Raw genomic sequence first — 140,496 nt, 5'->3', positions numbered from 1 at the left:
GATTCTGAAAATAAAAAATAAATCAAGTAAGAAATCTTCTATTTTACCTAGTTAAAAAAATATTAGCATTTCACTTATTTCTAAGTGAGATGGTGACAGGAACTGGAAAACCAAAATCTAACAGAACTATATTGACTTACATCAGAGTAAGCATGGTATGTTTTAATTGTTTTTACTTTATTTATTATTGGCTAGAGACAGAAAGAAATTGATAGGCGAGGGGAGATAGAAAGGGACAGAGACACATGCAACTTTATCACTTGTAAAGCTTTCTTTTTACAAGTGGTTTAACAGCGGCTTGAACCTGGATCCTTGCACATTGCAGTGTGTGCACTTAAGCAGGTGAACCAATGCCTTATATTTTAAATTAAAAGATCTGCAAAAATCACTATATTACCAAGATAGCAGAAAACAGGTATGTGCCTCATGCCTTCAAAACTCCTAGATAAGTAGTTACTTCCCTTTGAGATCTTTTCTATTCCAACTACATATATTTTTCAAAATTCCATGCCTGAATCTATTTGAATTTCAAAAGTCAGGAAAAGCACACCCTCTTCTCTCCCCTCAACTCTGTTTCCTCTATCTCTGAAATATTGACTACCACCATCATACTTCTCAACTTAGATTCCACTCAGAAATTCAAGTTGGGAGGTAGACATAATTGGATGTTCTTTCTGGTTAGGATGGTCTTTTACTTCATAATGAAATTAAGAAAAAAATATCTAAGAGAAAAGCAATAAGAAATATAAAAAGATAAGAGATGTATGGTATAGATCTCAATAGACCATTTATAAAAACTTTGAGAGGCCAAGTAAATAAGTGAATTTACCTGGAAATTGATTTTTTTTTTAGTGCTGTGATATGATTCTATGACCACCATACAGTTACCCTGTGGTATCAATATATGAAAAATGTAACAATATATTAATTTATAACAACTAATAAAATGGTATATAATTATCAAGAAATAATTAAAATCAAGTCTAAAAATAAGTATATAGCTGTACTAGCATTTGTAAAATGTATTTGATTTCTACCTTCAGGCTACACAGTAGATTCCAGTAAAGTTTCTTTGGGGGCCAGGTAGTGGTGCACCTGGCTCAGAGCACACATGACAATGTACAGGTATCTGAGTTTTAACCCCCACCCATCCCCATTTGCAGGGAGGAAGCTTCTCAAGTAGTGAAGCAGTGCTGCAGGTGTCTTTCTTCCTCCCTATCACCCTCCTTTCTCAATTTTTCTCTATCAAATAAATAAAATAAAGCAACAAAAACACTTATTTTTTAAAAAAGTTTTCTTTGGTTTTTAAACTATAGGTATGTTGATTGTTAGAAAGAACTTAGTTATCGAGTTGCATGTGAGATGAGTTGTTCATACAGACAGCTTAAATTTATAAAACTATATCTCAGTGGGGTACTATTCAGCAATCAAGAATGATGAAGTTACCTTCTTCACCTCATTTTAGATGGAGCTTGAAGAACTCATGTTAAGTAAAATAAACTGGAAAAAGAAGGATGAATATGGGATGCTCACACTCATGGGCTCAACTTGAGAAATGGGAACATAAAGTGAAAACACAAAGTAGAACTTGAACTGAGTTTGATACATTGCTCAAAGGAAATGACTTTGAGGAAGATGGTGGTAGCAGGGTCTTTCAAGTCCTGGCGCATGATGGTGGACAGGGTCCTAGACTGGGGGTGAGTATGCTTGGCACATACTTCTCATGGTGAAATGAATATTTTTACCCATGTGTCAACAATTGTATTTACTATAAGTCATTAACCCTTCAATTAAAAAAATCTGCATCTAAAAGGCTAATTGCATGATTTTCTTGTTTCACGTTAACATTTGATTAATTCAACTACGATTCACTATCAGATCTGGAGTCAGTGAGTTAAGTAAATGGTCTGTCAAAGAAGTAGTGTACTGTCAGCAGAAGAATATAGTGTCATCGCTGTCAAAGGTGAGAAGGTGAGAGTCTCTTCACTTAATAGTGCTGCTGTTGTTTTTAGCTGAGGTTTAGAAAGTAGTTATGTTTCACTTGCTTTTTTTTTTTTTGTCTAGAACCTCAGTGACTTCTAATCTTTACGCCTTTCTGGGAAAAACATATGTGACCCAATACCCTGAAATGTAAAGCGATATAAGCTTTTTTGAAGTATATATGATTTTTTTTTATCCTAGTCTCTGATTTAGTGTCTGGCTTTTAGTGTCACTGAGTATCAACAAAACAAGTGACACAAGTCAGAGGGAAGGAATAATGTGAGCTAATTTTCAAAGATTAAAAGTCTATACGGATGATATTTTGATTTAATGACCATTTTCAGTTACTATCTCAGTAACTATGTCCAAATTGTTTAAATTCTACAGAGGCTTCAGTTGCCAGGAAGTTGAAAATAAAAGGATGTTATCACATAGCGTTATCATTCACAAAGTTTAAAGATAGCTACAATTTTCAATTTTATATGTGAATGAGACCCAGAGATTTATTCTTATATGTAGGTTCTCATGTTTGAGATTCGGGGCTCTATCCATTGTGCAGCCTCCCAGGCCACAGATGGCTAAAAATAGATACTCTTCCTACTGAGAGGTCTGTGTCTTCTTTTCTCTAATCTCAGTGGATCCTGGAGCTACTTGGCAGGAGTAATAAGGCAGAAGCACCCTATTTGCCTTAATTTAAACATACGTCTTTTGGAATGCTTGTTCCTGGGGCAAGTTAGTTGCCCTATAAGAAATCTAATTTCTCAGATGAGCATTCCATTAAGAACGCTGAGACCACACTTAGAAATCATCTCTGATAGCCACTGTGGCTGTGGTCCCCCTAGTCCAGTCATTAGGTCTGTGAGTGAGAAAACATTGCTATGACTCCATGACTGCTACTGTTTCATTCTTGGCTTAAAAGACTGAGCAGGAACCACTCAGATCAGCCAACAAAGAAGTGGGAAAATAAACTATTTTACCCCACTGACATTTGAAATTAAAATTTAAGAAAAACAGATAACTAGGATAGCCACCAATATTTATTATGGACTTAACTATGTGCCAGGTATCCTGCGAAACATATTCACATGTATCAGTTTATTTAGGCTTTAAAGCCACACCTGAGACAAGGAATACTTTATTGAGTAATTGAAAAATCTGAGCAGCAGTGAGACTATGTTTCTAAAGTCACACACCACTGAGGGAAATGTAAATCTGGATTGCCCTGGATTAGCATCAAACTCTATATTCCTTTATATAGATATATCTCAATTTGTAGACTCCCAATCATAACAGTGTGTTTTTGTCAAACAACTTTTCAACATCCATTAAACAAATTCAGCTTCATCATGTCAGATAGTAAAAAACATATAAAACATGAAGACACTAATAAGAAATAATAAATTTAAAAGGAAAGTGAAGACTGTTGGTACAAGTTTATATTTATGCCATATATGATGTGAAAATATGCTTATTATTCAATTGCTTAGTGGTATTAGGCATTCTTCTTGTCTTAAAGAAGAGAAGAAAAGACAACTGACTTTTTAATAAGAACCACTTGTTTTTAATCTCTCATACACACAATAATACCAACACACATTCTGCAGTATTGAGCTTTAACATTGAAAAGGAAGTATCACTTGAAGTGATACAAGATCACTTGAAGGCTACGCTTGAAGTGCAGTTAGGGATATTTCAAGAGAAAGACAACTTAATAAAAGGGGATACAAAAACTCACGTTTAAAATTAAGTATAGCTACAGAGAGGTGTCTCAGCTGTAGAGCATAAAACTTGCACACATCATTCTGATTTACATCTATAGCACTACAGATGCTGGTGCTCTGGCCCCTTTCCATCTGTCTGTCTACCTACCTACTTACCTATCTGTCATCTATTTATCTCTCATCTATCATCATTTCTTTTCCTTCAATAAAAATAAATACAACTTGAGGGCTGGGTGGTAACACATCTGGTTAAACACACATATTACCATGTGCAAGTATCCAGATACCAGTCCCTGCTTCCTACCTGCAGCAGGGAAACTTCACAGGCATTGAAGTCGGTCTGTCTGCATGTGTCTTTTTTTTTTTCTCCCTCCTTATCTCCCTCACCCCTCTCAATTTCTCTCTGTTCTATCAAGTAAACCAGAAAGGAAAAAAAAATGCTGCCTAAAGCAATGGGTTCATAGTGCTCCCACTGAGCCCCAGCAATAACTAGGACGAGAAAGAGCAAAAGACAGCTTAAAAATTACAGTGCAGTTTGCTATTATATTTTCTTTAGATCTCAGAAAGTTTCTGTCATTACTGTTTTTATTTTCCCAGTTTCTTTTTAAAATATGTTGTTTATTTATTTGAAGGAGACAGAGAGAAATCAAGAAAGGAAGAGATAGAAAGAGGGACATCATTCACTAAACTTCTTCCTCTGCAAGTGGAGACTATGGGATTGAATCTGAGTCCTTGCACATGGTAATGTGTGCATTCAAGCTGGTCTGCCACCCTTGTTTCTCCAACTTCTTTTTTTTTCTTTCTTTTTCTTTTTTAATGCCGCCAGGGTTATCACTGGGGCTTAGTGCCAGCACTAGGAATCCATTGCTTCCGTTGATACTTTTCTTTCCTTCCTTCCATCCTTCCTTCCTCCCTCCCTTCCTTCCTTCCTTCCTTCCTTCCTTCCTTCCTTCCTTCCTTTCCTTCCTTCTTCCCTCCCTCCCTCCTTTCCTTCCTTCCTTCCTTCCTTCTTTCTTTCTTTCTTTCTTTCTTTCTTTCTTTCTTTCTTTCTTTCTCATTTTTATTGGGGAGATAGAGCGAGGTAGAGAAAGATACCTGCAGATCTGCTTCACCACTAGTGAAGCAGACCCCCTGTAGGTGGAGAGCTCTGGCTCAAAACCAGGTCCTTGTGCTTGGTAATACGTGGGCTTAACCTGGTGCGCAGCTGCTGGGCTCCAGCATCTTTTATTTTTATTTTTTTGTAAATTATTTCATTTAATCATATTCATGGCTGATTTTTTAAAAATTATTGTAGAGGGCCAGGCACTAGCATAGTGGGTTAAGCACACATGGTGCATAAGGAACCCAGCTTGAGTTCCCCACTCCCCACCAGCAGTTGAGTCTCTTCTCCAGTGGTGAAACAGGTCTGCAGGTGGTCTATCTTTCTCTCCCCCTCTGTCTTCCACTCCTGTCTTGATTTCTCTCTGTCCCATCCAACAACAACAGCAATGGCAACAAGAACAACAATTATAGCAACAAAATGGGAAAAAGTAGCCTCCAGGAGCAGTGGATATGTGGTGTAGGCACCCCAGTGATAACCTTGGAGGCAAAAAAAGAAAAAAAAAAAAGGAATTGCAGAACTTCTTTTAAAATACTCTATATAAGGTTGGCTTCAGCTCTGTGCCTACCCCACTGAATTAAAATACCTACCAATCTTTGATTTTTCATTTATGTCCTTGATATCAACTTTTGTTATGTTCCCTTAAGGAAAGAACTTGGTACATAAGAGGAATAGCAATCTACTTATATACTATTATTAAAATAATGTTTTCATAGAAAATAAATGGTGTTGCGGCTGGCAAACTACTTCATCTGTGCGGGTGACTGATTCACTATGCATGTGAATCAGCGGCTATGCTACACAGGAATACTTCACTATGCTTCACTATGGTGCCCTCCTCCCTTGTTAACTGAAAAAATTGGCCCAGAGCTGTGAGGTTTCCATGATGACCAAAATTAATAAAATAATAATAATAATAATAATGCAATGTTAATATTCTATTTCTAAAACCATGGCAAATTCTATCCTGCAATTATTTTTTAAGTATTTATTTATTTATTCCTTTTTGTTGCCCTTGTTGTTTTATTGTTGTAGTTATTATTTGTTGTTGATGATGTCATCGTTGTTGGATAGGACAGAGAGAAATCGAGACAGGAGGGGAAGACAGAGAGGGGGAGAGAAAGATGGACACCTGCAGACCTGCTTCACTGCTTGTGAAGCGACCCCCCTGCAGGTGGGGAGCCAAGGGCTCGAACCTGGATCCTTACTCCAGGCCTTGTACTTCGTGCCATGTGCGCTTAATCCATTACACTACCACCCGACTCCCTATCCTTTAAATTATTAAGCCATTTATTTTTAAAGTAAATTGAATTGTTTGAATGAGACATGTTTTGTAAGTCAGAATACAGTCAAATGAACACAAATTTATTTGAGCACTTAAATGGCAAATGAAAATTCTTAGCAGGTATAAAAACGAATTTTTAGCTATAATATGAATTTGAAGATTACCTGTCTTATTCCCTAATTTTTTTTTCTTACCAAGTGGTTGGTAAAGGAAAGAAAACTCACAACAGTGAGGTTGTATTGCTTAACAAAAAAATACAACCTTAGAAAACCTTTAAATATATGTACATATATAAACATATATGAATCACCATATAATTATTTATTTAATATCATACTTACAGTTATAGAGTCACTGTAGTATCTGTAGTAGAAAGCATTCAAATAATTGTTTTCACAATGGTACACACTTTTAAGATGGAATTCTATGAATCTGTTTTATCTACTTCTTTTAGAAAAAGCTATTATAAAAATACAGTGTTTACATTCCCTATTTACATTCCCACCAACTGTACAGAACTCACTTATTTTTTATCTCCTTAACAACACTTGTTATCTTTTTATAATTGCCATTCTATGTGGGGTGATGTTTCATTGTGGTTTTGATTTGCATTTCACTAATGATAAGTGGTTATGAACAATTTTCATGTGCCTGTTGGCTACCTTTGTGCATTTTCATAATATATTTATTTAGCACTCATGGAAATTTTACTGTTAAGCTGTATAAGCTATTGTTATATTTTAGATATTAATCTCTTTTGTACATTTTATTATAAAAACAAAATAACAAATAAATTAAAGCAAAGTCATAGATGCTAACAGCATAAACGTACGAACGGTATTGGAAGGATGAGTAGATGGGTAAAGGAAAACAACGTTATGATGGTGGTTTGTAATGAGAATTTTAGTGATAGTAAGATAGTATATAAAATGTTGAAGTATGGGGTCGGGCGGTAGTTTAGTGGGTTCAGCTCACATGGCGACAAGTGTAAGAACAAGAGTAAGGATTCTGGTTTGAGGCTCCAACTCCCCACCTGCAAGGGGGTCGCTTCACAAGCAGTGAAGCCGGTCTGCAGGTGTCTATCTTTCTCTCCCTCTCTCTGTCTTCCCCTCCTCTCTTGATTTCTCTCTATCCTTTCCAACAACAATGACAGTAATAACAACAATGATGATAAATAACAAGGGCCACAAAAATAGCCTCCAGGAGCAGTGGAATAAAAATAATAGTAAAAAAATGTTAAAGTATAAAGTATATCTGAATATTATCAAAGTTACCTCAATTAAACAAATTCATAAATATATTACAATATGTAAATGAAACAGAAGGCACTGTTGATGTATTGTCTTCTTTGGTAATCAATTAAATTTAAATTATGCAAAAATATCTAAACCTACAAATTTCCAAGCACTATGCTAGATTCTCTATATATTATGATATTTTAATATTGTTTAACTTACAAGATAAAACTGAAATTTATGATCAATAAGTGTAACTTCTTACCATTTACCTAAATATAGCCACTTTGCAAATAAAAATTCAAATATGTTAACAAGTAATTATAGTATTACATGAAAAATACAACAAAAAAGATGTGTAAAATGCCAAGAATTGATTCTACCAAGGAGAACATGACATGGAAAGGTTTTGTACAGAACATACTAAGAGGGGCAAGGCTGTGGAGCACAGGGTTAAGTGCACGTAATAGGAAGTGCAAGGACCCGAGCAAGAATCCCACTTTGAGCCCCCAGCTCTAAAGCTGGGGTTTGCTTCACTAGCCATGAAGCAGGTGTTCAGGTGTCTATCTCTCTCCCTCTCTATCCCCCTTCCTCCCTCACTTTCTGTCTTATCTAATATATATATATATATATATAGAGAGAGAGAGAGAGAGAGAGAGAGAGAGGGAGAGAGAAAAGAGAGAGAGAGGGGGTGGGGGAGATGGGGAGAGGGAGAGGGAGGGAGGGAGTGAGGGAGAGAGAAAGAGAGAGAGAGAGAAATTCAGGAAAAAATATTTAACAAAAAAGGCACCAAAATTTGATCATGTAGAATGTCTTCAGAGAAATTTTTATAGTCCTAGATGGCTAAATCATATAACACACGAAGTATAGAATATAGTAAGAGAAGAAAATAAATGTAAAATCAGGATTGTGTTGGATCGTGAGTGAATGCCATGGTAGAAAAATTCATTTTTTATCCTAAAGTCAGTAGAGAACCAATAGAAACTCTCAGGTGAGTTGAAAATAGGTTACCATTTAAAAAGAAATGCAAAAAGTAATTGTGTAATAGAAAGTGGATTACATACAATTCAGCCTTTCGCCCAGGAAGATCTACCTGCGAACAAGCCCTGGCCCTCTCAACTTACATTGAAAATGGATTCCAGAAGAATTTAAAGACGGGTGCTGTCTTTGTTGATCTCACAGCAGCCTATGACACGGTCTGGCACCGTGGTCTCCTAGTCAAGATCTCAAGATGCCTGCCTCCATGGGTGGCCAACACTATATCGTTTCTTCTCCAAAACAGAAGATTCCGGGTGCATCTGGGTGACAAGTCTAGCAGATGGAGACTTGTCTCAAGTGGCCTCCCCCAGGGCTCTGTTCTGGCTCCTATGCTATTTAATATTTACATCAATGACCTCCCAGAAACTTCTTCAAGGAAGTTCATCTACGCCGATGACATCTGCTGGGCAACTCAGGCATCCAAGTTCGACATCCTCGAGGAAACACTCACGAAAGACATGTCTCTGATATCTGATTACTGTAAAAAAATGGTGACTAATCCCTAGCACTGCAAAAACGGTATCATCTGTTTTCCATCTACACCATGCCTCGGCCTCGCGTGAGCTTAATGTGCAGCTTGGCGATACGAGAATCCGGCATGAAGCCCAGCCAGTCTATCTTGCCGTTACTCTCGATCGCACCCTGTCATTTCACGAACATCTCATAAAAATTGCAGCAAAGGTGGGCGCGAGGAATAACATCATTGCAAGACTGGCCAGCTCCTCATGGGGCGCGAGCGCTTCCACACTACGATCATCATCTCTGGCATTATGCTATTCCACTGCAGAATACTGTGCCCCAGGATGGTTCCGTAGCCCCCATGTCCACTTGGTCGATTCCAAATTATATTCCTCCATGAGGATAATTTCTGGAACCATCCGTTCCATCCCGGTTCCATGGCTGCCAGTTCTTAGCAATATCGCCCCGCCAGATATTCGTCAGGATGCGGCATCATCTAAAGTTCATTTCCCACGTCTACGCTCGACCGAACCTGCCAATATACGCGGATATCTTCGCCCACCCTGTCCAATGCTTGACGTCTCGTCACCCAATCTGGTCCCCTATGCCTACACTGAACTTCTCTGTTCGTCTCTTGGAAACAGAGTTGGCAGTCAGCTGAGGTAAAGAACAAACACCTCATCACAGACCCCTGCAAGCGTCAACCCGGCTTTGACCTAGCACGTTATGATTGGGCCCTCCTCAATCGCTATAGAACAGGCCATGGCCGGTGCGCCGCTATGTGCCATCGCTGGGGAGCCAGAGACGACCCGAATTGCCCCTGCGGCTACAGACAGACTATGACCCACATAGTCAACGACTGCCACCTCTCCAGATTCAAAGGAGGTCTTGAAACTTTACATCAGGCTCAACCTGAGGCTGTTGACTGGCTACAGAAGAAGGGCAAACGCTAGAAGAAGAAGCCTTTGTAATGAATACCAGTATTTTAGATCTGCTCTTTGTGGGATGAATTTGAATAATTCAGTTAGCACAACTCTACGAGGCAGTTTCAATTCTGTGTATGGTTTATTCTTAGTGTGGCCAGGAGGTATTATTCTATTCACAAAGCAACCTTTTCCAAAAATAAAGAGTAATAGCTTTTCCCTTCACGGTTGCTTTTCTGTTCAAAGCAACATTAAACCTAGTCTAACATGAATGATGAGTATATTGTTCTAATTTATGGTGGAATATTATATACTATGTGATATATTGGTTATGAACTTGAAAATCTACAAATCTAGAATGAGGTCTTTGCCCTTTCAAATTTATACGCAGGGAAAAAAAGGGGATTTCTGTTCACTTTTTTCTGTGCCTCAGATTGAAACACTGTGAACTACTCAGGAAGGAATTTATTTCCATACTACATGATGTTAACATTAAAGAAACAGTAGGAGTTCTGAAAAAAAATAGGCAAAAACATAAAACTGAAATCACGGATGAAATGAAAATGCAACAGAATGTTAAAGTAGCATGCCAGTTGATGTAGTTCTCTCTGTTAAGAGTACAAATAATCAATCTGTTTGGTGTTCAGCTGATAAGAGCACATGAGTCATTTTGATAATATCACTCAATAAGTAGACATATGGTTCTTACTTAATAAATGACTCCACTGATTAGCATTTATCTTAATTCTAATGATTCATATTCATGAATCTGTTTGCCTAGAATACTGAGCTGATGAATGTTACCCTGAAGAGCTTTCAAATGCGAACATACCAACCAGTGTCAAATGGATGACATTATTTTACATTTCCAGAACAAAATGAGAGTGATTGTGTCCAAGAGCTCACATGATAGAAGTATATTTGACATCAAGAAACCGTACTAGAATGTAATAGAATTTCATGTAATTTTTCATGTGAGAAAGATTAATTTTCAGAATGCGCAGATGATGATATGCAGATAAGAAAGCATTGTAAACAAGTTTATAATTACTGAACCCCCCCAGCATTTATTTTCATAGCCAATAGACCAGCACTGAGCTTCTGATTCTAATTAGTAAGGCAGAAAATTAACCTTTGACTATTATACTCCAAAAATGATCTATGTAGAAATTATTCATAGAATATTCAAACAAAATTAATATAATTCAAAGACTTGATATGACCCAGTTTTAAAGTCATAATATCCTTTGTGTTTCATTAAGTTCTTTTTTCTACCTCTCTATTTATGCTTGTTTAAGAAGAGTTTTATTTGTTTCATTCTAATTTTCACTTTCTTCTACATTAGATATATTTCTCTGTTGCAATTACTGAAAATAAGAGGCAGACATTTTTAGACTAGTATTCAGAAATTATCCAGGAAAAAATAAATTTTTTATTGAGAAATGCCAGGTGGGCCCCTATAACTTTTTTCATCCATGTTATTCACAGAGAAGTTTCCCATCCTTGAAAATTTCAGTCTAGATAATGGTATTATTAGTCAAACAGAAAAATACAGTTAAGTGAAAACAAAGCATATATTCACATAGGGACAGGACTTTAAAACTGAAATGCCAATACATTTCAAAACTCTGACCAGTTTAAAGGAAAGATACTTTTAAAGACTGAAAAATCTTAAAATAAAAACCATAGTTCAAAGACATCTATTATTTAAATGCAAATAGAAAATGCATTAAATAGATACAATGTTTATGTTAATGATTCCAAAGTGTAGTTACAATACATTTATCTTAAAATCTCTGACAAACATAGAAATTTAAATCCCTGCTGTTTTAAATGCCCATCCTTCAAATGGAGAATTGAGACCTGAATTACATCATGATGTGTTGCTCAGGTACACATTTATTAGTAGAAGCAAGGGGAATTTATGACCCTGAGTAATAAGCTTAGCTTTGAGAAACAAGGGGAGCTTTCTTAAAGAGACAATATTATGTAAATTATTTCCTGATCAATTATTTTAAAAAGTTAGACCAACATTTAATGCTCTTTTTTCAAAACAAAATTGGTTATGAACTTGAAAATCTACAAATTCTACATGTTCTTCATGACAATACACCACGATAAGAGACACAGAATAAAATAATCGATTTAGTGAAAGTAAAATGTGACTACTATAAACTCAAGAAACTGTACTTTGTAATCAAATTCTTTTCATAAAATTAAAACAGCTACATAGCTCATTAAAATTTTAATTGTTTAAAATATCACACATTATCATTTGTTATTTTGGCTGAGGATAAATAATAACTCTCAAAGGATAGCAAATTTAGTTTTCATGTACAAAGAAGTAAACATTACTATTATTATTATTTATTATTTGGGAAGTTAGTGGTTAATAGTATAGTCTTTGAAACAGGCACAACCTCTTATCTCCCCCTGATAGTCTAAGAGAGATTTGCTCCCCCAATCTAGGGCCCCTTCCCCATCATATACCAGGACCTTCTATCTCTTCTCTTTATTTTCACAATAAGGATACAACTAAGCAATTTGGAATTATTCAGAGGGTATGTGGGTAAACTTTATTTTGCTCGTGTAACATTCCAAACAGAATATTTTACTTCTTTAATTCTCAACATATTTAACATTAAATTATAAAGAAGTTTTATCAATAAGGATAAAGCACTGTAAATCTTAACCTCTTATTTACTGTGGTCATCCAGTGTTTTTTCTTTTACATGAAGACAAGATTTTGTCTTCCTCATTATGGAATAAAAGCCATTATTCAGTATGGCATAAAACTTGGAGCTGAAACATGTAGAGTGAAATCTGATACGGGAACTTGAGAAGGGAAACACTGAATAAGCTGTTCTTCTGTATCACTTGCTGGGACCTGCCTTGTATATTATAGAGGTCCTTTAATATTTTTTCTTTTTTTTGCCTCCATGGTTATTGCTGGGGTTCAGTGCCTGCACCATGAATCCACTGCTCCTGGGGGCCATCCCCCCCCCCTTTTGTTACCCTTGTTGTGGTAGCCTTGTTGTGGTCATTATTGTTGTTGATGTCGTTTGGTGTTGGATAGAACAGAGAGAACTCGAGAGGAGGGGAAGACAGAGAGGGGGAGAGAAAGATAGACACCTGCAGACCTGCTTCACCGCTTGTGAAACGACTCCCCAGGAGCAGGGGCTCGAAACAGGAGCCTTACTTCGGTCCTTGTGCTTTGCGCCACGTATGTTTAACCGGCTGAGCTACCGCCTGAGCCCTGATTTTGCTTCATTTTACAGAGAATTCCTTAAAAGCATAGAAACTTAAACTCATCTAATTTCAATAATTTGTACATATCATGAAAAAAAAACCCTCAAACTTGCTATAGGCCTGAGTAAACATCATTGAAAATGACAGTAAGCATGTTCCATTATATCAGTAAACATTTGCAAAAATGGAATGAAGACTACCACTTGTAAAATACAAGGAACTGAAAAAAGTGTATGTTAGTTAAAGGTCTACCTCAATAATAATTTATTTTCTACTGTTACGGTTTATTTTCCTTCCCTCAGTGGGAAGTATTTACTATAGACTGTGTTGTTACAGCTTTAATCCTGATTTAAAACATAATTCCAGTGCCACTTGACAGATAAGAAATGAAAAAAAATAATGCATCTATGGTTGTCAGTAAAAGATGCCAATAAGTTACACTGGGAAAATGCTGCTCTAACAGAAATAAAGATGACAGACCAATGATCACTTTAACATGGTAACATGAAAGTTGTAAATGCAATTAAAGTATTTATAATAGGTATTCTAAGAAATACCTACAAAAATTAATTTAAAAATTGGAGAAGACAGAAAAATCACGTTTCATCACAAATAACTAACAACAAATTACAGCAAGTAGCTTTCAAGTGGGAGCCATTTACACTAATAGCAGAAAAAAAGTTCATTGGAACATTTAGGATAGAATCTAGATGTCCTGACACTGAAACTGCTGCAAGCATGGACAGGGAAAAAAAAAGGGGGGGGGTACTTGTATGTTTGAAGAGAATTACAGTTTTATATTCTCAAATGGTAAAATATGTGGCTATAGAAAAGCACTGAATAACTCTTGGTAGATTACATTTGACATTTGAGTAAAAGCCTACTAGTAATAGACTACTGCAATAGGGATGGGAATGAATTGGAATGATAATTATCACAGCATTGACAACACAGTGCACATAAACCTGAGAGACTTTAGCACTATGAACGACACAGACCATCTCAAATGTCACAAAATAGAGAAGGAATATGGTTTGGTAAAGAAGATAAAACAGATCTAGGGAGGTGGGTTCCAAACCTGAAATTTAACTAATTGTTGTGGGCTGATCTGATTCATTCTTCCACCACTTCCTACACTGGTTCAGTAAATAGCTGACTTGGTTCAGTGATTAATAGCAAAAAACCAGGCAGGAACAAAGGCTAAAAAGGCAGATGCAATGAAAAAAACTGATGAAGTTCCCATCAAAGAAAAAGGACAATCTTACTTATAGGTAGAACTTGAGAAAAAAGGACAGAAAGGGGAAACACAAAGTGAAAGGAGGACTGAGTAGGATATATTATACCAAAACAAAAGATTCTGAGAAATGAGAAGCCCTAGAGCATGGTGGCAGAAAAGGACCTAAATTGGGCAGGAGAATGTTCTGCATACACCTATCACAAAATGAGAAATTTTACCCACAGGTAAATAACTGTACTATAAATTATTAACCACCTAATAAAGTCATAAAAGGTAATTATTTTTCAGCAAATCAAGGAAAGGTATATATAAATACATCCCTGTAGTCTCAATTAAATTTGAAACATATTCTTGTTAATGGAGATTACCAAATAGAATAAACAAATCTAAAAAGCTACAGGTTGAGAAATGTTGCCAATACATTTAATGTACAAGTGATTATAATGAAGATTAAACATTGCTATGGCAGCAACAGATATCTTATAATTAGCATTCCAAATGTGCTTAATAAGAAAAAAATTCTCAAATAAAATTTGAAATCTGGAATAAGATTATAAGATTTCCCAAATTTCTTATTTTCAGTAAGCATGATCTAAATTTCAGCATCTTCAGGTTTGCCCTAGTATTACCTTGATATTAATTTTTTGAAATTATTGTTCAATAATACTTTTAGATGGAAATTTGGCTCATACATTCATAAAATTAAATATTTTAGTCAATTTACTTTTCCATACAAGTATATCTGTACAATATCTAGGATATTTATGACATTCACAACATATGGTTGATAAAATTTTAAATTTTTTAAGAAAAACCTTCAATATCCACCTCAGATTTTTAAGTCATATAAAATTTTTATAAATGGAATAGAGTTCTTGTATATTGAAATGAAAGTCAAAGTCTAATAATAAAGATAAAGGATAAAATAAGTAATAAAGATAAAAGAAATATGAAAAATTTTCAACTCGGGCCTTTGAGATCCTGGTGTATTGTGGTAAAAGAATCTAAATGGGACTGAGACAGACACCTAGCATGGGGAGATGAGAAACTGTACCCATTTCTCAACAACTGTGCTGTAAACCATTAACACCCTCCCCATAAAATCATTTTTTAAAAGAATTCCAAATGTGTCTATTATCTCTAGATTCATATCACTTCAATTGAAAAGTCATACAGATGTCAAACCAAAAGCATAGTGTGTTCATTGTTATCACCCTGCACAATTTTCAATAAATTGCCACTAAATTAGGATCAAATTCAATCTCTTTACTACTTGGCTCAGAACTCTACTCCAGCACCAGCAAATTTTTCTTATGTCAATAAATCTCACTTTGTGCTTTCACTCTATTTTTCCACTACATAGGAACTTTCATATGTCAGAGAAATTTAAATAAAAACAGACAACATTAAGATACCACCTCACCCATGTGAGAATGGCATACATCAAAAAATGACAGCAGCGACAAATGCTGGAAAGGAACCCCCCTGCTCTGCTTGTGGGAATGTAAATTGGTCCAGCCCCTGTGGACCAGGAGAATGTTCACAAGGCTAGAAATGGAAAGGCTAGAACCTTCCATATGACTCAATAATTCCTCTCCTAGAAATATATCCTAAGGACTCCACTACACCCAACCAAAAAATATGTGTACACCTATGTTCATAGCAGCACAGTTAGTAACAGCCAAAACCTGGAAACAACCCAGGTGCCAAAAAACAGATGAATGACTGAGAAAGCTCTAATATTTATATATAATGGAATACTACTCAACTATTAAGAATAATGAACCCACCTTCTCTGACCCATCTTGGATGGAACTAGAAGAAATTATGTTAAGTGAGATAAGTCAGAAAGAGAAAGATAATTATGCAATGATCCCACCTCTAAACAGAAGTTGAGAAAGAAGAACAGAAAGGGAAACTCAAAGCAGAATCTGACTGAGTTTGAAGTAGTGCACCAAAGCAAAAACAAAAACAAAAACAAAAAATCTGGAGGGGAGGGTGGGTGGGTGGGTAGATTTTTCAGCTTCACTGTAGAAAGACATAGGAGGAGGTAGGGACACAGGGACACAGACCTTGGTGGTGGGAATGGTGTTAATATACACTCCAATAAGGGAGCTGGGCAGTGGTGCATCGGTTAAGCGCACACCTCCTCCTCTCTCCATTTCTCTCTCTCCTATCCAACAACAACGACAGCAATATCAACAACGATAAACAACAAGGGCAACAAAAGGGGGAAATTTTAAAATTAAAAAAAACTTTAAAGAAGTGCCTCTTGAGGGGACCCAGCAGCAATGCACCTACTTAAGCACACAGCACCAAGCTCAAGAATCCTGGTCAGAGCCCCTGGCTCCCCACCTGCGGGGGGGGAGGGGAGGTCGCTTAGTAAGCGGTGAAGCAGGTCTGCAGGTGTCTTTCCCTTTGTCTTCCTCTCTGCTCTCAATTTCTCTCTATCTTATCTACCACCAACAGCAGCAACACAACAACAGTAGGGGAAAAAAATGGTCACTAGGAGCAGTGGAAGTGCAGGCACCCAGCAATAACCCTAGAAGGAAAAAAAAAAATTCTCTTGAAGTACAAAATCTTTCTTCACAGCTCAACTGGGGTAAAAATGTGTTTTTGTTATATTTTTTTGTAGGAGTAAAAACTAGAACTCTAAGCTATTCTGCAAAATTCAGTTCATTATTGTCTCTGTGAAATTACTCCTGCCATCTTCTGCTACACATCAACAAAATTACAAAATGATATACTCATCCTCTTTTCACTGTCTATATCATTATTATTCTTAGATACAGAACTTCAAAAAACATCTTAATATATGTCTTATATTATATTATATATCTTATATGTCTTATGCTACCTAAAACTTCACTATTTTATTCGTTAATTTTTGTATGAGTTTATATTTTTAAAAATTTCATCAAATTATTAATTTTCTTGATTGTTGAAGTTTTTGTGCCTCCTTATATTTTTTTGTCCAAGTGAGTGTTTACACAAATCACATTATTCTCAGCCTTACTCTACACTGTGAAAGCATTTCTTTCTTTCTTTTTTTTTGCCTCCAGGGTTATTGCCGGGGCTCTGTGCCTGCACCAGGAATACACTGCTCCTGGAGGCCATTTTTTCCCTATTGTTACCCTGGTTGTTTTTTTTTTAACATTGTTGTGGTTATTGTTATCATTGTTATTGATGCCGTTGTTGTTGGATAGGACAGAGAGAAATGGAGGAGGGGAAGACAGAGAGGGGGAAAGAAAGACAGACACCTGCAGACCTGCTTCACTGCCTGTGAAGCAACTCCCCTGCAGGTGGGGAGCCAGGGGCTGAAACCAGCCAGGAACCTTAAGCTGGTCCCTGCTCTTTGCGCCACATGCACTTAACCCACTGTGGTACCGCCCGACCCCTTGTGAAAGCACTTCTTATACTTCATAGCTACTTGTCACACATTTTTCATCATTACCAAACTGTGAACATCTATAAGAAGTAGAAAAATTTCATAAATGTGTATATCTAAAAATAAGCACAGTGCCTAATGTTGGGCAAGGGCCTACTTAATATAGATGGATGTAACAAAAAAGGAACTTAAATTCAGTAGTCTTTAAGTAAAAATATTTCCCATGGGGAGCAATATGCCTAATAAATCTAAAGAATTATTATTTTTAAGGTAAGGAAATCCTAGTTAGAGGAAAGTCACAAGCTTAAGCAATTTAGCAGAGCAAAAAAAAAATCAGTCTTTTCCATCAATATTCATTTATGACACTATATGTTGAGTGTAGTTATTGCAAAAATGGTAGTATGTAGTCTACAATGAGAAACAGAACATCAAGTATGAAAAAAAATACGTTATTTAATCCTCTTTCCATCTTACAAATGACCAATTTAGAAAAGGAAGTGAAATCACAAGAGTAAAAAATTGCAATCAGATGCTCTTCCTGGGCTTTTCCCACTGGGTCTTAGTAAGTCTAGAAGAGGAGACTACTGGAAGATAGTGGGATAAACAGTGGGGACTTTTTTTTAAGGCCAGGCAGAACTAACCACAATTTTTATGTACTGATTGAAATATGGTCCCTGCTAGTGTGAGAGGATTAAAGAATGATAGTGGACAAGAACCTAAATTGGGGGTGAGAGTTTTTCCAAACACCAGTCACAAGGATATAAGAAATTGTATCCACATGTCAACAAATGCACTATAATTCACTAGCCACCTTGCAAAGAAGAGAAAAAATCAAAATAAAACAAAAAAATACCAAATGACCTTTAAAGTTAATTCCAGCCCCATTATTGACTTGCCATCAACTTCTTAGTGGCTTGTTTCCATCTATAACAGAGATTGGCTCTCATAGTCTAACTCAAGATTTTAATGGTTCAACTTCAAATTTGTGTTACTCAAAGTACTATGTATAAGTAAAAAGGTGATTCATTTGTATATTTACATAATAATTATATAAATGTTATTTTATGTAGCCAAGTTTTGACGAAATTGGAAATAATCATATAGCACATAGAGGTCCATTAGAGCTAATAAAAACTAGGATATAGATATTGGTACTAAATGAAACAGTTCTGAATTTCATCTTTAAAAACGTAGAGAGCTGAGGAGATAGATCAATGTGTTAGAGCATCAGTGTGTTCAGCCTGAAGCCCAGATGTCTCAGGTTTAGTCACTGAAACAGCATAAATCAGAACTGAGCTGTAATCTGATCTCTTTCTTATATAAATCAATAAATGCCTTTAAAACATATAGATACAGAAATGTACTATTCTAAGTCAGAACTATTCGTCACAAATTGCCATGGATTCTAGGCTCTAATTGTTCTTGTGAGATTTTCATGATGGTGAGAAATAACTGGTCCATCATAAAAGCATTTCATTTAATGTACCTCTGAGTTTCTTGGAAAAGACAAAAATGATGATCAGGGACCAGGCAGTGGTGCACCTGATTGAGCACATATGTTGCAATGCTCAAGGACCTGGGTTCAAGTTCCTGACGCCCCACTTGTGGGGGAAAAGCTTCAGGAGCAGTGAAGCAGTACTTCAGGTGTCTGTCTCTCTATCTCTCCCTCCCCTTCTTCTTTCCATTCCTCTCTGTCTCTAGTCAACAAATAAATAAATTAAATATTTGTTTAAAAAATGTCAAAAAATCACCTTGAACTAATTTGATGAGATTCAGTTAGGAAAAACAAAGCATGCATTACTGTTAACATTATGGGGCAATGGAATAGCTTATAGCACTAATGATTAAAATGTCTAGTGAATTTACTCTTCGAATTAACAATTAAAAATCCTCAATTAGTAGTCTGGGATGTGTTGCAGTGGACAAAGCACTGGACTCTCGAGCATGAGGTCTTGAGTTTAGTCCTCAGCAGCACTTGTACCAGAGTGATGTTTGGTTTTCTCTTTCTCTCCTCCTATCTTTCGCACTAATAAATAAATAAAATCTTTTAAAAAATCCTCTATTAGTGGTCTATTTTCTCCAACCACCTGAATTATTTTTAAATCTTCTTTTTATATATAGGAAAAAAACTCTGAGTTTACCTGCATATCAAGTCTACAAATCTAGATTTATTTTTATCCCTTAAAAGCTATAAAATTTATAGAAAAAAACTGTTTTCAAGTCAATGACATATATCCTGAGAACAGACCAATAGTAAGGAGTATGATCCTCACAAAATAATTAAATTTATTTCATTGGAATTATAAATGCTAGGAGCTTACATCCACAATTGCAAGGAATTCCCCAATACTGGAAATCTACTTACATCTATAAAATAATGTATGATGAGTTGTTGAGTAGAAGTACTCTTTATTAGATATATACATATATACAAATGTTACTGGACCTCATGTTACTGGCATCAATTTGTAAATGAGGTTTGGGCTGGATGGTTTTCATTGCATCTTTCAGCCTTACAATTGTTGATGTGTCTAGGAAATGCTTATAGAGATGCCAAGAAAGAATTCTCAGATGTGACTTGCAATTAATACTTGGCATATGTAAAGTTTACAGGTCTCATATGAAGCCATTCCAAAGTAATTCAGTAACTGAAAAAACTCAATCAATATAATTCAGTTTAATCAATATAATTCAGAGAGAGAGAGAGAGAGAGAGAGAGAGATACAGAGGTTCTCTTTGCAAGGTACTGCTCCAAACATCAAAATTTATAATTCACAGAACCTACTTTAGAAAAAAGAGAAACAAAGAAGGAAAATCTACTATTAACATAACACCAACAAAACCCAGATTTCACAGTGTAAGACAGGTGTAAGAAACCCAATCAAGTTCTTAAGCCTTCCTAATTAAAAAAAAAAAATCAGTCTGAACGTGGCAATACTGATAAACTGCTTAACAGAGTTAATGACATCCTACCCTGTGGAAAGAATGTTTTAATTATGCCACTCTTTTAAATTTAAAACACTCATCTTAGTTATTAAGTTTTACAGAAACTGTTCAAAAAATAAACACAAAACAGTCCAATGATGGAGACAAACTCCTCCAATGGTTAGCATTTTACCAACTAATACAGATCTATATTGGGGAACATATCTGAAATACCTCAAATTTCATTTCACTTCTTTTCCTTTCCTATCCTTTCTTTTGTTTTCTCTATTTTATTTTATTTTATTATTTTATTTTTTTTTACCAGAGCACTACTCATCTCTGGTTTATGTGGTTCAGGAGTTCAGGGGATTGAATCTGAGACTTTGAAGCCTCAGGCATGAGAATCTCCTTGCATAACCATTATGCTATCTGTCCCCACCTTCATATTGCATTTCTAACTCTGAAGACTCTGTAACTCTGATCAAATTTGAGAAATACAATCAGGTCTTAAAATTCTCAGATTGCTATTTCATGGTATACAATGCTTTTTTCACTAAGAGGACAATTTGTACCACATTTTCATTATATTATAAAATTGATAGCTGAATTTGTACTAACAGTTTATTACCCAAAATCAACTATAAGAAATATATAACTGTTCACAAAATATTTCATAAATATGAGAACTCAATGTTTTTAGTATGTTGCCAGATTTTCAATGTAGTTCTTCCGTTGAACGATGTAATATCCTCTGCTAGTTTATGATTCATTAGCATTTGCTGATTGTTCTACTATATATTTAAGTAATGTTGTAGATAAAGATGAAGAGCTTTCCTAGAGAGATACTATGTAGCATAGCGCCTGGAACATGGTAGTAACTAACCTATAATACATAACCAAATGAACTTCTATCAAAAATAATTTATACAGTGAATTAAACTTTGGCTAAGAGCACTAATTTTCAAGTCAGTGGTCAAGTCTTGTTTGACTAGCATATGACAGTAATAACATTTCCCCTGATCACTTTCTTTAATTTATGCAGCAGAAGTTTCTATCTATTGGTCAGTATTTGATTTTTTTTCAATTAAAATGTTTCCTTTGACAAGAAAAATTATTTTCTTATAGGTTCTGAGGGGATCTCCAAAAGTCATTGCATATGATATCCAATAAATAAGTCTGATTATGGGTAGTGCCACAGGGAAATTTAGGATAGCGAGTTGGTATTCAAAGTACATCTTAAAAATGTTGTGATCTGTTCTCAAATTTTAATGTGTAAGTATGCAGCACATATCTATAATAGCCCTATTTCTTGTGTCCAATTTTTCAGGATGGTCTGTATTCCATCTAATTTGAATGCTGAATTGATTCTATTTAAATCATCTTTCTGAAATGAAAGATAGCTCACTTTCTTTCACTGAGCAATTAATTACCTCACTCAATAACTGTCTTGAATTTTCAAAATGGAAAAAAAAATCACAGGATATTTATTTTAGTAAAGAATAATTGATTATCTTTAAAAACTTAAATGTAAAAACATTCTGCATCAACTCCACCTTTTAGGAAACTACTATAGCAACAAAATTACATTAGACTTTCTGATTTCTCCATAGTGTCCTTAGATAAATAAACAACCCAGTAGACCATGTTGAATGCCCCGAAAGTTACTGGAAATAGAATGCGGGCATATTTATCTATTTTACTTGTGCCAGATCCAGAAGGTGGTGGAACAGGGGGAGGAATAGTTGCTGACAACTTCCCAGAAGCCCCTACAGTATTAATTGTGGTCTTAATTCGATCCAGTCTTGATCCAAATGTACGGTGGGTAGATGCAGGTCCAACCGATGCTTGTTGGGGCATATGCCCAGTTACACTGGGAGTAGAAGGAGGAGCAGCTGGAAGTGCTCTTGCAGCAGATATAGTTTCATCTGCATTTGCACGACTGAATGGGTTTGGACTGCACGCTAGGTAAGACTGTGTTGTGGTTCCAGAAGACCCTTGAATGACCATGGACGTTTTGCTTGAATGATTTCCCATCTCCGTTTTGTTGCCAACATCAGATTCTGAGTGAACCAAGGCATTTGTTCTTTTTCTCATGTTTGCATTCACATTCATATTCTGTAAAAGCATATTAAAATGAGGTTGATTAAGGAATTCATGTAGATTTAAAATAGCAAAATTTAAAGGGATCAAATGATTAAGAGTAGTCATTTTCATAAAATAAATATTTATTAATATATTGTAGCCAGTCAATGTACTATAAAAGCTTAATAGTACTTAAGTAAGAGAGAATATATATTTAAAACTAAATAAAAATATTTTATTTCAAATATTATCCACTCTGATAAATAATTGTAATTTAAATCAATAGAAAGAAGTTTAATCTTCCAGGACTACAAAGTAATATTATGCTTTACTTTAAGAGCTTATGATGACAACTGAATAGCTTTGTTCATTATTGAGATGCAGTTCCTATTCAGTGAGAGTTAAGTTTAGAAACATCAAGAATCATATCAATTCATCCACACTAACACTGACAATAACCATCCATACTGCCTGGTAGTGGCACACTGGGTGAAGGATTGAATAACATGCACACTCATTTACATGGTAGAATAAAAACATGACACACAACATAAAATATAATTGGAGATCAAATTCTGGGGGCTGGATGTGGCACATCGGATTAAGTGTATATAGAAGCTTAATGACCTACATAAGGATCCCAGTTCAAGTGCCAAGCTCCCCACCTGCTGGGGGAGGGTTGTCTACCTTTCTCTCTCCCTCTTTATCTTCCATTCCTCTCTTAATTTCTGTCTTATCAAAAGAAAAAATTCATATCCAGCATAATTCAGAATATACTTAGAGGGGAAAGAGAGAGAGAAAAGGGCTAATTGGTCAAACAAAAGAAAAACATAAATTTTCAAATATAATCTGGCACTTGAATGTTGCTTTCTCCCACTAAAAGTTAATTTGCCTATAGTTATTAGAAATTTATACTTTTTCAAAGACTAATCCTAAGAACTGAAGACTTCCACTTCAAGTCAAAATAGGAATAAGGGGAGTCGTGCGGTAGCACAGCGGATTAAGCGCATGTGGCACAAAGCACAAGGACCAGCTTAAGGATTCTGGTTCAAACCCCCAGCTCCCCACCTGCAGGGGAGTCGCTTCACAGGTGAAGCAGGTCTACAGGACTCTTTCTTTCTCTCCTCCTCTCTGTCTTCCCCTCCTCTCTCCATTTCTCTCTGTCCTATCTAACAATGACAACATCAATAACAACAATAAAAACAAGGGCAACAAAAGGAAAAATAAATATTTAAACAATAGGTATAAGAAAAACTAACTTTACTCTAGTGCATGAAGTGAAAAAAATTATTTGACAAAATATGTGAAAACTTTTTTTTTCTAAGACTCATCTATTTAATGGGATATAAATCAAAACCACAACACCATTTTAGCCATATGCAAATCCTGATAGAGCTCAGGTTTGAAAAAGGAAACATTCTATCCAGAGTCAACATAGAATTTTTTAAGACAGTGGGAATTAGACAACACTGAAAGAAAATGAACAAACCTGATAGAGTTTCCATGATGGGGTACAGGAAAGAAACGTCCACTAAAAGTCTTAATATAAAATCATTAGGCCTAAGTATTTCTCTAGTTCTGCCTAGTCAATTTTTAAAAAGCTGAAGCTAATCAAAGTAACTTAACAGTGACCAAGAGAAAAAAGAATGAAATTATTTCTCTAAACATTGTGTTCTTTCTCCTCGAGTCACACTTTTGGAACTTTGTGGAATTCCAACTGTCAATTATGTTCTGCATGATTGACTGAATTAATGAAATAACACAGGTTTTTTTCCTCCTTCTCTATATTTATGGCCCTTGTGATTGGATTTCCAACTACACCCCAAAGGAAATAGAATTCATTTCCCTATATGCTTCCTTATGACTTTCTTTGACCAACAGTGAGCAGTAATAATGTGTTCTTTTAAGTCTTAACCAAAGAGACCTTGTTTTCTTGTACACTCTCTCTCAAGATACCACCAACACCACAAGAGCAATCTTGGGATGTCCTACTGGAAAGATTCTTTTCAGCAGACCTAGTCATGCTAGTGAAGCTACTATAGACTACACAATGTTAAGTGATCACTATATATATGAATTCTCAAAGAAGAGAAAATTAACTGTCCGGTCAAATCTTGTGAAGAATGTTAATAAACTTCAGAGCAAAATTAATTGCTTATAGTATGCTACTGATGCTTTGTACTTGTGTGTTAAACAGCATTATTGTTGCATTAGATAAGATACAGAGATCAATTAAACCAAAGGTCCAAATAGCAAATGTTGGCAAACCTCTTGTGATAAATTCCGCAAATATTCTAGGCTAATTGTAAGATTGGTCTGCTCAGAATTCATAAAGGACCATTAGGAGGTATTGTTGCCAAATCTCTCTCTCTCTCTCTCTCTCTCTCTCTCTCACACACACACACACACACACACACTCACAAGAAAACAGGATATTTTCCCCTTTAAAATTCAATTCTTTTAAAATGACAAAACTTGGAGACATTTTAGTAGTTAACTTAATTCAATTTCTCATCTCACAACAGAGGAAAATAAAAACAGAAAATTGATTACTAACTAGAAGACATATAGTTAATAAGTGTTCTGCCAACATGTCTCAATGCACAAATGTATAAAAGATATTAAAGAGGTTATTAAGCTGCACCTATTTAAGTCAGTTGAATACTGGCAATAGTTAATGACTATATTGTTTAAAATATATCCAAGACTTGGGGGCTGAGTGGTAGCACACTGGATTAAGAGCACATAGTGCGAAGTGCAAAGACCAGTGCAAGGATCCCAGTTCCAACCCCGCCTCCCCACCAGCAGAAGGGTTGCTTCGCAAGTGGCCAAGCAAGTCTGCAAGGTCTGCAGGTGTCTATCTTTCTCTCCTCCTCTGTCTTCCCCTCCCCTCTCAATTTCTCTCTGTCCTATCCAACAACAGCAGCAACAGCAACAACAATGGGAAGAAAGATAGCTGCCAGTAGCAGTGGACTCATAGTGTAGTCACCAAGGCTTAACATAACCTTGGAAACAGAAGGAAAAAAAAAAAAATCCAAGACTCTAAAGTCAGAGAAGAGCATGTCCTTTCAATGTAATTGTGGGTTATATTTTTAACAAGTTAATACAAAGATTATTAACTTTCCAAGGATTTTACTTGAGTTTTATTTTGTTATTTAATACTACATGAAGGACTAAACAATATGAAAATATATTCCAACATGAAAATTCCTGACAGAAAAGGTTACCAAAGTTATATTTATGGTACTCTTTGGATATTAACAATTCTGTGCCTTACCTAATACTTCTATTCAAGCATTTCTTTTAATATAAAGAATTTTGAGAGGGTCAGTGGTGGTGCACCCAGCTGAGCACCTGTTACCTACAATGTCTAAGGTACCAGATCTAACATCCTAGTCCCCACTGTAAGCAGAAATCTTCTAAAGTGATGAAGTAGTGTTGCCCTCTTTCTCTCTCCCTCTCTAATTTCCTCTTCCCTCTTAATTCCTCTCTCTGTATTAAATGAATTAATAAACAAATATAATATTAATAAACAAATACAATATTACAGAAGAACTTTGAACTAGTTTTATTATTTAATTGATCCCCTGACACATTAATTGAGCAAACCTTTGAGATATGCCCATTTGATGTTTGGAAGAGCTGTGCTTTTGATTATTTAAAGTTGTATTCTAAAATCTACTTTCAAACTAGTTAAAATATTATAGAAATATTAGCACTGACTTAAAGACCATGTTTTCATAAAAGGTCAAAGAGATAGGGTCAGTCAATGAAGCAAGACTTTATGAAAATGGAAAAGTATAAAGAATGTCCTCAAAGATTACCACCTGTAAACAAAGTGAAAACCTTTTTACTCTCAGTTTTAAAATATGAACACACTTTGAAGGTGGAGAGACAATCTTATTAACCATTGCTACATAGGTTAATTCACTATGCAAATACACAAAATTGGTATTAATTTATATTTTTTAATGTTATTGAAATGGTACAGTTCAGAATCAAGATTATTTTTCAAATTAAAGTCTACTAGTATTAAGAGAATATTACTAATGGGAGGTTGGGAATACAAGTCCCTTCAGTGAAATAAGATGGTGGTTTGGTTGACGGTGAAATGTATTAATACCAATTTTAGGGGACTTTGGACATCTACTCTTTTAACAGTAAAAATTCGGTGAATAAACATTTCATTTTTTCATAAAATGATATTAGAATTGGGGAAATAGAAGTTTACCAGTCTCACCTCCAGTCTAATATTCTTCTGTGTATGGAGAAGCTTTTTAGAATGCTGAAGATATTTCTTAAGCTGAACAAATTATCTTGACTCAATTTGAAGTCTGACTATGAATGACAAAAATATCCCACTGGCTGCAAACACTAGAAAAGGCCAGAGACTGGCTCACTTAATGATGACCCTTTTGGTCACTATGAGGCCATCCCATCACCTGAGACCCTAGTCAGAGAATCCTTGGATTCCCCAATAGATATGAAGGGCCTAGATTTCTAAGAGTTCCCTCTTTGCATCATCACTGGTCACTTCCATCAGAAACATCACCATGGGTCTCTCCAGGATCTTACCATCACAATAAAGTAGAAATGGTAAGGAGTGCCTTACTCTCCAAAAAGAGGCTAGATCATTCTACCCTGCTGCTTGAGGAAGACTGGTCCTGAAATGAATGCAGCCTAGAATGTTCCCATATGTGACCATGGACTGAGAGCTCAGACTCACAGGGACTTGGATATGCAGGTTCCTGTACTAAATATGAATATATGTAGGCCCTGGGTTAGATTGATGTGATAAAGTTAATTTTAATTACATATTTTCTTTAAGTCTGGGAGATACTCTCTGATCTTATTTTTGTTTGAGATTTTATTTATTTATTAATGAGAAAGATAGGAGGAGAGAGAAAGAACCAGACATCACTCTGGCACATTTGCTGCCGGGGATCGAACTCAGGACCTCATGCTTGAGGGTCCAAAGCTTTTTCACTGAGCCACCTCTTGGACCACACTACTCTCTGTTCTAATCCAACTTTCTAGTCCTACTCTCAACTCTCAACTATCTTCCTAGATAATATTTTAGCCCATTTCTATGTTATCTATCAAGTTAAATTGAAAATTACTAGTCATGAATCCCTAGGAACATAGGTAAAATAGTCTTCCAAGCTTCTTTCCACCCTAAGATCCCTCTTCTCAAATCTGCTGTATTCCTACTACTTGATCCTCTTTTTAGGTCATTTTTACTGCCTTTACGCCACCAAGTTGCAGATGCTACTATGATTCCATCTTGAACTCCCTGGGAAGATGACCTCACCAGTATGTCTTGGAACCTCACCTCTCCAGAGCCCTACCCCACTAGGGAAAGATAGGCTGGGAGTATGGATTGACCTGTCAACATCCATGTCCAGCAAAGAAGTAATTACAGAAATCAGAACTCCCACCTTTGCATCACAAAAAAGATTGTTGGTCCATACTCCCATATGGGAGAGAAATATTAGAGAAAGATCATTAGAGAGTTTTGTATCCCAATTCCATCAAGTCCCTGAAAGAAGAGAGGAAAAAAAGAAAGAACAATTGGAAGTAGTAATAGGAATAGGTGTGACTTAGGAAGAGAAGCCAGGACCATTGAAAAGAAATGGATGGATACAGACACACACACACACACACACACACACACACACACACACACACACACACACACACACACACAAACCCCTACACATACATATATAGAGAGAGTTATAGAAGTAATAGTCAACCTATAAATGTGATCTTGGGAGAACTACTGCAGTTTCCAATAAAGAGAATGGAGACATGGAATGCTGGTGGTGGGAAGGTGGAGAATTATACCCCAGTTGTCTTATAATTTTGTAAATCGGGAATCTGGCAGTAGTGCAGCAGGTTAAGCACACATGGCGCAAAGTATAAGGACCAGCTTAAGGATACTGGTTCAAGCCCTCGGGTCCTCACCTGCAGGGGAGTCACTTCACAAGCAGTGAAGCAGGTCTGCAGGTGTCTATCTGTCTCTCCTCCTCTGTCTTTTCCTCCTCTATTTCTCTCTGTCCTATCCAACAACAATGACATCAATAACAACAGCAATAATAACTACAACAATAAAACAAGGGAAACAAAAGGGAATAGATAAATATTAAAAAATCTTTAAAAATAATAATTTTGTAAACTAAGATTAAGTAACTAAGAAAATAAATACATAACAAAAGGAACTATATACCATGAAAAAAAATCCCAGTGCTGCATATCTGAGAACTTACAAAAAGAAAAAGCAAAACTAAACTAAACAAATCTGAAGACTAAATCTTTGGTCTCTGTTAAGCAACCAAATAACTCAAGCTAATGCCTCAAGATTTACTAAGTGAAAAGTACTTGTCATTTTCCATGTTGCCAAGCCAGGAAAGAACTAAGAAACCTACTGACGTACATGGCACAAAATTCACTAAGAATACTTTACACACACAACCTTCAAGATTTGGACCAACTAGCGTGTCAATCAGAGTGATGGTATGCTTCATACAGTGTGTAGAGACTTATGTGGCCCCATCAGTATTCAGCAGGCACACAGTGGTTACAAACTAGAAAAGCACCTAAGCTTCATTTGAATTTTGAAAAATTATTTGGTCTGAAATCATTTTCTCATTAGTCACAATAGCCCAAAGCAAGGAAATGGATAGAATAAAGATGGAGGTGGCAGATTCAAACATTACCAACAAATTAAAGCAACAGGCAAACGGGAGCAGATCCAAGCAATTCATCAATCACGACTGTGATATGACACAATTTCTAAAGAAATATTATCAACTGCAAGAAAAAAATTTCATCTCAACTTATATTACTCTTGCAGCAATGAGATAGAGTAAGACAAGGTTTGCAGAATGCAACTACATTCATATTGCTTGCTGTAGAAGCTAACAAAGTTTAATAAAATGTAATTTAACCCTTCTAAATTAAAAACAAACAAGGCTAATATTGAACAGGTTTCTAGAATATCAATGAGTCACTGAAAAAAAATCCAATAATACAAAGACATTTATTCAAGACCATTTGACAGTGCTTTGGGGGTTTGCTACATATCTTATTTAACAGGAAGATAATCAGCAAATACAGTAGAGAGACTGAAACTAAACAACTAATAATTTACTGTAGACCAGCAAAACCATTTTTAGGAAGCTCTACTATAGCCAAAAAAGAAAAAATATCCCCTCCAAATAAGAATGCTAACTATATCATAAAGAGTTTTCGGGGCACTCTGTCATACACTGAAAAAAAAAACTGTGGAATGAAAATGCTTAATTTCCTACTTATTGTTTTTCACTTTCTCTCAGCATTTAATTCAATATTTGCATTTTAATAAGCTGTAGAAATACCACTTCCAATATAACTATGATAAGGTACTCTATTTTGTATATCTATATCTATATATATATACTATATGTATATATATATATACTCTATTTTGTATATCTCTATTTTGTAGTTAGGAGAAAATAGAAAAAAAAATCTTACAGAATTATTTTGTTTGCTTTTGCCTTTGCACATAAGTAAGTTGTGAGCTTAAAATATTAGGATTACTTGAAGAAATAGTTTTGTCATTTGTCTTCCTTCATACTGACTCCTATAGCTTATTTTTGTTTATCAACACTTTGTTTATTTAACATATTGTTCTAATGAAGGAAATCTATTGTCAGGAATTTATAACTATAAAATTTCCCAGCTTGATCAAATCAATTTGATCAGAATGCTACCTAGAATTACCCCAGAAACTGGATTCACCAGTGTTACCAGCATAGATTAGAGGGTAAAAGACAATTCCACTCATGTTATCCAAATGCAAACATTAAACTAGAAGAGTCTTTTCTTGCATATTGATGAAAAACAGCACTGTACAGGAGCAAATCCCCAGTCCCCACCCATAGGCGGGAAGCTGCACAAGTGCTGAGGCAGTGCTGCAAGTCTCCCTGTCTCCCTTCTCTCTCTCTTCCTCTCTACCTCCCTTCCCCTCTCAATTTCTCTCTGTCATATCAAGTAAATACACAAATATTTTTTAAAAAAAGAAAAAAAACAGCATTGCAGTTATTATCAGTGTGTATAAGAACAACCGGGGGTATGTTAAAAATTCAGTTTCTGGTTCTATTACCTATGGTCAGGGACCAGAAATTGGGAAATACAGTCTGGATGGTTAGAATCCTAGGCCCCTAAATGGGAGAGGCCTGGATTCTATATTGAATTTGCTATTCAGTACTACTGAGAATATTTGGTAATATATTTAACCTTTGATATCTACAAATCCTTGTTAAAACATGGCACTTTCTTAGCGATAAGTAAATACTACATGTATGGCATTTAATGTGATGGCCAAGTGTATATCCTGTAATATATGTGTGAGAAAGATATAAAGAAGCTTGTAGAGGATAAAAACAGCCATAGCAACAACAGTGGTTGGTTACTGAGTCTTCTGACCTAATACTCAGCTTACATGCTTTTTTTTTTTTTTTTTTTTTGTCTCCAGGGTTATCGCTGCACCAGGAATCCATTGCTCCTGAGGCTATTTTTTCCCTTTTGTTGCCCTTGTTGTTTATCATTGTTATTGTTATTGATGTCATTGTTATTGGATAGAACAGAGAGAAATCTAGAGAGATGGGGAAGACAGAAAGGAGGAGGAAAGACACCTGCAGACCTGGCTCACCACTTGTGAAGTGACTCCCTCTGTAGGTGGGCTGTGCTTTGCGCCATGTGTACTTTGCCCGCTATGCTACTAGGTCCCCCCAGCTAACAGGCTTTTAACTAACTAGCTGTTGTAACCATATATCATGATCCTATAGTAACAGGCATTTCATTGGCCAGAAAAGATGTCAGTTAGTAAAACAAGGAGAAAAGAAGGGATGTCATGCATTATTATGTCATGACATGGATTTATCTACTGGAGTTTTCCTACTATCAGGTCTAGAAATTGATAATCAGGGAAAAAGTGAAGACTGGTGGAACTGCTTAATCCAACCTAAAGGATTATACTCACACCTCATTATGCAATGAAAAATATTCTGATAGGCTCACAATTAGAACTTAAGCAGCCAACTTTCATTGGATCACTTTCTAGATATAGTGGGATATTAATGGTAGTTTTAAGTATATTTGTCTGGCACTATGATATCAGTTCTTCTTTTATCCCTTATTTTTCAATTACATTAACCAAAAGGATTTTGTTCCACATGTAAATTGGTAGAAGGGAAGTGTCAAATTAGGGCTCCAGGCTGGGGAGAGCTGATAATAGCAATGTCAAAGAATTTTTTTTAATGAAACACTAAAAAACTATGGTTGTGACTGTAGTAAGAGCTGTGCCCCTTCAAAATCCATAGGCTGATATACATGTGGTGTATATCTCTCATGTGGTGGCATTGGAGGTAATACTTTTAAGCTAATGACTAGGGATACATGACGCCATAGGAGAGAACCTAATCAGATAGAACTGGTGCTTATAAAATGGAAGGAGAGACGCTAAGAACTGTATGTCATATGAGGACACACCAAAAAGGCTTAAAGACAGGAAGATTACTATCCAAAAACCAAACTTTACTGGGGCCTTAATCTTAAATGTCCTAGCTGCCAGAATTATGAGAATATATATATATATATATATATATATATATATATATATATTGTTTAACATATCATGTTGTTATCCATGTTATTTTGTTATGGAAGAATGGAAGATAACACAATATAAAATAACCATCTAATGTCAATAAAATTAAATATAAGACACAGATCTCAGTGCTTTTAAATCAAGAATAGCTAACCTTTGTGTAGGGGAAAAAAGAAAAACTAAATAAATTTGCAACCTTCTCATTTTTGATATTTTCTTTATATCTAGCTTATCCTTATAACACTAAATTGTAGTTAGAGAAACAGATTCCCTGATAAATAGATGTTTTGGATAAGAAATAAGCATTTCTTTCATAATAATATTTTAAAATTTTTATTCTATGAAGATTATTTTGATATCCACCAGGGGGCATTATTTTCCTAAACTGTCCCAGCTGACTAGATATAACATTCCCCCAGGGTACCTCCCTAATTTCTTCCAATTTTTCTTAAAAATTTCTTCCAAATCAGAGGCATTATGTTAACTTGGGCCTATATTTAACCTTCTAGACTGGACTTAGCTCAGATCCTTTTTTAACTTTGCAATATTTTCCCTAAATATTTTGTTTCCCCTCATATTATGACTATAGGTATTAGTATCTCTACTGTGTGTACATGTTTGCGTTTGTGTACATGGTTAGGATACCTAAAAACTTCTAATGAATGTCTAATAAGACATTGCAAAATAAATCTTAACAGGTTTATTGATTTCTAATTTAGATGACCAGATGAGAGTACATGTCCTATGATTGTTGGGAAAGCTTCTTTGTGTAAGTATCATAAACTGAAAATATTAGGGACAAGTAAGGCATAGTCAGATAAGAAAGAAACTATGGGGAAAAAGAATAAAATGCTTGATGGTAGTGGGAGAAAATGATTTTCACAGGTTTCTTTTTGTGACATTAAGGTAAGGAAGGCTAGTTAAGTTCCTTTCTCAATTGAAAGGAGATTCTTTTAGGATGTGCTGAAATCTCCCTCTTCCTATTTTCATTTTTGTTTGCAACAGACAATCAAGGCCATGTTTTACATTTAGCTGCTTCTCTTAACAAAATTAATGTCTGGTGCTAGCATTTGCCAGAGAAGTCTTAAATATCCATCTTCAGCTTACAAAGTACTGAAAACATGGTTAGGTCTATGTGCCATGCTAAATGGGTTTCACAAATAGCCACACATACTTCCTGTAACCAAACAGGAAGCAATCTCAATACACACACACACACACACACACACACACACACACACACACACACACACATTTATTTGCACTGAGAGCAGGGAAGCCTGGTAAAGCTAGGTATTTAGACAGTTTGAAATGAGTTAGTCAGGCTAGGCACTAGCATACCTGGCAGAGCATATTATGTTACCATGCACAAGGACCCAGTTTCAAGCCCTCAGTCCCCACTGTATGGGGGAGCTTCATGTGCAATGAAGCAACATTACAAGTGCCTGTTTTGTTCTCCCTCTCTCAACCTATCTTTCTCCTCTCAAATTTTCTCTGTTATTATCAACAAAAGAATGGGAAAAATCGTCCTCTTGGAGCAGTGGATTCATAGTGCAGGTACAGAGCTCCAATGATAAGCAAAGTAGCAAATTTAAAAAGATGTGCTTGTGTCATGATTTAAATGCTAAGTCCAAATTTTAGCCAGTCTACAAGATGACCTATAACAGTATATAAATAATGCTTCTGATATTGAAAGAAAACAGGAAAAAAATGCCTAAGACATATGCACAGTAGCCCCAGAGAGTTAACTGACCTCTATAAATAACTTGGATTTTAAGATTTGATTTACATATACATTGCTTCTGTTATAAATAGCACATTTTAATGTTAGACCCCATGTTTTATCTCACAAAACATCTTTGTATGGTTTATATTATCCGTCCTTTTCCATATATATGAAGAATCTTCCAGAAATCTTACAGATCATTTTGTTCTCATTCTCCCTACTTCCTTGGCACTTGGCTATCCTGATGTGCTTATAAATATTACTTTATTTGTTAAGTGTTCAGGTCCAACTAAACATTTATGAAAAGGTCAATAATTAAAAGATTTGTTTTGTAGAGTTTTTTATTTGTTTGATTTTTGATTTATTTTTTTATTATATGAGAGACCAGAGCTCCAATCTAGCAAATACACTGCTTGGAATGAAATTTGCAGCTTCATATGCAAGTCCTAAATTCTATCTATCTTTTGAGTTACTCCCCCATATTAGAAAATTTTATTTTAACAACAAATGCAATCTATTGAACCCAGTTTTTTTAAATTAAAGAAACCATCTTCTCAAGGTGTTTGAAAAACAAATCAACATCACCAGTCAAACCCTGTGTTTTCTACATCATAAAATTATCTTACTATGTTTTGTGAGAGGGAAACCATGCTGCAGTCTTCTCCCACAAACTTCCCTTTAAGGTTAGATACAGCAATTATAACAAATGATTTAAATGTTGTTATTCAAATATATGGTAAAGGCAAAAATATTTTCCCTCTTAGTGCCTAGGACACTGAAAAGTAGAAAAAAATTAATAATAACTGCTAAAAGATATCAATGCAAGCTCTGTAGGAGCCTTTTCACATTACTAGTCTTATCAACTAGGAAAAACAACAAAAAATCGGGGCTAGGGAGACTGCATAATGGTTAAGCAAAAAACTCTCAAGACTTTGGCTCTGAAGTCCCACTTTCAATTCCCAGCACCATCATAAGCCAGAGCTGAGCAGTGCTGTGGTCTTTCTGTATCTCTCATTAAAATAAATAAAAGTTATTTTTTTAAAAAAATCACCTGAAAATTCAACAAAATACAACAAGGATTTCTTCAGAAACTCACTAAACCACCAGTGAGTACAGACTGTGGCCAGTGAGTGGAAAATGGGTGAGGAAGAGATTCTTAGAACTCAAGAAGCCATACTTGGTGAGTGCTGGCTACCAACAGGATGTGAAACAGCTAAACCCTTTACTAGGGGTTGGAGAAGGCCAACCATAGCATTCCTATTGCTAATGGAGCTCATCTCTCACACATCAGTGTCTATCAATCCAATGCTTGGCAAAACCTAAATGTAGTGAGTGTATAAGGGAGAGTTTTGAGGTTCAAGCCCAAGTTGTATAACCAAAAAGTCTCTCTTTTTTCCCCTTATCTCTTATCTGTCTTATCTTATCACTCTTGTATTTTATTTCTCCCCTCATTTGCTTTATTTTTATTTATCTGTTTGTTTTGCTAGAGCACTTTTCAGCTCTGACTGATGATGGTGCTGCAAGGGATTGAGCCTGGGACTTTGGGGCTTCAGGCATGATAGTCTCTTTGCATAACTACTGTGCTATCTAACCCTCCACCCTGTTGTATCTCTTAATAACATAATAAGTGAGTGATTAAGCTAAAAGTACCAAGTTAGAGTTAAAAATCCCTCTGATTGACTCAGACTCCCATAACCCACAGGGAAGGTAAATCACAGACAAATCACCAGCAGCATAACAAAGGATTAAGAGCAACTGTGCTTCACCTCAGAGATTGAGATAAAACGAAAACAACTGTTAAAATTCACTGTGAACACATGGGTACATAAGCAAAGAGCAGTCATTAATACACCTAGTGTGGCTTTTTAGTCTTAAAAATCAATCCTTTTCCCTAGACTTTATGAATGAAAAGACAGTCCTAAAATTAGTCCTAAAAAAGTAAAGCATATGCCGAGTTATCCTATCAACATATCCATGCCAAACCTACTCCATCTACAGTAAAACTATATATTAAGTCAGCAGAACAAATTGACTTTACCAGTCAGTGGCTCTTACACAGTCAAGCAGACAACTTCCCAAAATAACTACAGTCACTTGGTTTTTCTCCAGGAAATAATTCTGACTTGTCCTGAGAAGTAAGTGTCATGCTATCAGCTATAGTTCCCAATAAGGCATTATCAAAGCTATTCAACATTTAACAAGGCCCTCATGCTGAAACAGCTGCTCATCCAAAGTGAAAATTTTCAAACTTCCTTTGAACCTAGCTAATCTTACTGGAGCTAGAAAATAAGGTATTAGACTATTTTGCATGTGCTACCACTTTATGACAAGAAAGCCAATTTTGCACTTCAGTAAAGGCAGATTGCAAATTTAGCATGAATTGAACCAGTAGCTGAGTTGCAATTTATGGCAATTGGCTCATCAGCATATTAATGTAGACCATCAAGATAACCACTTCAGCCAAGCAGGCCAAGACCAGAGGACCCAAATATATATTAGGCAGCAAGGGAAATGTGCATTTTATAAACATCTACAAATCCAAAAAAGAAACCTGCCAAATACATAACATTCATTATCATCTTAAATGACAGTAGTATTTAAAAAATAAAGTCAAGACTGGGGAGATAGCATAATAGTTCTGCAAAAAGACTTTCATACCTGAGGCACCAAAGGTCCCAGGTTCAATTCCCAGCACCACCATAAGCCTGAGCTGAGCAAAGCTCTGGTAAGAAAATAAAATAAATAAAACCTTAAAAAAAAAAAAAGACCCAAAATCAGAACTAGAAGATCTGAAGTGAGGAAGATTCAGGTTTTGAACTCTGTTAAATATGTGTGACCTTAGGGAAATTATTTAGCCACTCTGTGCTTCAGATTTCTTCTGGGTGAATAAGGATGGGTGTGATAATTACCTCTTCAAGTTACTGAAGGGGTAGTTTCTATAAAGTGCTTAAAACACTGCCTTGAAACTAGGATTGGGGAAAAAAAGCAAACATAGGCTTTCATGTAAGAGGTCCCACATTTGATCCCAGGCACCACTAACAGTCAGAGCTCAGAAGTATTCTGGATAAAAACCAAAATGAAATAACAACTAGTGAATGATCAATACATGTTACATAACATATTTTATCCTTTCATAGTCTAAAACAGGCAGATAGATTCTGTGAGGTATATTACTACAGAAGATGTCTTTACTGAGATATTTACTATATTTTAACAGAACTAATGCAAGCACTAGAAATATTCATCCCTACATTTTGAATTATCTTTAATATATCTTCTTTCCTATTCCTAAGTGGAGATAATTCACTCCATTATCTGGAGCAATGCTACAAAGAGGCTAAAATCCAACTTGCTCCAATCTGTCAGTTGTAGGAAAACATATTTAGAGCCATTTCATAGCTTTCATTTTGAACTGAAGAGATGCATAAAATCAAGAACCCTGAGGATATTCTAATTAATTGTACTAGTGATTTTAAAATTGTCTGCTTTTTCAACTTACAACACATATTTCTCTCTGATAGGGCAGCAAATGAAAGATCAGTTCCCATCAAACCTGTCCAAATCTTTGATTCTTTCCAATTATTTACTTGTTACACTTCTTTGTCACTGTGAAGCGACTCCCCTGCAGGTGGGGAGCCGGGGCCTCGAACTGAAGTCCTTACGCTGGTCCTTGCGCTTTGCGCCACACACGCTTAACCTGCTGCGCTACTACCTGGCCCCGGCCTTCCTTATCTTAATCTTAAAGTGTTACCTCTCCCTAGGACGCAACTCTGTTCTCTAAATCTTCTGGTTAATAAGCCTATTTAAGTAATGGCTTGAAATTGATCATTACTTCAATATCATAAAATCAATATTTACTGTTTATTATTATTATTATTATTATTATTATTATCATTTCCAGGGTTATTGCTGGGGCTTGTGCCTGCACTAAGAATCCACCGCTCCCAGTAGCCATCTTTTAAATTTATTTTTCCCCTAATTTTTACTGGATAGGAACGAGAGGATGGGAATATAAAGGGAGAAAACGATAGACATCTGAAGACCTGCTTCACCACTGTGAAGCTGATCCCCCGCAGGTGGTCAACAGGGCTTGATCATGGATTCTTGCACTTCATAATATGTGTAATACTGCCCACACCCCTACTGTTCAGTATTTTTCTCAAATTTCTAAGCTCATATGTCTAGCACATCACCATCTAGATATATTACAGGAATAGCAGATTTTTAATTTATCATTTCTTCTATCCATCTATTCACTCAGTGAATTAATAATTATTCATTGAATGCCTATTTATCAGGCACTATTTTTTTGACAGAAAATTTTCGGGGGAGACCAAAATTCCAATATATAAGGTATTTCTACTCTAGTCCCTGTCCAAAGTCTAGACTATATACAAAGTATTCATTTATGTACTTAGATCAAATCAATATATTCACAGAAATACATCCTTCCTCTTTTACAAACTAACACACTATCCAAGTCAAGACTGTCCTTATCTCCTCCAGGTTTATTACTTTCCTCCAACTTCCTCAACATTTCCCAATATTTTTACTCTGGGGACTGAGAAATAGCATGATGATTATGCAACAGACATCATGCCTGAAGCTCTAAGGTCCCAGATTCCATCCTCTGCAGCACCATAAACCAAAGCTGAGAACTTTTCTGTTTAGATTTTTTTTTCAAAAGTATGGTTGGAACAAGAAATCAGTATGTCTATTCTTCTCCATAGCCATTGTAAAGGCATTTAATATTTCTCACATGGTTACTGAATAGGATATTAATCTTCTCATCCTTATGAACATTACCTCTCTCTACTCTCCTCTAAAGTAATACTTTGAATTGAAAAATCTCATCATATCTCTTCCTTGCTTGAATTTTTCCAGTTGACACTCTGTTGGCTGAAAGTAATTATACAGCATAGCATTCTTCATTATATGGGCCCTATCTCCTATTCTAGCTAGTCTCATATCTATCTCAATCTCTCGGTTTCTCTCTCTCTCTTTTCACATACATTCCTTGAAACTGTTATAGGTGGTTGATTGTAGCATATATGGTATTGGTACCTAGTCCACATTCATTTAATTTCCCTGGAAGTTACTCTAGGCAGGCCTTAATCACTCTATGGGATGCTTTATTTACAGAGGCTAGACTAATATGCAAAAGAATTTTTGACCAGTCTTGCAAGAAAACTAACACCCCTGAAGAAACCTAATATCTGATTGGTAGCTAAGAGGCCTGAGTTCCTTGCCACCCCCTGGCAGAAGTTCTGGGTTATATTCTAATCTCGAACATAATGAGCAAACAGTGAAAATCTGCTCATTGATCATATTTTATTCTATCTCACAGTGCTTCTTAGGATACATTCAAAAATAAATTGCTTGCATAGACACACACACAAAATTCTTATGACAGCATCTTCTTTGGAATCTTCATAGGTTATCTTTGTTTAGCTCTACAAGCATGAGTTATATGGTCTGGTATATTCTCTTTTTATTGTCTTTTCTCCACCTTTCCCCCCCCTCTTTAAATGTTTCTAAAATAGTAACTTAGCCTTCCTCTAAGATAATTACTCTGACATCCCTATGTGAGTCCCCCCACCACCACCACCACCACAAAGACTCCAGTGTGGCAGCTTTGTATCTGAAAATGCATCTTATGCTTGCTTCCAGTTTAGCATTTATCATGCAGCTGGAGTGTCCCCCTGAACTAAGAGTTCTTCTAGAGTCTGAACACTTTTACTTTTTTTCCACTTCCCACTGACTAGTGTGATAATAAGCACTAAAAGTTTCCATGAAGAATCACTCTAATGAATAAATAATAAACAAATGATGAGTAAACCATATTGGAATAAATCAACAACAAAATCACTCCCTCCTGTATACTAAAAACATTTAAAATGAGTTTTTGCACAAATGTGTCTCAGAAGGTATATAGTTGGCAAAGGTATATAACCAAAAGCAGAGCATTTAAATCCACTTGAAAACCAGAAGACAGTCATCTATTCTACCCAGATTATGCTTCCTGGGCCGCTACAGTAGCTAATGGACTGGTTAATGAGTCAATTCTGGAATATCAACTGATAACCAGAATTAAATGTCTTTTCTATCCCAATTTATACATTGGCCTACTTAAAGTATGATTGAATGATCGCTACTGAACAGAGTAGCCCCCAGGAATTGTTCCCCTCCTGGATCAACCTCATCTCCTACTTGTCCTCTGCTGTTGAACTGGAAAAGCAGAAGGCCCAGGGGTACTAGTTTGCTCTCCAGGAGCAAGCGATAAGACATGTGAGCCTCTCCTTCCTCAAACTTTTTTGGAACACGTAGCCAGTGATTGAAATAGCTTGTCTAACAAGGACTGGATTTTTCCTCTCAATCATAATTCTAAAGCTATCAGTTATTGAAAAGCTGATTTTTTTCAAAGCACATACTAGAACAGCTTTTCTGTACAGCTGCAATGCTATTTAAATCTTCCATGAATATATGCACAAGCCCAAGAAAATTCTAAGCTGAAATACTGCTCTTAGAGAAGGCATAGTAAAATAAGGAGACTACGAGGGAAATCCAGGAAGTAAGAATCTGTTCATTTGAAGATTTTGAAATTATAAAATCAGATATTTGGCTGCTACTCCTGTAAACTGGGAGAACACCTTAATTACTATTTGGAAGGTCAGCTTAAGAAAGTTTTCTCTTTTTTTTTGTCATACTTGTCAGTGGATGCAAATGCACTACTGCATCACAGTCACTCTGTAGTAAACTTAAGAAATGTGGAGAAATGTCTCAACTTCTGCTGTGAATAGAATGAAAGTTAGCTGCAGAATGAGCAGTAAATGTGATCAATTACCTGGAGACTCTTAATAAATGAGTGGAGGTAATGACATCCTCAGAAGGAGTTGACTAGTGAAACCAAATTTCTGCTCCACTGTAAATCTTGTCTCCAGCGCTATCATGAAAGGACTCCCAGTAGCTCACTGGGGATCCTGGCAACACGGATTTCATGCTTTACCCTCATGTAACCAACCATGTCATTCTCCTGCCTTGATCAAGCAGTTGCACTGTAACTGATAAGACTATTTTTCAGCACATTTTTTTAATGTGGATACTTCTTAAGATTACCCCAAAATGGAAACGTTTAGTAATCCTATCAACTATATTAAAATCTGAGTTTCCTTAATGTAAGACATTCAATTTCATCAAATCACCTGCTTAATGAACTTATACCATCATGAGTCACTGTTAGAAATAGTTGCATTCATTCAGTTTGAGACTGCTGTCATTGTTATGGCATCACTACTCTGGGCCATATTATTTTCAGAAAAAGAGAGAACAAGTGAGCAAGAGAGAAGAGAGAGAGGAAGAGAGAGCACAACACCAGAGTTTACACCTGTGCACTGTATTCATCTCTTGTACGACAAATTAGGCACCCTCCAAAGTGAGCTATCTCACCAGCCTCTGTTGGAAATTTTTAAAGTAAATAATCTGACTAAAGCTATGAAAGATCTCTTCAATCACAGGCCAAAGAAATGGCCAGATGGAAATTATTATGGATCCCTGCAAGTACAGCATAGCCCTGGATTCACTTCTACTATCTCTTTGCTTCCTATATAATAAAACTTCAGGATGGTACCAAATGAATGCTTACTAAATTACTGATTCACTTCAAACAAGGCAGTGATACATTATTCCATTGATATAACAGGATGATTCAGAGAAAAGGACAATTCAGCTTCAGTACATAGTATAGATCCAGGAATAACTTGGGCACTTAATACAGTTTACAATATAAAAATAAATAATGTACATATGGTGAGATTCTGATACTTAGGCAAGTCTTACCAAATACATGCATATGATTCCACAGAAATGCCTTGAATTATCATTTGACCACAAAGCATGAATACAAACATTCACAAGGTCAAATAAAACTCGGATCTAAGGGGACCAAGTAGTAGTTCACCTGTTTAAATGCACATAGTGCGAACTGAAAGGACACGCTCAAGGATCCTAGTTCGAGGCCCATCACAAGCATGCAGAGGGGTCACTTCTCAAAGGGTGAAGCAGGTCTGCAGCTGTCTATCTTTCTCTCCCCCTCTCTGTCTTCCCCCTCCTCTTTCAGTTTCTCTCTGTCCTATCCAACAACAAAAATTTTGGTTGTAATCCACATTCAAAAGTATTGTGGAGTTAATAAATGAGAGTTTAATGCCCATTTGAGTCCTAGTTACACTATGGAAGCCTTCTGGTCCCTCAGTTTCTAAATACTTCTCCAGCATACTAAAATCAGAACTCTCCTTGTTGTTCTTGCCTTTGTTTCCATAGGAAACAGTGACTTCCAGGCATCCAAGATGACACAACATAGATTGCCAAATTGCATGCCACCCTGCAGTTGCCAAGGAGATAATGTATGTCATTCCTACAAATAACACGTTTCTCATGCCTGCATTTCCTTTATCTAGTTTTTTAAGATAGGTTTTGTCCGAACTGAATTCAGATAATGTTCACTGTGAACTGATGGAAACATTCCTTTTTAAAAAATGTGTTTACCCAGTTCTCCAAGGCACTTGATCACATCACACACAGTGTCTGTGGAAGGTCTGAGCATATTTTATGCCGATTTTGGAACTAGTGATTCAGCAGTTTTCACCAAGGGGAAAAAAAGGATGCATCCTGAATTCTGTCTGCTGTGTTCTAAGTAAAGGTCCAATTAAATCTACACCTGGCACTAACATATCCCAGTTTAAAATGGCCTGGCACAAAAGCAGCTGCTCTCTATTGAATTCACAAGGGGAAAGGGGGAAGGAAAGGAGTGGGTAAGCAAATAAGGGGAACATGAATGGGTAGGTGGAAGGGAGGGAGGAAGGAAGAAGAAGGGAAAAATAGAAGGACACTTATATACTGAGCATTTACAGTATTTTTTTCAGATTAAACTTCTATAGTTTAGCAAAGAGAATTAGAGAAATTTAAGATCTTGCCAGACATCATCCCGCAGGCAAGAGGTGGAATCAATTTAATTCAGCAATGTCTAACCTTAAGGTAAGTTTTCCCACGACGAGCCTTCAGCTCCCCCCCCTCCATCCTCCACTGCTGACACTATGGTCTATTTACATAATCATTGTTTTGCCTGAAAGATCCCCACCCATTGATCTATCTTCTTTCTACCTCAAGACCTGCCCTGCCTGCAGGGTACATTAATCCTGCCAGTTAAAACCCTAGCAACGGTTGCTATGGAAGCTTTCTACCTTCCCGCTCTTTCCTTTTCTCCAACCCCTTTCCGACCCATTTCCTTTTCTGACTTGCCACTTCCAGCATTGTCTCTAATCAATAAAGACACACTGCGTCCCGCTCCACCATGATTTCCTGATCTCTCTCCCGCGTTGCTAAGCAAGCAGCAGCCCAGGCTGGCTCTGGTCGAGTTCTCTCTAACCCAGAGAGCATATGCCCAGGAGCATACACCCTCACGCTAGCCCGGCATTCCCAGTTGTGTAAGACTGTATAACAAATTCCATAAAACAACACTGACCATTTTGACATCATCTTTCAAGACCTTGGCCACAGACTGAACTCAACTGAGCAGCTCTTCCTCAACTTGTCTCATGTGGTTTCAGTTACCCAGAGTGAGTGGAACTAAGGTCACCTGGAATGCATCCTCACTCACATACTTGGCAGTTGACACTGGGTGTTTCAAAGACACTGGTTGTAGTCTTTCTATGTATCCTGAAATTTTTTTATTGATGATGACTGGATTCAAAAAAGGACTACTAAGTAGGCAGACACTACTACTGGAGTCCCAGGCCCAGCCAGAGCTATCTCACATTATAAGAAACACTACATGAGACGATCAGCAGGAGAAAGGGCTTTCTTGCAATCATCTTGAAAAATGTTTTCTATCAAACATGTTCTTTTTTTTTCCAATATCCAATAATAAATCTAACAGTCTGTGGTCCGGGTGGTGATACAGTGGATAAAGCATTGGACTCTCAGACATGAGGTCCTAACTTCAATTCCTGGCAGCACATGTACCAGATTGATGACTGGTTTCTTTCTTGTCTTTCTAATAAATAAATAAAATCTTTAGAGATTTAGGTTTCACAGCTAAGTAGAGGTTTTGGGGAGGGAGCAGTGATATTTATCAATCTAAAACATCTTTTTTTTTTTTTGGAGAGACCAAGAAAAAATTAAATGAAAGGATGAAAGGGGGAAACATAAATGGAGCAAGAGAGAGACATCTGCAGCACTACTTCACCACTTGTGAAGCTACACCCCACCACACCCCCATAAATCAGGGCTGGAGACTTGAAGTCAGATCCTAGTGCATGTGAGCTCAACGAGGCCCCATTGATTTCAGAATATGTACAAAGCAACTTTTAATGCCAACCATTATAACTGTGTAAAAAAGTAAACTCTGAAATTAAACTTCAGGATGGTTTTTCCCGTTAATTTTTTTTCTGTTTGCCCAACGAAATTCCTTTTCACTTATGCCTTGTCAATTTTCAAAACATTTAAATACTATGAAAATTATGAGCACTAAAATTGTATTGTGGAATATCCACATGTAAGTTTCCACTATATATTACTAAAGATGTTCTTACCTAATTGACCTCTTGATTCTTTTAGTGCTTGAATAAATGTCAGTCTCCTACATGAATTATAGGTGTTCACACTCAGTATGAAGCAAAAATATGTGGAAATATTAGCACTAAATTAATGATGGTTTCAGGAGATAATACAGGCTACTTGGAGCTTTGTTCCTGACATCTTAAACTATCGCCTATCATTGACATGTCAGGAGATTTCTGACTAACGTCTTCATCTTTTCAGTGCTCTTTAAAATTATTCTCATAGTGAAATTAACTAGTTATAGACCGTGAACACAACTAATTAATGGGGCACAACCATAAGACCTGCATTTAATATTTATATAATTGTAATATTTTATTTACCTATTTATTTATTGGATGGGGACAGAGAGAAATCAAGAAATAACATAGAGGTAAAGATATAGAGAAAGAGAGAGAGAGAGAGAGAGAGATGTAAAGTTTCACCACTTGTGAAGTTTTTCCCCTGCAGGTGGAGACTTTGGTTTGAACAAGGGTCCTTGCACATTGTAACATGCATGCTTAACCATTTGCAACACCCCAATTTGCCTTTGAACCATTTATATTATATATATATATATGTATATATATATATATATTTATATGCTATCCATTATATATCTGCTGAACTGTTATCATAAATAAGGAAAGTTTCAGCCAGAAAACAGGATATTAATGACATGAAGAAAAAATGCCATGGAATAAACACAATAATCAGATTGGAAGAGCATTTAGTCTGGAAAAAAAACATTTCAGTCTTCTAGAAAAAAGAAACAAATTCCATTTCATTGCTTGCAGTGTTGAGAATGTATGATTGTACTCACTTTACTGTGCAGGCAGATTGGACTGAAATAAACATATAATGTTCATATTCAATGTAACTATTACTGAGATAATCTCTTCTACAATAAATTGGTCTGTACAACACAGTGCTAAAACAAGTCCCTCAAACAGAGTACCATAACCTCCAAAACAGGAGTGTTCTAAATAGACTGACAATTGAATTTATACTTCTCTCTGCTCAGTACAAGTTGAGTATCTATTTTCATTCAGCACAACACCTAGGATGAGACTTTAGTATAGCCTCAGCTGCTGTAGTGCTTTAAAAAAAGTCTTAAAAATTTAAGTGCCTCTGGGGGTTGGGCTGAAGTGCAGTGGGTTGAGAGCACGTGGCACAAAGTGTAGGGACCAGCATAATGATCCCGGTTCAAGCCCCTGGCTCTCCACCTGCAGGGGAGTCACTTCACAGGCGTTGAAGCAGGTCTGTAGGTGTCTGTCTTTCTCTCCCCCTCTGTCTTCCCCTCCTCTCTCCATTTTCTCTCTGTCCTATCCAACAACGAACGACATCAACAATAACTATAAACACAACAAGCTACAACAACAAGGGCAACAAAAGGAGGAAAAGATGGCCTCCAGGAGCAGTGGATTCATGGTGTAGGCACTGAGCCCCAGCAATAACCTTGAAGGCAAAAAAAGAAAAAAATTAAAGTGCTTCTATAATATACAAGGCAGGTCCCAGCAAGTGATACAGAAGAACAGCTTATTCAGTGTTTCCCTTCTCAAGTTCCCGTATCAGATTTCACTCTACATGTTTCAGCTCCAAGTTTTATGCCATACTGAATAATGGCTTTTATTCCATAATGTGGAAGACAATCTGATAACAAAATCCCTGAGTTTAACTAGCATCTACCTTAAATCACAGAACACTTGTTCTGTAGCTTGTACAAACATTGCAACAAAATGAAGATGTGAGCTCCTTTTCAGTTCTGTTTTCTTTTATTTTGTGTATCTTGGAACCTAGAAACTTCATAATGTTGTGATATCTAACGCATTCTGTAGCTAGTTGCACTCAATGGCTACAAAATGACTGGATAGTAGCCAAGAAGTTAATTACAGTGATACTACTCTTAAATTGTCTCATGAGACTCTGATATTCCCGACGGACTGTAATTTTAGTCTATAACCTAATATAGTATGCCTATTACAGTCATATATATCTAGAATGCAATTTGAAAACATTAAACTTAGGTACTTGGGCAAGTTTTAAATGCTAAAAAAAAAAGGGTGCTATTTACATTTACTTCGTGATTAGAGTGACTACCTAATCTGAGCATACTGATATACTTTTGTCTATTTTCTACAGAGAAAATAAGCAGATTTTCCAATTTACTAGGAATTTAAGTATACATAAAATGTCTTTTACATTTTAAAAAATAACACCTTTCCATATTTTACCTGAAGGTTATTTCAACACGTTTTAAAGTATCTTTAGTAATTAATTTGCTAAATTAATTTGGCTGTGGTACAAGAAATATTACCCATTGCAAATGTGCAAGAACAGATGTCTTACAGGAATTCTGAATGATGAATACAATTCATAAATAAACACTGTGGGGGGAATAAGGAAAAAAGAACTGAATTTTCGAAATGTACTAGAGGATATATTCATTTTTAATTAAAAAACAAACAGGATTCACCATGTGAAATCTCATTCTACTTTTATGAATTGCTCAGGGATACTAATATAACATTCTGTCAGCAGATCACATCCCTATTGACCATAGTCTATTTCTGTCGTGAAATGTATTCTTTTTTCTGTAGAAAATAGGTAACCTCCTTGGTGCCATTTTTAGAATAGCCCATTGGCAAACAATAAACAGAAATCATGTTAATATTTTTTTAAGGATCAGCTAAGGCTTTAGCAAAGTGGATTTCTTGCTTGCAGAAGCAGCTATAATGAGCAGAGCATAGGGGAGAGTGCCTGTTGAAGCTCCACCTATACAAGCCCCAACTTCAAGTCAAAAAGAAATAACAAACTAACAAATCGGTCCTACCATGAGCATTGGGATGTTCACAAAGAACATGTTTACAAAAGCCCCAGGCACAGAGTCTGCATATCCATGGTACACACAGTGGGCAACAACTTAAATTTTTTTGTGAGAAGGCATAAACAGACTAAAAAAAAAAAAATTAGAAGTGAGGGGCCTGGAGGTAGCTTTGGGTTTACAAAGTACAAAGTACAAGGACCAGCCTGAGGATCCTGGTTGGAGCTCCAGCTTCCCACCCCTGCAGGGGGAAGGGGCGCCTCACAAGCTGTGAAAGTAGATTTGCAGGTGTCTCCCGACTCTCTATCTTCCCCTCTTATCCCAATTTCTCTCTGTCCTATCCAGTAACAGCAATAACAACAACAACAATGGGGAAAAAAGATAGCTGCCAGGAGCAGTGGATTCCTGGTGCAAGAACTGAACCCCAGCAATAACTCTGGAGTAAAAAATAAATAAATAAATAAAAATTTAAAAATATAAAAAATCAGAGGTGAATCATTACAATCATTGGGATAATTTTTGATAACCTCTTTTGTTATCAAAAAGAAGTAAATTATAACAAGACAAATATAAGTCAATATAAGATTCATTTACACCGTAAAAGATCATCTTTCATTTTTATTTAATTTCCTAATTGGGGAATTAATGTTTTACATTCGACAGTAAATACAATATTTTGTACATGCATAACATTTCCCACTTTTCCATATAACAATACAACCCCCACTAGCTCCTCTGTCATCCTTTTTGGACCTCTATTATCCCCCACACCCACCCCAGAGTCTTTTACTTTGGTGCAATACGCCAATTCCAGTTCAGGTTCTACTTGTGTTTTCTCTTCTGATCTTGTTTTTCAGCTTCTGCCAGAGAGTGAGATCATCCCATATTCATACTTCTGTTTCTGACCTATTTCACTTAACATGAATTTTTCAAGGTCCATCCAAGATAGAACATATGTGTATACAGATCTTTTTGCATGGGTGTGTTGGATATATCCCCAGTAAATGAACTGCAGGATCATAGGGTAGGTCCATTTCTATCTAGCCTTCTGAGAGTCCTCTAGACTGTTCTCCACAGAGGTTAAGATCAACTGACATTACCACCAGTAGTGCAGGGGAGTTCCTTTGACCCCACAACCACTCCAGCGTTTGCTGCTGTTACCTTTTCTGATGTATGCCATTCTCACAGGAGTGAAGTGGTTATCTCATGGTTGTCTTAATTTGCATTTCTCTAACAATCAAAGACATGGAACATTTTTTCATGTGTTTCTTGGCCTTTTGGATCTCTTCTGTGGTGAATATTCTGTCCAAGTCTTCTCCCTATTTTTTGGATGGGGTTATTTGTTTTCTTATGGTTGAGTTTAGCAAGCTCTAAATATTTTGGTTTTAAACTCTCGTCTGCTGTATGGCATGTAAAGATTTTCTCCCATTCGGTGAGGTGTCTCTTGGATTGAGTAGTGGTTTCTTTTGCTGTGCAGCTTTTTAATGTGATGTCATCCCATAGGTTTATGCCTGCCTTCATCTTCTTTTTAATTGGATTCATTTCATTGAAGATGTCTTTAAAATTTATGTGGAAAAGAGTTCTGCCAATATTTTCCTCTAAGTATCTGATAGTTTCTAGTCTAACATACAAGTCCTTGGTCCACTTGGAATTTACATTTGTATTTGGTGAAATATAGTGGTTCAGTTTCATTCATCTGTATGTTTCAACCTATTTTTTCCAACATCAGTTGTTGAAGAGACACTGCTTTCCCCATTTAATAGTCTGGCCACCCTTGTCAAAAATTAGATGTCCATAGGTGTGGGGGCTTATTTCTGGGCTGTCTATTGTATTCCAGGTGTTAGTGTGTCTGTTCATGTTCTAATACCAAGCAGTTTTGATCACAATGGCCCTATAATATAATTTGAGATCTGGGAGTGTGATGCCTCCAGTTCTGTTCTTTCTCCTCATGATTGTTTTGGCATTCCTAGGTCTTTTCTGGTTCCAGATAAACATTTGTAGCATTTGTTCTATTCTTCTAAAAATGGATTTGGGATCTTGATGGGGATAGCAATAAATTTGTATATGACTCTAGATATTATACTCATTTTAATTATGTTAATTTTTCCAACCCATGAACATCAAATATCTTTCTACTTTTTTGTCTTTTTCAATTTCTTTGAGTAATGACTCATAATTTTCAGTGTACTAATGACTCATAATTTTCAGTGTACTAATGACTCATAATTTTCAGTGTACAAGTCTTTCACTTCTTTGGTTAGGTTTATTCCTAGATATTTTATTGTTTTTGTTGCTATAGTAAAAGGAATTGATTTCTGGGTTTCAAGTTTTTCTACCTTAGTGTTTGCATAGAGGAATTCCACTGACTTTTGAATGTTAATTTTGTAGCCTGACACCTTACTGTATTTCCTGATGATTTCCAAAAGCTTCTTGCTGGATACCTTAGGTGTTTCCATGTATAATATCATGTTGTCTGCAAATAGGGAGAGTTTGACTTCTTCTCTTCCAATATGTATCCTTTTAATTCCTTGTTACTGCCTGATTATTATGGCAATAACCTTAAACACTATGTTGAATAATAATAGTGATAGTGGGCAGCCCTGTCTAGTACCTGATCTGAGAGGAAATGCTTCCAGTGTTTCACCATTAAGTATGATGTTGGCTGTAGGTTTGCTATATATAGACTCCACTATCTTCAAGATTTTCTATCTATTCCCATTTTCTGTAGTGTTTTGATCATAAAGGGATGTTGTATTTTGTCAAAGGCTTTCTCTGCATCTATTGATATGATAATGTGGTTTTTGGTCTTGCTTTTGTTGATGTGGTAAATCACGTTGACTGATTTATATATATTAAACCAACCTTGCATCCCTGGGATAAACTTCTCTTGGTCATGATGAATAATCTTTTGAATATACAGCTGTATCCGGTTGGCTAGAATTTTGTTCAATATTTTAGCATCTATGTTCATCATATTGGTCTATAGTTTGGTTGTGTCCCTGTCGGCTTTCAGTATCAAAGTAATGTTGGCTTCTTAGAAAGAAGGGAGTATTCCAGTGTCTTCAATCTTCTGGAAGACTTTTAAAAGTAGAGGTATTAGTTCTTTGAAGGTTTTGTAGAATTCATTTGTAATACCATCTGGTCCAGGACTTTTATTTTTGGGAAGGTTTTTGATAACTGTTAACAATTTCATTAGCTGTGATGGGCCTGTTCATGTTATCTAGTTCCTCTTTACTTAATTTTGGAAGTTCATCTGTATCTAGGAAATTGCCCATTTCTTCCAAGTTCTCTAGTTTGGTGGCATATAGTTGTTCATAGAAGCCTCGCATGATATGTTGGATTTCTGCGGTGTCTGTTGTGACAGATACCTCTTTCATTTATGATCCGATTTATTTGGGTCTTCTCCATTTTTGTTTTGTGAGTCTGAATAAAATTTTTGTCGGTTTTGTTCACTCTTTCAAAGAACCAACATTTACTTTCGTTGATGTTTTGTATGGTTTTCTTATTTTCAATGTTATTTATTTCTGCCCTAACTTTAGTTATTTCTGTCTTTCTGGTTGCTTTAGGGTTCCTTTGTTCTTCTTCTTTTAGGTCTTAAGATGTACAATCAAGCTCTTATGGGTTTTCCTCTGTGGGTGACTCTTTTTCTCTTGCAGTCTTCAGGATCCTTTCTTTATCCTTATTCCTTTCCATCCTAAATATGATCTATCTTGGTGTCTTTATGTCTGGGTTAATTCTGTTTGGGACTATCTGGGCTTCTTGAACCTTTAAGTCTTTAATGTTGTCTAGAATAGAGAAGTTCTCAGCTATTATGTCCTGCAGAATGCTTTCTTCCTCTCCCTCTCTTTCTTCCTCTAGTAAGCGAATTACGCATATATTATTTCTTTTAAAGTCTTCCCATAGGTCTCTGATGTTGTTTTCACAATATCTTAATCTCTTTTTGGGATCTCTTACTTCTTTTTTAGTTGTCTCTAATTCATCCTAATCTTGCTAATTCTGTCTTCAGCCTCATTGATTCTATTCTCTCTCCCCTCTACTGTTTTCTAGAGTTCATCTATTTTGCTACCCTGTTCTGATACTGTTTTAGCTTGTTCAGCTAATTGTGTTCTTAGCTCGGTTATTTCAGCTTTCAGCTCTCTGAGAGATAAATCTTGAGATAATTAGTGTTTTCTTCCAGAGTCTCACTTGTTGTTTCTGTATTTCTGATGACAATTCTTTCAAACTCTTTACTCACTCCTGTGATTATTTCCTTAACTTGTGTTTGGATGTTGACCTCATTACTTTGTGCTTCACCCTTTGGGGGGCTTTTAGCTGGATTCTTGTCCTGGTTCATTTCACCGATATTTCTTCTTGTTGGTTTAACCATTTTATATAGTATGTTATAAGGTCCCTCTCTCAGGACTTTTCAAATTACTGATCACTCTTGGCTGGATTAACTTGTGTCTAAGTAAGATAATTAAAGGGTTCACAGTTGGTGGAAATTGACAGTTGTTTCAATATCATTTTAGTCCCTGAGTTGCAGCTCAGTGTCTTAAAAGCCTCTTTTGTTCTTTTTCTTCCCTGTATGTTATAGGAACCTGAGGGCTTTTAAACTATAAGTAGGCTTCTTAGCTTAAGCACTGACTCCTGACCAAGAGATAAAGCAGGGTGGGGCAGAGATAATCCAGTGGTTATGCAAAGAGACTCTCACAGCCCCACTAGGCCACTAAGGCATAGTTTTCTGTCCGCTGGTGTTAGCACATGGCCTCCCCCCCCCTCCCCTGCTGCTGCAGATTCTGAAGCAGTAGCAATGGAGACTCACAGTTGCATTTGGTGGGTCTCAGGGGAGTCCTCTCCTCCCTTCAGTCTTTTTGTTGGTGAAACAGACTGGAGGTGTTGTCTCAACAGGTAAACTGCCAGACTGTTACCAGCCACTTAATCTCTCCTCAGATTGCTCTCTGTCCAAGAGCCATACATGTTTGTACTCACTGGTGATTTGGTGGGTTCCTGAAGTCATTCTAGTCCTGTATTGTTGTGGTCACAGGTTCTCTCTAGTTGACCTGGGAGAGGAGAGGTAATACAGCTGCTGCTGCTCCATAGCCCTGCCTCCGGAAGTCTGGCGATCATCCATTTTTCATTTTTTTAAGCATCGTGTTTGACTAGCAAAAGCAGTGTATATACATGGTTCAACTTCCTAAAACCTTTATTTTCTCAAAATTTGTGACAGTTTCACTTCCTTGTTTTCATTAGAGAGTGAGATCAAGAACAAGAGATAGTGTAAGTCACTGTTTTACCATCCCTTGAGTTCTGATGTGTTTATTTTTGCTATTCTCTAAAGGTTATGGAACTGAATTCGGGACCTGAGGAATGCAAAAGCAGGTGCTCTGTGACTAAAGCACCTCCCAATCCCTAAACAAAATCAAAGGCCTAGCCATGCTGCCCACTTATGACCAGGTGCCATATATTTTTAAGTTAAGGATCTATTCTATATAACTATGAAGTTATTAGAAGATTGTTCTGTTCCTGCTTACTTTTTCAGAGAAGTAGCTTCTGCAGCAAACCTTCTTTCCCACCTCTTAAGCATAATGACCTCATCATATCTATTCCATTCAAACTGGCTCTAGGATTCTATTTGTTAAGTTTTTTGTTTACTCTATAGACAGCTAGAGAAAATGTTCTTATGTTCAAGGTAGAGCCTGAATAGCAGAGTTCAGTATGACTTTAACCTCTCATTTAGCAATTCATCTATATTAAGAAGAAAAGCTTAGCCAAACAACAAAAATAAGAATGAATGGCAATAACCAAAGGCAACAGTTATTTTATATAAAAAAGTTACAAAGAAAACAAGTGTTGCAGAGTCATGAAAAGAGTTTCACCTATTCTCTTCACGTATTCAAAAGCTTTGTGGATCTCAAAAACCAACCAAACAAATGAAACAAAACAAAACAAAAAAAACACCAGAATGATTTTCTCGGAGTTTTCTCTATTGATATTGCTATCAATAGTACTTTTCTTTCCCGTTATTGTTATAACTATTGATATGTTGCAAAGAATGCATTACATTCATCCATTCAGTTAACAAATACTATAAATATTTAAGATAATGGTATTTATAGTAATAACTTAACCCATGTTTTTGCTACTTCCCTTCATTTGCTCATCATCAACAAAATTCATCTTGATGTTATCCTATCAATCCCCCCAATTCCATGTTTTTTCTCCAAGTGGGAAACCACTGGCTTCTGGGGAGGACAGGCTTTGAACTTGAAGCCGTCTACCTGCCTGCCTCAGAGTCCATGGGCAGAGCCACTGTACCAGCTCAGCAGTCTTAATTCCACATTTTTATTACATCTCTTAGTCCCTACTTTTTCCTCTGCAACTTCATTTATAGTATCCTTTGGTCTCTATTATTTGCTCATCATTAGTATTTATATCAGTCTACTGTCTCCTGACATTGTGTGACTTCACATTTGCAAAATTATTTCTCTAATGGATGCAGTCCAGTGTATAATGTGTTGCACTCTCAAGTATTAGGTCCTGAGTTCAAATTCCAGCATTGCATGCACCAGTGATCCTGAGATTCTTTCCCTTTTTCTCATTAATAAATAAATAAACCTTGGGGGTACGTCTGGAGTTGTGGCCATGAAGTAGCAGCTGTTTCACACTGCAAGCTTGATTAACTGCTTAAAGCAATGAAAAAAAATCATCTGAAAACTTATCAAATTACAGTTGAGATTTCCTAAGGAACTAACATAGCCAAAGGTGTGTGTAGTAGCATGTGGCCAGTGGATGGAAACCGGGTAAGGAAGAGATCCTCTGGACAAGGGAAGCTGTTCTTAGGAGTAGCACCATCTTGGTAGCTATGTATTGGAGCAAATTTTCTATGGCAGGAAGAGGGAATTTATGGATGCTTAAGCTGATACTGAACTGTCCACAGTATTCACCAATGTTTAAAGGAAAGACCTGGATGAAAACTAAAGCTGTGTGATTTTCTCAGGTCTTAGCAACCAGCTAAGAAAATAAATCCTGGCCAAGTTTCCAGGAACATGGCCAAGGAGTAGCAGCTTCCTCACATACCTCCCCTGATCAACTGAATTAAAAAAAAAATTAACTGAAAACTGGCCAAATAAAATTTTTAATTTTTTAAAACTTTGTTTATTTTACTTGATAGAGAGAAATTGAGGGAAAGGGGGGAGACTGAGAGGGATATAAACACCTGCAGCACTGCTTCACCACTTGGGAAGCTTCCCCCTACAGGTGGGTACCACGGGCTTGAACCTGATCTTTGTGCATGATAATACCTGCACTTAATCAAGTGTGTCACTACCCAGCCTCACAACTGAGATTTCTTAATAAAGTCAATTAGCCAAAAGCAGATACAGGTGCATGTGGTCAGTGGCTGGCAAAGTGCTGAGGAAGAGATCTTCAAGACTTAAGGAGTCATAATTGATGGCAGCAAAAAATAAATTCTTTATCAGCTGATGCTCTGTCTGTATTCAAACAGTATGATTTTTTTTTACTGTCTGGGTGAGCAGAATGTAATCAGAATAACTAAATCTCAGAGTGTGAGCAGAAAATGAACTATTATTGCTCTCGGGCCAGGTGGTGGCACAACTGATGGAGCACACATGTTACAATGGCCCCAGCCCCCACCCACAAGAAGAAAGCTTTGCAACTGGTAAAGCAGTGTTGCAAGTGTCTCTCTTGTCTCTCTCTGTCTTTCTGTCCCCCTTGATTTCTTTACCCTCTTGATTTCTGGCTACTCTATCCAATAAATAAAGATAAAAACAATTTTTTAAAAAGAAATACCATTGCTCTAATCTAGTCCTACTAACGTAAGCACATGTTAAAGAGTATAGGTGAGCTGGTGTTAGCTGACATTAGTTACCAAAAGTGGATGACTTTTATCTAAGTATCTAAGTAGTGACATAGATTTTTTTCCCCCGTGTGGTGCCAGAGATGTAACCCAGGGACTGATGTACGCACATTAAGCTACCTCCCCAGTAAATTTTTAGGTATATTTATATATGGATATATTTCTCCTTATCCCTCCTCCTCCTCCCCCTCCTCCTCCCTCTTCTTCTTTTTAACTTTATTGAGGGGTTAAGGGGTGGTTGCAGTACATTTGTTGACACATGGGTATAATTTCTCCTCTCCCCATGGTAGGTGTCTGCAAAATATTCTCAGTCTCAGCTTGGATTGTTTTCTACAGCATGCAAGTGGACCTCAATGCAAATGCTCAACAACAGATGACTGGCTAAGTAAGATATATATATATATATATATATATATATATATATATATATATATATATATATGTATATATGTATGTATGTATGTATTTTTCATGAGATGGAGAAAAGAGACAACAAAGCACTAGTGGATCATTGCTGGGGCTCAACCAGTAACCTGACTTCTTAATCAAGTACAAATTTCTCTTAACTTTGTCATAAAACAGATAAAGAGCTGAAACCTGAATACTGGATTGTGCAGTAAAAACCACATTGGAAAGCTGAGAGTAGAGACAAATCCCTTAAAGTTTGCCTATTTTCTCTCAGGGAACAACAGCCTCACACTCCAAAAGCATTCAAAACATTCATCAAGTAAGGTTCCTTTTCTTCTACCTTAAAGTTATATGCATAAATACCATGACAACCCATTTCAGCTCTTATTATATAAATTAGAGATGAGGTATGTAGAATCAGTAGCACAATAGTTAGGACATAGTAAATATTCAATAAAGAGATCATGATGATTATGACATGCTACCCTGTACATGTATTGATATAGTACAATATAGATGTGCTTCAAATCTTCTTTGTCATTTTTACAAACAGAGAAAATAAAAAGCATAAAAGGACATTGAGGTGGCACACCTGGTAGAGAGGACATGTTACTATACTCAAGGACCCAGGTGCAAGTCCCTCGTCCCCAGCATGGGGGCGGTGGGCTTCACAAGTGACAAAGCAGTGCAGCAGGTGTGTCTCTCTTTCTCCCTCTCTATCCCCTTCTCCTCTCTCAATTTCTCATTAGTTCTATCTAAAATTAAAAAATAAATATTTTAAAAAACATTGTAAGTTTACAAACTAAGTTACTCCACCTTTGAACATGCACCTTCCTAATGAAACATTAAAATTATTGCATTTCCCTTTCCAGATGAGGAAACAGCTTACTTTTTTAATTATGACACTGAAGTTGGCATTTTTCTTCCATGTAATGTTATTAACAATAACTACAAAAATAGGAAATATATTATTTTAAGTTACTAAACTCGGTTGCTTTTCCTCCCTTTTCCATTTCAATGATATCCCTTGAATTGTCACTTTTTGAATTTAAAGACTATTGTAAGTCTAATTTTCTGTTATAATTAATCACTAACCTCTCTTTACCTCTCCTTCATAGTATTTTTCACTTTATCATCTATTTACTTGAAATTAATTGTTGATTTCCATCCTCTTTATTACCCTTATAAGAAGAGTAGAATATTCCCAACACACTGACACTTAACAGGTATTCCATAAGTACATCCATGAATGTAATGTTTCAGAATATGTTAGGGTACACAGATTGGTGTTTCGGCAGACATCTCTAGGAATCAGGAATCTGTGCTTAAGTTTCCACTCATATATGTATGCTTGAATCATACTAAAACCAAGATTCAGACTATATCCCTACATAGTTCATAAAAATGTTCATAAGAATGACATCTATCTCTCACTAGACTAGATTTTTTTTATTGTGAAGATTAGCGGTTTACAGTGAATGCAGTTGTTGGCACATGTGTACAATTTCTCAATATTCTGCAAAACATTCTCACCCCCAGCCTAGACCCTCCTCCACCACCATGCACCTGGAACTGGTAGCCCCTTCCTTCACCTCCAGATCCCTTTGTTTTGGTGCAATACACCAAACCAAGTCCAAGTTATACTTTGTGTTTCCTCTTTCTGTTCTTATTTCTCCACTTGTATCTATGAGTGAGATCACCCCTTATTCATCCTTCTCTTTCTGGCTTACCTCATTTAACATGATCCCTTCAAGTTTCATCCAGATGAAGGGAAGAAGGTGAATACTTGACTAAATTTTAATTTCTTTGACTTCGTGCCTTGTACTGTGACTGACACATAGAAATTGTTTGGTAAACACTTGTTAACTGAGCAGATGAGATGTTCTCTCATGCATTAGCAGCACGACTTTTCTCATGAATCAGTTCATGACATATAAAAATATTTTTAAATGCCTGGAGATTAACACAAGTCTGATATTCTTAACACTGAAATCATACAGCTTAATTGTGCAATTAAACAATTACTCACTGTCTAAAGAGCATTACTAGCTGCAGAACATTTTGTACTGGAAAAGTAAGGGTTTGGAGAGATACAATTTATATAAGATTTGAAGAATGTCATTAAACTGCTGTCACAAACACACCTAAATGTCAAGTGAACTGACAGTACTGTTTCATGTCCTTTTTCAAAGTGCCAAGAAAATAGGTTTTAAACTAAGTTAGAAATGTAAGAAGTAAGGACAAATGTAAAAAAAAAAAAAAAGATTCTTTGCATGTTAGCTTAAACTATTTAAAGAGCAGAATTTCTAAGAAGAGTTTTCAGAAGCATTTTTTCTGTTTTCAGAAATAAGAGGAGAATCTGAAACTGACCTAGTTTGTACACACTGTGTTACAGTAATGGAAAACATACAGTGAAACTTGGACCGAGTATGTATTGCACCAAAGCAAAGGACTCTGGAGAAGGAGAACAAGGGACAGAATGGAAGGGCTCTGGGATCCTGGTCCATGATGGTAGAAAAGGACATATGTCGGGGGAGAGTGAATTACAACCTGTCATGGGGAGATGAGAGATTGTACCTACTTTTCAATAACTGCATGTAAACAACACCCTCAATAAAATGGGGGACAAATGGGCTTTCATGCTGCCAATCAACTGAAAATTACTGATTTCACTCAGTCACTGAGATCTGTCTAAAAATATGAACCAAAATGGCATGAGGGTAATACTGTTTTCCTCATAATACACAGCCACCCTTGTAGATTTACTGAGGCTTTCTGTTTTTTCTTTTGTTTTAAAAGTCCTCCTCTCAATCCTCTGTTGCTTCCCCCTAGTTCAATTCAACTCTGTAATGAAACAGACTGTCCTAGATGTTCACAATGATCCAATTTTCCACTCACTGCTTAACACTGAGCTGACATTCACATTTATTCCCTGTGAGAAAGAATATACAAAAGAATACTTTCAAAAATCATTGATAAATGCATTGTTTTTTAAGAGCCTCTACTTTCCCTTGGGCCAGGTGGTGGCACACCTGGTTGAGTGCACATGTTACAATATGCAAGGACACAGGTTCAAGTCCCTGGTCCCCACCTGCAGAAGGAAAGTTTCATGAGTGGTGAAACAGGGCTGCAGGTGTGTCTCTCTCCCTCTCTCTCCCCCATCCCTCTCAATGTCTGACTGTCTTCTACCCAATAAATAAATAAAGATAATAAAAAAATTAAAAAGAACGAAAAATAAAGAGCCTCGACTTTCTCCTATTATCCATTTTCTACAGTTGGTCATTATAACCCATCAACAAGCAACTATAACTACTAAATACTGTTATGTGCTGAATAGGGCAAAAAGAGTGAAGCAAGCTATAATCAATGATGTGAAGGTTCAAATTATTGGTGAGATAAATAAAGCAATCATATATAAAATAACTTTTGTAAAATACTTCAGGAAGTTACATATGATGCATACATATTGAAGATTTTTATAAAGTAAGGGATAATCACAGCCATTATTTATTGGGTATTAAACATCAAATTGTGAACCTCACTTGAAATAGATTCTATTATTATCCTCACTTTGTAGATGTGGATGCTTGAGATCATGCCCTTGAGATTCTTGAACTTAGAATAAGTTCCATATGGGAAACAGGCTAAAGTTTGACTTTGAAAAATGGAGTGCATCAAAACAATTCTCACGAACACACTTGAATTATTGAATAATGGTGTACTTTGAATTATTTATATATCCTTCCTCAGTAACTCTAAATAGCAAATATTTTTTAAATTTTATTAATATTCTTGTAAAAATCTATGAAAAAATTAAAATTTAAGTGTCATAATGTCACAGATTGTGAATACTAGTTACAGCAAAATGGAAACACAGAAGTTAGGTAGATGGGCATGTATACAGTAAAGAAGCATGCACTTGTATCTGGAAAAAGTTATTATTGTGCAAAATGGGAAAGTATTCACTATGGAAATTCGCAACTATCTGAATTTGAACAAAGCAGTTTATTCTTTTTTTAAAGTTTTTATTTATTTTATTTTCCCTTTTGTTGCCCTGATTTTTTATTTTTGTTGTAGTTATTATTGTTGTTGTTATTGATGTCGTCGTTGTTGGATAGGACAGAGAGAAATGGAGAGAGTAGGGGAAGACAGAGAGGGGGAGAGAAAGATAGACACCTACAGACCTGCTTCACTGCTTGTGAGGTGTCTCCCTGTAGGTAGGGAGCCGGGGCTCGAACCAGGATCCTTATGCTGGTCCTTGCGTTTGGTGCCACGTGCGCTTAACCCACTGTGCTACTGCCCGACTCCCCAAAGCAATTTATTCTTAACTGTGCTTTATTGCTCTTCCCTGTCCTAGGGAATGATGCCACTACCATCAAGCTCTTTCACTTCCATTCATCATTAAGGTTTATTAGTACAGCTCTACCACTTTCCAGACAGATGATCTTGAGAATTTGATTTGATCCCTATTTGATATGATTCCTATCTGTAGGAATCGCTGACAAAATGTGGATAATAATAGAACATACTTTAGAGATATTCAGAGCTAAATTATGTATACCAGGTCTAAACATTCTTATTTCTTGTTTACAAAAAGCACTGAACAAATTTTGCTCCTCATATAATATAAATATGAGCAAAAACTATTTGGGACTGATACCTATACCCATTTATAGACCTATCATATCAAATGCCAACTGTTAATAAAGATAACATGAATTAAATATAAAACTGAGTTTAAGGGGAGTCGGGCGGTAGCGCAGTGGGTTAAGCGCAGGTGGCGCAAAGCGCAAGGGGCGTAAGGATCCGGGTTCCAGCACCCGGCTCCCCACCTGCAGGGGAGTCGCTTCACAGGCGGTGAAGCAGGTCTGCAGGTGTCTATCTTTCTCTCCCCCCTCTGTCTTCCCCTCCTCTCTCCATTTCTCTCTGTCCTATCCAATAACAACCACATCAATAACAACAACAATAATAACTACTACAACAACAACAAAAAAAGACAACAAGGGCAACAAAAGGGAAAATAAATAAATAAAATTTAAAAAACTGACTTTAAATAAATAAACTCATCCATTAATATAATTGGATTAATTTAAATACTGGGTTTTCCTGCATTTTTAAAATATTTTTATTTATTATTGAATATAGAAACTGAGAGGGGAGGGTTAGATAGAGAGAGAGAGACACTGCAGCCCTGCTTCACCACTTGAGAAGCTTGCCCTCTGCAGGTGGGGACCAGGGGCTTGAACCCAGGTCTTTGCACATTGTACTGTGAGTGCTTAAAAAGGTGTGACACTGCCTAGCCTTTTACCTGCATTTTCTAGCTGTGTGGTCATTAATGCAACACTTAATTTCAACCATACTTTCTTCATTACACAATACATATTAAAATTTCACATAGTACCTGCAACTAGGAGTTCCAGTAGCATTAATAATGCACATTATTGGAACTTTTCACATGATATACCATCCATGCATTATTGCATATCTGCTGAACTCACCAAGGAATACAGAATATATTTTCAAGGAATTTAAGAAAGTAATCATTATTTTAGTGGGGGGTTAATGGCTTACAGTACAGTTGTTGACACAAGGGTAAAATTGTTCATCTTGCCATGATAGATTTCTGCAAAACACACTCACCCCAACTTGGGTCCTCTCACATCATCATGCATTAGAACCCCAAAGGCCCCATGCCCACCCCTCAGCCCTCTCCCTACCCTTCCTCTCCAGAAATCTTCCTATTAAGAAAACATCCCTTTTATTTTACTATTACTGATTTTCCAAACCTAGTAATTCAAATCAGTGAAATAGATTAGCACTATAAGAAGTTGCGAAGAATAGAACCACAGAAACAGAGCTCAATTTGAATATCAGAGTACAAGGTCAAAGGCAGTTATCAGTCATATGGAGCCAAACAACAGTTGCTTTGCCACCAGAGATGCCCAAGAAATGTTCAAACTATCCATAGTTGTTCTTGCATTATGCCAATGTCCTTTCTTCCTTGTATCATGAATATTCTATCTACCATAAGCTTTTTAATTCCCAAAGAATAGAAATAGTTACCATCAACCTCTGCCAGGCTATTAACAGTTCATAGGTCACAAGTGGTGACAGTGAATCAAGCCACTAGTGAGTTTACCCAGAGGGCTACTGAAATTACTAAATGTCATGTATATTCTGAAGGCAATTCCAAATGAGGGCTTTAAGCATATTTTAAAAGACAGGGTCAGATGAATTAAGTTAATGGCCTTACAAGTTGGAACACATATTTGAATAAGCAAAAATCAGTTGTCTGATTGGAATCTCTATTGGAACTTCAAACCTTGTAAGATTTTCAAATGTTTCTTTTTAGTAACATTTTATAATTTTATTCTTAACATATTCTTTACCCATCTTGACTTTCCCTATTCATCTTCCCTCCCTCTAATTTCCCTCTTAATTTTCAGGTATTATTAGTTTTCATACTTAAATAATACTGAATCTATTCAACTACAACTGACAGGCCATAGTCAACTGCATTCTGAATGGAATTCAGAATCAGAATGAGTGGCCCAACCCATAGCTCACCGTCTTTAGAACACAAATAATATACAAATAAACTGCTATGGAAATCACAAAAATTTTGGCACACATTGTAGAAGACACAAGACATAAGCCGCATATTTTATGGATTTATTAGTTTTTAAAATATTTACTTATTCACTTTTGTGTTGCCCTTTTTGTCTTATAGTTGTAGTTATTATTGTTATTGATGTCATCATTGTTGGATAGGACAGAGAGAAATGGAGAGAGGAGGGGAAGACAGAAGGGGAGAGAAAGATAGACACCTGCAGACCTGTTTCACCGCCTGTGAAGCTACTCTCCTGCAGGTGGGAAGCCGGGGCTCTAACCGGTATGGTTACACGGGTCCTTGTGCTTCCAACTCCCAAATGGATTTATTTTAAAGTCCTTTAAACTACACTTGCTTTAAATACTACAATTCTCCACACAAACAATCTTCTGATCTTTTTTTTTTTTTTTTTTTTTTTTTTGCCTACAGGATTATCGCTCTTGCCAGCACTATTAATCCATTGCTTCTGGATGCCATTTTATTGGATAGGACAGAGAAAAATTGAGAGACATGAGGAAGATACAAAGGGGGAGAGAAAAACAGATACCTGCAGACCTTCTTCACCACTTGTAAAGCTACCCCCCTCCCCCCTCTTCTGCAGGTAAGGCAGGGGCTCAAACCAGGTTCCTTGAGTTGGTCCTTGCACTTTGTACTATGTGCGCTACCGCACTACCACCTGGCCCCCAGTAGGTTTCATCTCAATAGGCTATTTATACACATTATGTGGCCCCTGGTGCCCAGGAAGACTTAGTAAATCAGTATGCTCAAACAAATATTAATAGGGATGGCAACTGTAGTCAAGAGATGTTTCAAAGACAAATTATTGGTTATATTTCCAATATTGGAAATTATGCAGAAAAGTTTTATTATTTGAACTTTGAAGTATCTGTAATATTTCATTATAATACTACTTCACTGAGTATCATCACTTCTCAGAAATGAAAATAGAATTACAACAGCATAGTATAAACAAATAAAATAATATACTCAAATACACTTACATACACAGAATACTTGGACTTGAACAATTCTGGATTAAAGAAAGTTAATATCTACTTGGACAAATCAGTATATTTTATAATTTCAACACTGTTGTAAATTCTAAGTTGAAATATATTATTTTGAAAGTGTTTAACTACTGCCATGACAGCTCATATGGAAGAGTGCCTGTTTTGTTATCTATGTGACCAAGCTTCAAGTCTAGGTCCCACCACAGTGAGGGAAGCTTTGGTACTGTGGTATTTTCTCTTCTCTCTCTCTCTCTGAAAAAGTCAGCTTGGGATAGTAAACCCCCAATGACAACAACAACAACAACAACAAATTCAAGTCTTAACAACAACAAATTCAAGCCTTATAAAAATAAGCAGCAACAGAATTATAGAATACTTAGCTAGTGATTATGATAGCATAGATAAAAAATTATGAGTTATGGGAAAGTACATATGGAAATGAAATTTTATTGAAATAATAGAAACTAATCAATGTGTAGCAGCGAAAATAAATTACTAAGACAAGCTTAAGAAGTTAAAACAAGAGTGACAAAAATTTTAATCAGCAGGAAGATGGAATTAAAATAAATCCAGAATCAATCACTGGAAAATACAAACAATAAAATTAAATAAATCCAAGACTTGATGTCATTGGAAAGAAGTATCAAGTAAAATTCTTGAGAATTTTAGAAATAAGAAATAGGGAGAGGGAGGGGGAGGGGGAAAGGGAGAGGGAGACCTAGAGGGAGAGGGAGAGGGAAAACCAGGCACCAGGATGGTGATTAGATAATCCCAGCCAAGGTGAACACTGAACCTAAGTTATTCTACTGCCATTTTCTCTCGAGAACTTCCCTGACCACCATAGTCTACAATGAATCCCCTCTGTCTCATTAGACTGGTACTCCTTTCTCCTTTTGGTGCTAAGCCACTCTAAGAGTGCTTTCACCAGCACCTCACCACCTTCTTTAAAATATGCCACTGTATGGCCTCATCCTACACCCTCAAATATATGATGGAGAGAGAAGGGTATTTGTTGGAGGGCTTTTTGTAGAAAATTCATACCCAAGCCAAAAATAGGGTCTGATTCACAGTTTGTGTCAAATTTACATTCTTTGAATATCTGGTTAAATGAATGAATGAGTATAGGAAAGAGTTAACACCTACAACAAGGGAATCAAGTTGATAATTTGCTTTGGCACATACAGATAAAAGGAATTTTAGATTCATATTTGGAGAAAACAACTATAATAAGATTATGTATAAGTGACCACAAACACACTTGCTCTGATTTGAGAAAGAAGCTAATTAGAGGGATGGAGGGAAGATGGGGAGAAGGGGGGGGAGAGGGTGGGAGGAGAGAGGGAGAATCAAAGGTAGAAGAAAAAGAGGAGAGTTGACTGTTTATTATTTTCATGAAGATTTTGCTGGTTTTGTACAGTTTAAGTCTGTACTCCCTCCATGAGGGAGCAGTCACTTCTTAATTTTCTTTTTTTCATAATTGAAGGGTCATTTATGTACCCAATGTAAATCACAGCAGCTCTTATGAGGTTTTCTTTTCTCTTTTTTATAATATTTATTTACTTATCCCCTTTTGGTGCCCTTATTATTTTATTGTTGTAGTTATTATTGTTGTTATTGATGTCATTGTTGTTGGATAGGACAGAGAGATATGGAGAAAGGAGGGGAAGACAGAGAGGGGGAGAGAAAGATAGACACCTGCAGACCTGCTTAACCACTTGTGAAGTGACTCCTTTGCTGGTGAGGAGCCAGGGGCTCGAACCAGGATCCTTAGTCTGGTCCTTGAGCTTTGTGCCACCTGCACTTAACCTGCTGCGCTATCACCCTACTCCCTGAGGTTTTCTATGTACTTCATACATGCTCCTTTTAGTACAAGAATTCTTAATGTACAACAACTGCAACTATTTGTGCAGTTGTCCTAATACAGGTCACAGGTCTCATCAATTCCATACAGCAGTCCTAATATTGTGTCACATTAAGAAGTGCTGCTTTACATTGTTCAATAAACTCCATTGAAAAATCTTTCCATTTCACTGAACAATGCATCAAACTGTTTCCCCCTTAATAAAATATATTAGATTTTGCCTGTCAAAAGTGTTTTAATTCTGAAAAGAAATTTCAAACAGCCCACTCCATATCTATCTAGTTCACCCAGAGCTGTTTAATATTAAGACATTAATCACACTTTTAGGACTTAAATTAATAATTATCCTTGTATAGTTTTCCTGGATTTTAAACAACTTACAATTTATCATTGAGATTTTCAATTTCTATAGTTTTTCCCCCCATGGAATGCAAATTTGACCAGAAAACTGAAATCTTATGCTAAATGAGGTTAAATAAAATACCTGCAAAGTTGTTTCCGGATGCTTTTCTCTCAATACTGGAGCAGCTGGAAGTTCCTGGAGGGCCTTTGCTGTCTTCCTTTTGGCTTTTTCCATTTGAACATTGGTAAAATAGTTGACAGCAGCAAACTCAATAAGGGCCGAAAATACAAAAGCAAAGCAGACGGCTATAAACCAATCCATGGCAGTTGCATAGGACACTTTGGGCAAAGAATGTCGGGCACTGATGCTCAGAGTCGTCATGGTGAGGACTGTGGTAATACCTTAAAAGCAGAAGAGCAAAGAGACAAAAATACCTTACCATTATTTCAAAACAAAACCAAATAAATACATAAAAGGTTTAGGAATTTTGTGGGGGAGAGAACTTTGCAAGCTCAAGTTAAAACATTATCTTTGATGGAAGATTCAAATCCTAGTGAAACTAGTGAATGCTAATGAAGTGAAAGATAGACATAGCTTAAGTTCTGGCTCTTTTGAGCACTGGAAAAATGTGATTTGGTTTACATTAGGAAAACTAGCTTTCAGTTGATATTTACATATTGGGTTTTCTTTAAGAGGATATGTATGTAAGGCATATATGAACATATATCATATATTAGATTCACATTAGTATCTGAATGACATAGTTGAGAAACTCATTGCATATATCTAACAGAAAGTACAACTCATATAGTCCTATTCTGAATTGGGTATAGAAGGCTTTTAGCACTAACAAATTGATAAATGGAATATCCAATTTTAGAAGATAGGGATGGCCCACTATGACTTAGGATCACTAGTAGAGAAACCACAAAAGCATAAATACTTAAAAGCTGTAGCTGAAAATTATCTATTGAATGTAAACAAATGTAATAGTTCTGAAGGAGTCAAATTAATATAAAAGAATATAATATGTACCTATGAAAACAAATTCCTAGAACAAATTGACTCTAGGAAGGGAAACCCAAAGTAAGACTTGGACTGGGTTTGTTGTACTGCACCAAAGCAAGGACTCTTGAGAAAATGGGGAGGGGAGTCTTGGATGAACGGTTTGAAGTTCTGGTACATGATGGCAGACTTAAATTAGTTGTGAGAGTGTTTTGCAGACATCTACAATGGGGAGTTGAGAAATTGTATCCATGTGTCAACCACTGTATGGTAATCCATTATACCCCAGTAAAAAAAAAAAATAGTTTTAAAACTTTATTGGGAGGTTACTGGATCAAAGTACAGTTGTTGACACATGGGTATAATTTCTCATCTTCCTGGGATAGGAGCTGTCTGAAAAATACTGTCACCCCAACTCAGGTCCTTGTTCAATAGTAATCTATCAGTTTATGGTCTGCAGGAAAATAGTTGCATCAAGAATAGAACTATTTCTCTTTAGTCAATAGCTATCTGAAGTATCTCGTATCTCCTTTTCTCAATTTTGGCAGAAAATTTCCGCTTGCCATCGGAATTACAGAAAATGCATTATTTAAATGTGCTAATACATACATAGTTTTCCCTTTCTGCATCTATGTCATTTTACTGAACCTATGTTATCTAATGAAGTTTTGGCATTCTCTGATAGATTACCATAGCCATTTAAACTTATTTTAAATAACATCTGTGTTAGCTCCAGCAGTTTAACACACTCGGGTGTTAGAAGATGATGAGAAGGAAGACAATAGAAAGATAGAGGCATCTAAACTCTTATACTCCAGTCCATATCAGTAACTACCTAAAAGCCAAATAATACATATTTAGTTAAAGAGCTAAATGAACACAATGCAGTTATAAAGGAATATTCCTCTAGGATTATCCCTGGGGCTCATTGCCTGTACTACAAAGCCACTGGTCCTGGCAGTCGTTTTTTTTTTTTTTTCCATATTTGTTATAGTTGTTGTTGGATAGGGAAAAGATAAATTAAGGGAGAAGGGGAAGACAGAGAGGGGGAGAGAAAGACAGACACTTGCAGACATGCTTCACTGCTTGCAAAGCCACCCCGCTGCAGGTGGGCAGCCAGGGGCCTGAACCAGGATCCCTGCTCCAGTCCTTGCACTTTGCACTATGTGCTTTTAACCCAGTGCCAGTGCCTGCCCCCCTGGGAATATTATGTCTTAGGGAGAAATATTTATCTCCACAACTTAGCATTTCATTATATTCTGTGATAAACGTAAATTAACTATTCCTTAATTGTTATGTAGCTGTAAGTGCTGTTTACACAACTTATTAAATGTAGCTTCCCAGAGGTCTAATACTGCTTCAGGACTGACCACATTTTACACATTTAGTGTCAAGCACATGATAAATGTAGAGGAAATGAAATTCACTTTTTCCACTCCTCTCTAATCCATTTTTCTCCAGTTCCTTCTGAATTGTAAATGCTCCAAACATGAAACATTAGAGCAACTGTAAGCATATAAATGCTGATCTCCTGAAAAAAAAAATCTGATAAACTATACAGAAAAGGAAATGTTAGGATTTGGCTATATCCTCTTTTAAAAATGTGTTATATTTTAAGAATTTTATTTATCTAAAATAGATAAGACTTTTAGGCCTCTAGTTTGAATCTTGGAAATATGATATCATTTCCATGCTTGCTATGAAATGTATGAATAAAGTCTAAGTTAATTTTTTAAATAAGTTACAAAGTTTGAAGATAAGTCAAGCTTCCTTCTCATTTAGAGTAATTTGACTTGAATGGCCATTAAGAACTCAAAAACATTCTATAGCTTTATTAGCTATCTAAACAGCATGCTCTCTAAATAATCACAGAAATTATACTGAAAGCACTTGGGAATAAAATGTGATAAAATAAAATATTCAGTCTGAATAAGAATATTACTTGGAACTCAGAGTATGGGTAAGTAAGAATGGAAAAAGTTCTCTACAGCCCATAATGTGATAATTGGAAAAAAAATTCAACCACACTCAAAATATAATAAACTTAGGGTAAGCGAGGTGGTGGTGCACCTGGTTGAGTACACAAGGATCTGGGTTCAAGTCCTCCATCCCCACCTGCAGAGGGAAAGCTTCACAAATAGTGAAGAAAGACTGCAGGTGTCTCTCTATTTTGCCCTGCCTCTTAATTTCTGGATGTCTCCATCCAATAAATAAAGATACTAGAAAAAATAAAAGTTATAATAAATAAATAAAGTGTTTTCCATGTTGCTTTAAACACTTTTTTTAATAGAGCAATTTCTCCTGAGGAGCAGAAGTAGTGGTCTTCATCTTCTGCTATCATGTGAAGAAAGTACTCTTATTAATGCAATTATTTGGTTATGAATCAGAAAACATTTTCCAATTATTTAAGAGGATGGCACTTCTGTTAAGGATATTGAAGGTGTTAAATGATGTTATGACCACCAATGTTGAAAAATGATGGTTATATGGTCACTTTTCATTCCTTTCTGTATTGTTTTGAGTCAATTTAATTTTAAAGTTTGTATATTAGTCTTTCTGATATTATGGTTTATGGTTGTTATGGTTATGACCATGAAAAAAATGAGGAAAGCCAGTTTCAAAAACAATAGGCTAAGTTTGAATTTGCTATTATCCTTTTAGACATTAAAGAGTTCATTTTTCATGCTGTTCAAAATAAAAGAAAAAACTAACATGACAAAGATGTCATGGTAATATCTAGTTTTAGATAGAGCATTTGGTTGAAAAAAATACCCAAAATAGCATACAGAAGCCAAAGTTTCAGAGAAGATCCCTGTTTCCTCTTATCTAGAAGACTGTACAACTATCCTAAATTACTTGGTATATATTTTGACCAAAGCTTCAATGCTTTGGTCTCACTTTGTCTCTAAATATAATAATATTTATTATTATTATACTGTTATTAAACCATGTGTCTTAAACTTCATACAATTTAGAATGCAACAACAGGAACTAAATATTTGAAAAAAATATATATATAATATTAATGTGTTAACAAACCAAGCACATAATGCCTTCCAGTTGAATGCATTATACCATCTACATTTTGTTCCTTTTCTTTAAAAGGCAGTTATTCTAAGGCTTTCATATCCATTAAGTCATGACTCTTATTTATTTATTTATTTATTTCCTCCAGGGTTATTGCTGGGTTCGGTGCCTGCACCATGAATCCACCGCTCCTGGAGGCCATTTTTCCCCCCTTTGTTGCCCTTGTTGTTGTAGCCTCGTTGTGGTTATTATTACTACCATTGTTGATGTTGTTCGTTGTTGGATAGGACAGAGAGAAATGGAGAGAGCAGGGGAAGACAGAGAGGGGGAGAGAAAGATAGACACCTGCAGACCTACTTCACTGCCTGTAAAGCGACTCCCCTGCAGGTGGGGAGCCGGGCGCTGTAACCGGGATGCTTATGCTGGTCCTTGAGCTTTGCGCCACGTGCACTTAACCCACTGCACCACCGCCCGACCCCGACTCTTATTTATTTTATTTTAAGCTCCTAAATACATTATTTTGACACTTAGACATGATTTTAATTCAATTACATACACAGCATTATACTAGGAACACCAAAATATCACTAAAAGTGATAATACATCCAAATTTACACTTAGTCTTCACCTGCCTGGTGAAATCTGAGGAGTCCCCCAAAGGGATTCATGAATAGTCTTCATGAATAGTCTTCATGAATAGTCCCCCCAAAGGGATTCATGAATAGTCTTCACCTGCCTGAGGAAATGGAGTCCCCCAAAGGGATTCATGAATACAGCACATTCTGTCTCTCTCTCTTTTTTTTATTCCAGGGTTATCACTAGGGTTCGGTGCCCACACTATGAATCCACTGCTCTTAAGGCCATTTTGTTGCCCTTCTTGTTGTTGGATAGGACACAGAGAAATAGAAAGAAGAGGGGAAAACATATAGGGGGAGAGAAAGACACCTGAAGACCTGTTTCACCGCTTTTAAAGCAGCACCCCTGAAGGTGGGGAGCCAGGGGCTAGAACCTGGATCCTGACTCTGGTCCTTGTGCTTCTTGCCCTATGCACTTAACCTGCCACGCTAATGCCCAGCCCCCAATGTAGCATAATCTCTTGTCTCATTAGTTTACATCAGATAGGTAAAAATGAAGGACTATATATATTTTTTATTCAGTACAGCCTGATGTATTATTACTTAATATATTCTTCAAAATGCATACAAGATATTTCCATATACTATTAAAATATAATATGGACAAAAATACTTGAGAAATGAAATGCAATTACCAAATACAGTCCTAGCTGGAACTGATTCCTTATTTATCCAGAATGAAACTTGAGACAGAATCACTGTCATAATACATGGAATGTATGTCTGAATCATAAAATAACCCATCTTCCGTCTGAGATGGAAGTAAACCGTCATGACAATATATTCACCTACAAATAAAACATGAGGGGAATGCAGAATTATATCTTCAGGCAATTATTCAGTGTCTTCATGATCATATTTCAAATGAACAAACAGTTTTCCAGGAAAAGAAATTCTGTTTTGCACAGCAACACAAATATTTAGAAATATGTAGTTCCTAATCCACAGGGAAATATTGAGCTTCATTTTCACAGAAAAAACAATTTTGTTCTATGTGGTGATGAAAAAATTTAATATATTGGGCTATAACTATTTTTAATACCTGCAATAATTTCTATTTTAAACATCTAAAGCTGAAAAAGCCTTTACTCTTCATTACTTGCATATTTTAGAACATAATGAAGACCTATCCTTTTTGGAAAATCACTAAAAAATGAAAATACAAGAATATTTATATATATAATTAAATTTTAAACACAAAACTAATATATATATATATATAACATACACATATAATATACAGCTTGGTTTCAGAAAGAATTGAAATAAATATACATTTGCACATATATAGGAACTATCCTGCTGCCTTATTTTGAACAAAGAAGTGTATTTCTTTATGTCCTATGGAGGAAGAAAAAGGGGAAATTGCATAATAATTATGCAAACAGGCTGTAGCACAGTGGGTTAAGCGCACGTGGTGCAAAGCACAAGGACCAGCATTAAGGATCCCGGTTCGAGCCCCCACCTCCCTACCTGCACCCCCATCTCCCCACCTGCAAGGGAGTCCCTTCACAGGCCAAGAAGCAGGTCTGCAGGTGTCTATCTTTCTCTCCCCCTCTGTCTTCCCCTCTTCTCTCCATCTCTCTCTGTCCTATCCAACAACGACATCAATAACAACAACAATAAAAAAAATACAAGGGCAACAAAAGGGAAAATAAATAAATAAATATTAAAAAATAATTATGCAAACAGCATTCATGCTTGAGGCTCTGAGCTCCCAGGTTCAATCTTTAGCACCACCATAAGGCAAAGTAGAGCAGTGCTCAGGTTAAATAATAATAATTTAGTAATAATAATAAATAATAATTTAATAATAATAAAAGTTACTATATTATTACATAATATATATTATATAATTTGTTATTATGTATCATAGTCATATACAACATATATAATCATACATAATATATCTGAATTCAAGCATATTTTTTGCTACATGAAAAGAACATAATATTAAGGAGGACAGGTAATGGTGCACCTGGTTGAAAGCACAGGTTACAGTGTGCTAGGACCAGGGTTCAAGCCTCCACACCCTACCTATAGCGGGAAACTTCTCAAGTACTGCAGTCAAGTACTGCAAGTGTCTCTCGGAGTCGCTCCCTCTTTATCTCCCCACCCTTCTCAAATTCTCTGTCCTATCAAATTAAAGATAAATGAATGAGTGAGTGAATGAATGAATGAATGAATGAATAAATAAATAAATAAATAAATAAAGGAAAAATGGCCTTTACAAGCTGTGGATTCCGGGGCTGGGTGGTAGCACAGCAGGTTAAGCCCACATGGCAGCAAAGCTCAGGGCGGTGAAAGGATCCTGGTTGGAGCTCCCAGCTCCCCACCTGCAGGAGGTTGCTTCCAAAGCGGTGAAGCAGGTCTGCAGGTGTCTATATTTCTCTCCCCCTCTCTGTCTTCCCATCCCCTTTCAATTTCTCTCTGTCCTATCCAAGAACAACAACAGCTATGACAACAATAACAAATACAACAAGCGCGGCAACAAAATGGGAAAAATGACCTCCAGGAGCAGTGGCTTCATAGTGGAGACACCAAATCCCAGTGATAACCCTGGAGGTAAAATAAATATATTAACAAATAATAAAAGTTAAAAAAAGAAACTGTGGATTCATCATGCAGACACTGAGCCCCACCGAAAACCCTGGTTGCAGGAGAAAAAAAAATTAAAAAAAGAGAATATTGCTAAGGATCTGTGTTCTCGCCCTCAGTGCCCACCTGTGTGGGAGAAGCTTCATGAGTAGTGAAGCAGTGTTTCAGATGTCTGTTTTTCCCTCACTAACCCTCTTACATCTTGATTTCTGTCTCTATCCAACAAATAAATAAAAATAAGTTTACTCAATATAATAAAATAATAATATTTTTAAAAAAATACTAACTAGGAAGCAATAGCCTTTATTTTCAAACTATGAAATCCAAGATTCAGAAGTCAAAATCTTCCAAAATGTGTCTTCAATCTCGTGTATAACTTGGAAAGATAATGCTTTCAAAGCTCTCTTTTTGAAAATATGCTTATGAAAATAATATTTTATTATTATTATTTTGATTTTGGTGTGTATCATCACTTATGTTTTACTGCTCTGAGCCAATTTTGTCAGAAACATAAACACAGACACTGAGAAACAGAGGATGACAAGGATGGATACCAAAGCACTGAAGCTTCATCCAGTGCAGTGGATGTTAGACTCAAACCTGGGTTTGAGTGACAAACAGGTTCGCTTATCAGTGTAAGCTATCTTGCTTGTTCTGTGCCTGCACTACAAATCCACTGCTCCTGGTGGCCATCTTTTTCCATTGTTGTTGTTATTGTTATTGTTGGTGTGGTTGGATAGGACAGAGAGAAATTGAGAAGGGAGGGGAAGACAGAGAGCGGGTAAGAAAGATAGACACTTGCAGACCTGCTTCACCACTTGTGAAGTGACCCTCCTGCAGGTGGGGAACCAAAGCTCTAACCAGGATCCTTGCTCTGTTCTTGTGCTTCACACTATGTGTGCTTAACTCAATTCGCTACCACTGGGCCCCAAGAATACTTTTAGAACAAACAATATCCTCCTCATTTTTCCCATTAAAAGTGAAAAAGACTAAAACCTATGCTTTCCATTCACATTCCAAAAGCACAGAGTCCAAGAACTGTGAATAATGATCATTTATTCACACATATGAATGTAAATATATATCCTTAATATACTCTGTAATTAAGGGCTGTGTTTTACTTTTTCATTTGAAAAAAAAGCAGCTAGATAAACTTGAGCAGGATAAATATATTAGGGGAAAGACCATTTAAATTGTAAATTTCAGTAGTTAGAAATTAGTATTCAGACATTCTCCCTTAGAATTCTGCTGAGGATGAATTTAGTTCAAGCCCAATCCCTACCACACTGATGGAAACTTCAGTGTTGTGGTGTCTTATTCTGTTTACCTCTGTCTTTCTCTTCCCAACTGAAAAAGGTTACCTAGAAGGTCAAAGCCCCAATGAAACTATAAAAGAAAAAAAATTTTAACATATTTGACTACTGGTGTTTTTCTTGCTGAATAAGAAAAAACACATTTTTCATAACTTGCCGACTCAGAATTTAAATCAGTGCAAGAGTACCATATATATAATAATGTCAGTAATACCAATAAAACTGATATGAATCTAGATGAAGAAATTCCAAGCTGTGATTTATATATCACCTTTATTTCTGGAAACTTAGAACCCCACCACCAACACTAAATATTTTAATGAGATAAAAAAGATAATACAGTGTCTGGGGAGATGATTTAGCAGGTAGGGATCATGCCTTGCAAACCTGAGTCCCCTGATTCAATACCCAACATTCATATGGTCAGAGCAGTACTCTGGTCTCTTTCTCTCTCACACATATGCATTCTCTCTCATTAAATAATTAAATAAATCTTCAAAGAGAAAAAGTAATTAGGACAAAATTTCATTGCAAATTCCTATGTGTATTGACTATAATTGTTAAATATCTCACCTGTAATGGACTTGATAGTCTCACTTGACACAGTTTGACCAATCAAGTCATATTGAACTAAGCTGGAAGACTCCTTTGGAACTTCTACTGATTTCTCAGGACCTTTGGTCCAGGTATAAATCATCTCACTCTTTGGGTATGCATCTGAATGAAAGCATAGAATGTGGTTAGAATTAGTGTTTCTTTTCCATCAGCATTGATGATCAACAATTAAAAATATTACATATTACAGAAAGGTAGAATAAATTAACGATCTTCATACATGTTTAAAATTTAGAATCTGTAGAAATTGAGTAAGTAGTTTTAAAATCTGGCATATTTCTGTCCTTTTTAACATTTATTATTTTATAGCAAAGAACTGGAGGCAAGATTAGAACCAAGATCATTAAATTATAATAGATGTATCAATACATACTAATAGGACTAGTAGTTAAAAAGCAGAAAAAAAAATCCTTCTGAAAAAGTATCATCAAACTTCCATTTTGACTAATTTTTCCATACTGGATCAATATTAACTTCTTTCATCTTAATGCAGCTTTAACAATTAGAAGCATGACAGGTGCTGTCTATAATACAACACAAACAAAAACAACTTAGGGATGGCTCTCCAGGGGTAACCTATTTCAAATTCTGCTTTGGGCATTACCCAAGCTGCTTGGAAACCGTTTTACAGTAACTGTTGGCTATCCTGTTTGTAAAGCTCTCTAGGGAATATAATTGCACAACCAGTTGCTACCTTTCAAGGCTTACAATCAATACATATTCCCTTTATCTTCAGCAAATCACTCTCAGCAGCAATCTAAGTCCATCTTCTATTACACAGTATTCACTGCAAATGAAGGACAGCTGTTTGTTTACCTAGAGTAGCTAGAGCAAATAGATTTGCTCACACACAGGATGAATCATGTGCTACCCTCCACAATGCATCCACAAATGACCAACCACAGTAGGTCCTCAGTGGAACTCCTTAGCTCTACAAAAGTTGATAGCTTGGGAGATTATTTGTACCAATAGCTTTTGTTGTTGTTTTGGCCTTTCTTCCTTCCTTCCTTCCTTTCTTTCTTTCAATCATTTTCTTTCTTTCTTTCTTTCTTTCTTTCTTTCTTTCTTTCTTTCTTTCTTTCTTTCTTCCTTTCTTTCTTCCTTTCTTTCTTGGAGTGGTGGGGGGGGGGGGCTCCAGTGTGGTCGCTGGGGCTTGGTACCTACACTACAAATACACTGTTCCTGGCAGCCATCTTTTTTCATTTTTTTTTCCCTAAGAGGACAGAGAGAAATTGAGAGGGGAAGGGAAGATAGATAAACACCTGCAAACCTGCTTCACCACTTGTGAAGTCACCTCCCTCCAGGTGGGGAGCCTAGGGCTTGAACTGGGATCCTTGAGCAGGTCCTAACACTTTGTACTATATGCGCCTAACCTAGTGTGCCACCACATCCCCTCCCCCCAGTGGCTTTGCAGAGCAAACTATTAGTCATGTGTTGTATCTCATTAATCTACAGCTATATAACAAAGTTTACATTCTGAAATGTATCCATGTTTAATCATAGCTCAAGCCACCATCATTTTTTGCTCATGATTATTTTAAGTCAGGTGTCTTCCTTTTGGCTATTCTACTTTATTATAATAACTCCTTTTCTCTTGGCATTTCTCATTTCTGTGAATTGTAATCATAGTAAGTCATATTTTATCTTTTCAGAGTCATTAGGGGTCATTACTCACTCGGTATAAATACCTCTTTTTAATTTCCAACCCCAAAATATTAGCTGCCAATATGTAGTTTCCTTATTTTATATAAATCCTCATTTGTTTATGTTCAAGTCACTCTAAAGAGTGTTTTCTAGGAGAACTAGAGGGGTTGCATAGAAAAAGACTTTCTTAGGTAAGAACTTTCTTGGGTGAAATTTAAATTATTGTTGCACAAATGGATTTAAATTCTAACCTAACAGAGATAACTCTCCCTGTCTTATTCTGTTTTTATCTACTCCCATTAAGTCACTGGTCAGGGAGCAAATGACTCTAATTTCAAGTAAGCCCACTGAATATTGTGATTACCAGGGGTTATAAAAAGAATAGTGACTGCTAATTCTCATTAAGTTAGCAATGAGCAATGATAACAGCAGGCAACAGTTTCACAATCAGTGCAACTACGACTCTGAAGCAACAGTACGAGAGAGCATCTATTTTTGGTAGGTTCTTATTAAAATGAAATATTCGAGGCAGACATCAGAAGAGGCTATCACATTTTACAGCCATTTAGAAAAGGGAGCTTAGGGAAAAGGAATTTTGTTCCAATACTTTCATTTCATTTTCTTGCCTTCACCTTCACAAAATACTGCACACCCAACTATTCACATCTTCTCTAAAGTCTTAATCTAAGCCGATGTCAACTTTTAATAAACCAGCACCTTTCAACTCTTTGCCATATCCACTCTAATCTCAATAATCCATTCTCCATAGGAAAGTTGAAAAGAAATTTTAAAATATCAATCAAAGAACAGGACCTTAGTAGAAACCTTCCAAAGATTTACTATTGCAATTATAATGGAATCAAAACCCCTGTACTGAAGTCTATAAAGCAATTCATCATCTGATGTTGCTTACAAATCTGTCTACATTAGATGATACGTACAACTACAATTTTGTTATTCTTCAACCACACTGATACTAGTAGTGCTACTTGTGTTATTCTAAGATGTGTTATATCAAGAAACCCAGACTCTTCTTTAACCTTTTTACAGTTCTCCACAAAGAACTCTTTTTGCAACAGAAACTGTTCAACTACAAAACATAATAAGTAAAAACAAGTAAATAAACCTATATTACTATGTTACACCACTAAAACATCTGGCTCAGAGGTTCCTAAATTTCACCTCTGACTATAAAACTGTGGCTTATGAATCAATGTACTTAGGCTTTGTGTATAAATTGATTTTAATTTGAGATTGCTTTCCTTTATTATTTAAATACACTGGCTAATAAATAATGTCTTAAAATTCAAACCTTGGTTGGCTATTGTCATGAATATTGATTTAAATGTTGAATTATAGGAAATATCACACACATATAAATATCAACTTGTATGAGGTCATCAGAAACTCAAGTGTTATATGTGTTACTTACAACTCCCAAATTTCAAAGGGCATGCATGGCCATCCATGGGAAAATCCACCAGTCTCATTGGACATTCCGCACTTATGGTGAGTCTATAACACAAAAAGTACAATCAAACAAGATCAATCCTTTCTTAGAATAGGAAAAAAAAAAAAAAGGATAGTGAGAAAGAAGAAAAAAACAGAAAATGACTACCTCATTGTGTATAAGATAGTGCCATTTCTCATAATTCTGAAAAGTTTATTTGGAGCTGTCATATTATGTGAGACAGATTTCTTTCCATTCCTGAAGAAAGTGTCAGGGGTCCATACTTTTGTTACCATCATATTGTTCAGTCTCAAAATTTCAATGGGGCCATCATATTTTAGTCTTTTGTCAATCCATGTCTGTCTGAAGAATACATCCATTGTATATTCCTAAGGAAATTAGTTTGTGGCATGTTCAAGTCAGATAACTGCACATAAATATTCAAAAAATGCATTAAAAAGTTTAGTATCTTTCCTACTTATAACAAAACTTCTCAATAAAAATAAGGGTGAGGGTGGATGTTCAGCGTGGGGGGGAGGGGAGGGGGCACAGTCTTTTGGTGGTGGGAATGGTGTTTATGTACACTCCTATTAATTTGTAGTCATATATAACAAAAGTAAATAAATAAAATTAATAGAAACAGAAATTTACTCTTGAATAATTGAAGCAAAAGGATTATCAGTAACTAAATCATGCAGTGCCTATACTGATATCTTAATCTTTTATATTTGTTACCTAAATAAATTACCACATTTTAATCAATCAAGATTAATTACTATAATTTAATGAAACTGACAACAGCAGGTAATTAAGTTGTACTTTACTTTAGAGCAAGCAGAAAATTACTTAATGTGTAACAAATAAAATTGTATGCTTAATCATAAAACTGCTAAGTATCACTTTATAACAAAATAGGTAACAGAGAAATTGTTCAAAAAAATGTATTAAAATTGACCTAACAGCCTAGAGCTAAGGACAGAACTAACATCGTTTCTTTAGCCCATAAACTAAATATATTTAATAATGAAGAAAACAACAGAATGGATGGATTTTTCCTGATTAATTCTTGGTGAGATGTTTTTTCCACATAAGAAAAAGGAAGAGAAAGGTTAGGAGGTGGGTAGCAAGTGGGCCAATATGAAATACTAAATGCAATTAGGACTACAGTATAGTTTTCATACCAATACTAATTACACTCTCTAATTATCTTCTCTTCAATAATTTTCTAAGGAAAAAAATACTGCACACAGAGCTGTGCTATGGGGACCAGTAACATAAAAGCTATTTTCTTTATTGAGAAAGACTCCAAACCTGAAAAATTTCAAATATTAAAGCTAAAATTAAAATTCAATGTCTTACTCCCTATAAGCCTTTGACTCTAATTAGGCTGTTCTTTCACTTTTCTAGTTTTGTATGATAGACAACAAAATAAATATTAATTGCCCCTTTTTCTGCTTGCTTTCTTCAACTCTCAAAAAGCACATTAAATCTCCTAGATACCTACCATTTCAACATCAGAAACAGGCCCAAAACTGGTGACATATATGTCAGTTTTCACTTCTGTAACAGGACCTAGTAGGTTTGAAGTAAATAAGTGTGAAAAAATAATTACCAATTTTACAGGCAAGGTGGTTGATAATTAAAGAATAAACACACATATGGGGTAGCATGTTTTTACAGGCATTTTAAGTGTCCTGTGAGATAATATATCTCTACAGAAAAAAGACAGAGAAACAAAAGAACAAATCTAGAAAGCAGTGTTTACACACACACACACACACACACTACTTACCAGAAACCTTGTTTCTTCAAAGATTCATCACTCCTGAGCACTACTCAGTGCAGAATACAAAAGCTCTCAGCCTTTGCATGTCTGTCTGTCTGTCTGTCTGTCTGTCTGCATGCATGCATGTATCGTTTCCAGGGTTATTGCTGGGGCTCGGTGCCCTCATTACGAATCCATTGCTCCTGGAGCCCAGTTTTTCCATTTTTGTACCCCATGTTGTTACTTTTATTGTTGCCATTGCTGTTGTTGTGGCTGGACAGGGCAGAGATAAATCAAGAGAGGAGAAGACAGAGAGAAGAGATAGATACCTGCAGACCTGCTTCATCGCTTGTGAAGCGACTCTCCCCACCCCACCCCCACCTCCCCTGTCCTGCACACTTGATTTGGGATCTTTATGCCGGTCCTTGCCTTTTGCAGCATTCGCGCTTAACCCGCTGCGCCACCACCTGGCCCCCAGCCTTTGCGTTTTTAAGTCTATCATCTAATTAGACATAGTGAAGAAGCCAACTGTTGCAAAAGGGGAGGGTCACCACAAGAGTGAAAAAGAAAGACCTGAGTGGCTCTACCGAGTGCATCCTTGGAAGGTGGTGGAAGCTGGGGGAAAAACTTAAGTACAATCTAATTATGGGGGCATGGTAAAGGCACACCCCCAGCTGAAAGCGCAAGGACCCAGGTTCCAGCCACTGGTTCCCACATACTGGGGACAGTTTCCCAAGCCATGAATTAGGGCAGTAGGTATCACTCTTTCTCTCTCTCCCTATTTTCCTCTTCCCTTTGGATTTTTCTATTCCTATCAAGTAAATAAATTAAATAAAAATTAAATGATTCATGTTAACAATAAGTGTGTGCAGTGACCCCAGTCAGACCCATTCATGCTCTGCCATCTACTAGCTACATAAGCTTGTGACGTTACATAGGCCCTCATTAGAAGAGACCACACATTTTAGGCAAGATTCTTTAGAAGGACTAAGTGAACTCAGTAACATGAGACCCTGAACACAGTGGTTTTCTCATGAAAATATTAAGTACCAATTTCCCTTTGTTCTCAGTAGTGGTCACATGCATGTTACTCTCCTACGTATAAGACTGGCTAAGGAAAAAAAAAAGTTGTGTTTGGTGTGTATGTGTGTGTGTGTATGTGTGGTGTGTATGGTGTGTGGTATGTATGGTGTGTTGTGTGCATGGTGTGTGGGGTGTGTGTGTGTGTGTGTGTGTGTGTGTGTGTGTGTGTGTGTGGGTGGTGTGTGTTTGGCAGATGAAAATGACAGGGGCACTGCAGCAATGGATCTGGAAATGAAAGGAAAAGTTGCCACGATCTGGATTTACCATGATGGTTAAAATTTTAAAAAATCAACTCAAATTTTACTCCAGATGTATAAACTTGGTCAAGTCATCACATATTCTCATAGGTAAAAGACTTAAGGACTGAAATAATATATGTTAATCACTTGTTCCAATCTCTGTAACACGATGTACTCAATAATGATAATAATTATCATTATACAAATATAGCTCTTTATCATAGGTACAAATTAAAAAAATGTTCTCTTGAACATTTCATTAAAACACAGCTCACAACATTGTATACCCAGGAGTTAGATACTCCATACTGAAAAGAAAAAAAAATCCATTATCAAGATGAACTTTCACTTGAATAATGACTAGGAAATATGATTTATACCCAAAGAGACAAAGACCGGCTTGTATATCTTAGTGGCCCAGGCCTAAATTTATCTTCATACTAATGAATCAAAATATTTCTTCCTTTATAGGATGAAGACTAGGCCACAGAAAGAAAAAATAATTTGAGGAATAAGAGAGTCTCTCCTGAATTAAGTACCTTAAAAATATATCATCTCTAAGAAGAATGAGAGAAAATGTATATATCAGGATGATCTGTCCACAGTTTCCATCAGAAATAACACCTTTGGAAAACAAAGTAAGTGTGAGAAGTTAACTGAATTTTTATTTGAATGAGAAACTGGAAGTAACAATAAAAACTATGACAATAAAAAATAGGTAATTCAGGAAGCAGATAATGTGTGTTGAGTCCCCAACAATGAAGAATGAAGATTCAGTAAAAATTATTCAAGAGGGGAAGAATCATTCTGAGACTCTCTAAAATATAATGACTAAAGAACTGGAAAATACAATCAAGCCAGTAAGATGAGATAAGTTGCATAGGAAAACTAGCAATTAAAGTTGAGTATGTCTTGACAACTGAGCACCTTGATAAGATTCTTGAGAACCAAAGCTTATTATTATTTTTTTAATATTTACTTTATTTATTCCCTTTTGTTGCCCTTGTTGTTTTATTGTTGTAGTTATTATTGTTGTTGTCGTTGTTGGATAGGACAGAGAGAAATGGAGAGAGGAGGGCAAGACAGAGAGGAGGAGAGAAAGATAGACACCTGCAGACCTGCTTCAACCGCCTGTGAAGCGACTCCCCTGCAGGTGGGGAGCCGGGGTTCGAACCGGGATCTTTATGCCGGTCCTTGTGCTTTGCGCCACCTGCGCTTAACCCGCTGCGCTACAGCCCGACTCCCCAAAGCTTATTTAAAACATCAATTTAGGGCAGTGTTTCTCACACTTTCAAATGCATCAGAATTGCCTAGAATGCTTGTTAAAGCTGAGGTTGCTGAATCCCACCACCCCCATATTTGCTTATTCAGTAGGTTAAAACAGAGGGCTGGCAGTGTGTGTGTGTGTGTGTGTGTGTGTGTGTGTGTGTGTGTGTGTGTGTGTGTGTGTGTTCAATATTTATTTTATTTACTTCATGATATAGAGTATCACATAGAGGAGAAAGAAGACAGGAAACGAGCAAAGGAGAGAGAGAGATTGGAACACCAATACTTGGCTACATGCAATGCCAGATTTGAACTGGGAGCCTCAGGCAAACATATCCTGAGTTCTACCAGTTGAGCTGTTTCCCCTGAGCCAGGACAAATTTGCAATTTCATAAAATTCCCTTGTTCATGGGTTGTCCAGAATCACATTTATGAAATTATGCCCAGAAAAATATTAATATCTCAGGTGTTCCATAGAAGAGAGAGATGTGTAGGAGAGGGGAGAATAATACCAATGATATTTTCCTTACAGTTTATTTTAGGGTATGTGGGTGTATGATGATTTTTACAGCTATAATAACTGCATGATAATTGATATTTTCAAATTTTTACATAACATACTATTCAATGATTCTTGAATACTGTTGTGTTCAGAATTACAACGTCATTATTTTTTAGATTACTCTGTACTTTCTTTATATGATTATGTGACTCTTTGGGATTAAAATTATAAGCAGACTGAATGGTTTTTCAGTACACATCTATTGAGTGAGTACCTGCTGGGTACCTTATTCCATGCTTAGGCCTGATATTATAATGGTAGACAAGCCTTGGGGAGTAAATAGGGTGGGTATTCAGTGATTCAGAGTATCAATGATAAAGAAATACATTAAATTAAAGAATAATTTGTCATAGGAACAAAACTGGCTGAAAATTAAGTGGAGAGAGTGTGAAAGCTTCTCTAAATATTTTACATTCTTTGAGGCAGTAACTTTTACACTAAGATCTGAAAGGTGAGCAGGAGCCATTGGAAGAACTGGGAAGTTTGTTGAACTTCTCAGACTGTAAGAAGTTCAAGAAAAGAAAAAAACCTCAAAGGTAGAAATATTTTAGTACACTCTGGGACTAGAAAAGAGGCTAGTAAAGCAAGTGGTAAAGAGGATGACAAGAAATGAAAAGAACAGGGGTCGGCAGTAGCACAGTGGGTTAAGCGCACATGGCACAAAGCACAAGGGCCAGAGTAAGGATGCTGGTTTGAGCCCCCAGCTCCCCACCTGCAGAGTCCCAGTTTGAGCCCCCAGCTCCTCACCTGCAGGGGAGTCGATTCACAAGTGGTGAAGCAGGTCTGCAGGTGTCTATCTTTCTCTCCCCCTCTCTGTCTTCCCCTCCTGTCTCCATTTCTCTCTGCTCTATCCAACAACGACGACCTCAATAACTACACAACAAAGAACAAGTGTTGGGAAATTGTGAGGATGTGGTTGAGCTCAGCAGGGCTCACAAAGCACCCTGCATTCCTGATACTATGGCCTATCTACATAATCATAATTTTGCCTGAAAGATTCCCCACCCATTCCATTCCTTTGATCTAGCTTCTTTCTACCCTCAAGACCCTCCCTGCCTCCAGGGTAGTATTACCTCCAGTTAAAACCCTCGCAACAGTTGCTAAGGAAGTTCCTACCTTTCCAGCTCCATTTTGCCTTTCTCTGCCCCTTTCCTACATTTCCATTTCCAACTTGCCAGTTCCAGCTCAGCCCTTTAAAAGCTTTGGCTCTCTGATCAATAAAGAATTGCATTGCCTCACGCCACGTGTTTGGTTCCTGAGTCATCTCCCTAGCATCCCTGAGTAAGTAGCAGCCCAGGCTGGCTCCAGTCTTGTTCTCTCCAAACCAGAGAGTATGTGGCCGGGGAAGAGGCACCCCCACAGTAGTCCGGCAAACAAGGGCAACAAAAGGGAATCAATCAATAAATATTTTTTTAAAAAAATTAAAAAATTAAAAAAAAAAGAAAGGAACTGAATAGAATGAAAGTCAGAGTCAATTCAGAGGATTTACTATTGACCTCATATTGTAGAAGTGATATATGTTAAGCAGATGTTTACAGATAAGGTTTTTAAAGTTATAATAGGCCCTAAACAAAAACCCCTGGTTTTTTGCCCCTTTAAAGAGAAGAGATTAGGGGCATGGGGCCATGGCGCAGTGGGTTAAGTGCACATGGCGTGAAGCCCAAGGACCAGCAATAGTATCCAGGTTCCAGCCCCTGGCTCCCTACCTGCAGGGTGGTCACTTCACAGGTGGTGAAGCAGGTCTGCAGGTGTCTTTCTCTCCCCCTTTCTGTCTTCCCCTCCTCTCTTGACAGCAATAACAATAATAATAACAGCAATGATAAACAACAAGGACAACAAAAGGGAAAAAAATAGCCTCCAGGAGCAGTGGATTCATAGTGCAGACACCAACCCCCAGTGATAATCCTGGAGGCAAAAAAAAAAAAAAAAAAAAAAAGATAGAGAGACAGTAGAACACAGAAATAGAAGAAAAATCATGTGAAAACAAAAAGAGAAGACAGCCACCAACAAGCCAAAGTGAGTATGTTTAGAAGAAACCAGCCTTAGTGAAATCTTGATCTTGGACATCTAGCTTCCAATACTGTGAGAGAAAAATAATTTGCTAATTTGTAAGCCATCTAGTTGACATTAATTTGTTATGGTATCCCAGACAAATTAATACAGACATCAATATTCTTTATGGTACTTTTCTCCTTCTGATGTTTTAAGTACAACTCTACCTCTACTTACAGACTGCAGTGAAAGCTTTGATTGCACTCCTTAATCAAAAGGAGGTCATTTAGGATTTGAATGTAAAAATTATATGATCTGAATTACTTTCTACAAAAATCAGTCTGGCACTTGTATGGACAGTAAATTAAAGGGATGCAAAATTAGGGGGAAAATCTGCTTATTCAAGGATGCTATATTAGTCCAGTTGAAAAATGATGGCTTAAGAAAAATGACGTTTTCCTATATGATGTGGCAGAGTGGGGAAAGTAACCTATCTAGAGGAATATTTCCATGTAACTGCTCAGAGGGATGATTTTCCACCTAAAACAATAGAGGCACAAATAATTAAAATTTATTAAAGGCTTACTATCTGCTGAGCAGGACAGTCAACCCTTTCCAGATGTTATTTCATTTAGTCTTCACAACACCCTTTCATCATGAAATTATCAAACACTTTTTATGGATGGAGAAACAGTACTCACAGAGATTAAATAACATAAGCCAGAAACACAATGATAGACCTCATGTATTAATATCCAAATTGGGTTCTAGCTTTACTATGCTATAGTTATCCTTAAATAGTAAGTCAATAAATAATCACTTACATATTTCCTATATAGTCCGTAACATATCATATTATCTGTTTTGTTCATAAATTATTTCTGTACTATGTATCTACAGTTCTCTCTGTGCTTTTACTCTTACTTTCACTGCAGCCTGTTTGTATCTGCTTTCCTCTCCCCAGAAGCAAAGTCAAATTTTTAAAACACTTTGAAGTTCTAAACTATGTGCTTTGCTCATACTAAGTGGTAAATACCTATGTGTTTGATTGTGTTCTAATATTATCCCACTGGTGATGTAAAATCCTCCCTAAAGGAAAAATGACTAGAACCCATTTATTATAACAGTTAAGTAAAAAAAAATTTCTGTATAAAAGGAGAAATGTTTTGCTTATACTTTTATTTTCTCCCAGAACTAATTCTAGGCCTTAAATGTAACAAGTTTCCAATAAATCAGTTTGCAAGTAATAATGGTCGCTATGCAATTAAGAGTAATTCCTAGAGACATTTGCTTTAACATTTGTTTAGGATGTTCAAATCAAACTTACTAAGAGTATAATTACATAGAAACTAGATAATTTTTAGATTAGAAGACATCTCATAACTATATTCATTTGTGTAACAACCAAGAACACATTTTAGTTTAAAAATCCTACTTCTTGGTAAAAAGAAAATGATTTTTACTCCCCCAAAATATAGGTGGCAGTTTATAAGGCAAGGAAAGCAATTTTCAGAAATCTATTTAAAAAATGTTCAAGATATTACTGATCAAACTTAAGGTAATATTCCTTCTTATTAACTCATCTAAATTGCTTAGAAAGTGAGAAGACAAATTAGCAACATATATGTAATTTTTTTACTGTTTATTTTAGCTACATTTACCAGATCAAAGGATGTCACTTTTTAATTCTCCAAGAACAGTAGTCAACTTGCTGTCACAATATAAGAAATACCTAAGTTGTTTTTCTGATATTAAAAACTAGTTAACTTTTTTCTCTACATTATCTCATCAGCTTTGCAAAGAGGAAACATTTCTGGGTTTGTTTCACCAACCTAACTGCATTCACACAGCTACATCTTACAAAACACTATTGTTGTGAATTAAAATCAAGAGAAAGTCCTTAAGTGATACACTAACAACAATAAATCTGGAATAGAATATTTGAAGAAATATTTAGTTTTATGAGTCACTTAGGAAATTTAGAAATATTGGTCTTTCTACACATTAAGGAGCATATAAGCTAAAAACAATAGTGCTTTACTTCATTAAAAAACAGGAGGGGTGCGTGGTGGTAGACCTGATTTGGCACACACGTTATAATGTGCAAGGACCCAGGTTTAAGCCCCAGTCCACATCTGCAAGGGGAAAGTATTGAAAGTGGTGAAGAGATGTAGAACCACATTAGAAAACAGAAAAAACAACTTCGGGAGGCAGAGCTACAGAGCAGCACCAGCTGTATTCCTCTCCCTCTCCCTCTCCCTCTCCCTCTTTTTTACCCTTCCCCCCTCTCCCTTTCCTCTGTCAACTAGGAATACCAAAGGAGATCATCTGGAACCACAACAAGACAGGACTAGAACAACTTCAGGAACCCACCAAATCACAAGTGAGTGCAAATATGTGTGGCTCTTGGAGAGGAGCCTAGGGAGAGATTAAGTGGCTGGTAACAGTCTGACAGTTTACCAGTTGAGACACCACCTGCAATCACTTTCACCAACAAAAAGACAGCTGAAGGGAGGAGAGGACTCTTCTAAGACTCACCTCAGAATCTGGAGCAGTGGTAGGGAGGCCCTGTGCTGACACCATGGGACAGAGAACTAACCAGGAAACTCAGGAGAAGATCTATACCTCAGTGACCTAGTGGTGGGGCTGTGAAAGTCTCTTTGCATAACCACTGGATTATCTCTGCCACACCCTGCTATATCTCTTGGTCAGGAGTTCAGGATTAATCTAAGAAGCTTATTTACAGTTTAAAAGTCTTCAGGCTCCCATAGCCTACAGGGAAGAAAAAGAACAAAAGGCTTTTAAGCCACTGTGCTCCAAATCAGGGATAAAAATAGTATTGTAACAACAGTCAATTTCCACAACTATGAACCCTTTAATGACCTTACTTAGACACAAGTTAATCCAGCCAAAAGTGATCAGTAATTTGAAAAGTCCTGAGGGAGGGACCTCATAACATACTATATAAAATGGTTAAACCAACAAGAAGAAATATTGGAGAATGAACTAGGACAAGACTCCAGCTAAAAGCCCCCCAAAGGCTGAATCAGAAAATAATAAAGTCAACATCCAAGCACTAGTTAAGGAAATAGTCACAGGAGTGAGGAAAGAGTTTGAAAGAACTGTCATCAGAAATGCAGAAAAAACAAATGAGACTCTAGAAGAAAAATTTATCTCAAGGTTATTAGACAGCTGAAAGCTGAAATAGCTGAGCTAAGAACACATCTAGCTGAACAAGCTAAAACAGTATCAGAACAGGGTAACAAAATAGATGAACTCCAAAAAAACAGTAGAGAGGAGAGAGAATAGAATAAATGAGGCTGAAGACAGAATTACCAAGATCGAGGACAAATTAAGAGAGAACTAAAAATGAGATCTCAAAAAGAGATTCAGAGATACTGAAAACAACAACAGAGGCCTATAGGATGACTTCAAAAGAAACATTACACAGATTATTGAACAAAATTCTAGCCAACCAGATACAGCTGTATATTCAAAAGATTGTTCATCATGACCAAGTGGGGTTTATCCCAGGGATGGAAGTTTGGTTTAATATAAGTAAATCAATCAGTGAGTCCACCATATCAATAAAAGCAAGACAAAAAAAATCACATGGTCATATCAATAGATGCAGAGAAATACTTTGACAAAATACAACATCCCTTTATGATCAAAACACTACAAAAAATGGGAATAGATGGAAAATTCTGAAGATAGTGGAGTCTATATATAGCAAACCTACAGCCAACACCATACTCATTGGTGAAACACTGGAAGCATTTCCCCTCAGATCAGGTACTAGACAGGGCTGCTCACTATCAACATTATTATTCAAATTTAAGGTTATTGCCAAAGTAATTAAGCAAGAGCAAGGTATTAAAGGGATACAGATTGGAAGAGAAGAAGTCAAACTCTCTCTATTTGCAGACCACATGATAGTATACATAGAAAAACCTAAGGCATCCAGCATGAAGTTTTTGGAAATCATCAGGCAGTACAGTAAGGTGTCAGGCTACAAAATTAACATTCAAAAGTCAGTGGTATTTCTCTATGCAAACACTAAGTTAGAAGAAGTTGAAATCCAGAAATCAATTCCTTTTATGATAACAACAACAACAAAAAATAAAATATCTAGGAATAAATCTAACCAAAGAAGTGAAAGACTTGTATACTGAAAATTATGAGTCACTACTCAAGGAAATTGAAAAAGACACAAAGAAGTGGAAAGATATTCCATGTTCATGAGTTGGAAGAATTAATATCATCAAAATGAATATACTACCCAGAGCCATATACAAATTTAATTTATCACCATCAAGATCCCAACTCCATTTTTAGAAGAATAGAACAAATGCTACTAATGTTTATCTGGAACCAGAAATGACCTAGAATTGCCAAAACAATCGAGAAGAAAGAACAGAACTGAAGGCATCACACTCCCAGATCTCAAATTATATTATAGCGCCCCACACCTATGAATATCTAATCTTTGACAAAGGTGTCCAGACTATTAAATGAGGAAATCAGAGTCTCTTCAACAAATGGTGTTAGAAAAAATGGGTTGAAACATGCAGAAGAATGAAAATGAACCACTAGATTTCACCAAATACAAAAGTAAATTCCAAGTGGATCAAGAACTTGGATGTTAGACCAGAAACTATCAGAAACTGAGAGGAAATTTTCCGTATAAATTTTAAAGACATCTTCAATGAAAAGAATCCAATTACAAAGAAGACTAAGGTAAGCATAAACCTATGGGACTACATCAAATTAAAAAGCTTCTGCACAGCAAAAGAAACCACTACCCAAACCAGGAAACCCCTCACAGAATGGGAGAAGATCTTTACATGCCATACATCAGACAAGAGGCTAAGAACCAAAATATATAAAAGAGCTTGCCAAACTCAACCACAGGAAAACAATTAACCCCATCCAAAAAATGGGGAGAGGACATGGACAGAATATTCACCAAAGAAGAGCTCCAAAAGGCCGAGAGAAACACATGAAAAAATGATCCACGTCTTTGATTGTCAGAGAAATGCAAATTAAGACAACAATGAGATACCACTTCACTCCTGTAAGAATGGCATACATCAGATAAGGTAACAACAGCAAATGCTGGAGTGGTTGTGGGGTCAAAGGAACTCTCCTACATTGCTGGTGGGAATGTCAATTGGTCTAACCTCTATGGAGAACACTCTGGAGAACTCTCAGAAGGCTAGAACTGGACCTACCCTATAATCCTGCAATTCCTCTCCTGGGGGATATATCCTAAGGAACCCAACACACTCATGCAAAAAAAAAGTCTGTGTACATATATGTTCTTAGCAGCACAATTTGCAATAGCTAAAACCTGGAAGCAACTCAGGTGTCCAACAACAGATGAGTGGCTGATCAAGCTGTGGTATATATATACACAATGGAATATTACTCAGCTATGAATAATGGTGACTTCACCATTTTCAGCCAATCTTGGATGAAGCTTGAAAAATTCATGTTAAGTGAAATAAGTCAGAAAGGGAAGGATGAATATGGGATGATCTCAGTCTCAGACAGCAGTTGAAAAAAAAGAAGAGAAGAGAAAACACAGTAGAACCTGAACTGGAATTGGAGTATTGCTCCAAAGTAAAAGACTCTGGGGTGGGTATGGGGGAGAATACAGGTCCAAAATGGATGATAGAGGACCTAATGGGGGTTGTATTTTTATATGCAAAACTGTCAAGTGTTATGCATGTACAAAATATTGTACTTACTGTCAAATGTAAAACCCTAATAATGAATAAATGTCCCAATAATAATATTAAAAAAAAGTTCAGTTAGAAGAGAATAAGAAGGAAGACTTGTATTAGAGAAACAGCATAATGTGTATGTAAATGGCTTTCATGCCTCTGCTCATCTATTATCCCAGGTTCAGTCCTTAGCACTACCATAAGCCAGAGCTGAGAAGTAACTCTTGTCTCTCTGTATCTTTCTCTTTGTATCTCTCATTAAAATAAATAAAATATGTAAATAATAAAAAGAAAAAACCGAAAAACCCACATAATTTTACCAAAACATACCATTTCAAGCATTTGGCTGAATATCTATAACTATTGAATATGTTTATGTTAAGTGTTGAAGAATTTGTGGATCCTAAATCAAATATTCATTGTAGATGGGAGTTTGAATTTATAAAACCACCAGAAAACAGTTTGGCATTATCTCATCCAGCTGAACTCTCACTTACACTAAGTTCCAGAAAAGCCAGTCTTGGATATGTATGCAAAAGAAATTCTTGCACATTTGAAGCAGGAAATTTGAGCCAGAGTATTCACAGCAGCAAACTCTTGGAAACAAGCAAAATGCTTACTGCCAAGGGAACATCAGAGTAAGCTTGTTTCAGTGCAGGAGGAATGTCATACAGCAGTCAAAATGAATGATCAATATCAATGAGGTGATCAGTTCAGCCATGCGAATTCTTCTCAGCAATACATAATTCGGCAAATGAGCATCTGTTATATATAGTGTTCACAAAAATTTTAAATTAATGAAAAATAAAGTTAAAATAATCTCTACTGAAAAACTATGAAATTCTTTTAAAGGAACTCAGAATGTAAATTACTTTGGGTGGAGAAGATGGGAAGATAGGATGAGAGACTACAAAGTAGTATGTAAACCTGTCATGGTTATGCCATTTCATGAGTTAACTGGTATATTTATTATAACAAAAGTGATAATAGATAGAATGGTGGCTAAAATGAAGGTTATGCATGAACCAAGAATTATTAACCTAATTTCCAATTGTTTTCACCACAGGCTTTGCAAAATCAACATAAAAACGCCTAGGGGATAACACAGCTATGTGTTTAGTGAAAAACAAATGCAAATTGATGTTTTTCATCATGTAATTGAAAATATAAGCCTGGAAGTTTCATCAGCATGCCTACCAAGATAGCAATAGCTTATACTAAGATTTTATAGTCCTGATTTCAGGGACCATCAAGTCTATTTTGCCTATTCTTTCAGTTAAAAACAAAAGTGTAGATGTGTGATAGCTCTAGTTTATTTTCTTCTGTCAAGCCAAGAACATAAGAAAGTAATTTTTTGCTCTGGATTCTAGTCTGTTGTTCTCCCTTCTTTTAGCTATCCCTTGCTTCCCTTTAATATGGAATTCTTGCTTACTATAATGTGCCCGGTAGTGCACACACGTCATGATATTTCTAATCTTAAAAATAAGTAAAAGGCAATCTCTCTTTTCTCTTTTGTATTTAAGTGTCTAATAAAATCTATACACTGCCTCAAATTCTTCTTTTTCATTCACTTCATTGTTTATCATATCAGATTTTCATCAATATTATGTTTCCTCCTCTCCAGCATAAATTCCACAACCTGAAATATTTCCTATTTGAAAATATATTTATTTTGTTTCTCCTCACTAAGGCTTTACAGTTCCGGGTTGACTTTTTTCAGAGAAAGACACACACACACACACACACACACACACACACACACACACACACACACACACACACACACACACGGAGGGGGGGGCAGGATGCAGCAAGGAAAAAGAAATCACAGTACTGAAACAACCCCCCCATCCCCCCAGGGAATAGAGTTGGTTCCAACCTGCAGTTTGTCCTGGGGCTCTCAGCCTCCCTGGCCATTGGCAGTGGAGACAGGGAGTGGCCCCTGAGAGTCCTAAGGGGGGTCCCTGGTGATAAGGGTGACATGGGTGGAGAGAAAGGAAGGGAACATAGGGCAAATCAGCTCCGGAGAAGCCTCTTAGGACAACTCGTTTATTAAGGGATACAAGCAGATAGATATACCCAATGTTCAGAAAGAAGGTTGCTGTAATCATTAACCCATACACAATGCAGTTACATCTTGACCTATAAAGTATTTGATCACAAATGGAAATTTGCCATATAAGGTCTGGTCATGAGCTCACAATGCATAGGCAGGTATTTTCCTCCAAGGGTAAATTATAAGCACCTGAGGAAAGAGGGGAAGGAGCAGTTTGAGCAAAGCCAGGATATTTGCAGTGGGTTTCAAGTTAGCCATACACAGTAATTCATGGCCTTTGTTCAAAATGGGTGGGGTGACATGTACAGGAAAGTTCCCAGTCTGAAATGGATCATCCATCATAAATTTATGAGGTCAGGCAAGGACCTGCCTACCACATTCCCCAAGGAAAGAGGGGTGAACTCAGAGTCAACCCTCTCAGACTCTCATAGAAATAACGGCCTGGACTTCCCAGACAGTGGTCCCTTTCCCCACACCAAATTGGGTTAGACATCATAGCAGGCGAACTAACTTGTCAGTTGTTACACAATTTCACATGCACAATGATGCTAGAGGACTTAATTTGGAGAGACTGGTGTGCAGACACTTATCGTAGAAGGATGAGAAATTATACTCATTTAACAACTGTCTTGGAAATCATTATTTGCCTAATAAAAAGTTATTTTGATTCTATTTCTTCCATCCACTAGCCCTGTACAAGTACCCAGAAAGTCCTTCATTCATTCTTTGTCCTGTCGTTGGCTGTCATCTTTTCTCTGTATCTATGAGCTGTTTTATTTTTTTCATATTCCACACATTAGGGAGATCAAATGGCTTTTGTCTTTAACTTTGTGATTTACTTTACCTAGCATAATGTTCTCAAGTTCCATTCATATTGTTGGAATTGGCAAGGCTTCATTTGCTTTTCATGATGAGCACTGTTTATGTATATAGGTGTGCCATTACGATTTCTTTATTCAATTCATTGCTCTGCTAAAAGGGACTCAGGTTGTTTTCTTAATATCTTGGCTATTGTAAATATTTCTGCAACATGCCTAAGGGTGCAGATAGTATGGAAAAGTATATGGAAGCCCCTCCAAAATATGCAATAGAACCACCATATGGCCCACTATTCCCCTTCTAGAAATTTATCCAAAAGAAATGAGTGCAATAATTTAAAAGACCTCTCCCCCTCTTTCTTGGACCCATCCAATTATACTTGTACTTATCTTACTACTAAAAGAACTCTTGTCAAAAATCACTGTAAAATTACACTAAATCTACCACTTCAATCTATAACATTAGATATAATGATAAGTCCTTCCTCTTCTTTAGAATATCCTTTTTAATTTTTTAAATTATATTCTCTTTAAATATAATTTATTTTATCTTAATGCTGAAGAGAGATACCAGAGCACTGCTCAGCTCTGGCTTGTGGTGGTGTGGGGAATTGAACCTGGGACTTTGGATCCTGAGACATGAAAGCATTTTTGCATAACTATTATGCTATCTCTCCCATAAAGGTTATGCAAAAAAAAAATCATTTCTGAGGCTCCATCTAAGGTCACTGTTTCAACTCGTAAAACCACCATAAGTCAATGCTGAGCAGTGCTCTTAGTGGCTGAAAGTAAAAAAAAAAAAAAAAAAAATTCCAGTACACGTTCTTTGAGGTTTACCTCAGACCTGAAAGGCCACATTTAGTTCTCAGTCTTACTAGGATACTAGGATAGAAATTCGTTATCCATTCTCTCTTCTTCTCCTTCTTATGATATTGTAGACCTCCTCAAAGTTCAATATTTCTTGCCCATCTATATCACCCCAGTATGCATACAAATTGTATATCTGGGAGTTGGGCAGTAACATATAGCGGGTTAAGCGCATGGGCTCCAAGCAAAAGGATATCAGTTCGAACCCCCAGCTCCCCACCTGTAGGGGAGTCATTTCACAAGCGGTGAAGCAGGTCTACAGGTGTCTAACTTTCTCTCCCCATCTTCCCCTCCTCTCTTCCATTTCTCTCTGTCCTCTCCAACAACGATGACATCAATAACAACAACAATAATAACTACAACAATAAAAAAACAAGGGCAACAAAAAGGAGAATAAATAAATATTTAAAAATCTTTTAAAAATTATATATCTATCCTCCTCAAATTGCTTCTGCCACATCCTGAGAAGTTCATTTTTCTAAACATTCATGTCAGAAACTATGGAGTCAGATTTGACACCTTTCTTTTCTCACATCCCACATAGCTGTATTCAGTGAATTAGAACTTTGAAATACTGCCAGTGTCCAATCAATTCTTAAACATATATGAACTTCTCTATCATGAACTTGATCAAAATATCCATCAAACCTTACCTGATTTATTGCTAACACTGCGGCATTTACCTTTGACCGTAACTACTTGTTCTCAACAAAGCAAACATGGTAAGCCTTTGAAATTAGCCTGTTCAGTCTGGCATCCCTTCAATCACTTCTGATATGAATCAGAGTAAAAACCAGTTTACAAAGCTTTAAAAAACCTAATCTTTGTATCACACTGATCCCTGCTTACTCCTCAACCCCGTTAAGCTTCATTGCTGCGACAACCAGGTCCATGCTTAGTGTGTGCACATTTGTGTGTTAGAGCCTCATCTAAGCAGAAAACTCTGCTTAAATGTGGCTTGTGGTCATGCCTACTTAGGACCATTGTTCAAATATCATCTTCTGACTGAATTCTTCTCTAACTTCACTGGCTAAAACTATAACACCTTCCCCTACTTAAGTATCACTTTGGAACAGCTGTGGATCTGGCATACTAATCTTGCTTATTTCTGCCTTTCACAAGAGCTTCAGTTTATCAGAGCAGGGATGCATTGGGATGCATTGGATCGACCTTCTCGTGGTGCATCCCGTGAGTACCCATTCATTGGGGAAACTGAGGATCCTTCCTAGCCGACTGAATCCACATGGATCCCAGTCACTTTCAAAGCCAGCAATAAGCAGCCCGACAGCTTTCAACCTGACGCTGTTGACTGGCTACGGAAGAAGGGCAAACGCTAGAAGAAGATCAGAGAAGGAATTATATCTCTTTTGTTCATTAATATGCGCCCAGTGACATCCTAGAACAGGGGCCTACCCCATAGTATATGATCATATGTGAAATATCTCCATGGAACCAGTTCTTCACTTAATATCTTAGAAGAATTTGAAAGGTGTTGTACTTCACCTTCTTAAGACATTATATATATCTTGGTTTCTATACACTTACAGTTTCCTAGTGCCCACCTAAATAACGTCTTCTCCCTTTTCATTCTCCTTTGGCGATTTTATATATTCTACCTTTCCTCACTTGTTACCAATCCTTGAAGCTTGATCCTGGGATCTTTTATTTTCTTTAACTGCTCTTTCTGTATTTGTCTCCAGATTTACTTATTTATTAGTATATACTGATGAATCTCTTGTACACAAAATCATCACACAAAACCCTGACATATGTGCAGGTATTACTACTAGGACACTATGTATAGAACCAAACATGAACTTTTGATTTCACCCTACACTTATAGCAACTCCTCTTGACTTCCCTAATTAAATACTGCAATCCACTGATTGTGTTTTCAAAATAAAAGCCAAAAGTCATTTTTTTAATTTCTCTTTCCTTTATGACTCATGACACTCATCACAAATTCTTTACTGAATTAGATTTCCAAAAGTATTTCACTTCTATCCACTCATATCTTCTCTACAACATCTAGCAAATTACTTCATCATTTTCGGTTTAATGGAGAGAGTGAAAAAGAGCTTTTCCTTTGGTCTGCTTGATTCCACTACTGCCTGATCTCATCTAAACCTTTCTTTATGCAACCAGAGATCACTTTACAATTTAAATCATATTACAGGATTACCTCTACTAAAAAAATTGAAAAGTTTACATTTTCACGGAAAGAATAATATAATCCTCTTTTACATGATCTTAAAAGATCTTCCATGATCTGGATTCAGATTACTTTTCCAACATAAACCTGTGAGATTTTCTCTCTGGCTTTCTGGCTACACAAAGTCTTCAGCCCCTTCATTGTTTAAACCACACTAATATAGTATCTATTTTACAATCTTCACTTTTTTTTCCACCAAGGAACATTTGAACCTACTTCTTCATATTTTAGATTTCAGCACATAAGACTTTTTAAATTTTTGTTTGAAGCAAAGACTTTTATTGTAGTGTTAGTAAACAAAGTTACTCTCATAGAAGAAGAGGGTTTACTCCTCAGGCAGGAGATGAGCTATAAGACTTCTTCAGCTCTGGGTCGAGTCTGAAGTAGACTTCTTACCCAGTTTATTCCTTATTTTACCATATCCATTATATAGTGCCACGATATTCTCTTTAGTTTGTTATTTGTGATTCTGTCACATATCTCTCTATACTGCTTAGCTCTAAAGTTCATGAGGGACTTTGCTTGATCCAGAATTATATCTACAACCTAGCATACTTCCTGACATGTAATCTCAATATCTACTGGTACAGTCAATGAATGAGTGACAAATCAAAAGAAAATAAAATGTTTTATTTTTTACCCTATAGAAATGAGGTGTCCTTCTTCATCCATATATTTAAAATACATTATCTATTTATATTCAATTCACAAAACTAGCACATTTTACAATATTTAATTTTTAAGAAGAGTATAGATCATTTGAAAGCACTGCAAGGGCATTTTTTTTATCAATATTTGAGTGGGAGAATCATTCCAAATTTACCTGTGTGTACAACACTCCAAGTTTGTGTTTCCATTTAAATGTTGCTGAAGCTTTAAACTAAAAGTTCTCCTTTTACTCCTTTAGGGGAAATGTAATTTTGCTTATTTTAATTACTTATTTACTTAGTAGCAAGAAGGTATACTAATGAAAATGTGGTTCCTGATAAGAATGAAATAAGCAAGCCTTAGAAGTGGATGAAATGATAAACCAGATTGCGATGTGAACTCTGGCCTTGTCAACTACAAGGGTTCAGGGTCAATTCAAGTGAATCTTCTTAGCCTCCTTTCTAAGGAGGAAATGACACCGACCCTTGCTTATTTCTTTGTCTCTTGAAAGCTTTGTATATATTTCATGTAAAAATGTTTTTGAAACTGTGGAGGACTCCAATAACGTATTATGTTGACGAACAGTATTAGCTGGCTCTAGTGTTCTGGCTCTATTTCAGAATGATTATGGATGATCTAATGTAGGCATCTATATTTAAAGTATTTGTTATTCCAGGCCATGTGACTTTAAAGACTGAGAGAAGTATAAAAGATTATGTAACCCTTCAATAAATGGAAATGGGTATGACTGTCTTCCTAATCCTTCTCTTGGTAGTTAACTACATTAAAACTATGTATTTTCAAAGAAGGTTTAAAACAGTATTAAAAGTGGATGAAAGCACAGTGGAATGATTTTTATACCTCCTTTAAGGAAGGGTTCACTTGTGAGCTACTTTTAAGCAGGTGCATGGTACTTCAGGATAATAGCACACTGATATGACAGAGGCTGAAATAACTATATCCTTCAGATGTCCCAATCTAGCTTCTCTCACCATGCCTTTTTCCTCTTCTCACCTTTTCCCTTTTTCTTCTCCAATGGGAGAATATGAGAGACAAGGGAGAGAAGATCCTGGAGGGATGAAAGGAAGAGAACCATTTCAGTTCCTTTTATTTCCCCATTGCAAGCTGAGCTGCTGAGTTAAAAATATGTAATTTAGCTTCCAAATCTATTTCAACCTCTGCCTGGCCTACTGAGCAATCACAAACCATCCAAATTTAATTCAAATCTTTGCTTTTAGCTTTATTTTAAAATGGAACACAGCTAAGTTGTATAAACAGATAGAAAGTAAATGCTCCACAAAGAGCAGAAGCAGGATTAAAGAAACCAGGAAGTAAATCTGTATTTATAGCATACTGGTCAAAAACTGAATGGTTTTCATTTTATTTTTAAAATGCCAAACTTTCCACAAAGTGTAACATGTCAGAGAAAGGATCAAACTTGTGGCACCTAAGAGTCTGTGCTAGCAATGAGTTCGTATTACTTCAGTGATGCTCATTTGCAACAGCCTGTAAATAGATTACCCATTTTCTGAAGGTGAGAATTACTATCCTCTGTTACATTTGGAATAGTAAGCATTTACACAGAGTGACCCACTTCTATAAAATGAATCAGATTTTATCACAGATATTTATGAGTAGAGCCCCAAATGTGCTAAATAGTAAAATGTTTAGTGATTAATCAACTGCTACTACTAGCAGTAAGGTGATTTGGCCCTTCCCATATTAGTATAAATGTATAGCCAGGTAAGCAATGCAGATCACTCAGTGACAAGATGACTAATTGGTGAGACCAATTATACCCTGGAGACATGATGGCAGTATTTGAGCTAACCAATGTCCCATGATGGCTGACTCAGATTGAGTTTACTCCTTTTCATGCATGTTTTGTACTTAGGTTAGGGGAAAGTGGACAGTTTGGAAAATGGATTAATCTACAATAGATATTTTTGAGTTATAACTTGCATTTTAGTCAATTGGGCGGATACTGTTTTGATTTTCAACATTTGACAGTGAAACTTTAAAGCTTCTATCATCATTTTTCAGTATATGTTCAAGTACATCAATTCTATAATTAATGTTTTAACAAGCTGTGATTTGAAGGTGCCAAGATAGCTTTCTTGGATAGTGTGCCTGCTCTGCTACTCACAAGGTAGGTTCTACCCTGGCCCCCACCATATATTAGGAAGCCTCATTGCCCTTTCTCTCTTTGCCTCTATTTCTCTATCTCTCTCTTTCTATCTGAAAAAAGTCAGCCCAGAGGACTGAAGGCATAGTCATGGAAAATAAATAAGCTACATGTGATCTGATATTTTTCTTTGTTTTGTCACACATGAAGTCCAAAACCTTCATAGGGCAGTGGCTTAGTGCACGTGGCATGAAGTACAAGGACCTGCATAAGGAGCCTGGTTTGAGTCCTAGGCTCCCCACCTGCAGGGGAGTCGCTTCACAAGAGGTGAAGCAGGTCTGCAGGTGTCTATCTTTCTCTCCCCCTCTCTCTCTGTCTTCCCCTCCTCTCTCCATTTCTCTCCGTCCTATCCAACAACAACGACATCAACAACAATAATAACTACAACAACAATAAAAAACAAGGTCAACAAAAGGGAAAATAAATATTAAAAAAATAAAAAAAATAAAAAACAAAACCTTCATAGGAAAACATCCTTTTTAACTGATATTATATAGTCATAAATGGTATTACATCGTCTAAAACATTCTCCACAAAATTATTTTTGTTCTAAAGTGATAATTTCCCAGTCACTTGTGAAAGATCATACATTGACAAATGATTCACTTGTGTAAGGAAGTCTCTTTTCAGATTTGCATAAAAACAAATGCTGTGCTGAGCAAAATACTACTGGAGAGACACTGTGTAAAGAGTCAGGAGAATCTTCCTTGCTTTTTGCCCATCTTTATCATTGCTAACAAAGACTTCATTAATACCATCACGGGTTGCCCACAGACACTCAATAAAAGTCCAGAAAAAAAGTGGCCCTGACTGATCCTAGCCTATAGTTAATATGACAAGCATCATTGCATTAAGTAAGTCTGCCTTTCTAATCCTTGGTGTCTTCATTTGTTAATAGAAGAGCAAGTCTAAATAGATTCCAAATAAGTATCCAGCTCTACTCTACCCAATCTTTTTTTATTGCCAAGATTCTTTCTAAAATGATTCCTACTCCTTCTAAAGTATATTTAATGCTGTTTACTTTTGCAAGAATTCCCTGATCTCCTTCTTTTACTTTCTACATTCTCCTATCATTTCATCATAGATTCACCATCAGTAGGAAGCTTACATTTCTCTCTGGTTTTAATGCTATATGATAGTCATTGCATAATATCTGATATCTCAGATTTGCATGGGCTTATCTTTTAAATACATCTTCTGACCTGTCTTAGCATCTGTTCCTTGATCAATGTGAACTTGGATTAGTTAATCTAACTTCACAAATCTCAATCCTTTCATTTGTAAAAAAAAAAAAAGGGGGGGGACAGTAATAGTGTTCTTTCAAAGTGTTGATAGTTTATTACCTAAATGCCTAGTTTATGTGAAAAATTAAATAAGTAAATCCAATATTGATGGTCATCACTGTTGCAACTAGTTTTAGACAATAATCTTCAAGATGAAGGCTACCTCTTATTTAATTCATTTCCTAACTGGTTACTAGCTCACTATAGAAAAATAACAAGAACTTGGCAGTCTGAGAAGGGGTGTAGGGAGGTGGGGGGCAGCACTTCTGGTGAGAACCTCATAAAGTCAGTTATCTTCTCAGCTAGACTCATAGGGTATGTAATGTTAAGAAACATATCTCCTGCTGTATTGCACCCAAGTAAAAGACTCCAGGATGGGGAGAGTTCAGGTCCTGCAACATGAAGGCAGAGAAGGATCTAGGTGGAGGTGGGGGGTTTAGATTGTTATGTGGAAAATCGAGAAATAGGGGTGGGGTGGTAATGTACCTGGTTGAGTGCACATGTTACAACGTACAGGGACCCTGGTTCAAGCCCCCAGTCCCCACCTGCAGAGAGAAAACTTTGTGAGTGGTAAAGCTGTGCTGCCAGTGTCTCTCTCCCTCTCTATCTCCCCCCCCCCTTGATTTCTGGCTGTGTCTATCCAATAAATAAAGATAATAAAAATTTTAAAAATATTTTATTTTATTTATTTACTCCCTTTTGTTGCCCTTGTTGTTTTATTGTTGTAGTTATTATTGTTGTTGTCGTTGTTGGATAGGACAGAGAGAAACGGAGAGAGGAGGGGAAGACAGAGAGGGGGAGAGAAAGATAGACACCTGCAGACCTGCTTCACCGCCTGTGAAGCGATTCCCCTGCAGGTGGGGAGCCAGGGTTCGAACCGGGATCCTTATGCCGGTCCTTGTGCTTTGCGCCACCTGCGCTTAACCCGCTGCGCTACAGCCCGACTCCCCGATAATAAAATATTTTAAATGAGAAATGTTACATATGTACAAACTACTGTATTCTAATGTGGATTATCAGCCATTAATCCCCTCCAATAAAGAAAGAAAGGAAGGAAGAAAAGAAACGTATTTCCAGTGCTGGGAAGACCACATAGTGGTTATGCAAAAAAAAAAAAATTCATGCCTAAGGCTCTGAGGGCCTCACAGCCACCATAAACAGCTAAGCAGTCATCTGGCATTTCTGTCTCTCTTTTATTAAAACAAAATATTTTAAAAATTTGCCACGTAGATACTCACTTTATCAGCAAAGGAAATGTGAATTTGAACAACCAACAATACTGCTACTGAATGTAGCTCTAATAAGCCTTCTACACATATTAAAGGGAGAAGTAAAGCTGGGCCTGGGGAGACCACATAGTGGTTATGCAAAAGGCTTTCCTGCCTGAAGTTCTGAGATCCCAGGTTCAATACCCCAGCACCACCATAAACAACAGCTGAGCATTGCTCTGGCATCTAGGTAGCTAGCTAGCTCTCATTTAAAACAAATATAAATATTTAAATAGATTTTTAAAAAAAAAAAAAAAAAGGAAAGCTGAAACACCACACCGACTCACAACTCTTAGGCGGGAAGATGATATCACCTCTCCAAATTAAAAACAAACAAACAAAAAAAATCCCACTGTAGAAGAGAAAAGGAAAGGAACAAGTTCTCTAGCACAGCAGAGAGCTCCGCGTCCCAGATTCCTGCCCTAGGTAGAACACTGCCCGTCAAGGTTTTGGCAGAGGGATGGACACCAAGTAGGAGGTCAGGGGACTTGAGATCAACTGCCACAACAGCAACCTGCTCCTTGCAAAGTGGCCAGCTTGGGGAACACTAAACTCAGGGCTCAGTACAGAGGTGCACATGAGCCTCAAAAGTTCCCAGTTTTTGATTCTTTCCCTCCAACCTCCCCCATCCAGCAGTCAGGTCCCTGGAGGTAATTAGCGTGGGGGAGAGGCTGAGCTCCTGAGGGGGCAGGGACATGGTAAAGTACTGGTGGGGGCGGGCTTCTTGTCACAGAGGTCTCTGACAAGGGAGGAGAAGAAAGGGGTTGAGATTCTTCTGTTTTGCACGTGAGGCATACCTAATGATAATGCCACTGACAGACAGACAGGCAGACCGAGAGGCACAGACAGGACACACTTGAGCGTTTGAAATCATCTCTCATACCCCCAAATCCAGGACGCAGCCTGTTGTCATATCCATCGAGTAAACTGTCCAAGATGCGGGTAAAATTTTCTGGGCACAATTTCTCCTCCTTTTCGCCCTGTTCTGGGGATTCATTTAAACTGCAAACGGAAAGAAAGGGAGGGGGGAGTTTAGAAAGGATTGTTTTAAGAATTCATCAGAAAACAGGTGGAAACAGGTTTTAAAGAGTCGCTTGCCCCAAGGCAAAAAGGGAGGAGGAAGGGATGGTGGAAGAGAGAAATGGTCACAAAAAGCGCACCTGAATCCTCCCCTCTCTTCCAGCACCCTGTACCCTCCCAGCTGTGTCTACGCTGTTAGAGAACCTGGGCTTCTGCTCCTGGCCTCCAGAGGAGGCAAAGGGTCTCCTTTGCCCTGGGGAGAGGCGGACGCCAGTAAGAGGGGGCTGGGAGCTGACCATCTCGTTCCCCCTTACACCGCCCCTCTCCCCTCGTTCCCCCAGGGAACTCACCAAGTCGCCTGGCTCAAGAAGTGCAGGAGGACGAGACTGACTCCGCAGGACTTGACGATCGTTGGTACCTTCCTGGCAGAAACCATCTTTGCAACATGCCATACTTTAAGCCTGTTCACGTTTCCAGGCTCTCCAGATGCCCTGAGCAGGGTGCGAGGCGAAGGCAGAGGCTCCGTGGCGGCGTGCGCACACTCGCGCTCACACTCGCCCGCGCTCAGCCAGCCCGAGCCGAGCCGAGCCCAGCCGAGCCGAGCCGCGGTGGGCGCGTGTGTGCGCGCCGGCCAGGGGGAGGCGGAACCTGCCTTTCCTCGCCTCCTCCTTTTCTCGCTGAGCTCTCTCTAATGTGCATGGAGAGAGCTCTGTATACCGCTCTGCACCCTTTGGTCCCCGCACCATAGCGCTCCCACGGTTAATCTAATGTTGGCGAGGTGGCATCTCCAGGTTGAGCAAGTCCTTTCAGACCTGAACTCAGTGGAGGTCCCTCTGAGCTGCGCAGCCGCCCTTCCCTCAGTGGGTCTCCAATTAGCATTGCTAAACCTCCACTTCCTTCCAGGGCCCCTCCCTCCCTCTGGGATTTGTGCCTAACCCTTACAGTTCCTCTCTCCTAGGATGTTGGAAGACCCCTTTGTACCCGATTTTTTTTTCCTTTTATTTATTTTAGCGTGGGGACAGAGAAATTGAGACTGGGGGTGGGGGGCGATAGAGATACCTGAAGAACTGCTCCACAGCTAGTGAAGCACCTCCACCACCCTCCCTTGCAGGTAGGACCCAGGTCATGCAAGTAGGTTCTTGAGCATTTTAATATGGAGCTCTACTGGGTGGGCCATTGTCCACCCCGCCCCCGTAGCCATTTTTGAGACCTGAGATGAAGAAAGGAGGAGTTAACAGGGATTGTTGCATTAGGGGTAGGAGATGGTGGTGAGGAGATCCATTCAAGCCTGGACAGAAACCACCTTTGAGATACCTCTTCAAGTGCTTGGAGGTCTCCTAAAGTAAGGAGATTCTTCCAGGTGGAAGAGATTGCAACTCATGGGGTGATGGGCTGTTGCCAGCTGTTAGGGAATAGATTTGAAACTCACTCAGTAGCCTGTGTTGTTTGTCAAGCTGTTGCAGAAAAGATGCCACATCCCTTTATTAGGCCCTTGCAGGCGCCTGCGCGCGCGCGCACACACACACACACACACACACACACACACACACACACACAGCTTTTTGTAGTCCTTTCCCATTCTAGGGAAGAGAGCAAAGCTGGGAGAAGTGGTCAAAAACACTTTAATTTTTTTAAATATTTACTTTATTATTTTTTAATTCTATAGAAAAGAAAAAATGGGATGTCTGGAGAGGAAGTGGTGAGAAGAATGAAAAAGATTGTGTGTGTGTGTGTGTGTGTGTGTATAAGGGAGAAAGGGAGAGAGAGAAAGCTGGTAAGAAATACTTCATTTCACTAATGACTTGAAAAGTAACACTAAGTACTTTATCTTTAGTGTTTTATTGAACAGAGATAAATACTTCCAAGAGACCTTTCTAGACTTGTTAGTTATTGGTTCCAAGGAAGAAAAGTGCCTTTTCCACTAATTGTGTTGAATGAAGAAATTGCTGCATCAAGGACCTAAGTCACATTCATGTTAGGTCCCTAAAACTCATCACCACCAAAGACTATGAGTTCTGTTTAAAAATCTGATGGTTTAAGTTGTGATGTCGAATGGAGAATGGTATAGTATGGAAAGAATCAAATCAAGAAGATTTTAGGGGTTGGTTTGTTGCTATCTCCTGATTAAAATTTCCTTACATAAGGGAAACCCTTTCTTATTTCTGACACAGCACAATAGCTAGATGTATATACTCCTTGCCTCCTTTACTAGTTTACTTCATGCTGATTTCATAAAGCATGAAACTATTTGTAGAGTGTTCACATTACCATGCTCAAGGACCAAGGTAAAGGCCCCTGGTCCCCACTTGCAGTGAGGATACTTCACAAGTGGTGAAGCAGTGCTGTGTGTGTGTGTGTGTGTGTGTGTGTGTGTGTGTGTCTTCCTCTTTCTCCCACACATACTCTCTCTCTCTCTCTCTTTGGCTTCTCCACTCCCTCTCCATTTCTTTCTGTCTAATCAAATAAATGAAATAAAAATAAAGAAGAAAATGTAAGCATTTTAGCCACACATTGTCTACATAAATGTTGATAGTGCATTATAATATATCTTATATCATCCAAGTCATACTATATTTTTTCCATTTGTAAAATGTTTCTAACTTTCAAAACCCCTATCATTATTCTCAATTTTCCAGTAAAATGCATAACATGTAAAAAGATAAACAGTAGAAAACAGTGACCTTAGATAAGGAGATTCCTTAGTATTATCATTATCCACCAGGGCACCACTCAGCTCTGGATATTGATCCCACTAGGAATTAAACACTATGCTGTGTTATTATCTCCTCAGGCTAGAAGTTCATTACAAAAGAGAAATAATAACTACAATAATATCTGCTATTTATATTATTACACATATAAGTTATCTATATAAATACGTTAATAATAATAATAATTGTCATTACTATTATCTTATTACTGCAACACTATTCAACTCTGGTTTATTGAACTTAGGACTTTGGAGTCTCAGCCATGAAAGTCTTTTTTGCATAATCATTATACTATCTCCTTTGCCCAGAAAGAAGTATGTTGAAATTTTCATTTGAGCTGCCTAGGTGGTGGCACAGTACTAGAGCACTGAACTTAAATATATGAGGTCCTGAGTTTGATTTCTGGCATCACATGTACCAGAGTGACATTCTGGTTCTCTTTCTTCCTCTTTAATGTTAATGAATACACACACACACACACTCACACACACACACACACTCACACACACACACACACACACACACTGCTTCCAGTGTTATCACTGGAGTTTGGTGCTAGCACTACAAATCCACCACTCCCAGCAGCCATGTTTTCCATTTTATTTTCTTTTATTTCCTACTTTTTATTTGCTAGGACAGCAAGAATTTGAAAGAGTAAGGGAGACAAAAAGGGGGAGAGATAGATAGATATGTACAGGCCTGTTTCACCACTCTTGAAGCTTTCCCCTCTGCAGATGGAGAGCTGAGACTTGAACCCAGATACTCCAGCATGGTGATATGTGTACTTAACCAGGTGCATCACCACCCGGCCCCCAGGAACCAAAAAAATGTTTAAAAATCCAATTTAAAATATTTGAAACTGGTGTTTTGAGCAAGATAAAAAAGAAAATTATTTCATTTACTAAAACTACTTTAAATTATATTTACATGAAATATAGCATTTAAGACAAGCTGGAGATAAAAATGGGGACATTTATGTTTCATTTCATTGCACAATCTTTCACTTATACTGCCATTTGCATGCCTTCCTTGTGTGAGGTCCTGGCTTCAACCCAAAACACCTAATAGGAATAACATGGATGGCACCAACGAAAAAAATGGATGTAGCTTCATAGATGGTAGAGACATGCTTCTCTCCTCCACTCTTCTCTCTCTACCAAAATATAGAAGAAAAATTGAGCTAGACTGAAATTCAGGACTCTTGTGCATGTGAAAAAAAATTAGGATCACTCCCCAGCACTGCATTTAAAAGAAAAGAGTTTATGTGTTTATGTTTTTTTTAAAGAAAGTATTAATTAAGAAAACCATAGGGTAGGAGGGGTACAATTCCACACAATTCCCACCACCCATTCTCCATATCCCACCCCCTCCCCTGATAGCTTTCCCATTCTCTATCCCTCTGGGAGCATGGACCCAGGGTCATTGAGGGTTGCAGAAGGTAGAAGGTCTGGCTTCTGTAATTGCTTCCCTGCTGAACATGGGGGTTGACTGGTCGGTCCATACTCCCAGTCTGCCTCTCTCTTTCCCTAGTAGGGTGGGTCTCTGGGGAAGCAGAGCTCTAGGACACATTGGTGGGGTCTTCAGTCCAGGGAAGCCTCGCCGGCATCCTGATGACATCTGGAACCTGGTGACTGAAAAGAGAGTTAACATACAAAGCCAAACAAATTGTTGAGCAATCATGGACCCAAAGCTTGGAATAGTGGAGAGGAAGTGTTAGGGGGATACTCACTGCAAACTCTAGTGTACTTCTGCTTTCAGGTATATATTTTGCAGTAGTTTACGGATACGTGTGAACATATGCTCTCTCTCACAAAAACTGGTGTATATCTTGGTTTTGGGACTTTGTTAAAAAGTGAACCACCTGAGATGGATTTAGAGTATACTATAAAAGGAAAGGTCTCACCCGAGTAATGAAGCTGAAGGGTTGTTATTCCACAAGTGTAGTCTCTGGACACAGTCTGAATTGAAGCATATTGAGGTGGCAATCGTTGTGTTGGTTAGGTTGTGATCGTCAGATGCAATATTATTTGATATGGATTGGGAGAGGCATACGAGAAAGTGGGCCCTATCCAATGGTTCCAGGACTGGGGGAAGTAGAGGCTCTATAGTGGAGATGAGAGGTTCCTGCTGTCTTAGGGTTCAAAAAGACAATGGATAGTTAATGTTATCATCACATTATTTGGTAATTGGGTTAACTTTGAAAGGTCCTTTTGTTATGGTTTGCTGTACAGTAACCAGTATCTTGTATATAGCTGTGCTATTGGTTGCTTCTGATCTACTTGGTCTAGGCTTTTGAGAGAGTCCGCATATCAAATACACTGCATATATTGAGAAAAGATTCAGTTTGTGTTTTGAAAAACTTCAAGACATACAATTAATTTTCCCCCTCGTATTAATTAACTAGTGATGTATATGAGTACATTTTACTAGGAGTGTACATAAACACCATTCCCTCCACCAAAAGACTGTGACCCATCCCTCCCACCCACTCCCACCCCCAACTGGCCCAGGAAGCTGCATGTCTACCCCTCACCTCAAGGTTATTACTTTGCTGCCCTACTTACAATTTGGTCAGGTCCTGCTTTTAGTTTCCCTTTCAGATCTTCTTCCTCAACTTCTGTTGATGAGTGGGATCATCCCATACTCATCTTTATCTTTCTGATTTAGCTCACTTAACATAATACCTTCTAGCTCCGTCCAAGATGAGTCAGAGAAGGTGGGTTCATTGTTCTTGATAGCTGCATAGTATTCCATTGTGTATATATACCACAGATTTCTCAGCCACTCATCTGTTGTTGGGCACCTGGGTTGCTTCCAGGTTTTAGCTATTATGAATTATGCTGCTATGAACATAGGAGTACACACCTCTTTTTGGTTGGGTGTTATGGAGTCCTTGGGGTATAACCCCAGGAGAGGAATTACTGGATCATATGGAAGGTCCATGTCTAGCCTTGTGAGAATTTTCCAGACTGCTCTCCACAGAGGCTGTACCAATTTACATTCCCACCAGCAATGTAAAAGGGTTCCTCTGTCCCCACAACCTCTCCAGCATTTGTTGCTGCTGTCCTTTTTGATGTATGCCATTCTTACAGGAGTGAGGTGGTATCTTAGTGTTGTCTTAAATTGCATTTCTCTGACAATCAGTGACCTAGAGCAGTTTTTCATATGTTTGTTAGCCTTTTGGATCTCCTCTGAGGTGAATGTTTTGTTCATATCCTCTGCCCATTTTTGGATGGGGTCATTTGCTTTTTTGGTGCTAAGTTTGCTGAGCTCTTTATATATTTTGGTGATTAGTTTCTTGTCTGATGTTTGGCATGTGAAGATCTTCTCCCATTCTGTGAGGGGTCTCTCTGTTTGTTTAATAGATTCTTTGGATGTGCAGAAGCTTTTCAATTTCATGTAGTCCCATTGTTTTGTTTCTGCTTTAGTCTTCCTTGCAATTGGGTTTGATTCATCAAAGATGTCCTTGAGGTGTAGGTGGGAAAGTGTTTTACCAATGTTTTCCTCTAAGGATTTGATTGTTTCTGGTCTGACATCTAGGTCTTTGATCCATTTGGAGTTGATTTTTGTTTCTGGTGAGATAAAGTGGTTCAATTTCCTTCTTCTGCATGTTACAACCCAGTTTTCCCAGCACCATTTATTGAAGAGAGCCTCCTTCTTCCATTTAATCCTTTGGGCCCCCTTATCAAAGATTAGATGTCCGTAGGTGTTGGGATTTATTTCTGGGCTTTCAATTCTGTTCCACTGGTCTATGTGCCTATTTTTGTTCCAGTACCATGCTGTTTTGATGATGATGGCTTTATAATAGAGTTTAAGGTCTGGGAGTGTGATGCCTCCATTTCTGTTTCTTTTCCTCAAGATGGTTTTGGCAATTCTAGGTGTTTTCAGGTTCCAGATAAATGATTGTAGTGTTTTTTCTATTCTCTTAGAGAAGCTTGGTGGGACTTTGATCGGTATTTCATTAAATTTGTATATGGCTCTGGGGAGAATATTCATTTTTTTTTTTATTTAAATTTTTAATTTAAGAAAGGATTAGTGAACAAAAGCATAAGGTAGGAGGGGTACAACTCCACACAATTCCCACCACCCAATCCCCATAACCCACCCTCTCCCATGATAGCCTTCCCATTCTCTAGCCCTCTGGGAGCATGGACCCAGGGTCGTTGAGGGTTGCAGAAGGTAGAGGGTCTGGCTTCTGTAATTGCTTCCCCGCTGAACATGGGCGTTGACTGGTCGGTCCATACTCCCAGTCTGCCTCTCTCTTTCCCTAGTAAGGTGTGTCTCTGGGGAAGCTGAGCTCCAGGACACATTGGTGGGGTCTTCAATCCAGGGAAGCCTAGCCAGCATCCTGGTGGCATCTGGAACCTGGTGATTGAAAAGAGAGTTAACATACAAAGCCAAACAATTTGTTGAGCAAACATGGATCCCAAGATTGGAATAGTGGAGAGGAAGTGTTGGGGAGGTACTCACTGCAAACTCTAGTGTAATCCTGCTTTCAGGTATATATTTTGCAGTAGTTTATGGATACGTGTGCGCATACGCTCTCTCTCACAGAAACTGGTGTATGTCTAGGTTATGGGACTTTGTTAGAAAGTGAACTACCTGAGATGAAATTAGAGTGTACTATAAAAGGAAAGGTCTCACCCGAGTAATGAAGCTGAAGGGTTGTCATTCCACACGTGAAGTCTCTGGATACACTCTGAGGTGAAGCATGTTGAGATGGCAATCGTTGCTTTGGTTAGGTTGTGATCGGCGGATGCAATATTATTTGGTATGGATTGGGAGAAGCATACGGGAAAGTGAGCCCTATCCATGGGTGCCAGGACTGGGGGAAGTAGGGGCTCTATAGTGAAGATGTGAGGTTCCTGCTGTCTTAGGGTTCAAAAAGACAATCAATAGTTAATATTATCATCACATTATTTGTTAATTGGGTTAACTTTGAAAAGTCCCTTTGTTATGGTTTGCTGTACAGTACCCAGTATCTTGTATATAGCTGTGCTATTGGAAGCCTCCAATCTACTTGGTCTAGGCTTTTGAGAGAGTCCGCATATCAAATACGTAGCCTATCTATTAAAAAGATTCAGTTTGTCTCCTGAGAACCTTTGAGACATACAATTGATTTCCCCCTCTCATATTAATTAACTACTGATTTATATGTCTACATTTTGCTAGGAGTGTACATAAACACCATTCCCATCACCAAAGGACCGTGACCCATCCCTCCCGCCCATTCCCACCCCCCACTGGCCCAGAAAGCTACATGTCTACCCCTCACCACTGGGTTTTTTCTTTGGTGCCCTACTTACAATTTGATCAGGTCCTGCTTTTAGTTTCCCTTTCAGATCTTCTAAGTCAGCTTCTGTTGATGAGTGGGATCATCCCATACTCATCTTTAACTTTCTGACTCAGTTCACTTAACATAATTCCTTCTAGCTCTGTCCAAGATGGGTCAGAGAAGGTGGGTTCATTGTTCTTGATAGCTGCATAGTATTCCATTGTGTATATATACCACAGCTTTCTCAGCCATTCATCTGTTGTTGGGCACCTGGGTTGCTTCCAGGTTTTAGCTATTATGAATTGTGCTGCTATGAACATAGGAGTACACACCTCTTTTTGGTTGGGTGTTATGGAGTCCTTGGGGTATAACCCCAGGAGAGGAATTATTGGGTCATATGGAAGGTCCATGTCTAGCCTTCTGAGGGTTTTCCAGACTGCTGTCCACAGAGGCTGTACCAATTTACATTCCCACCAGCAATGTAAAAGGGTTCCTCTGTCCCCACATCCTCTCCAGCATTTGTTGCTGCTGTCCTTTTTGATGTATGCCATTCTTACAGGAGTGAGGTGGTATCTTAGTGTTGTCTTAATTTGCATTTCTCTGACAATCAGTGACCTAGAGCAGTTTTTCATATGTTTGTTAGCCTTTTGGATCTCCTCTGTGGTGAGTGTTTTGTTCATTTCCTCTGCCCATTTTTGGATGGGGTCATTTGCTTTTTTGCGGCTAAGTTTGCTGAGCTCTTTATATATTTTGGTGATTAGTTTCTTGTCTGATGTCTGGCGTGTGAAGATCTTCTCCCATTCTGTGAGGGGTCTCTCTGTTTGTTTAATTGTTTCTTTGGATGTGCAGAAGCTTTTCAATTTGATGTAGTCCCATTGGTTTGTTTCTACTTTGGTCTTCCTTGCAATTGGGTTTGATTCATCAAAGATGTCCTTGAGGTGTAGATGGGAAAGTGTTTTACCAATGTTTTCCTCTAAGTATTTGATTGTTTCTCGTCTGACATCTAGGTCTTTGATCCATTTGGAGTTGATTTTTGTTTCTGGTGAGATAAAGTGGTTCAATTTCATTCTTCTGCATGTTTCAACCCAGTTTTCCCAGCACCATTTATTGAAGAGAGCCTCCTTCTTCCATTTAATCCTTTGGGCCCCCTTATCAAAGATTAGATGCCCATAGGTGTTGGGATTTACTTCTGGGCTTTCAATTCTGTTCCACTGCATTAAATTTGTATATGGCTCTGGGGAGAATGTTCATTTTGATGATATTTATTCTTCCAATCCATGAGCATGGGATATCTTTCCATTTCTTGGTATCAGTTTCTATCTCCTTGAGTAGCGACTCATAGTTTTCAGCATACAAGTCTTTCACTTCTTTGGTCAACTTTATTCCTAGGTATTTGATTGATTTTGCTGAGACAGTAAATGGGAGTGATTTCTGGATGTCTTCTTCTTCAGATTTAGTGTTTGCATAAAGAAATGCCACTGATTTTTGTACATTGATTTTGTAGCCTGATACTTTGCTATATTGCCTAATAACTTCCGGTAGTTTTCTGCTGGATTCTTTAGGTCTTTCTATGTATACTATCATATCATCTGCAAATAGTGAGAGCTTGACTTCTTCACTTCCAATCTGTATTCCTTTGATTTCTTTCTCTTGCCTGATAGCTATGCCAAGAACTTCCAATACTATGTTGAAGAGTAACGGTGACAGTGGACAGCCCTGTCTAGTCCCCGATCTGAGGGGGAATGCTTTCAGCTTCTCTCCATTGAGTATGATGTTGGCTATAGGTTTGCTATATATAGACTCCACTATCTTGAGGAATTTCCCATCTATTCCCATTTTCTGTAGAGTTTTGAGCATGAATGTGTGTTGGATTTTGTCAAAGGCTTTCTCTGCATCTATTGAGATAATCATGTGGTTTTTGGCTTTGCTTTTATTGATGTGGTGAATGACATTGATTGACTTATGGATGTTGAACCAGCCTTGCATTCCTGGGATGAATCCCACTTGGTCATGATGAACAATCTTTTTGATGTGTTGCTGTATCCAGTTGGCCAAGATCTTGTTTAATATTTTGGCATCTATGTTCATCAGAGATATTGGTCTATAGTTTTCCTTTTTTGTTCTGTCCCTATCAGCTTTTGGTATCAGGGTGATGTTGGCTTCATAGAAAGTGGAAGGGAGTATTCCTGTTTCTTCAATCTTATGGAAAAGATTAAGAAGTATGGGTACTAACTGTTTCCTGATTGTTTTGTAGAATTCGTTTGTGAAACCATCTGGTCCAGGACTTTTGTTGTTGGGGAGGTTCTTAATAACGGTTTCAATTTCTTTGTCTGTGATTGGTACATTTAGATTTTGTAGTTCTTCTTGGTTCAGTTTTGGAAGGGCATATGTTTCTAGGAATTGTTCCATTTCTTCCAGATTCTCTAGCTTGGTGGCATATAGTTCTTCATAGAAGTTTCGCAGGATTCTCTGGATTTCTGTGGTGTCAGTTGTGATATCTCCTCCATCGTTTACAATTCTATTAATTTGAGTCTCCTCTCTTTTTTTTGTTTGGTTAGTCTGCTAGGGATTTGTCAATTTTGTTTAATCTTTCAAAGAACCAACATTTGGCTTCATTGATCTTTTGTATGATTCTTTTATTTTTGATGTTTTTTATTTCTGCTCTAACTTTAGTGATTTCTGTCCTTCTGGATGCTTTAAGTTTCCTTTGTTCCTCTTCCTCTAAGTCCTTGAGGTGTGCAGTAAGGTCATTCATTTGAGCTTCTTCTTGTTGTTTAATATGTGATTGTATGGCTACAAGTTTCCCTCTCAGTACTGCTTTAGCTGTGTCCCAAATATTTTGATAGGTTGTGTCTTCATTTTCATTTGTTTCCACGGACATTTGAATTTCCTGCTTGAGTGAGTCTCTGACCCAGTGGTTCTTAAGTCATATGTTGTTTAGTTTCCAAATTCTGTGACTTTTAATAATTGTTTGTCTCTTGTTAAATGTTAGTTTTACTCCACTGTGGTCTGAGAAGATACTTGGGATGATTTCAATGTTCTTGAATTTATTGATCTTGTCTTTGTGGCCTAACATGTGGTCTATCCTTGAGTATGTGTTATGTGGATTTGAAAAGAAGGTGTATTCCAGTTTTGTGGGGTGAAGAACTCTGAAAATGTCCAAGAGGTCTAGTCTGTCAATTTCTTCATTCAATTCTCTTGTATCTTTGTTGGTTCTCTGCTTTGTTGATCTGTCTAAGTGTGAGAGTGGGGTATTGAAGTCTCCCACTATTATTGTATTACTATTGATGTATTTTTGAAATTCTTTCAGTAAGTGCTTGACGTATTTAGATGGTCCCTCATTGGGTGCATAGATGTTAATGATTGTTAATGATTGGCTTATTAATCCTCTAATCCTTATGTAATGTCCTTGCCTATCTTTTATTACTTTATTTAATTTAAAATCTATCGTGTCTGAGATGAGAATGGCTGTTCCTGCCGTTTTTTTGTGGTCCGTTAGCCTGTATGATAGTTTTCCATCCTTTCACTTTAAGTCTGTGTTTATCTTGTTGTGACAAATGGGATTCTTGCAAGCAGCATATGGTTGGATTATGTTTTCTGATCCATTCCCCAACTCTGTGCCTTTTGATGGGTGATTTTAAGCCATTGACATTTATTGATATTATGGATTTAATGTATTGTAGTGCCATTGTTCAAAAATAAAATTTTTTTTGTTTGCTCTGATATATTGCCAGTATTGTAGTGACGTTCTAGTTTATAAGAGGTCTTTTAGAACCTCTTTCAGGGCCGGATTGGTGATGGTTGCCTCCTTTAACTGTTTTTTATCTAAGAAGGTTTTGATCCCTCCATCTAGTTTGAATGAAAGTCTAGCAGGATATATTATCCTTGGTTGAAACCCTTTTTCATTCAGGGATCGATAGATATCTTGCCATTCTCTTCTGGCTTTTAGAGTTTTAGTGGTGATAATCTTATGGGTTTTCCCTTGTATGTGACGTTTTGTTTCTCTCTTGCAGCCTTTAGGATCCTTTCTTTATCCTTACTTCTTCTCATTGCGACTATGATGTGTCTTGGTGTCTTCAGGTCTGGGTTGATTCTGTTTGGTACTCTCTGGGCCTCTTGAATCTCGATGTCCTTTCTGTTATTCAGGTCTGGGACGTTTTCTTCTATTATTTCCTCTAGAATGTGTGCTTCCTCTTCCTCTCTTTCTTCCTCTGGCAGGCCAATTATGCGCATGTTACTTCTTTTGAGATCATCCCATATGTCTCTGTTGTTGTTTTCAGTGTCTCTCAATCTCTTTTTAAGCTCTTTCACCTCTTTCTTCGTTTTCTCTAACTCATCCTCTGTCTGACTAATTCTGTTTTCTGCTTCTGTTAGTCTGCTTTCCCTTGCCTCAGCCTCTTTCTTCATTACAGCTATTTCAGCTTTCAGTTCTCTAATTGCCTCAAGATAATCAGTATTTTCCTTGGTGGTCTCAACTGTTGTTTCCCTAATACTGCCATTCCTTTCCTCCAATGTTGTTTTCATTTCTGTGATTAATAAGTTTATTATTGCTTGCATACTTTTCTTATCTATGGTTACTTCTGGCTGATTTGTAGTTTCTTCTGGGCTCTTGTCTTCATTCATTGGAGTAGCATATTTATTTGTTTTTGATCTACCCATTTTTTTTTATTTATGTGTTTCTTTTTTTTATGCTCTGTTGTTCCTCAGTTGTTATGACTTGAGTACAAGCAACACTGTACTAAATACCTTTATGATAATTACACTCACCAACCTCAGGAATTACAGTAGCAACTGAAGCAAGTATTGAAGTAGTTTAATCACTACCAGTTAGCCAAACAATTTCTCCAGCCCGTGAAAGAATAGTAACCAAATCCCAGTGAAGAAGAAGGAGAAAAAAGAAAAAAGAAAAAAAAAAGAAGAAGAAGGGGTAGCAAGAATACACAGTTATGCAAGTCCACTATCCACTGTATACTCTAGGGGTAACAAGAGGGGAAAGGGAACTAGAGCAGAGATACACACATAGAGAGTCCACTCTGAGTCAGATTTCTTCCCCAAAATAATTCCCAAATGTGTATCAGTATATTCAAAAAAGCACACTGTTTGGTGGTGTGGGGGCTGGGGCCTGTCGCTTTGGGAGCTGTAGGATTAAGGAAGAAAGGATGACAAGAATGAGAAAAGAATAAAAAAAGAAAGAGAGAGAGAAAAAAGAAAAAGATAAGAAAAAGAACAGTCATAAAAGAGCAGTGAAAGGAAAGAGTTTTTTAATTTATTTATTTATTGTTAATTATTTAATTAGCTATGCGGGGTGAGGTGGGGGGGTTGGCTACTTAGAAAGAAAAAAGGCCAGAGGTTTCAGAAGGGTATAGACTTAGAATGAATGATACTCCCTGGTGGGACAGGAATTTGGTAAAGACAGAATCTCAGCAGGGGATTCTGCTAGGAGCTGGTCTCCTGGGATTGGTTAGGGGCGGGGGGGGGGGAAGGTGGTGTGCTTAATAATTAAAAGGAAACAAATTTTTTGTTCCCTTTTTTTCTACTCTAATTCTTAACCCAAATTAAGTTATAGTCACCTCCTTGGTGTAACCGCTAGGACCCCTTATTGACTGGCCTACTAAAGGCAGAAAATCCTACCGTTTTCAGAAGATGTGATCAGAGCTCAAGCCACTAGCAGCTTCTCAGTCCACCATCTTCCGGTATCAGCATGCAAGTCCATGTGTTTATGTTTTAATGTCAAGAAGTTTTTTTGCTATTAGAAGTGTTAAAATAAATCAAATTTTCTTTGTTTTCAATTTTCAAAAATAAGAAATTTGCATTATTTACAACTATCAGTAAGATGTGATTACTTTATGTGTAAAGTCCTATCCATTTTGGGCCAGGTTGTGAGAGAATTCTTCAGATAGCCTGTATAGGGTTATACAGAAATATAAAGGTATTAGAATTCTACCTGGAACTTCCTTCTTTAAAATCAGCAAAGCCTTTAATTGTTTAACAAAATTTGAAAACGCCTGAAATACACTACATCCAAAGTCTTGATAAGCAAATCATCTGTTGATCTATTAACCAGAGTTATGATGAGATACAAATAACACTGACCAACCTGGCTGGAATTTTAGGATAGAAACTTCAAATTTCACAATACCTATGACATGCTTTGAAAATTAACACAGAGCTTGCATTCATGTGAGTGGAGGCATTTTCCATGGCGCTCTTCGCTTTTCTCTAGACTCTCAGGAAGTATGGATAACTATCACATGGGTAGTCTTTTAAAATACAAGATGACATATATAATAGAATCAAAAGCAAACAGATAAAAATTTACAATGAATATTTTCAATTTCTCTATTCTATTTGGTAGTCTTGTCCAATGTAATCTCCATGACTAGTATGTAGATCTAAAGTCTATTTTAAGACTTGCAGACCTAGAAAGGGAAAGTGGGGAGGGGGAAAGGGAAAGGGAGTGGTTTGGAGACCTAAGTCAGGATAGTAGAATAAAATTATGGTATGATTGGGGCTATGTACTGATACCTATCTTAGAATATATATGAAATGTACCCTTGTGACAACAATAACCTTGTAAATCAATACTTCCTCAATAAAGTGATCCAGGAAACAGACAGGACAAAAAGGTTTGCCTTTTTAAAATCTTGTTTTAACTTTTATTTCATTTGGATAGAGACAGAAACAGAAAAATTGAGAGAGAAGGAGAGCATTGGAGGGAGAAAGAGTGGCACCCACAGCACTGCTTTATTACTCATGAAGCTTCTTCCTTGCAGGTGGGGATCAGAGGCTTGAAACAGGTCTTGCATGGTAACATGCACTCTACCAGATGCACCACCACCCTGTTCCCCCAAAATATCTAGCTAATTTCGTTCTCAAAAACTTGGGGTATTGACAAAATGAAAATTTCAAAAGGTTTAATCTCTTTATTAAACCTGTTACATATTAGTCACTTTAAAACATAATGACTTCATTTAAAAATTTAAGGAGTGCAATGGAAAGAATTACTGGTTTAGGTTTAGAAAAAATAGCTCATTTGGATAGTGTACTTCTTGTCATTTGTGTATGACTCAAGTTTAGATCCAGCCCACTGCACTGAAGGAAGCTGCAATGCTGTAGCCTCTCTCTCTGGCTCTTTGCCTTCTCTGTCTCTTATCTAAGCAAAATAATTACTGCTTTAAATTCTGAAGGCTTATGAATACACAAAGAGTTACAATATTTTGCTTCCTAGAATATATAACCTATTAACTACTTTTATGTCTATGAATTTCATTGTAGCGTGTATTTAGGATATCTGCAAATTATTGATTTGATACTCTTAGTAATGTCTTCCTTTTTTTGTTTTCAAAAAATTCTTCTACTGAAATTTTACCTGTCTGCTTTCCTGCTACTATACAGTTTTAGATCTTAATCTCCATTCATTAAATATCTCAAAACTGTATGTTGTATAATAGTTGCTACATTAAAATAATAATGTGGGATAGCTTCATAGCTTCTATTTGAATACACATTTCCTGATATTGATATCACTTCAATATAAGTATTTGTTTTTTTCTTTGCAATATATCAAAGGAAGATTGAGTTTTTCAATGAGTTTAGTTGAAAGAATACAATTTGGGTAATAGAAGTGCCTTACCAAGACAATTTCTATATGTGAAGAATGAAATAAATCAACAATTTCATAGGTATTGTAAAATTGTGAAGTGAATATTTATATAATTGTTCATATCAAGTTGGACATTAAAGAAAAACTATATTTAGTAGTCTTCAAGATCCTACATTAATTTAAGTTACAATAGGATAGATTAGCTTTTCAATATTAATTGTTGTTTCATTTGAAAATTTAATGTTTTGTAATATGTAGAAAGAATACAATCTAAAGACCTGGGATCTAAGCAATGAATTTAATAAATACTTTGTAGGTTTATTTGCAAATGACTAATAAAGCATTAATTTATTGTTAAACTTGAATTCTGATGAGTTCTCAGAATAATTGTAAAAGCATTCCTTTATAGTAGACTCCAAAGATCTATGATTGGTGTGTGTGTGTGTGTGTGTGTGTGTGTGTGTGTGTGTGTGTTGTGTGTGAATAGTGGAAGCTTCATACAGACTACTAAATACTTGAAGGGGCATTCTCTTGATTATATTCATGCAAATGTGTATATGTTTTCAAAGTTTCGAAAAATGTTATTATCAGTGATAGACTTTTTTCAGCACCTAGTGGTAATGATTAGTACTTGCAATTTATCTATTACCAATAATATTCCCCAATTAATCATATTGTTAAACTTGTTGCTAAATATCCATGTTCTGGTAAATCTATTATGCCTTTTTGCCTTTTCATTTTATATCTTAAACAATAAAAGCTAATATCCTTAAATTTCTTGAGGTCTAAAGTTCAAGATCAAAGTGTTCATTGGGGTGTTTTTTTCTGAGGTTTCTCTTCATAGCTTATTGATAATGTCTTCCCACTATGTCTTCTCATGGTTTTATCTTTGTATACATGCATGTCTATATTTAAATATCCTCTTCTCTTAAGGACACCAGTCATATTAAATCAGTGTTCATCTTAAGGACCTCATTTTAAATTGCCTTTAGTGTCCCTTTATCAAAGTGGAGTCATATTCTGAGATATGAGAACTTTGATGACTTCAACATAGGAATTTTGAGGAGACACAATTCAACACCTAATGGTGATAATACTCATTGAACTGTGAAAGTAATAAGCACATATTGAGTTTTTTAAAAAGTTAACTGGAAAGAGCTAGGGCCAGGCAGTTGCACATCTGATTAAACACACACATCGTGAAGACCAGGGTTTAAGCTACTGGTACCCACCTGCAGGAGAAAAGCTTCAGGAGTGGTGAAGCAGGCCAGAAAGTGTCTCTCTGTCTCTTTTCCTCTCTATCTCTTCCACTCCTCTCAATTTATTTCTGTCTTTATCCAATAATAACTATGTAAAGATAAAAAAGAACTTATTTCATCTCATACTAACAGTAATATGATAATAAAAACAAATATATATCATAATAGTTATGATCCTTTCTTAAGAGCTAATTTTTATTTAAATTTTAGGGGTAAACAAGGTTAGGTATTATCCTCTCATTTTATAGATAAAGAAAGTGAATCCTAAAACAGTAAATAAATTACTCATAGCTACCTGATAAAATAATGGAAAGATCAAGATATGTTATTTTCTGGAGAATTAATGTAATGAGATATCTTTGTTGTGGCTGTTATTTTGCTTAATATATGTATACCAAAATGAGGTTATCTAATCCAACTATAAAATCATATGTTCTGTGTGTATAGTGAGAACATTTAAGACCCAACCTATTCCCTACTTTTAACTTTATTTATTTACTTATTATTTTATTGTTTATTATATTGAGGCAGAGAGAAATTGAGAAGGGAGGGGGAGGTAGAGAGGGAAAGAGACAGAGAGATATCTGCAAATCTGTCTCACCACTAGTGAAACTTTTCCTCTACAGGTGGGAACCAGGAGCTTGAACCCGGGTCCTTGCGCACTATAATTAATCTGATGCACCACCGCATGGGCCTTCGTTGATTTATTTATTTTTTTTTTGGCCACCAAGGTTATTGCTGGGGCTTTGTGCCTGCACTACAAATTCAAGGCTCCTAGTGACAACTGTTTTTCCTTTTTTTTTTTTTTAATTTTATTCAATAAGACAGCAAGAAATTGAGATGAGAGGTGGGGGTGAGAGAGAGTGGAAAAATACAGACACCTGAAGACCTGCTTTACTGCTTGTAAAGTGTCCTTTCTGCATGTGGGAGGAGAAGCTTGAACTCAGGTCCTTGTGTAGATATTCCTGTGCATAGTACTATGTGCGATAATCAAGGTGTGGTGCACCACTGCCCGACACCTCTTCATCTTGCCGCCCTTTTCTTTTTATCATGAAACAATCAGCCCATGGTGGGAATAAAAAAAAAATTGTGGGGGTCAGGCAGTAGCACAGTGGGTTAAGGATCCCAGTTAGTGACCCCCCACCCACGGCTCCCCAACTGCAGGGGAGTCCCTTTACAAGTGGTGAAGCAGGTCTGTAGGTGTCTATCTCTCCCCCTCTCTGTCTTCCCCTCCTCTCTCAATTTCTCTCTGTCCTATCCAACTACAACAGCAATAACAACAATAACAAAAAAATTTAAATAAATAAAAAGAATTTTGTAATGGTTGAGCTGGGAGGTAGCTGACCCTGTATGTCTCTTACCTTATCATGCTAGAGATGCAGTATTTGAGTACCCATACCACAAGGGAGGACCAGAGCACCTGAGAAATCTTCATGGATGGTGAAGTGAAGTTGCACAGTGGTCCCTCTCTTTCCCCCTCTCTGTATCGAATAAAGGCAATGAAAAAGACGGCCTAAGAAGAGTAGTATCATAAATATGCCTATGCATGACCTCAGCACCACAATAAGAAAGAGTAGTATAATGGTTAATTTTATGCCAACCTGTTCTGACTACTGTACTCAGATATTTCTCAGTCCTAATTGCAGATTTTCTTGTTTCTGAGAAGGCTGTGTGGAAATGGCACTTATATGAAAAGGCTCTGAGCAGCCAGAAGACACCTTAACTGGTTAAGTAAGCTTTACTATTCAAGAGGCACTGGGCTGAAGCCCAACAACCCATGAGAGCAACCAGGTACTGGGGGGTAGAGAGGGGGCTTCAGTATTGCAGTATCTTTCCTTTCCTATCTCTGCCTTACTCTTTTTTTCTATTTGAAATTAAAAATAATGAGAAAAAAATCATCCTAGGAGTTCACTGGTTAAAAAAGAAAGGGGCTGGGCTGTGGTGGCCCTAGTTAATCCAACACATTACAGTGCACAAGGACCTGGGTTCAAGCCCCTGGTCCTCACCTGCAGGGGGAAAGATTCATGAGTGGTGAAGTAGGGCTGCAGGTGTCTGTTTCTCTCCCTCTCTCCCTCTCTCCCTCTCCCCCTCTCTTCTCAATTTTTCTCTGTCTCTATCTATGAATTAATAAATGAAGAGTAAAGAAAGAAAGAAAGAAAGAAAGAAAGAAAGAAAGAAAGAAAGAAGTAGAAGAATCTGAGCATCCAGGAAATTGTGAATCAACTCTATAGATAGAATGCATTTTTTGTATATATGAGGCACTGGCTTCAAATCATCAGCACAGCATATCATCAGAGCAGTGTTATATCTCTCATAAAGTAACTACTTAAATAAATATCTGGAAAATGGAATTGAGGCCTAACATGATGGACCATAACCAGTCATTTAAAATACAAGACTTGGAGAAAAAGGTCTAAACTTGAAGCTTTCCTTGCGAATTTTTTGGAAGGTCAGTCAGTTAATGCATTTGGTATGAAGAGTTTGGGCTTTCCAAGTGCAGTTAGGATGAGAGTCAGTTCTTCAAATAAACTAATGCATTTCAGTTACTATATTACTTCTGTTTCTTTGGGGAACCCTAACCTAATATAAGTGGTAGAAAGGTTAAAAAAAAAACAAAAAACATGTGGTTCGAAGCACAAGGACTGGATTTTGAGCCCCTGGCTCCCCACCTGCAGGGGCGTCACTTCACAGGCAGTGAAGCAGGTTGCAGGTGTCTATCTTTCTCTCCCCCTCTCTGACTCCCCTCCTCTCTCGATTTCTCTCTGTCCTATCCAGCGATAGAAACAACAACAACAACAATAATAACCACAACAATGCTAAAAACAACAAGGCCAACAAAAGGGGAAAAATGGTCTCCAGGAGCAGTGGCTTTGTGGTGCAGGCACTGAGCCCTGGCAATGACCCTGAAGGCAAAAAAAAAAAAAAAAAACTTTAAAAAAAGAAAGAAAGAAAAAAAATCAACTGCTTACTGAATTTTACAGTTCTGAGTGAAGTTGAATGTTATATTCAGTCACATAGCTACAAATTTCTTGATATTAAAATTCTGCTAAGTTTTCTTTTTATTTTTTTAAACTTTTATTTATTTTATAGATAGAGCATAGAGAAATCTAGAGAGGGGGAGATAGAGCGGGAAAGAAAGACAAAGAAACACCTGTAGCACTGCTTCACCACTCCTGAAGCTTACCTTCTGTAAGTGTGGACCTAGGACTTGAATCTGGGTTCTTGTACATAGTAATACATGCATTAAACAGGCATGCCACCATCTGACCTCTTCCATTAACTTTCAAAAAAAGAGAAAAAGAAGTGCTGGTATTATTATAAGTTTCTGAATCTTACAGAAACTTATATGCATTTTTGTTCCTAGGAGGAATAGACTTTTGTGATCCAGGTAGATTACACACGATATGTAAGCATTTATATTATATGTATTTATATTACATGAGTAGTCATGTAAGCCATTCTTGAGACTCTAAATGGTTTAATAAATATGATAATTTCTTTATTTTATTTGAGTGAGAGAGACAGATACAGAGAAAAAGAGCAGAGCACTGCTCAGCTTTTGCTTATTTATTGTGATGCTGGAGATTGAACCTGGGATTTCAAAACTTCAGGCATCAAAATCTTTTACATAACTATTATACTCTTTTCAACCCTCCTACAAATTCAATTTGGATTTTTAAAAACTATTTCATTTATTAATTGGATGGAGACAGAAATCGAGAGGGAAGGGGGAGATTTAGAGGGAGAGAGAAAAGGAGACACCTATAACACTGCCTCAAGACTTGTGAAGCTTCCCCTTGCAGGGGGAGATGGCATCTTGATCCTGACCTTGCACATGATAACATGTATGCTTAACCAGGTGCACCACTACTTGGCCCCCTCAATTTGCCTTTTGTTCTTTTTTATCTCTGTCAATTTATTTTTTAAAATTTATTTATAAAGTGGAAATATTGACAAGACTATAGGATAAGAGGGGTTCGACTTCATAAAATTCCCACTGCCAGAAATCTGTATCCCATCCCTAACCTTGAAAGTTTTCCTATTCTTTATCCCTCTGGTAGCATGGATTCAGGATCATTATGGGGTGCAGAAGGTCTGGCTTCTTTAATTCCACTGAACATGGGTGTTGGCATGTCAATCCATACTCCCAGCCTTTCTCTCCCTTTCCCTAGTGGGGTAGGGCTCTGGGGAGGTGGGGCTCCAGGACACATGGGTGAGGTATTCTGTCCAGGGAAGTCAGGTTGCTGTCATGGTAGCATTTGCAACTTGGTGACTGAAAAAGCAAGAAGATACGAAGCAGAAAAAAATTGTTAAATAACCAGGAACCTAAAGGCAAGAATATAGTAGATGAGATTTGGGATCTATTTTTGAGAAAGCTAGTAGGTGTCTATTTTAGGTATATTCCAAAGGGCCCATGACTTTACTAATTTTTGCCTGAGCCTGACAGCTAACATGCAGGTAAATCATGGTTCAAGTATTGCCTGGGAGATGGTGTCAGAGTTGGAAAAAGAACTAGAAAGCTGGATCAGGGAAGAGAGTAACTCCCAAATATGGGAAAAGTGTAAAAATATTTTTGACTGTAAACCCCATCAATTTGATTTGGGGCCCATATTCATTGCAAGAGCCTGTATTCATCTGCATCCCTGTAGGTCTGTGGTTATGGCTAGGAACAGTTTAGGCTGCACTAATTTCAGGACCCTTCTTACTTGAGTGGTAAAGTATATTGCCCAATCTCTCTTAAGAGAATGGAGCAGTCCCTACCACTGTTGATCCACATTGAGGGCAAGGTCCGATAGGGGCCTACAAAAGGGGCCATTATGTTGTTCCTGATGGAGATGACCAGTGACAGTGGAGGGAGGGATCCCTTAGAGGTCTAGGCCTATCATGTCTGTGTGGGAATTCCAGGACTCCCTGACTAGGGACTCGGGTGATGGGGTGGCCTAGTAGTGAGCAAAGAGCTGTTGTTAAAGTATGCTGGTCTCTTGCCCTTATACAGCTTTTGTAGCCCTTTATTTGTCTGACAAAGTTACCCTTGGAATGATTGATGGAAGTGAAATAGGTAGCAGGTGAGGAAGGTATTTAACTCTAAGTAGAAACTATTTGATTAGGTACTTCATGGTGCCTTTTCTAGGTTTTTCTACTTGCTTGCTGCATTTATTGACTCCTGCAAACTACGCACTTTTGCTTTAAGATATATATTTTCCCCTAACTTATGGATACATGTGTACATATGCCCTGTCTCAGCACCTGGTTAAGTTGACTCACTACATAGGCCCTACCTCATGGACCCTGGTCTATATCTAGGTTTGTTTGTTTTTTTTTTAAATTTTTTTAATTTAAGGATTAATTAACAAAACCATAGGGTAGGAGGGGTACAACTCCGCACAATTCCCACCACCCAATCTCCATATCCCACCCCCTCCCCTGATAGCTTTCCCATTCTCTATCCCTCGGGGAGCATGGACCCAGGGTCACTGAGGGTTGCAGAAGGTAGAAGGTCTGGCTTCTGTAATTCATTCCCCGCTGAATATGGGCGTTGACTGGTAGGTCCATACTCCCAATCTGCCTCTCTCTTTCCCTAGTAGGGTGTGTCTCTAGGGAAGCTGAGGTCCATGACACATTGGTGGGGTCTTCAATCCAGGGAAGCCTGGCTAGCATCCTGATGGCATCTGGAACCTGGTGATTGAAAAGAGAGTTAACATACAAAGCCAAACAAATTGTTGAGAAATCATGGACCCAAAGCTTGGAATAGTGGAGAGGAAGTGTTAAGGAAGTTAGTTGATAGTTAATGTTATCATCACATTATTTGGTAATTGGGTTAACTTTGAAAAGTCCTTTTGTTATGGTTTGCTGTACAGTATCCAGTATCTTGTATATAGCTGTGCTATTGGATGCTTCTAATCTACTTGGTCTAGGCTTTTGAGAGAGTCCGCATATCAAATACACAGCCAATATATTAAAAAGATTTAGTTTGTCTTTTGAAAAACATTGAGACATACAATTGATTTTCCCCCTCTCATATTAATTAACTAGTGATTTATATGTCTACATTTTGCTAGGAGTGTACATAAACACCATTCCCACCACCAAAAGACTGTGACACATCCCTCCCACTCACTCCCACCCCCCACTGGCCCAGGAAGCTGCCTGTATACCCCTCACCTCAAGGTTATTACTTTGCTGCCCTATTTACAATTTGGTCAGGTCCTGCTTTTAGTTTCTCTTTCAGATCTTCTTACTCAACTTCTGTTGATGAGTGGGATCATCCCATACTCATCTTTATCTTTCTGACTAAGCTCACTTAACATAATTCCTTCTATCTCTGTCCAAAATGGGTCAGAGACGATGGGTTCATTGTTCTTGATAGCTGCATAGTATTCCTTTGTGTATATATACCACAGATTTCTCAGCCACTCATCTGTTCTTGGACACCTGGGTTGCTTCCAGGTTTTAAATATTATGAATTGTGCTGCTATGAACATAGGAGTACACACCTCTTTTTGGTTGGGTGTTATGGAGTCCTTGGGGTATAACCCCAGGAGAGGAATTACTGGATCATATGGAAGGTCCATGTCTAGCCTTCTGAGAGTTTTCCAGACTGCTGTCCACAGAGGCTGTACCAATTTACATTCCCACCAGCAATGTAAAAGGGTTCCTCTGTCCCCACAACCTCTCCAGCATTTGTTGCTGCTGTCCTTTTTGATGTATGCCATTCTTACAGGAGTAAGGTGGTATCTTAGTGTTGTCTTAAATTGCATTTCTCTGACAATCAGTGACCTAGAGCAGTTTTTCATATGTTTGTTAGCCTTTTGGATCTCCTCTGAGGTGAATGTTTTGTTCATATCCTCTGCCCATTTTTGGATGGGGTCATTTGCTTTTTTGGTGCTAAGTTTGCTGAGCTCTTTATATATTTTGGTGATTAGTTTCTTGTCTGATGTCTGGCATGTGAAGATCTTCTCCCATTCTGTGAGGGGTCTCTCTGTTTGTTTAATAGTTTCTTTGGATGTGCAGAAGCTTTTCAATTTGATGTAGTCCCATTGTTTTGTTTCTGCTTTAGTCTTCCTTGCAATTGGGTTTGATTCATCAAAGATGTCCTTGAGGTGTAGGTGGGAAAGTGTTTTACCAATGTTTTCCTCTAAGGATTTGATTGTTTCTGGTCTGACATCTAGGTCTTTGATCCATTTGGAGTTGATTTTTGTTTCTGGTGAGATAAAGTGGTTCAATTTCCTTCTTCTGCATGTTACAACCCAGTTTTCCCAGCACCATTTATTGAAGAGAGCCTCCTTTTTCCATTTAATCCTTTGGGCCCCCTTATCAAAGATTAGATGTCCATAGGTGTGGGGATTTATTTCTGGGCTTTCAATTCTGTTCCACTGGTCTGTGTGTCTATTTTTGCTCCAGTAGCATGCTGTTTTGATGATGATGGCTTTATAATAGAGTTTAAGGTCTGGGAGTGTGATGCCTCCATTTCTGTTTCTTTTCCTTAAGATGGTTTTGGCAATTCTAGGTGTTTTCAGGTTCCAGATAAATGATTGTAGTGTTTGTTCTATTCTCTTAAAGAAGCTTGGTGGAACTTTGATGGGTATTGCATTAAATTTGTATATGGATTTGGGGAGAATATTCATTTGATGATATTTATTCTTCCAATCCATGAGCATGGGATATCTTTCCATTTCTTGGTATCAGTTTCTATTTCCTTGAGTAGCGACTCATAGTTTTCAGCATACAAGTCTTTCACTTCTTTGGTCAACTTTATTCCTAGGTATTTGATTGATTTTGCTGAGACAGTAAATGGGAGTGATTTCTGGATGTCTTCTTCTTCAGATTTAGTGTTTGCATAAAGAAATGCCACTGATTTTTGTACATTGATTTTGTAGCCTGATACTTTGCTATATTGTCTAATAACTTCCAGTAATTTTCTGCTGGAATCTTTAGGTTTTTCTATGTATACTATCATATCATCTGCAAATAGTGAGAGCTTGACTTCTTCCCTTCCAATCTGTATTCCTTTGATTTCTTTCTCTTGCCTGATAGCTATGGCAAGAACTTCCAATACTATGTTGAAGATTAACGGTGACAGTGGACAGCCCTGTCTAGTCCCCGATCTGAGGGGGAATGCTTTCAGCTTCTGTCCATTGAGTATGATGTTGGCTGTAGGTTTGCTATATATAGTCTCCACTATCTTGAGGAATTTCCCATCTATTCCCATTTTTTGTAGAGTTTTGAGCATGCATGGCTGTTGGATTTTGTCAAAGGCTTTCTCTGCATCTATTGAGATAATCATGTGGGTTTTGGCTTTGCTTTTATTGATGTGGTGAATGACATTGATTGACTTATGGATGTTGAACCAGCCTTGCATTCCTGGGATGAATCCCACTTGGTCATGATGAACAATCTTTTTGATGTGTTGCTGTATCCGGTTGGCCAAGATCTTGTTTAATATTTTGGCATCTATGTTCATCAGAGATATTGGTCTATAGTTTTCCTTTTTTGTTCTGTCCCTATCAGCTTTTGGTATCAGGGTGATGTTGGCTTCATAGAAGGTGGAAGGGAGTATTCCTGTTTCTTCAATCTTATGGAAGCTTAAGAAGTATGGGTACTAACTATTTCCTGAAAGTTTTGTAGAATTCGTTTGTGAAACCATCTGGTCCAGGACTTTTGTTGTTGGGGAGGTTCTTAATAACGGTTTCAATTTCTTTGTCTGTGATTGGTGCATTTAGATTTTGTAGTTCTTCTTGGTTCAGTTTTGGAAGGGCATATGTTTCTAGGAATTGTTCCATTTCTTCCAGAGTCTCTAGCTTGGTGGCGTATAGTTCTTCATAGAAGTTTCGCAGGATTCTCTGGATTTCTGTGGTGTCAGTTGTGATATTTCCTCCATCGTTTACAACTCTATTAATTTGAGTCTTCTCTCTTTTTTGTTTGTTGAGTCTGGCTATGGGTTTGTCAATTTTGTTTAATCTTTCAAAGAACCAACATTTGGCTTCATTGATCTTTTGTATTGATCTTTTTATTTTTGATGTTTTTTATTTCTGCTCTAACTTTAGTGATTTCTGTCCTTCTGGTTGCTTTAGGGTTCCTTTGTTCCTCTTCCTCTAAGTCCTTGAGGTGTGCAGTAAGGTCGTTCCTTTGAGCTTCTTCTTGATGTTTAATATGTGATTGTATGGCTATAAGTTTCCCTCTCAGTACTGCTTTAGCTGTGTCCCAAATATTTTGATAGGTTGTGTCTTCATTTTCATTAGTTTCCAGGAACATTTGAATTTCCTGCTTGAGTGAGTCTCTGACCCAGTGGTTCTTAAGTCATATGTTGTTTAGTTTCCAAATTCTGTGACTTTTAATAATTATCTGTTTGTTGTTAAATGTTACTTTTACTCCACTGTGGTCTGAGAAGATACTTGGGATGATTTCAGTGCTCTTGAATTTATTGATGCTGTCTTTGTGGCCTAACATGTGGTCTATCCTTGAGTATATGTTATGTGGATTTGAAAAGACGGTGTATTCCAGTTTTTGGGGGTGTAGGACTCTGAAAATGTCCAAGAGGCCTAGTCTGTCAATCTCTTCATTCAATTCTCTTGTATCTTTATTGGTTCTCTGCTTTGTTGATCTGTCTAAGTGTGAGAGTGGGGTATTGAAGTCTCCCACTATTATTGTATTACTATTGATGTATCTTTGAAATTCTTTCAGTGGTTGCTTGATGTATTTAGATGGTCTCTCATTGGGTGCATAGATGTTAATAATTGTTAAGTCTTCTTGGCTGATTGATCCTCTAATCATTATGTAATGTCCTTGCCTATCTTTTATTACTTTATTTAATTTAAAATCTAACGTGTCTGAGATGAGAATGGCTGTTCCTGCCCTTTTTTGTGGACCGTTAGCCTGTATGATAGTTTTCCATCCTTTCACTTTAAGTCTGTGCTTATCTTGTTGTGACAGATGGGATTCTTGCAAGCAGCATATGGTTGTGTTATGTTTTCTGATCCATCCCCTCACGATTCCTTTTGATGGGTGAGTTTAAGCCATTGACGTTTATTGATATTATGGATTTAATGTATTGTAGTGCCATTGTATGTATTGTGTATGTATGTATAGTGCCATTTAATGTATTGTAGTGCATAATCTTATGGGTTTTCCCTTGTATGTGACTTTTTGTTTCTCTCTTGCAGCTTTTAGGATCCTTTCTTTATCCTTACTTCTTCTCATTGTAACTATGATGTGTCTTGGTGTCTTCAGGTCTGGGTTGATTCTGTTTGGTACTCTCTGGGCCTCTTGAATCTTGATGTCCTTTCTGTTATTCAGGTCTGGGACGTTTTCTTCTATTATTTCCTCTAGAATGTGTGCCTCCCCTTCCTCTCTTTCTTCCTCTGGCAGGCCAATTATGCCCATGTTACTTCTTTTGAGATCATCCCATATGTCTCTGTTGTTGTTTTCAGTGTCTCTCAATCTCTTTTTAAGCTCTTTCACCTCTTTCTTTGTTTTCTCTAACTCATCCTCTGTCTGACTAATTCTGTTTTCTGCTTCTGTTAGTCTGCTTTCCCTTGCCTCAGCCTCTTTCTTCATTACAGCTATTTCAGCTTTCAGTTCTCTAATTGCCTCACGATAATCAGTATTTTCCTTGGGAGTCTCAACTGTTGTTTCCCTAATACTGCCAATCCTTTCCTCCAAGTTGTTTTCATTTTTGTGATTAATAAGTTTATTATTGCTTGCATACTTTTCTTATCTATGGTTACTTCTGGCTGATTTGTAGTTTCTTCTGGGCTCTTGTCTTCATTCATTGGAGTAGCAGTTTTATTTGTTTTTGATCTACCCATTTTTTTGATTTATGTGTTTCTTTTTTTTTTATGCTCTGTTGTTCCTCAGTTGTTGTGTCTTGAGTACAAGTAACCCTGTACTAAATACCTTTATGACAATTGCACTCACCAACCTCAGGAATTACAGTAGCAACTGAAGCAAGTATTGAAGCAGTTTAATTGTTACCAGTTAGCCAAACAATTTCTCCAGTACATGAAAAAATAGCAACCAAATCCCAGTTAAGAAGAAAGAGAACAGAAAGAAAGGATAGTAAGAATAGACAGTTATGCAAATCTACTATAGACTGTATATTCTAGGGGTAACAAGAGGGGAAAGGGAAGTAGAGCAGAGATAGAGACATAGAGAGTCCATTCTGAGTCAGATTTCTTCCCCAAAATAATTCACAAATTCAGAAAGGCAAAGAAGAAGGAAGAAGTGTATGACAAGATTAAAAAAAAAGAGGCAAGAGAGAGAAAAGGGAAAAGATAAGAAAAAGAGCTATAATTAAAGAGCAGTGAAAGGAAATTCCCAAATGTGTATCAGTGAATTCCAAAAAGCACACTGTTTGGTGGTGTGGGGGCTGGGGGCTGTGACTTTGGAAGCTATAAGATTAAGGAAGAAAGGATGACAAGAATGAGAAAAAGAAAAAAAAAAGAGAGAGAGAGAGAAAAAAGAAAAAGATAAGAAAAAGAACAGTCATAAAAGGGCAGTGAAAGGAAAGGTTTTTTTTAATGTATTTATTTTTAATTATTTAATTAGCTATGCGGGGTGTGGTGGGGGGTTGGCTACTTAGAAAGAAAAAAGACCAGAGGTTTCAGAAGGGTATAGACTTAGAATTAATGATACTCCCTGGTGGGACAGGAATTTGTTAAAGAAAAGGTGCTCCTAGCAGGGCATCCTGCTAGGAGCTGGTCCCCAGGGACTGGTTATGGGGGGGGCGGGGAAGGAGGTATGCTTAGAAATTAAAAGGAAGAAAAAAAATTTTTTTCCCCTTTTTTCCTACTCTAATTCTTAACCCAAATTAAGTTATAGTCACCTCCTTGGTGTAACCGCTAGGACCCCTTATTGGCTGCCTACTAAAGGCGGAAAATCCTACCGTTTCCAGGAGATGTGGTCAGAGCTTAGCCACTAGCAGCTTCTCAGTTCGCCATCTTCCAGGAACCCCCTATATCTAGGTTTTGAGGCTTTGTTAGGAAGTGAACCACCCAAAATGGAATTAAGGAGTCCTATGAGCTAGGAAAGGTTTCACCAGAGTAATGAAGCTGGAGAGTTGACATTCTACATCTGATTTCTTTGGATACAGTCCAAAGTGAAACATGATGAGGTAGTAGTGGTTTCAATAATTAGGTTGGGATCAGCAGATGTAGTATCAATTGGTATGAATTGAGAGAAGCATGCAGGAAATTGAGCCCCATCACAGAGGTTCCAGGACTGGGAGAAATATGGGTTTTTTAGAGATGGGGAACATTTCTGCTGCCTTAGGGTTTAATAGGGCAACAGATAGTTATTGTTATAGTCAAATTATTTGGAAATTGGGTTGACTTTGAAAAATACCATTGTTAAGGATTTGCTGTATCATACAACTTCTCCCCATAATTTCTGCCTTTTAATGTTACTTACATATAGCTGTATCATATAAAGTGATGCCACCAGTTGCTTCTGTTCCTCTGGTCTAAGATTATAGGTGATTTAATATTTCAGAGAAAAAGTCATTATTAGAAATGTATATCAATTTGAGCCTACTGTTAAAATTCAATCAGATCTGAACTCCTAAGAACTAAGATTGAATGCATATATACTCAAAACTATGATCTATGCATCAAAGTTGAAATTCAATCTATTTTCCCCCCTCTCATATTGATTGAACAGTGATTTGTGAGACTATAAGTTAATAGGAGTGTATCTTAACACCATTCCTGCCACTAAAAGTCTGTGTCCCCCCTCCCCCTGACAGTAAAGCTGAACATCTACCCTACCTTTTATTCTTTTGATTTTTAATCAGTCAAATAAAGCATGCTCATTATAGAAAAATTTATATATGATATAAAAAATCTGATATATCACTCTTTTCCTTTTTTCATTAAAATGTTTTTTAAATGAAAGACCTATGTCTTTGAAGAAATATTTTAATTTGCTTTATAAGCATTGCTGCAGGCAAACGCTAGAAGAAGAAGAAGCATTGCTGCAAACAATAAGGGGTTAACTAAGTCCAGAGGCAAAGATAAAGAATGGGATATATATATATATATTCAGATTTTAAAACCCTCAGTAAAGAATCTACCACACAGAGAAAATTATCAAAGTACCACAGGTGTACATTGACATGTCATCAAACTAGCACCGCCTTTGGGAGAAAGCTTTCCATACACTTCTGTGATGACTCCAGATGAAATAGCAATGTAGTTGGTTGGTCCTCAGAAAATTACAAACCCAAACTGCTCTTCATTACCATCTGGTGGCTACTGCATGAAGCAGCAATTACCATAGTTTAACAGAATGTTAAAGAAACTGAATGTTGCACTTAAAAACAAAGAGAATAAAGCTCAGTACTTTTAAAGGGTATAACAAATGTACAGTGTTGAAGATGAAATAATTTGCACTTTTCCTTACCTTAGAAAGTATGTCATAAAGGTTTTTTTTTTCTTTAATAATCTACAATGGAAAAAAGAAACTGAATGTTTAAAAGATCTGATTTCTGGATAGCATAGGACTTCCACATCATAAACTTCATTTAACAGCAAAAAAAGCCAAGACATATTTTTCTTATAGTGATAAAATTTCTACATTTACTAAATCTTTTAGCTATTCATGCTGTTTCATAAATGACTGGCCTTTTCAAATTTATATTCTCAAGTTTGTTTACTTAGCAAATGCTTAGATGTCTTAAAAATTTTGATTTAATATATTACAATGCTTATGGACTAGGGTTCAAACCACTAGTCCCCACATGCAGGGAGGGAGCTTCACAAGTATTAAAGCAGAAATGCAAATCTCTCCCTCACCCCACTCTCTCTCCTCACCTCTCCTCTCAATTTGTCTTTGTCTCTATCAAGTCAATAAATGTTTTTTTTTTTTCCTCCAGGGTTATTGCTGGGCTCGGTTCCTGCACCATGAATCCACCGCTCCTGGAGGCCATTTCCCCCCCCTTTTGTTGCCCTTGTTGTAGCCTCCTTGTGGTTATTATTATTGCCATTGTTGATGTTGTTCGTTGTTGGATAGGACAGAGAGAAATGGAGAGAGGAGGGGAAGACAGAGAGGGGGAGAGAAAGATAGACACCTGCAGACCTGCTTCACCGCCTGTGAAGCGACTCCCCTGCAGGTGGGTAGCCGGGGGCTCGAACCCGGATCCCCACTCCGGTCCTTGTGCTTTGCGCCACATGCGCTTAACCCACTGCGCCACTGCGCCACCGCCCGACCCCCTTCAATAAACGTTTTTAAAAAGTGATTGTAATGGCACCTAGCGGAAGCAGGTGAGGGAGGTGCCCCACTAGCTTGAAGGTAGATTGTTGCAGTTTGCTGCTTATTTGCTTAAGAATTGTTTTTCAAGGCTATGAGTTTTTTGTTTGCTTGTTTAATTTAACTTTCTTTATTTGTTTTTAAGGCTTTTAGCTGAATATAGATCCATTTAGCAAAGATAATAGCTTTAAAAAACACATACCAAAAAAAAGTAGGGACTTGATCTACCAAAATAAGAAAAACCCACTGACTCTAATTTGCATACTGAGTAGCAAATGTACTTAGTGAAGGGAAAAAGACACTATTGTCTGTGTAAAGGCTGGATTCAGTGAGAAAAGCTAGGGGTGGAGTAGAAAATGTATTTAGCTAGAAGAATAATACACCATTGAGCAAGGGCGGCTGTCTCTCAGAGTTTCATTTTATTTTATTATTATTTTTTAATTAAATCCACAGGAGGATGTATGAGTAAAGAAAATAATACTGACTTTTAGATGAGATTCATTAAATGTATACTTTAATATATCCTCTTTTAGTACTGTCATTAGCTTGTATTTTTTTCTATTGAAAGAAACTAAATGCCTAATTTATTAACATGAGTATGTAATAAATAACCTTTCCCCATCAGTTCAAAAGTAACATTTTCCAAAGAATTTCAAATTATTAACTAGTAGACAAAGTTTTAAATATGTATTTTCACATATTTCCATGATAAATTCATTTGTCATCCGTATGTCTGAGAAAGCTGAAAGTAGTTTGTTCTACTGGCCCATATAGATTTTTCTTTTAAAATCTAAATTCACTAATTATCTGATTATATAATAAAGTTAATCATAGGGAGTCGGGTGGTAGCACAGCGGGTTAAGTGCACAAGGACCTGAGTAAGGATCCTGGTTCGAGCCCCTGTCTCCCCACCTGCAGGGGCATCACTTCACAAGCGGTGAAGCAGGTCTGCAGGTGTCTTTCTCTCCCCCTCTCTGTCTTCCCCTCCTCTCTCCATTTCTCTCTGTCCTATCCAACAATGACGACAACAACAACAATAACTACAACAAAGGCAACAAAAGGGAATAAATAAAATATTAAAAAAAGAAAGTTAATCATAGAATACATATCTTGATATATAATTATATACTATTATATATTTAAGATATAAATAATTTGATACATAATTATTATATATTACTATAATTAACACAATTGATAAAATTCATTAATAGAATATATGAATAATTTTTATAAATAATTTAATATAAAATAATAAGTATGTTTATCTTAAAAATAGTTTCAATTTTGTGGTAAGATACATATTATTTTTTGCTTGATAGTGTTTTTTACCCCAGAATCATTTTGTTGGGAAAATAATGGTTTATAATACAGCTGTTCAAGTTTTTTAGGGTATGGATGAAGTGGCATTTATTCTTATAAGACCTACATTCATATATATATATATATATATATATATGAATTTATTATATATATATATTATATATATAATATATATTATATATATAATTATATATAATATATATATAATATATATATATTATATATATATAATTTGTTTTACTTTAATGAAAGAGAAAGATACAGAAAGTAACACAAAAAGAAAGACCAGAACACTGCTCAACTCTGGCTTAACATGGTGTTGGGGATTGAATCTGGAACCTCAGAGCCTTAGGCATAACTATTTATAACTATTATGCTGTCTCTGAACAACACAAAAATTCTTATCACTTAAGGTAAGTTTTTGTTTGACATTAATCCAGGAAATTGTTATTTAAGATTTTTTTTCCACTAGGGTTATTGCTGGGGCCTGATGCCTGCACTATGAATCCACTGGTCCTGGAGGCCACCTTATTTCCATTGTTGTAGCTGTCATAGTTATTGTTGTTGTTGTTGTTGGACAGGACAGAGAGAAATTGAGAGAGGAGAGGAAGACAGAGAGGGGAGAGAAAGACACTTGCAGACCTGCTTCAAGTCTTGTGAAGCAACCCTGCAGGTGGGGCACTGGGAGCTAGATCTGGGATCCTTGTGTTGGTCCCTATTTTCTGGTAATTGACAGAGAGTAAAAAATTTTAAAAGTTAAAAAAAAGGTTTATTTATTATGAGAGGAGGAGTAGAAGTCCAGAGCACTGACCAGTTATGGTAAAGATGGTACTGGGGACTGAACCTGTGAAACTATGTGCACTTTAACCTGGTGTGTTACCACCTGGCCCCCTATTTTAGGAAATTTAAGCCACAAGGAACCGAGACAGTAAAAAAAAGAAGACCTAGATTTTTATGAAAGCAAATGTCCATATCTAGCTTTCAGAATTTCCAAAATAAAATCAAATAAATCACTTAATTCTAATGTGTCATTTTAAGCTTGAGATATGCTGCTAGAACATATTTTTTTTTCAAATTTCTATGACTAATAACTTAGCAGAATCAGGATTTAAGTCTCTACCTTCTGAAACTTTAGTGAAATTTTTACTCTGCTGATTTAATCTCTGACTTCCTTCAGGAGACATCTTTGCTATAAGAAATTGGATTTTCAGTCTTAAAATGAGGTGACAGAGCTGGAGAGATCATTCATCTTAGTAAAGCATCAGCTTATATGTCTGGGGCCCCAGATGTCACAGGTTCAATCCCCAGTACCATCTTTGCCATAACTGATCAGTGCTCTGGTTCTCTCCTCCTCCTCTCATAATAAATCTTATTCATTCCCTTTTTGTTGTCATTGTTGTATTATTGTTGTTGGATTGGACAGAGAGAAATGGAGAGAGAGGGGAAGACAGAGGGGGGGAGAGAAAGACAGACACCTGCAGACCTGCTTCACCGCCTGTTAAGTGACTCCCCTGCAGGTGGGGGGGGGATTGAACCGGTATCCTTACTTCGTGCCACATGTGCTTAATCCACTGTACTACAGCCTGACCCCCTTAAATCTTTTTTTTTAACTTTTAATATTTTGTTGCTCTCTTTCAATTACTAGAAAATAAAACAATGCATTCCTGTATCCTAGTGACATAGAAACTTTAGCTAGTAGAATTAAATAAATCTTAAAAGGAGTAAGAGAAGAGGGGAGGAGGAATACCATAATGGTTATGCAAAATACTTTCATGCCTGAGGCACCAGAAGTATCATATTCTTTTTTTTTTTTTTGCCTCCAGGGTTATTGCTGGGGCTCCATGCCTTAACCTGGAGGCTATTTTCTCCATTTTGTTGCCCTTGTTGTTGTTGTTATTGTTGCCATTGCTGTTGTTGTTGGATAGGCTGCCTCTGAAGCGACCACCCTGCAGGTGGGAGCTGTGTGCTTGCACTGGGATCCTTCAGCCTGTCATTGCTTCGCACCACGTGTGCTTAACCGGATACGCTAACTCCGCGCCCCCCCCCCCCCCCCCGCACCCCCAAGTCTCATGTTCTAGACCCCACACCACCATAAGCCTGAGTTTAGAAGTGGTCTGGTAAAAATGATTAATTAATTAATTTTTAAAAATCATTAAAGGAGAGAGGAAGGCCAATGTACGGCTCTGAATTCTATATTGATCCATGATCAACCCACTCACACAATTTAGGAAAGTATTTATTATTACATAAGACAATAAAGTATTTAAATTTTGAAAGGAAAGTTCAAATCTCCTAAAATTTCTGGCATCAGTGGTTGTTATGTATTATACTTTAGGGCTGAGTTGGTTTGGCACATACTCAAACACATCTAGTTTTTTAAACATCTTCACCTATGCGTGAGTCAGATCCACGTGACAAATACAAATGGCTCTGTATTTGGAATCTGCTGTTAAGAAGATATATAGGTTAAAATCCAGAACCAGATTTCTTCTGTGAATATATATATTTGGTACCATATCACCCAGGCTTGATTTTTTTCTTTTTAGTTTTATAAATTATATTTCTAGGGAAAAAAAGCTTTTGACATTCACAGGCTTAACATTTATAGTTTCTATAGTTTTGGCATTTCCCACAGGTCTCTGGCATGTGGTGAGTTGTAATTTCTGTAAAGGCATAAATATAAATAATAAAAGCCAAGGGGCCAGGGAGGAGGCAGAGCCAGTCTCTTAGCTAAAGTGTCTAAACCAAGGCCAGAGTTGACTGAGGCCAGACACAAACTCACTGGGGTCCCCAGGGTTTATCTCCCAGTATCCCACATGCAAAACTCTCATTGATGAAATTAAATATATATGTTCTTGGTGATCATCCAGTAAGATTTTTTTTAAAGTCATAGTAAATTCTGAAAATGCAGCCAAATTGTGGTTTGAACATAACATCTAAAAAGAAATTTGATATGAAGAACAGAGACTCAAAGAATATAGTACAAACATTTTAGTATTCCTAAAGGCTCTCAAAGTCTGTAAATTAAGCCCCCATCTTAATTTACAGACACCTTTAGAAACATTGTGGAGAACTGGGGAGATAGCATAATGGTTATGCAAATGGATTTCATACCTAAGGTTTCAGGCTGAATCTCAGGCATTGGTAAAAAAACAGAGAAGATGGGGGTCTGGGGGTAGCACTGTGGGTTAAGCGCACGTGGCGCAAAGTCCAAGGACCAGAGGAAGGATCCGGGTTGGAGCCTGTCAGCAAGCATAAATCAAACCACCATCCACCGCAAGGAAGCAAAGATGTTTATTGACGAATTGCAATCCGGGCCGAGATGGTGACTGGTGTTAGTCTACCAAGCTCGACCCCGAACAGGGCTCAAACCACACAATTTATAGGAATTCAGACTACACTCAGGGAGGGGGAGCACATCACCTTGTCAACCTACATCCAATAACAGGCTATAGCAAACACAAAATCCAATCATTTCAAACTTAGTAAAAGCATGATCCATTCAAAGCAAAGCGCGGGCTAGTTTCAAATATAGTAAGATCACACAACCAATAAAATTCAACCAGGCAGGGTCGCCACATCCTCCTGCCATCGGCTATGACCACCCATCCGGTAGACAGCACACCACAAAGTCTGTGCAAAGGTCCTGATAAGGCTTGTCCCCAGGCAGGGTCCTTCGAACAATGGGTGGCCTTCACTGATTAGGTCCTGTTTATTCAAGGGGGAAGGGGCAAGGAATTTTCCACCTCATACTACAAGCAACTCATACTAAAAGCACTTAACAAACAACTGCATAAAAAGGGAATTTCAAGGCTACTGCCTTTTACAGAGCCCCTGGCTCACCACCTGCAGGGGAGTCCCTTCAGGGGCGGTGAAGCAGGTCTGCAGGTGTCTATCTTTCTCTCCCCCTCTCTTCCCCTCCTCTCTCCATTTCTCTCTGTCCTATCCAACAACAACGGCATCAATGACTACGATAATAATGACCACAACAATGGTAAAACAACCAGAGTAACAAAAAGGGAAAAAATGACCTCCAGGAGCAGTGGTTTCGTGGTGCAGGCACTGAGCCCCGGCAATAATGCTGGAGGCAAAAATAAAGAAAGAAAAAAAAAGAAAGAAAGAAAGAAAGAAAGAAAGAAAGAAAGAAAGAAAGAAAGAAACAGAGAAGAGCAGTGATCTCATGAAAATAAAGTCTTGTCTTTTTTTCAGTTCTTCTTTTCAGTCCCTGAGAGTAGTGTGTATCCCTCTATAAGTTCTGTAAAATAAGGAAGCAGTAGTTCTGTTATGACTACCAGATTTAAAATCTTCACATAGGTAAGCTGTAACATATGGAACTGAGTTAAATAATGTCTTTATTTAACTTATCCTCTGTTTTAAGATACCTTTTTTGGTTTATATTGTAACATAAATAATAGTCAACTCAGCATGTCAGCTCTTTTCTCAGGTTATAATGATTCTCATACTTTCCATTCTTTTCTTTCTTTTTGAATTTGTTTCTATTTAATTAAGACCTACAAGTGTCTACTTTGGGGAGTCTTTTAACATTTTGTTTATAGGGTATCTAATAAAGAAGCAACAATTTCTCTCTATTTTCCATTTTCTTGATACAATTAAGCTTCCTGGGACATTTTGGTGTTCTTTGAGAGTAGAATCCTTTTTATTGAGCTGTTTTACAACAGAATTATAAGGGAATTCTTGTTTTTCGGTTACCCTTCCATGTTGAATGATAACATTGACTTGATTTTCATTTAGATAAATTTTTAGAAATTTCATAAGAATGCCTAATCTTCACAGAAAGAACCCTCATTATGTTCTACAAAGAGTCTAAACTCTTGGGAAAGATACTTAACATACTGAAACAAAATATTATTACAGAAAGCATATTTTAATAAAGTATACAGCAATAGAAAATAAGTTACATAAATGTCTTAGAATAATCATAAAGACAGAACTCTACTTTTTTAGACATTCTTTTTTATATATTTATTTATTTTCCCCTTTGTTGCCCTTCTTGTTTTTCATTGTTGTTGCAGTTACTATTGCTGTTGTTATTGATGTCGTTGTTGTTGGATAGGACAGAGAGAAATGGAGAGAGTGGGGGAAGACAGAGAGGGGGAGAGAAAGATAGACACCTGCAGACCTGCTTCACCGCCTGTGAACCTACTCTCCTACAGGTGGGGAGCTGGGAACTCAAACCAGGATCTTTCTGCTAGTCCTTGCTCTTTGCGACATGTGTGCTTAAACCTGATGTGCTAACGCCTGACTCCCCAGAACTCTACTTGTATGTACATGAACTAC

At 37.1% G+C, this 140,496-nt stretch overlaps 1 protein-coding gene across 1 annotated transcript; it reads right to left on the bottom strand.

Annotated features, from left to right (window-relative positions):
• Positions 1-20,006: 20,006 nt before the first annotated feature.
• GABRA4 (gamma-aminobutyric acid type A receptor subunit alpha4) lies at positions 20,007-103,339 on the bottom strand. The gene is made up of 9 exons (XM_007539678.3): positions 103,137-103,339; positions 102,650-102,768; positions 79,298-79,365; positions 77,962-78,182; positions 77,776-77,858; positions 74,658-74,801; positions 70,809-70,961; positions 65,648-65,907; positions 20,007-22,654 (listed from the first exon to the last, which is right to left on the bottom strand). Exons 1-9 carry the CDS (start codon positions 103,220-103,222, stop codon positions 22,121-22,123), a joined length of 1,668 nt encoding a protein of 555 aa, XP_007539740.1. The 5' UTR covers positions 103,223-103,339; the 3' UTR covers positions 20,007-22,120.
• Between the last annotated feature and the right edge of the window lie 37,157 nt (positions 103,340-140,496).

The sequence above is a fragment of the Erinaceus europaeus genome, chromosome 3, assembly GCF_950295315.1.
Source record: "Erinaceus europaeus chromosome 3, mEriEur2.1, whole genome shotgun sequence".
In the NCBI taxonomy this organism is placed as follows: Eukaryota; Metazoa; Chordata; class Mammalia; order Eulipotyphla; family Erinaceidae; genus Erinaceus; species Erinaceus europaeus.
This window is presented reverse-complemented; position numbering and strand designations above follow the sequence as displayed.

Coding starts and splice junctions, on each gene's coding strand:
- GABRA4 (XM_007539678.3), bottom strand. CDS start 103,222: ATGGTTTCTGCCAGGAAGGTACCAACGATCGTCAAGTCCTGCGGAGTC. Junction 102,769..103,136: donor TTCTTGAGCCAGGCGACTTG/GTGAGTTCCCTG, acceptor TTCCGTTTGCAG/TTTAAATGAATCCCCAGAAC. Junction 70,962..74,657: donor GACTATCAAGTCCATTACAG/GTGAGATATTTA, acceptor TTTTATTTGTAG/GTGAATATATTGTCATGACG.